The sequence below is a fragment of the Callospermophilus lateralis genome, chromosome 4, assembly GCF_048772815.1.
Source record: "Callospermophilus lateralis isolate mCalLat2 chromosome 4, mCalLat2.hap1, whole genome shotgun sequence".
Classification (NCBI taxonomy): Eukaryota; Metazoa; Chordata; class Mammalia; order Rodentia; family Sciuridae; genus Callospermophilus; species Callospermophilus lateralis.
The window spans coordinates 40,533,674-40,677,852 of NC_135308.1; the positions used below are offsets into that span (position 1 = coordinate 40,533,674).

The 144,179-nt window shown below is 33.7% G+C and overlaps 3 protein-coding genes across 6 annotated transcripts; 2 read left to right on the plus strand and 1 right to left on the minus strand.

The window, feature by feature from the left end:
- Window positions 1–3,038: 3,038 nt before the first annotated feature.
- Micu3 (mitochondrial calcium uptake 3) lies at window positions 3,039–100,475 on the minus strand. 4 transcript variants are annotated; one of them, XM_076853763.1, is made up of 15 exons: window positions 100,079–100,475; window positions 60,113–60,266; window positions 55,731–55,762; window positions 50,904–50,982; window positions 46,771–46,818; window positions 44,416–44,498; window positions 42,094–42,165; window positions 38,417–38,455; window positions 27,329–27,424; window positions 21,196–21,296; window positions 20,282–20,453; window positions 11,423–11,531; window positions 9,117–9,274; window positions 7,425–7,493; window positions 3,039–5,744 (listed from the first exon to the last, which is right to left on the minus strand). In XM_076853763.1, the coding sequence occupies exons 1-14, from the start codon at window positions 100,466–100,468 to the stop codon at window positions 7,425–7,427; spliced, it is 1,602 nt and encodes a 533-aa protein (XP_076709878.1). In that variant the 5' UTR covers window positions 100,469–100,475; the 3' UTR covers window positions 3,039–5,744. The 4 variants fall into 4 exon arrangements, with proteins under 4 accessions (XP_076709878.1, XP_076709879.1, XP_076709880.1 ...); XM_076853764.1 differs by having other exon boundaries at window positions 3,039–5,747; XM_076853765.1 differs by lacking the exon at window positions 38,417–38,455.
- Window positions 100,476–117,835: 17,360 nt separating this feature from the next.
- Fgf20 (fibroblast growth factor 20) lies at window positions 117,836–125,234 on the plus strand. Its single transcript, XM_076852434.1, has 3 exons — window positions 117,836–118,121; window positions 123,707–123,810; window positions 124,989–125,234. Exons 1-3 carry the CDS (start codon window positions 117,836–117,838, stop codon window positions 125,232–125,234), a joined length of 636 nt encoding a protein of 211 aa, XP_076708549.1.
- Window positions 125,235–141,053: 15,819 nt separating this feature from the next.
- On the plus strand, window positions 141,054–143,559 carry LOC143396527 (casein kinase I-like). Its single transcript, XM_076852436.1, has 2 exons — window positions 141,054–141,061; window positions 142,647–143,559. Exons 1-2 carry the CDS (start codon window positions 141,054–141,056, stop codon window positions 143,557–143,559), a joined length of 921 nt encoding a protein of 306 aa, XP_076708551.1.
- Window positions 143,560–144,179: the final 620 nt, after the last annotated feature.

Genomic DNA, 144,179 nt, shown 5'->3' on the forward strand with positions numbered 1-144,179 from the left:
TTCCCCAGAACGTGTTTGTAGACGGCAGGTGTGACCACGGGAATAAAGAATTGCTGTTTGAATCTACAAAGGTATGAGTGGCTCGTGATTTTGTGCCCAGCCAGACTGCGGCAAGACACTAAGAGGCTGCTTTCCCTTGCAGTGTTCCTGAAAAGCTTAAGAAATGAAGGATCCAGCTGCTTTTGAAAGTTGCATTATAAATAGGATGGATTGATTGAAATTTGGTTTAAAAAGCATTTATATTTCCTTTGCTCTACCTTCTTTCCCCTCCCATACACACCAGAAAAGACTTCAGAGGTCAAACCTGAGATATCCTATGTACAAAAAGAAGAGCACAATGGAAGGAAGGTGATTTAAGGTCTCTACTCCTGAACTAAGCTATGAACAAAATAGCAGCCAAGCTCTGAACTGCCTAGCAGAAGAAATGCAGCTATCACAGAATGAAACCCATCAGCCAAAAGCTCATTCTGTGCCCATAGATTCCAATGTGTTTTAAAATAGGAACGTGTAGCAAAGGATTACCCATTATTTGAGAAAAGCCTCCAGTATCAGAGACGTATAGTATCAGAGACCAACAAAAGGGGAATGAGGCAATAAAGGGAGCTGAAGAAAACTCCAAAGTAACTGAAACAAAACAATCAGGGAGAGAATAAAAGTTACTGAAATACATAAAAGAAATATAGGAGATGACAGAAAATTCAGAAAAAAATTTTTAAAGATGAATAAGTAAATAGAATATTTTGAAGACAAATTAAGAACATCCTGAAATGGTATAATAAAAAGACTAAGAGATGAACAGTAGGGAAGAAAAGAAAAAAATAGAGATTAAAGCACCCCTTGGTGCAATCACCAGCACTCCCCCTGCAAAAGAAATCTGAATGGAAATTCTAGAAAAACAAGGGAGGGCCAGGTGTGGTGACACATGTCTCTAATATCAGCAGCTCTGGAGGTTGAGCCAGGAGGATTGCAAGTTCAAAGCCAGCCTCAGCAACAGCAAGGCTCTAAGCAACTCAGTGAGACTCTGTCTCTAAATAAAATACAAAATGGGGCTGGGGATGTGGCTCAGTAGCTGAGTGCCCCTGAGTTCAATCCCTGGTATCTACCCCCCTCCCCCTCAAAAAAATAGGCAGAAAATCAAAACAAACAAAACAAAAGCAAAAGGAAAAGAATCTCTCAAAGAAATAATAATTTTAAAAAATGGATGCCATGAGTTTTTAGAGTAAAAGAACTAGTGAGGGCCCAGAACAGACATTGAATAAAAGACCTCTATCAAGTACATCACTTTGAAATTCTGGAATAATAGGGACAAAAGAAGATTCTACTCAAGTGAGAAAACCAGGTGAGGAGTGAGACTGACATCTGATTTATCAAGAACGACACTGAAAGCTGGAAGATAATGGTGCAATGCTTTCAAAATTCTGAGGGAAAAGTTTTTCTATTTTCTATTTTCAATTTCTATTCTGGACAGACAGTTACCCAAACATGAGGGGAGAATAAAGCCATTTTCAAGGCATACAACTCAAAAATTCATTATGCAAACTTGACCTGGCAGATCGAGAGGGAGGTCCTGAAATGACAGCTGGTACACCAAGCCTCTTCCATCTAAAGTGCAACAACCATTCTAGATGGGAGAGTGAGATGGAGAGCTCTAAAAGGGAATTCTAAAATGTTAAAATGTATTAATAATATGTGTATAGTTCTGGCAATAAGTCTAGAATAAATTAATGATAGGTAAGTGAAAGGTATAAAAAATCAAGTAAACTGAAAAGGAGAACATTATTAATTTTAGGGAAAGTAAGATGTAAAAGGAAGAAAATATAATAATTGTTAAAACTATAATAACTGATTTAACTAAAATTATGCTGAAAGGATGGGGAAAGGGAAGCATGGATCTGTATTTTTAGAGGCAGGGCCCTGCCTGAGAGTGCCAAATTTTTATCTAATATTGTAGGAAGTCAACAGTAATCTGAGAATTAGAATAATAAAAATATTAGCATAAGTATATTATCTTGAAATGTTAATAGTAGATACCTATAGACACTGCTAAAAGGTATCATTGCCTCTGAGGAGCAGAGATGAGGACAGACTGGATAAAGGAATTTTGAAAAAGGACTTTAGAACTCTTTGACTTGTAAAACATGCACATATAACTTGAACACAATTAAAGTATTATTCTATCCAGTGAAAGTATGTTTTGAACACAAATAGTAGCAGAGTATATTTACTGTGCTCCCATAAAAATATCCTGTAGATCTTGTCATTATCAATACTATAATAAAACTCCTACTTTTTTAAATAGTTACATATGATTTCATTAACTATATATATTTATTGGGATGTAAATTTATAAATGTACATATTGGGATATTATAGTTTCAGAAGTAAAAATCTAGCAAAATTTTGAGGTATTTCTATATTGTCCTCTAAAGACATTGCGCCCAAACTTATAGCCTCATTACCAATGTTTGAGAGGACTGAACTGTCCCACATACTCACTATATATTACAAAACTACCTTTGCATTTGGAATGTGAAAGTACATATTGTTGTTTTAACATGCACTTATTTAAATTTATTTTCCAAAAACTGTCTACTCCATTACAATTTTGAAAATCTATCCTTATTCAGATCCCGACTCCATTCTTGTTTTTTACTATTCTATTTTTCATTAGCACTTGTCCCTCTCTTCTTTCAAAAAGTTGGGTAAAAATTATCCTTCCCAGAAAATTTTGTGTTTTACTTTCTCTGAGCACTGTATATTCATATGCACATATCACAATTACAGGTATATTTCTATTTTCAAATCATGTACTAAAAATATTGATTGTGATATAAAGATAATTACAAATACAATACTTCATAGAATTCAACATATGACATTGCTGGATAAACTATTATTCCATGAGCTACTAATAAAGTAAAATTCTATAAAGAAAATCAACACAAACCTTTCTTATCATTTAGAATTTTTATTATATATTTGCTGAATTATATACAATACATATTTTTCACATCATTTGAGAATAAAAGAACTGTGCTTTAAAAAATGTTAATTTACTATATGGCTATAAGAAACATATGGGAACTAATGCATTTTGAAAAATGATAAATTTCCAGGTGTAAGATGATACCTACAAAATACCAACATTAGTAAAATGGGCTTCTGTAGTTTTGGTTGAATTACTTTAAGCCACTTAAATAATCAGTTCTGTGTAGTAAAACGAATAAGCTATTAGATAACATGTAAACTCTCTGAAAAGATTTCTGGTAATAATAACCATAATTCTATAATATAGGAATTATTTTGATATAATCTGTAAGTCTTTATGGGTCTGTGATTTACATCCCTACAATGGTGTTGATTAAATCAATTTTATAGGCATGTTTTACCACAGAGGAAAGTACAATATTAGTGTAGGTTTGGTAACCCATGAAGATTTCCAAAGTTTGGAGGTAACATTTTCAAAAAAACATTAGACCACAGATATACATAAAAGCAAACTACAATGTTTTTGATTCAAGGACAGGTATATTTATTTTAAGATAATACAAGAATGTAAGACAGATTGCTTTTCCATTGTAATTTATAATAAGGAAAATTAATTGGAATTTAAGTTAAATGAATTTCTTATTATGAATGATTCTGAGAAGTACATTAAATCATTTGTCACATAAGCTTTCTGTAAAAAGTTGTCATAGTAAAATTTTATGTATAGCTTAATCTTTGCAAAGAAAAGCTTACAGAAGGAAATACTGAAAATAACAACATACAAGTACATTATTTTCAAAGCATTTAAAAATATTTAAATTGGTGTAAACAAAAATCCAGTGAGATATTTTTACCTCCTATATTATAGATAATGAAGTTCAAGTAAATCACTGTAATTTACTATGCTCTTTCCAATTAAATTGATTAGGATGTTTTATTTATTCCCATTTTAATATTTTGTTGCAGACTTGTAAGCAGATACTCATCCATTCACTCTGACAAAATATAAATAATAACCATGTGTATATAGTACAGTGCTCTTCATTGGGAGAATGAAGGCTAATAAAGGATATTAAATGGGCTAATTTGATTTTATAATATTTCCCATGTACACAAGATAATATAACTTAGAGCCAAAGATTACATCACGTTTTTCCATTACTTTAGATAACAGATAATACTATGACTAATCAATGCAAAGTACAGTAGATAGATAACCTTGAAAGCAGATGTAATTATTATACCATAATAATTACATATGGGGTTCTTAAAATTAAGCATCTATTTTTCTATATTGGCATAATAAATAATATAAGATAAAGGATGTAAAAAGTCTAACAAACACAAAATCAATCCTAACAGTAACACTTTCTTGGAAATAACATTACTTTTATAAATAAGCTAATGCAGATCAATTTCACATTTTATAACTTGTAAAAAAATCAGTGTCTTCTATTTTCATATGTAAAAGCAGGGTAATAGTTGGAGTGTATATAACAATTAAATATATCTTAGGAAGATAAATGAACATATCTTCCACATGCAACATATAAATATATTAGCTTAAATTCATTGTACGACTTTTGTATAGTATATATAAACTAAATGTTTCTAATTAAAGATTTCTATTTAGTACTATCAAATTATTTCTCTATGTTAAAACCTAATTTGTGATTTTTCAGTAGAAAGTTTTTGTTTTCCCTTTTAAGACATATTATTTTGAATAATGAATTATATTTAGAGTATTACTGGCATCACTTTTGTATGTGGTCCTTTCACAAGAAAAAATATTAGCTTCTATTTAAATATACATCATTCTTCTAATTTTGCTAGCTTTTTATAATACCCATTTTGATGCTAGACATAATTAAGAATATGCAATAAGTCACAGAGCTGTAAGATGTTATTTTACTAGTGTTTTAACATATGCCACCTGCAATAAGAATCAGCATCAAGTTTCAAACAATAATGATAGCGACTACTATCACAAGTGTCCCTGCTTCTAACCATCAATGTATGCCTTTATTTCATTATTGTTTTGAGAAAAAAACTATAGTTAAAATTTCTTTACTATATACATAGAAGAATATCAGACATTCTGTTGGCTTTGGTAAGTGAACAACAAAAAATCAAACACAAGTCAAACAATATATGTTACTTAAGTACTTTTAAAATTTAAAAGTACAATGTAAACCATCATACTATTTGTCAGCTTAATTTCTACTTGTTTTCCAAAATAATTTCAATATAATTAAAAAACCTGATAAATAAAAAGGATTTAAAAACAATTAATTCTAAGGGCTCTAAGATAATTCTGAAGCAATACTCATTTTCTGAAAATAACTTTACAGTCCAAAACCAAAAACAAATATGTTGACCATTTTTAAATGATCTGTGTTCTATGAGTCATAAATTATTTTAAAATAAGGAAAATTCCTAATAAATAAAAATATTTTAAATATATTATTATATCATCAGTGGAAGTATGCATATACTTCTGAAGGGAATGAAAAAGTGCAGAGTTCAATAAATCAAGGCAAAAGGTCAACTGATTATATATAACATCTGTAGGAAGAAGATGCATTTCATCTGTTTTATGTTGAAGAATTCAGTTCAAGAAAAATATATAAATTCCATAGCATTTCACCTTTCCTTTTCTTCATGTTCTGATTTCAGCCTTGTTTCCACTCTCAGAAATTTTGTTTCTTGCATTTGTCATATAAACAGTAATCCATTAATATTTGCTTTAGGAATATCTACTTAAAAAAACACAATAATAAAGCAATATTTACTTAGGATATGACTGAGACGTGATGGCATTAATCAAAATTCTTATGAAAATTATATGAAAAAGTAAGGCACTCAAAAACATTCCACGTAAAATAGTAAGCAGATTTAAGTTAATTAAATTTTTTTTCTTTAATTTTGAAGTTCACTGTTTCATTAGAAATTTACCTAATCCTCAGTCTTAGGTCTAGGAAGAGAAAGCAATTTCTAGCTATGGATCGTGTGATATTATTACAAATTGGTTAGAAACACTAACTTTTATGGATGTCTAAATGAATGGTCCTACTTTTTAAAATACATGTTTTGTTTAAATTCTCAAAGGCAGTATAAGCTTCCTTAAAATAGAGATTAGGAAAATCTTCTCTGATTACCTGGATCACAACAGTTAAACTTTAGACAAGTAAATATTTGCTTCTAAACATTTTAGATCAGTATTTCCCAAAGTGGATTCCAAAAACACTAGGTCTCAAAGCTACTTTGCAAAATGTTGATAACTGCAATTTACTTTTAAAGACAAAAATGAATAGCAGCATATTAAGATCTAATAAATTCTATGGGGAAGGAACCTATTTAACCATTTTTAATCATAAAACTTGACTATGCAGCCTTTTTTTTTTTAAAGAAAAATATGCAGTGGATTTAAAAACAATTAATTCTAAGGTCTCTAAGATAATTCTGAAGCAATACTCATTTTCTGAAAATAACTTCACAGTCCAAAACCAAAAACAAATATGCAGGAAACAGTTTAGGAAACAACTGCTGTAGACATATATGAATGTTTCAAGCCTGAAGAAAAAAAACTAGCAACAGGCACATAAATATACTTATTTACAAAAACAATCAAATTTCCATTGTGGAAATCTAATTAATCAGAACTCACAAACTGTATAGCTATAGTTGACTTTGAAAAGAAAAAAGGAAAAACATAACCTTCATTTTGGAGATTAGTAAGTTTGAGATAGTTCTTTGGGTCATTACAAATGGAACAGATATCCTGAACTGTACTCAATTATTACAATCCATGGTGATAGTATAAAGAGTAAACAACATAGTTTTGACAGTCAGAAAAACCTGAAGCTCAAATTCTGGTTTGTCACTTAGTAGCAAATTATCTTGGGCAAGTTACTTGTGAACTCTTGTTTTTCTCTGGTGTTAAAATGGATATCTATTTGAAAGAATTAAATGAGATACTACATGTGGAAGAACACTGAGTAGTGCTACACACCTTAAGTAATTCTAAAAAAAATATCTACTAAGTCCTAGAAGAAGTTCAGAATCATGATCTCAAAATATAGTAATAAATACTCCTTAGGAGCTAATAATTCTAGATTAAAAACATATGATTTAGATCATTATGTTGTATCTGTTCAGGTGAAAAACTATTTTAAGTTTAACATAAGAATTTTAAAACACTCTAATGGCCTAAAAATACATCATAATTGTGTTTCTCTCAGCTATTTTTTTTCTTTCTTTTTTTTTTTCCCTATGGTGCTAGGGATCTAACCTAGGTCTTATAAATGCTGTACACATGCTCAAACACTGAGCTATACCTTTAGACCTTTTCAGCTATTTTTAAATGTTATAAAAGAAAAATAACAATTATTCCTTTGTTGTTATTGAAAAAATTTAGATAAACAGAGATAGCATACTTATCTGCTATGAAGTTCTTTTTTTAGGCAGGATTTGAAAGTGTGATACTTCTGTACTGTTTTATATCCCTGTGGAAGAGAAAATCAAAAGTGTTCAAACGTTCATAAAGAAAAATTCAGCCTAATTTAATTTACATGTGGAATCTAAAAATGTTAAACTCATTATACGTAGAGTAGAATGGTGGTTAGCAGGTGCTGAGAAGGCTGCAGAATATGGAGAGAAGTTTCCCAAAGGGTACAAGGATCCAGTTAGACAAGAGGAATGAATTTTCAAGATAAATTGCACAGAAAAGTGACCAATGTTAATAATTATGTATTGTATATTTCAAAATTGCTGAAAAATACATTTAAGAATGTTCTCACTACAAAATAATAAATATGTGAGGTGAAAATTATATCAAGTTAATTAATATATCTATCTACGATGTATTCAAATATTAAACAACATTGTACCCCCCAAAATATATACAATTGGTATCTGTCAATTAAAAACAAACTAAAAAAATTTGAGCAAATTTATCAATAAAAGCCAAAGGGAACCACAGGAATGTAATATACACACACAAAAATTAATGCTTAAGGGAGAAATAGTGTAAAAGGCTAATAGAATAGTTTATGTTTATTTATTTGGTTTTCTTACTCTAAATTTTTTGCAGAAAAATTAGAGAGATTTTCAATATATGTCCTTAACCTGTTTGTGGCATGAACTGAAATATTAAAATCTAACCACTAGGTGGCAGTTAAGTACACAGCATGTTTACAAAGATGGCTTTTTTTTTTTTTTTTTTCCCCTAGTATTTTTTTAGTTGTTGATGGACCTTTTATTTATTTGTATGTGGTGCTGGGGTAGAGCCCAGCACACATGTACTAGGAAAGCACTTTACCACTGTGCTACAATTCCAGCCCGATAGCTTAGTTTTAATGTCATTATATAATTTAAGGCATAAAAAAACATAATCTAAGATAAATCTTGATTTTTTTTCTATATGTAGATAGCTTTTTCTATTTTAAAAAGCACAGTACTTAGGGATATTCTTGCTAAAGAGGGAAGACTGAATATACTAGCTGTTAATTTTAGTAGAAAAAAGTTTTGTTTTCCATTTGTGGTACATCCATAAATATGTTGGATGTATATACATTTATTGGCTCATGCTATATTTCAAGCTCTAAAGCGTGGTTCTTAGAAAAACAATCACTGAATATTTAGCAATTAACTTTTAATATGTCAACAGTAAAAAACAGTTAAACAGATAAAAATTGTTTGAAATTTATTTCCATACAAGCAGTAATGACTTATGTAGTGACTTAAAAGCCTCAAGATACCTAGAGGAAATATTTCTCATATAAAAGAAAAAGTAGAGGTATATTTGTATATTAACAAGTCTAAAAAGCCAATGTGCAAACTGAATTTTTCAAAAAATTTGGCAATACTTCACCCCAAATAAAGACATTAAACTAATTGTGTATGAAAATAAATTATTAGAAAATTATTGAAAAAGCATGGACTTTTTTTTAGGTGTAAAATTGTTTTTGCTTAAGTATGGAAGGCCTATGGTTTTTCTTTGCAAAGAGAGCATTTTATGCTTAAATTGTTAAATATGTAAGTTGTTTAAATATGTAAGTTGAACTTATTATTTTTCCCCCCTCAGATTTTAAAAAGGATATCAATAGACTTGAAATTTGTAGGTTTACCCGGAATCCTCTATGGAGTCTGTCCTTCATAATCCCAATAAATTCTTTATAACTTAATTGATCATCTTTGTCAACATCAAAAATCTTGAAGACAGTATTCACTAAATGTGGTGAAAGTTTGAGTCCAGTAGCTACGTACACAGCACGTTTAAATTCATCTAGATAAATGTCACAAAAAATGAAAAAAAGTAGATCATTAACATTATTTTTTTAGTATGTGTTAATTACTGGAAAGGTTGTAAAAGAAGCTGTTTTCTAAACATATGTCATTATCTACTTATATAACACAGGACTTTTCATTAATCCGATTGTCTTTTAGGGAACAAGAAGATATTTTGTGGTTTTAATGAAAGAGCAAGAAGCAGTTAGTTGTATTTTATGTTAATAATGTCATAATTAGTGCATGTTTAATGAGCATCAGTGACAGTTCCTTTAAGTTCTGAGGAAAGAGCTCAGATAGGAGATGAGACACTTGCCCAAAAAAACCATTACACAGGGCAACATAAAAAGTACCAACAAAGTACAATGAGAATCTGAAATGAGTGAGTACTTCTGTCTGCAGTGTGGAGTAGGGAGGGGAAGAGAAAGGCAGTGATTTGGAAAGGCTGTGATTTTGTATTTGAACTAAGCCTTTAAGGGTGGATGATTTCAGCTTGTAGGGATCAGAGAATGACAGATGAGATGATGTAAATGAAAAAAGGCATGGGTGCAGATAGGAGAAGCATAAAGCAAGTTCAGAAAACAGTGAACAGTCTGGTTGGGTGAGCACAGGGAAAATAAAGGATTTGAAGGAACTCTGCACAGATTGTAAGGTGAAGAACCTGCACATTCTCCAACAGGCGATCTGGAAATTCAGGAGTTTTCTATAGTTGTTGTATCATAGAAAGGTTAATTGGTGTTTTAGGAAGATTCTTCTTGAGTTGTCTAGGAAACATCAGAAAGCAAAGTAGCTAATGGCAGAAATGATACGGAAGTGGTTCATACAATAGTCCTTTTAAGACGTAAACTCCCAAATTAAGATGCTAGTAATAACAAAAGAAAGAAACAGATATATTCCTAGCTCTCACAATAGCACTACAATTTTTTTCCATTTCCCTAGTTCCACCAAGTAGAAGAACGACATTCTATTCTGAATTAAGTAAACTGATTTTTACTATATTTTAAAATACTTTTAAAATATTTTGGTAGTAAAGGCTGTCTGTGAAAGCATGGCTTCCCAAAATTTTGGTTTTAAAACACTACATTAGGCTGAGATGAAATCAACATCATGAACATATCAATTTCTTTGAATGTTATAGACTGGAAAATGGAAGAAATACAAAATTTTCTCAGGTTTCTCTTAGTCAATGAATAAATAAATGAGACCTTATAATGGATCTATGGATGTTAGTTTTGTTTGATGCTGGGGGTCAAAACCAAGTCCTTACTGATCCATACCCCTAATCCCTTTATGTTTTTGAGAGAGATGATTATCATCATCACCTAGGAAGTTCAGGTTGGCTTCTCCTTGGAATTGAACAGTAAAAAACCCAAGAATGCCCCCTGAGATATAATAAGATTGTGAATTAACACAGATTATGGCAGAGACATTATAGTAAAATCTTAACAGATATAAACAGAAAGTCCTCCTATGGCAAGAATTTTATAAAAGGACATGTCCTTGAGGGGAGGGAAGGTGATGGTCACTGTCACAGAATTCTAGTAAAAGAACTTGGCTTCTTAGCCAAACAATAGTGTTGGACAAGTGAGTGCGTCCTGAGGACTATAGCATTCTGAATTCTATTTTAGTTGTATTTGTGTTTAAATGAAGCAAAACTGATAATATAATTTTATACACAATTCTTAAAAGTCAGTTAATATAAATTCATGGCTAAGACATGGCTCTGCTGATATATTTCTGGGTTTTCAGCCAGCAGGTATTAAATCAATAAAATAAATAACATCCTATGAGAATGTCTGAGACATGGCCAGCTGGCTCTTCCATAGGTAGACACATGTCCTTCAATGTCATCAAGCGGTCAAGAGACGGTTTCTTTGAATGTTTTTACAAACACTGTTTTCCCATGTATGAAATTAAGGGCAAAAAGAAATTCAACAAAAAATTTATCTCATTTACCCTAAACTCGTTTAACTTTCTTTAAAGTGTCAGTCACTTCTCCCTGAAAGTGTAAATCAGACTTTCAGGCAAGTTGATGATAATACCATATATCTAGTTGACATTTTTCTAAAGTCTCTAGGTACAGTATAGTAAAGTCTCTAGGTACAGTATATGTTTTGCTTTAAATGTTTGAAGGTTGATTACTTACCTTGTCCTATAGAGCGACTTGCAAAGTTATACATATTAAGGGCTATTGCAAAGTCTTCTAAGTTATTCAGAAACTGGAAAAATGATCTGAATTCATCAAATGTGATGCCCTATTTTGAAAAAATACATATAAATGCAATCAGTAGTGTCAAATTGATTAAAATAACTATCTACACTTAATACAAGTAAACAAACTAATCTTCAATTTATCTTGAAAGTAAACATTCCAAGAGCACATGTTGAAACTATTTTTCTCCAAATGGAATCTAAGATTCATTCAGACTTATTTTCACTGGGTAGTGTTTCTACCCTTACAATAATAATGAATGTGTTTTAAACACTGTCATATAAGCTCAAAGCTTCAAACAATAAAAAATGAATTAAAAAGTTTTAATTTTGAAAACCTTTTACATAAAGCTCATTTTTTTAACCTTAAAAAAGGTAATTAGAAAAAAACATAATAGTTTCCTTTGCACATGTACTCCCTTAAATATGATTCAGCATTCAATGTCAATGTCTTTAGAATGACCATGCAAAATCAAAATGTTGACCAAAAGTCAACAGTAGTCTATTTGAACTTGCCCCTGTTATGATACTGCTACCAAGACAGCAAGAGGAAGTCAATGACTGAACAGATACAGCATTGGCAGGCCCAACACAGGCCTCAGGGTAGGATCGTGTAAAGGAGTGGTGTTAAGAGTGGCTTCTTCTGGAATGTACAATTGCTACCACTGATATTATGGCAGTTAAATAGAAAGGTTATTGGAAATAAGTACGATGTATCTCAGAGAGTACAAATTGGGACAGGAACTGAATTTCAGTTAATGAATTCTCAACAAAATTAACATAAATGAAAAAGTACACAGAGAAAAGAGCAGAGGAGCAAGAGCTGAGACTTAACAAATTCTGACTTTAATGTGGGGGTAAAAGACAAAGGGACAATAAAGAGGCAGTGCTGGAAAGCTAGGCAAAGAACCAGGAGTGTATTTTCATGTATTAGCTTACTACTGATTAAATGACTTACACCACAATATCCAATTTTTGGTATACATTATTTCCAATTCAATTATAACCCCTCTTTTACTTGCAATATGAAAATCCTCATTGTATTTGCATACTTTTGTCTTTTTCTTGCATTTATTTATGGCCACTCCAATCCTGGATCCTACTTTGTGACGTGATCCTATCTGCCATTTCTTCTAGAGAGGGCAGTTAGAATTAGTTAGGAAGACTGTACCAGAAGGAAATATTTTGATGAGGACAGCTTGCTGCCAGGGAAAATGATCAGTGCTTTGGTTCTATACTACTTTATATTGTGACCAGCAGTCACAGCAACAGTCTTTGTCTCAAGATGACAAATTACAAGTAAAAAACCCCAGAAAGATGGGATATTTTTAAGCAAAGGAGTAGCGCAAATATCAATACTTTTTTTTTTTTTTTGGTGTTGGGGATTGAACCCAGGGGCACTTTACCACTGAGCTACCCTTTTTCTTTTTTCTTTTGAGACAGGGTTTCACTAAGCTGCACAGAGCCTAACTAAACTGCTGAGGTTGGCCTTCAACCTGCAATTCTCCTCAGTCTCTGAGTTAAAAATATCAATACTTTTGAGGAAAATGAATTTAAGAAACAAATCAAAGAATGACAGACTACAATGTCAACATCTGAATCTAGATTTTTCAAAATACGATTCTCAAAGTTTGGAAAGACACATCAAAGTAAAAACCACACAATAATTCTCTTGTACACATTAAACACTTTGTTAGAAAATATGAAACTGTAAAATAAAAACCGGGACATTTATTTTTAAGAAGGTAATTTGAAACAACCATCTTTAACAGCAGTAAGGGACATATAATCTGGGTAAGAGGCCAAAAGAAGAGAGTGGCCTGTTTTTGCCTTCCCATTCTTATCCCCAGAATAGAATATATCCATGAACTGTTAGAGGTAAGATGAAAGGAAATGGTTTACAGGCTAACAAAAATCAAACAATGATAATAACTAAAAAACTCAAATCATCAAATGCATCCACTGAAAGTATAGACATAAAATATCTAAATATCTATGATCAATTGTCAGCAGGGTACCCATACCATTTACTGGGGAAGAAACTATTTTTTTCAAAATATTTGCTGGGATAACTAGATATTTCATATGCAAAAGTTAGACCCTTTCTTCACACCATTTTATATAAATTAAGTCAAAGTTGAACAAAGACCTAAACTTAATAACCAAAACTAAAAATTTATGCCAAAATAAAACAAAACACCCACCCCCCACAAAAAAACCCTAGAGACAAAATTTCATAATCTATCAATTGGCATTGTTTTTCTTAAATATGACACTAAAAGCACAAGAAACAAAAGAAAAAATAGAATAACCCCAACTTTATCAAATTTAAAAATTTGTGAAGATCAAGGCACTATCAAGAAAATGAAAAGACAACTTATCACCAAATGGGAGAAAAAGTTGCAAATCATATATCTGATGAGGGTCTAGTATACAGAATATAAAAAGAACTCTCACAAATCAGTGACAAGAAGACAATCCAATTTTAAAAACAGGCAAAGGACTTGAACAGACATTTCTTCAAAAAAGATATACACATGGCCAACAAACACAACATGAAAAAATGCTGGGGAATGCAAATAAAAACCACAGTAAGACACCACTTCATACCAACTTAAATGACTAAATAAACAAAGATATAGTAAGAAGTGGTAATGAGGATGGAGAGAAATTAGAAATCTTACATGTTGCTAATGGGATTATAAAAATTGTATATCTGCTTTGGAAAACATTTTGGTATTGCCCTGAAATATTAAAACATAAGGTTGCCATGTGATCTAGCTCTTTATATATTCTCAATTCTTTTGAAAACTGAAAACACATGTTCATATAAAAGGCTATACAGAAGGTTCATAAGAGCCCAAATAAAAGACAACTCAAAAGTTCAACAACTCAGAGACAGCAAAATGTAGTATATTCATATAACTGAGTATTATTTGGCAATAGGAAGGAACAAAGTGCTGATACTTAGTACAATAGGGATAAACCATGAAGAAGTTATACTAAGTAAAAGAAGTCAGATGCAAAAGGCCACACATTGTAAGATTCATTAAAATGAAATATCTATATTAGACAAATCCATGACAGAAAGATGATTAGTGGTTGCCAGTGTCTGAGGGGTAGGGGAATGGGCAATCACTGTTAATGGGTATAAGGTTTCTGTTAGGAATGATGAAAAAGTTCTGAAACTAGACAGTAGTGATGGTTGCACAATACCATGAAAGTATTTAATGCTGTTCAATTTTATACTTTAAAGTGGTTAAAATGGAATTTTTATGCTATGTGTATATTTTATGATAAAAACTACATACGTTTGTTGAAAAATGTTACTCAGGATATAAATATATACTTATAGGTACATTTGGCTTGAACAGCAGAATTCATAAGTGGAAAAACTGAGGCAAGAAGATACAGATCAATAAAGATTGCTAGTATTATACTAGTTGTTCAGATTGATGTGCTTTGTCTGTAGTCATGATAATAGTGCCCCAAAATGGCTAAGACTATCCAATGTGTGTACTCTTTATCTCTAAAATGATTGAAGTATACAAGGCTGAAATAACTGTGGAAAGCACTGAAGAAAAATGGGGGAGTGACATCATGAACAATGGCCAACTAGGGTACTTAAAGAATCAGTCTGTCCACAGAAACAACCATAAACCTAGAAAGACTGACAGAACCAAAAAAAATATTTTGAACCCTGTAATCCAATCCAAATTTATAGCAAGCTGACCAATGACTAATGAAGAAACGGGTGGATAAAATTCACTGATAAAATGTTTAATTACCTGTTTAATTATCATTCATTATTTTTGCACTGTATAAGTGACTTTGGGTAGGGTGGCTGGCGTTCCTAGTGTGGTCTGCTGGTATCAGGGGATGCACATGGACCTTATTCTTAAAATACTGTGGTATGTGATTGAACCTGTCTCAAGGTTCACTAAGAGACTGACTTTTCTTTTGCTCTCTTCCCCTTGGATTGGAGCAACATTCCTGGTAACAGAACATCTGTCAAAAGATTTAAATATATACACCTCCCCCCCATCTACCTGGATCAAGGGATGAAAGATGTAAAAAATAGCAGATAAAATTCAAAAGGTTGGAAAGTAGGAGGCTGGTAAGAATAGTTCTTTGAGCAGTAAAAACTCAAAGGGCCACTGTACCATTGTATATTTCTAGGAAACTGGCATACAATGCACATGCCCAGGATGGTGCATGCTCAGAAAAGACAAGAGGACTCTAGGCTACGGTCTCTGGTAGGACTGTAAGCACTGCAGGAGCAGCAGCTGAAGCTAAGTGAGAGTTTCCAGAAGTCTGGCTCAGTGTTCAAGGAGTGCTCCGTCTCAGAGCCAAGTTGCAAAGAGTAGGAGAGCACTATTGTTCTTCTTTTGGGTCTAGACATATATGGAAATCTCGGACCACTAGGATAACAAAGTAGAAACTTAGTACCTACATACCACATGGATTTATATTCCTTTACTAAATAGTTTGAAAAAGTCACTAAAGAAATGGATGGTTGCATGGTTTCAACAGAAACGATTCCTGAGGAATCCTTGATACTGGTCTGACTAGACAAAGTCTTTAAATCAACTATCTTAAGAGAATTAAAGGAAATCATGAATAAAGAATTAAAACAAAACAAATCAAAATCAAACCAAAAAAAACCTTAGCAAAATGATGTATGAACAAAATGAGAATATCAATAAAGAGACAGAAAATTACAAAAAGGGACCAAACAGGGCTGGGGATATAGCTCAGTTGGTGGAGTGCTTGCCTGGCATGCAAAAAGCCCTGGGTTCAATCCCCAGCAACAGGGGGCGGTGGGGGGGGGAGGGAAGGAACCAAACAAAAAGAGATGAAAAGCATAATAGCTGAAATGAAAACCTCACTACAGAGGTTCAAAAACAGATCTAAGCAGGCAGAAGAAAGGATCAGAGAAGGACAACTTTGAAATTATTCAGTCTGAGAAGAAAGGAAAAAGAATGAAGAAAAGTGAACAGATGGGGGCCCATCAAGAGTACCAACACAGATAGAATAGAAAGAGAGTTGAGCAGAAAGATATTTGAAGAAATGACTGAAAACTTCAAATCTAATGAATGACCTAAGTCTACATATATGATATATAAGTAGAATAAATTGAAAGAGACCCACATCAAGACAAATTATTATCAAGCTAATGAAAGCCAAAGACAGATATCTTGCAGGCAGCAAGAGAGAAATGATTCCTGAGTAAAAATGATCCTAAATACGAATAACAGCTGACTTCTCATCAAAATCATGAAGGCCAGAAGTCAGCAGAATGATACAGTTCAAATGCTGAAAGAAAAACTTTGCCAACCAAGAATTTTATACTGGCAAAACGATCCTTTCAGAATTAAAAAGAAATTAAGATATTCCTAGATAAACAAAAGCCAAAATAGCGTATTGCTAGAAGGTTTGATATATGCTAGAGAAAGTCCTTTATGCTGAAAAGAAAGAAAACTAGATATAGATATATCTATCTATATAGATAGATACAGATAGTAATTCGTACCCATATGAAGAAATAAAGACTCATATTAAAGTAAAGGTAACTACATAGAGTACTATTTCACATATGCTAAGATGGCTAAATTAATAAAATAACATATCACCCAGCAATTCCTCTTGCAGGTATATATACAAAAGAATTGAAAAACGGTATATGCTGAGCAGCACTATTCACATAGCCAAAGGGTAAAAAGAGCCCAAATGTCTGTGGATGGATGAATGAAAAATTAAATTATAGCACATACATATAATGGATTAGGATTCACTCACTGTGAAGAATGAAGTACTGATACAAGTTACAATGTGGATACATCTCAAAAATATGAAAGAATTTAAAAGATCACATATTGTATAATTCCATGAAATATCTAGAATGGGCAAATTCATCAGAGAAAGGAGAGTGATGGCTGTCAGGTGCTAGAGGGAAAAGAAGACGAGGAGAAACAGCTTAATAGTTATAGGATTTACTTTTGGTATAATGAAAATGTGTAGTGAAAATGTTTTCTATGTAAACTAGGAGTTTCCATTAATTGAACAGGAAATGTGGTAAAATGGAACAAGTTTTGCAACCTTGGCAAGTGGACAGGCTGAGTAGGCTGTAGGCAAAAGGTTGAAATTCTGAGGACAAATTTTAGCTGGAAACATGACCTAAGATCTACTAATGACTACTAATCAGCATCCCTGACTGCACCCCTGAAAACTGTATTCACACATATCTAACTGTCTGCTTATTATCCATACTTAGATATCTAGTAGGAATATCAAACTTAACTTGTTCCTAATAAAACTTTTGATTCTCTTCTAATCCTAAATCTATAGTAGTCTTACTTAGCTCAGAAAATGGTACCATTGTTTCACCTTTTCTTGATTCCTCTTTTTACTTCTCATTGAGGTATAATCCATAAACAAGTTCTATCAGTTCTGTTTTCAGTGATCCAATACCTGACTCTTTTCTCTATTTTTATCCTGGTTTAAGTCATACTTATCTTGCACCTGGACTCTTATGAAAGCATCTTAACTTGTCTCTTTCAAAGCCAGGCCAACTAAAATTTATCCTGTTATGTAGCAGCCATGATGATTTTTTGAAACATCAATCAGAGGGTATGTGGTACATGAATTAGATCATATCTGAATATTAAAGTAGATAGTCAATACTTATTGAATAAATACTTGAATGAATAAACTCTAAAGCAAGGTTGGCAAACTCTTCAAGTAAAAGGCATGAGAATAAATATTCTCATTTTGCTGCTATATATAGTCTCTGTTGTTACTATTCAACTTTATCATCATGGTACAAAAGCTGTCGTAGACAATTACAGACAATACATTAAGTGAATAAGCAAGACTGTATTCCAATAAGATTTTATTCACAAAAAATGGAGCTAGGGTAGTTTAGATGATTTCTGCTGTAGAATTTAAATACTCTAACACTATTGGTATCATTATTAGAATAAACTATATCACCAATATAAAAAGTCATTATTAGAATAAAATAAATTCCTTATCTTGGCTTAGAGGATCTTATAAGACCCGACCCACATCTGTCTCTTTTCTTCCTCTTTATCACCTACTACTTTCTTATTTACTTTAGGAAATGCCTTTTGTAATTTTCTCAAACTAAGCTTTTCCTCTCTCCAGGCTTTTATTATTTGCTGTTATCTCTGCCAGAAATACTCTTCATCCACATCTTTGCATAGGTCATTCTTCACACGTTCTCTTAAGAAAATTCACAAAAGAATCTACCTTCTTCTCTATTCACCATGATTTTTTCATAACATCAGTATCTGAATAACATTTTTTTGTTTGTTTATCTCTATATTTCTATAAAAGAAAATTTTATTTATCTTGTCATTTTATCCTTAGTGCTTAATATAAGGACTCATAAATAGTAGATAGGCATCTACTTAATAAATATCTGCTAGATAAATGAATGGAAATAAAAATATTTTATACATATAAAATGTTATTCAAAAGCACCCCCCACAATACCACTGGAGAGAAAAATAGTAAGAGAAAGACCTAAGTAGGGTGTGGTAGAAATATCACTGGCCTGCAAGGATGTTTTCAGAATTAATGTGGTAATACAGAAAAGAAATAAATTTGGATTAATGTTGGTGCAAATTTTTTTATTTCTATTGTAATGATTTGTAGTGTTTAAGATACTTCTATCAATGAGAAGTTTTCAGAAGCTGAATGTAACATAAGACTTTTCATTCTGATATAATTTTAGATGTAAAAATTAATTGTAAAAACAGTAGAAAAAATTTCTATAAACTTGTCATTCCTGAAATTTGACCTTCAGAATCTGTATTTTTAATTAAAGAATTAAAAGAAAAAAAGATTCAAGGCTCTAAACAATACTACAGTAGCTCAAGTAATACAGTTTCTAATATTTATTTTTATGGAATTATGTATGAGTTGGAAAAATTCAGCTTAACAGATACAAGTTCCCTGATTAAAAAGCAATGTAAACTAATAACCAAATGCATCTAGTCCTTTTTTTTCTCATTCCTTAGGGGACCTAGAGAATTGTTAACATTGTCACAGTGTATCCATTCTAAACAAAGTCAAACATTTGCAAGTTTTTCTTGGAAAGATTAACCTGATCCTTCTATAAACATAAACAGAGGCAATATGTCCAAAACATCCCATGCTTAAAAGGGTACTTGTGACACCAGTTCTATTTGGTTGCAATGATGCGTTCAAATACCACTAGATAATGCAACTGCTCAGTAGTGCTGACAACACATTTGTTACTAAACAAATAGACAACCAGTTGTCTCAGGTTCTTAACCATTCATGCCTTCCAAACTCTTTGAAAAGTCTCACTTCAACTGCAGATAAGATCACTCACTCATCAACAGCAGTCTTCAAATGACCTTTTATTAAGGGTGTTATAGAAATGAATGGTGTGTGAGATAAATGACGTCAATATAAACTGTTTTGAAGTGATGTTCATGTACTCGTCAAAGCACACAAGTCAGCAGAATTCTCTTGAAAAATAATATTCTTAATTTGAATAAAACAACTTCTAATAGCTTTAAAGGTTTTTAGCACACCTAAAACAAATGTACGGGTATCTACCTGGAATTTAAAATTAATTTTTTAAAATTTGGAGAGAACACTTGGGACACAGAAGGATAAAATTTATCCAAAATATCTTTGATTCACAGAGGAGAAAGAAAACCAACAAAAGAGGTATTTTATAGACCTATATAATTACAAGATAATGTATATATCAAAATAAATACAGTGAATTTGATACCTTTTCTTCAGGTATACTGTGACGCACATTTTCCAAAAATACTGATGTATTTTCCACATTTGTATATCGTAGAAGAATATGAGCAAAATCTTCTTCACTGATGGTATTCATTCCATTAGAGTAGGAAAGGAATTCTATTTCTAGAACTTCTGTTTGAAGGTTATCCATGAATCTATTATAAAGTACAACAAAAAATGATCAAAAGCAATGATCAAATGTTCACTGTCCTAGAAAAAATTATTTGGAAATAAGTTAATTAAATGATGACTCAAAGCTTTATGAAAATCCTCTTGGTAAATGGGAAAGAAAAGAGGACAAGTTATAAGAGGTTTTATCACTCAATGACTGTAGCACCTGGGGCAAATAACCTCTCAGGTCTTAAGTTTCCCCATTTGTACAGTGGAGATAATAAACACACCTTGCAGAGTGGTGATGATACTTAAATTGCTTAATACTACTGTGGCTTATTGAGACTAAGGTATGGGCGTATACTTCTGGACATATAGGTGATAACAATAAAGACATGAAGACATTTTGATCTTTCAACAACTTCGTGTCACAATTATCAATATAACATTAGTATAAAGGTATTAGTGGAAGTGGATAATACAAAGAGTATCTTCAGTTGAGAGTAGCAAATGGTATCACTGCACTAGATGATTTCTAATGACATTAACATTCTAACAATTTTTTTTAAAGAGAGAGAGAGAGAGAGAGAGAGAGAGAGAGAGAGAGAGAGAGAGAGAATTTTTTAATATTTATTTTTTAGTTTTCGGTGGACACAACATCTTTATTTTTTTATGTGATGCTGAGGATCGAACCCAGCGCCCTGCGCATGCCAGGTGAGTGCACTACCGCTTGAGCCACATCCCCAGCCCAAAATTCTAACAATTTTAGGTAAAAATTAAGCTCACCTATAAAAATCTTCAAAGTTCAGCTCAGCTTTTCCTTTTTTTCCAAAAAAGTGTACAAGAAGTGTAGTATCTGCTACTAAACTTGTGATGTCATCAGCACGCTTAAAAAAATCACAATTTAAAAGGTAATTGCAATTAAAAAGATAAAATAAAATTCCTCAATGAATTTTATCAACATATAAATATCAAGAATGCAATGGTAAGAACGTTAGAATGAGAAATGTAGGCTATATTAATAAATGTAATTACAGTTAAAAGGAAGTTCAAATTTTAAAAACAAAACTTTTAACAAAACTGATTTTTATCTCCCCCAAATGTTCAAGACATGACAATATTTAAGAAGCTTTTAATCTCAAATTATGCCTATAGAGTACATGCACTTTAAATTATCTGAGATAGTTTAAATCCTTTAGTAATCATCTAAGTATACTATTTTTATTTCAGTAATTTGATTTGGATTTTCCTGTTTAATCTGAAAAATACATTTTTTACAGGTGGCCAAAACAGGTAAATTTTTGTGAGTGTATTGCAGACACAGAACTGACATGAGAATGACTTCAAACTTCCTAAAACATTCTTTTAAGCAGAATACTGTCCTATTAAATAACAGTGATATTTTAAATAGATGATATTATATTTTGAAACTACAGTGATAATATATCTTGGAATTTAAATAATTTTTTCAAAGGATTAAAAAAGGGTTTACATGATTTCCTTGAATCTCTCACAAGTTAATACTAGAGGATTTCCCCCTTTCTGTACAAGTTAGTAAACTAAGTTCCAACACATGTTTTCTTCAAACTGCTTGATTATATTCCTTACAAAGTTCAATGGCTACAGAAATTTCCTTCTTTAAAGCATTATAGGTCTCCCTTTTTCCTCCCTCCCTCTTTCCCTCCCTCCCTCCCCTCCTTCTTCACATAGACATTAATTCATACCTATTTTTATAAACTCAGGTACAAAAATCATAAAATTCAAATGAATGTAACTCTCCTACATAGCATCCTAGGAAATGTAAGAAACGTAAGAGGTTAAATCATTTTCTATATTTAAAAAAATCACTGTAGATATTCACTAAAGATACACAGTTGAAATGTGTCACTTCTCAGCCATAATACTGATAGTACTCCACAACAGGACATAGGGAAAAACAAAAACAACAAAAAAATCTTCTCTACAAAGAACTTGTTTTCTACTGTCCCTGACAAAAAGTCTCATTTCACCCACCTCTACACAATAAAATTTGGTATTTGATTCCTCACAACCCTCTTTCCAATCTTTGATGAACACAGCTATTTTATCCTTTAAAACTGGTTGGATCTTTATTTCCTTTCTCCCTGAATCATTTTTTTTCTTTTAGCAGAGATCACACATTCTGATCTCCCTTCTAACATGTACTTCTATTAATGCACTAAACTATTTTTCTACAGTGATTTCTCTGCTACTTTGATTACCTATGTCTCTGTCCTAAGACTTCTCAATAGTTGGAATACTTGAGAAGTTTCCTAATAACACTATCAACTTCTTTGAAGGACTGTTAGCAGTTTGATTTGTTCGTAGAAGAAAAATAATATAGGCAGGTAGTCAAGTACAACATACTATTTTTTAAAATATATCTTCTTAACAAAATGTATTCTGAATAATGAAGAATAAGAGTGGAAGAACCAGCCTTTCAGTGCTATGTATGTAAAGGAGACTACAATTTGAGTTCCCCTGGAAAGGTGCCATTTCACCAGTAGCTTTAAGTTGAGAAGGCTAGACTGCTCTAATTAAAAAAAAAAAAAAGCCAGGATTTAGAATAAAAAATTTTGTTTCATTAACTTTTTTGATCCTCAGCTTCATTATCTGTTAAATGGGGATACTTTTTATCTATAATAACAAGTTTGTGAATAAAATTAAAATAGGAATGTAAAAGAAAAAAATCACACAGATGTTCTTATTGGTAGCCATAAGATATAGATAGCATTGGGGAGGGGGAGACACCTGATGTTAACTATAGACTCTCTTTTATGATTTATATATCTATATTGTTCAGTTTATAATCCGTCAAACACATAAACGGGGGAAGAAAATATCTCTGAAGGCATGCTTAAGTGAAACATGAGAGGAGGTTCTAGACAGTCTGCATGAAAAATCAGGGTATTTGTCTTGAAGCTAGAAAAATGGATCAGGAGAAAAGAGGACAAAGTGTGTAAGGGGTAAGAAGAGGTATTTTTCCAAAAGTTGTTTATTTCAGAAATAAGCAGTAATGTGGTGAGCAAATTAGATGATGAGTTCCAAAGTCAGCTGGCTGGCACTGAATAATGACACTTCTCATTATTTAAGTGACCCTGGGGAAGTTAACCTCCCTGAGGACATTATTATCTTCAGGAATAGTAACAGTACGTATTCTAAAAAGTTGTTCAAAAGCTAGATAACACATATAAATATTTTACCACTGTGACAAGCACATTGTAAATGTTCAATAAATGTTAGCTATTATTATTTATTTTTGCCAAATAAATATATTTCAAGAAGTTCAAAAAGGATTAAACACAACAAAAAATTGAAAATAACTAGAATATGGAACATTCTTTTTCGTCATTGAAAGCACATGCTATATAGTTATATAAAAAAAAATAGCTTAAAAATGAGAGGTCCCAGAAACACCAAAAACTAGTGAACTCAAATAATATAACTAACGAACATCTTTCCCTGGTGTTGTGAAATCATTTACTGTAAGACATAGCATACTGAAATGAGATGGCTTGGTTTTATACAGGCTTGAAATAATGACCTCACTTGGCCAGTTCTCATGGCCATTGAGTAGAGCACATCTTAAAATGTTTCAGCGTTAAAATCTTATTAGATTCAGGTTACACTTATCCAATAATCCAGATCCACAGAGGCATAAGTAACAGTTTGATGTTAGAGAAAAAAAAATTAGAAAATGGAAATAGGGAAAGCTTGTTTCCCCATTTAGTGAAACAGAGTACTGCTCGTAGTCACTGGAAACTATACCATTGTCCTTGGTATCCTACTAGTGTTACATAATGCAAAGTACAAGAGACTTAACAAATAAAAGACTTTATCCCCTTGATTCTTATGTTCATTGCTAAAATAAAATAAATTCAGGTGTTTTCATAACAAAGCCTGGAAAAGTCACAAAAGAATCCAGTGGGCCATTTACATGAAAGGCTATTATCTAATTTTGTTTTGATTAAAAATTATTTTAGGCTGAGGTGTAGCCCAGTTAGTGGTAGAGTTCTTGCTTAGCATGCATTAGACACTGGGTTCAATTCTCAGCATACAAAGTAAATAATTTTAAGTGATCAAATAAAAAAATGAAATAAATTTGTACAAAATACAAATTGATTCAACTATTAAAATAAGGAACTGTAGAGAGCCTTTCAACATCTTTTCATTTATTATAGTGTGATAAGTTCTATCTAAGGGCTGAAGGAAATATTCAAACTATTGCTTTACTTTTGTTTTTAAATAATTTATTAAAACTTAGTAAGAACTGGGCTGGGGAAGTGGCTCAAGCAGTAGCGCGCTTTCCTGGCATGCGTGGGGTGCTGGGTTCGATCCTCAGCACCACATAAAAATAAAAAAATAAAAAGATGTTGTGTCAACTGAAAACTAAAAAATAAATATTAAAAAATTCTCTCTCTCTCTCTTAAAAAAACTTAGTAAGAATAAGTAAAGTTTAAGGCAAGTAAGAAAAATTTAGATTTCCTCTGTAATACTCAAAATAGTGTTGATAATTCTGGTAGTGACAGAGACTGTATTCAGCATGTTGCATGACAATGCTTATATTGAACTCTGAATTTATAATATGAGATTTTGGTTAGAAAGTAGTATCAGCTGTGTCATGAAAATTTTCATCATATGATTTTATAAAAACTTTAAAAAGGGTGTTTTAAGACCACTTTTAGGGTACCAAAGATATGTCGAAGATTGTTAAGCCAGAAAGAGGTATAGAATTAGTTCTGGGAAGTTGTAAAAGCCAGTGCCAGCATACTTCTGATAGAACCATAAACATTTTCCAATACTCTCACACAAATCATAATCCTCTGTGTATACAAGACCTGACAGCTCTTCTGATATAACATTTCCTAATATTTAAATTAAATTCAAAATCTAATTAGCAGATGTTATCTGTCGGAATTTTAGCAGTTAGATAGGATTAAAGAAAGGCTAAAAATTGGGAAGTAGACACTCTAGTATGGGGGGAGACAATAGGAACATGACTATTAATTTGAAGCCTGGAAGCTTGGCCACAGTTACTTGGCTTGTAGGGACTTACAGGGGTAGTGTTCCCAGTTACTCTTATTTTTAAATAAGTACAACTACTCTGTCCTACTTAATTGATTATAAAATAAAGTATATCTAAGATATATGTGAATAGAATATCTTCTACTTCATATCTAAACATGACTCAAATTTAAAAGGTAATTATATGAGGTAATAAATGGTGATAATTACATCATATTTATATATTACAGATTAAGCATAGGAAAAAATGTATAATTTATTTGTTTTGGGATTTAAAATTGAGCAGAAATGACAAAATTCCCCTAGTTTGGCATCCATCCCTGGATACCAAATTGAGTAACACTATAAAGATGGATAATGGAATATAACACAAATCACAACTAAGCCAGGCACAGTGGCACACCCCTGCCATGCCAGCTACTTGTGAGATTGAGGCAGGACGATCCTTTGAGCCCAGGAATTGGTGAGATTCCATCTCAAAAAAAAAAAAAAAGGCATTACAATTGATGATTGCAGTTTCCTTCTCCATAATTTTTAGGCGTAATTTTTAAAAGTCAAATTTAAAGTTTAGAAAAAGAAATGAGAAGAAAACTTTTAAAGAGAAAAAGGTAATGAAAAACAAATCTCTTAGTATTTGCCAAGAAGTCCTTTTCTAGTAAGATGATAGATTTTTGTTTGTTTTTGCAGCTTGGGGATCCAACCCAGGGGCTGCCTTGTACATGCTAGCAAAGGGCTCCACTGCTGAGCTACAATCCTAATGTACTCTAAAAAAGTGCTTTTACAAAATCTTTACTTAAAACACCTTGAGTTTTAAGTGTAAAAATTCTTAATAGTAAACATAAGACAGTATTTAATCTTTAAGACACAGCCCATCCTTTAAAATTAAAATCTCTATTGACTGTGGCTTAACAAAAGTGGGGTGTGGTAGAAGCAGCCTACCCTATGTGCAGCAGTAAGGTACCTGTCAGTACTAAATTAAAAAATGATAATAAAACTAAAATAGGGTCAATCTGTTTTTCTTTTGATTTTCCAAACAGTTTTATTCTCACACAATTCTGAGACATTTCCTTTTTAAAAAAATGTACACAGGAACACGATTTTTTAATGCAAACAATAACTTACGCCCTGTCTCAACTACATGGAAAGCAAGTGGCATTACTGTTGTCAGGAGGGTCACAGGAAGACTGGCTGCCAGGTGCTGGGTCACCTGTGTCATTCCCAGGGTCCCAGAGTGAGAAGGTCACTTTCACCCTAGGCACAGATGCATGGCCAAGCCTGCTTGGCGAGGAACATTGCTCTGGCCTCCTCTACCACCTCATCACCTGCATAGCCCGCGTCCCCAAGCAGATCTACTCCAGATAGAAGCAGATCTGACCCCCACCCCTACCCCTACCACCACCTGCACAGTGAACATTTTGCTGGAAGGACAGGAAGCAGCACAGGAAATCACTTTTGGTGACAATATGCTGCAGCTAGCCCACTGCCATGTTTTGAGGATTGAGGCCAGAATGCTTGGTGGAGGCGCAGTTTGTTTTTTATTTTCACCATGCACTGGCAATCTTAAATAATGCAAAGTAAATTATTCCTTTCTTTCTTTATCGACTGTTCTGACCACACACTGTTTCCTTTTAATTAAGTTGGCAAGTCATGTTTTAACAAGAAGGAAATTCATTTAACACAGACAACTGTAGGTTGTCTTGCAGCCCTTGTCAGCACAGCTGACATTCAAATACAGTTTACATGTAGTAATTATTATTTTACTGAATAAAAAAACATTGTACATTTGTTGTTTCATCCTGTGACTCTAAAACAAAATGAAGACTAGATTTAACAAAATGACAAATAGTACAAGGACCTTGTTGAGGTTTAATTATACCTCTGCGAGATCTGAAAACAATGCTTGGCTTGTGTTACGTCTCAGTGTATCCCAATAGCTTCTGGAGACAAGTTCCTCAGTATCTGTTTTCAGTACCTATAGAAATTTTAAGAAGCACAACTGAAATCTAAAGAATAGTTACAAAGAATGGCAATTATACACTCAAAGTCTTTCTAACTGACCTTAAAAGAAAAGAAAACACATTAGCTTACCTTTTTTGTTTTCTGCTGCATACAACAGTATTAAATTACACTGCTGGTAAATTCATAGTGCTTTCAAAGGTGTACTGGTATATAGCTGCTGTTTCTAAGTTCAATGTAGTTTTGTCAAAAAGAGTCAATTTCTCCAATCCCTCCCTTTGCCCTTCTACTGAGACATGAAAAACTTCTAAGAAAATACAAAAATACTATTCACTCTGTATCCCCATTATTTTGGAAGCTGAGGCAGGAGGACTCCAAGTTCAAGGACAGCCTCAGTGACTTAGCAAGACCCCATCTCTAAATCAAAAATTATAAAAAGGCTGGGAATCTAGCTCAGTGGCAGAATATACCTGGGTTCAACCCCCCCACCAAAAAATTTTTTTATTCATAACCTGGTATGAAGTAAATTCATATGTAGAAGATTTTGGTAAGTTTGTAGTGACCTATTATATTATACTTAATTTAAAAATTATTTTTGGCTCTCATACATTATCTTATCAATGTACCAAAAAGAAAATAATCTTATCCATATACTTTGGAGAAACAAAGTTTAAACTAATTCAATGCTTGTTAAAAAGAAATATACCTGTTTACGTTGACTGCCTCAAAACCACTCAGCAATTTTGTAGGTATGTCTATTGTGAATGGATAAGGCACTTTCTAATCTTTATTACAAGGATCAAACACTAGCTTTTAACTCAGTACTGGTTAGTAAGAAGATACCAAGATTAAAAAGTATTATAATCTTCCTATGAAAATGCTGGACTGCAAGCTGAACTTGAATCTCTAAACAAAAAATAATTAAAATCAGGATGGGAGCTGGGGATGTGGCTCAAACAGTAGGGCACTTGCCTGGCATGTGTGGGGCGCTGGGTTCAATCCTCAACACCACATAAAAAATAAAATAAAAAAAATAAAGATATTGTGTCCACCTAAAAAACTAAAAAATAAACATTTAAAAAAAATCAGGATGTATCAGGGAAGATTACATGGTTCTCAGGTGAGGCAATTTTTTGGTTATTAACAAAAGAAAATGCACCATATTGTACTTAGATGAGATATGTGAGAACTTTACTTATTTTTTTGGTCTTAATTTTTAAAAGTCTAGAGTCAGCAGGGCACGGTGGCATACAGCTGCAGTACTAGATACTTTGGAGGGCATGGCAGAAGGATCCCTTGAGCCCAGGAGTTCCAGGCCAGCCTGGGAAAGACAGCAAAAGACTGTCTCAAAATAAATAAATAGATAGATAGATATATAGATAAAAATAAAAGTGGGTACCATTAATAAAACTGTAGTGCAGTACGATAGTGTTGTGTAGAAATTATTTCAAAGATCATCTTTAATTTTAATTAGCTGCCTACTACTCACAATTTAATAAAATGTCAATAAAATGTTAACACAGACATAAGTGTTACCATAAGTAATAACTGTGGCAACATGAGAGAAAATCTGCCCATCACTACCTTTTCTAACTAAATAAGCATTAACTAAGTAGTTACAAACTAAACAGGTAAAATTAGCAAAACATTGAACTAACACGGTTCATTTTCCTTTATGTAGGTTTGAAATAACCTCAATAGATACTAACTGGATTAAATTCTTTCTCTCAAATATTAAGATATATTTTGAATATGAATGCATTTTTAATTATAACTTAGAAGGTTAACAGAAGATTTTAAAAACAGGATTGTAAAACCTATCAAAATAGAAAATAAGGCTTACTGTACACTATTATTAGAATAATAGAAATGATTCCTTTTGTAAACTCACATCTTTTCCATATTGCCAAATACTAGTCACCAACACACACATGCACCCACACACACACATACACACACATACAAATATTTAAAACATTAGGAGATAAAGCAAATATAAAGATTTTTTTACTCTTCATATTTTAAAAATGTATATTTACCAGGATAATATGCAAGTTTTTAAAATCAAAAAGATGTTTAGAATATAACAGCTCAATAAATTTCCTCCTACAGAAAGCTTTATACTCATCACTTCGCTCCAGAGACTAAATTATGCTAGACTGAATTGCTATAACTGGATATATTTGTTTTTGTTTTATCTTACACCATCTTTCACATGATAAAGGTTCTGAGGGCAGGGACAATATACTTGTAGCAACTATTGCTGCAGAAAAAAAAGCTAATGAATCACTGTAATTTGTTAGGCATATCCATTAATGCCTAAATATTTGCTTATTCTGGAGCTAGTACTTAATATTTTAATTGATAACTTGGGTAATGAAATTAAGTATATTTCAGAATATGCAAAACTAATAGAAAACTGTAACGTGAGGAAAATATAATAGTATATTTAAAATAAGGTTAAAGTATCAATGAAAATAAAACTGGAATTTAATAGCAAGAAACACCAAGTGAAAATATGCAACCAAAATATATACAAATAGAGTAAGAGAAAAAATGAAGGGAAAATGTCCAAATGTAACTGAGCACTGTGATGATTATGAAATAGATAACTATGATGTTTTGCGATGTAAATAGAGAGCAATATGCAAAGATTTCCAGAAGTCTTCTCATTATCTTTGATCTAACCTTTGGCTCCTTTATCAGAGGGTCATGTTAGTGTAGACTTTCATTTAAAAGGAAAAAAAAGACACACATATAGTTCAGAATAATTTAGAAAATGGATGGCACAGGCAATATGATGTCCTGAATGTACTATACCCTATAAGTGTGATACATTTTTGGCGTGAGTTCTGAGACTGTTATTGGTAAAACTCCCTTAAATTTGCAGTTGTGGTCAAGATTTCTTTATGCCTTTTTAGCTGAGTCAAAGGAGGATGCTATTCAAGTCATCAAATGCTATCTATGATAGAAAGGAAAATAGGCAGGCGAGAAAGGAAGGAAGAAAGGGAAGGAAGGAGGGAGGAAAATAAGGGAAAAGAGGAAATTAGTAAGAAAGATTCATTTAGAGATGGCAATGTATCACTGTGGTAAGCAGAATAATGGCTTCCCAAAGTTGACCAGACAGACAAATACCCTATATAACTGCTAAGATCCAAGAAAGGTGATACTCAGATATTAGGTCAACTAAAGAAAAAAAATAACAACTCAGAAGAAGACAGTAAACTGTCTTTACTATCAATGATATTTAAACACACACACACACACACACACACACACACACACAAATGAAAGAAAACTATACATTTTGTGGCATTGCGACAACTGTGGACCTAAAAACAGCAATCTGACAATTGCAACTTAAACTTGTGTGGGGCTATCATGTCTCCCAGGTGTGTCATGGGGAAAAACAACAGGCACAATTCTCTTTGAAAGTATACACCTTTAACAACTTAAAAAATCCTCACAAAGATACCTCCACAAATATATCCTTACATCGCAAAATTACTAAATGTTAAAGAACAAAAGCTACCATATATGAGACACAGCAGAATAAATAAACAATGGAACCAGGTTTCAGATACTGAAATGATTAGATATATAGGTATGAAGACATGAATTGGTGTAAATATACTATGTATACAACCAGAGATAGGAAAAATTGTGCTCTATTATGTAATAAGAATTGTAATGCATTCTGCACTGTCATATATTTAAAAAAGAGAGAGAATGCAAAGTTAGCTTTATAAGTTTAGTATGAACCTAGATTTGAAAGGATTATTTAGGAAAAGTAGACTACCAAAATTATTAGGTCTAATAAAAAAACCCAAATATAATATTTAGGCATGAAAAAATCAGTACTAAATTTAAAATCAGATTATATACAGATAGAATTAATGAAGTGAAAAATAAAATGGAAGAAAACAGTTCTCATATTTTCAAAGCTTAAAAAAACAGATAAAAACAAATCAGAGAGAGAAACTGTAGCAAAACTGTAGAAAAATAAGGGCAAAGAAGATTTAAAAGCAGTCAAAAAGAAAACAGATTACCTATGAAAGGAAAATAATTAGATTCAGGGTTTTCCTTTCAATTTCAGTAAGAGAAGCCAGAAGACGATGAAATAATATCATCTTTTGCTGAGAATAAGTAAATGTCAACTTAGTAAATATATTCAGAGAAATTATTTTTCAAAAAAAGGTCAAAATAAGGATATTTTCAGAAAGGGTTATTTATTTATTATTTGGGGGTGATGCTGGGATCAAACCAGGTCCTATGCATGCTAGGCATATGCTCTACCACTGCACTACACTCACAGCCTGTTTTTCTTTAATTCACCAAAAGACTCTTACTTGAGGATATATTTTGTAGACATAAGTTATGAGATTTAGGAAGGAGTAAGATTAAAGAAGGAACTAGGGAGTAAAGAATGGTAAACATGTTGGGTTCGGTGGCACATGCCTATAATCCCAGCAGTTCAGAAGGCCAAGGTGAGAGGATCACAAATTTACTTTTATTTATTTATTTATTTTTTTAGGATCACAAATTTAAAGGCAGTATCAGCAATTTAACAAAGTCCTGAGTAACTTAGTGAAACCCTGTCTCAAAATAAAAGATAAATAGACTCAGTATGTGGCTTAGTGGTTAAGTGGTCCTAGGTTCAATCCCTGGTACTGGGGGCGGGTGGGGGGAGAATGGCAAACATGTAGGTAATCCAAAATATACATTGATGGCATATATATTTTTAAAGTCTAAATTGTGATATTAGGGGAAAAACACACTTTACAACAATTCTAAGTATTCATGCTAGGTGAGAATAAAAGCTATTAAAGCAATTTAATGTTCTATTTTTGAAAAAGAAAATAAATAATACTGTCTAAGTTAAGATTTTATTTTAAGTATACTTACTAAAATTTCAAGAATACACCCTCCCCAAAAAATCAAATTATAGTGAATGTCTTCTTAACTTGAATAAAGAAAAATATTAAAAATAAACTTCTGTTGATTAAAAAAAGGAAGAAAATGAAAAAAATAGTATATTAAAAACTATAATTGTATTATAGTTTTATTTATTTATTTATTTATTTATTTGGTACTGAGGATTGAACCCAGGGGCACTTAACCTCTGAGCCACACCCTCAGCTCTTTGTTTTTTATTTTGAGATAGGATCTCACTAAGTTACTTATGGTTTTGCTAAAGTGCTAAGGCTGACCTCAAACTTGTGATTCTCCTGCCTCAGCCTCCCAACTAGCTAGTATTACAGGAGTACGCCATTGCTCTTGGACTGTTATCGTTTAGATATCAGGTGTTTTCCAAAAGCTCATGTGTGAGATAATACAAGAAAGTTGAGAGGTAAAATGATTGGGTTATAAGAGCCTCAACCTAATCAGTACATTAATCCAGTTGAATAAATAAACTGGATTAATTCATTGGGTGGCCATGGTAGGTTGGCAGGGTGTGACTGGAAGTGGCAGGTCATTGGGTATATCACTTTGGGTTATGCGTTTTGTCCCTGTTGAGCGGAGCTCTCTGTGTTTCCTGGTGTCATGTCCTGAGCTGCTTTCCTCTACCACACAATCCTGTCATGATGTTCTTCCTTACCTTGGTCCCTGAACAATGGAGCTGGATTGAGAACGCTAAAACCCTAGCCCAAATAAACTTTTCCTCTTCTAAAATTGTTCTTTTAACGTTTTTGATGACAATGGCAAAAAAAAAAAAAAAAAAAAAAAAAAGCTGACTAAAACAGATTAGCAAGTAATCAGTAACATAAATAACTAAATTCTACAATTAAAAAGCATAAATTGTCAACCAGGACAAAAGGAAAACAGAAAAATTCATGATACACACTGTTAAAAGCAACTCACCTAAAATAGAGGTAGAAATAATCTAATAGACTTCAATTAATAATAGGCCAGTAATTAGTACCATCTTTCTCATTGAGAATAACCAAAAAGGCTACAATAAGCATCTTAAAAATATGATTTGTCTTTGGTAGTGTGTTGACATTTGTACTGATGATGTAAAAGTAATGGTAAATAAAAAACTTCTGGGGCCTTAGTGCAAATGAGGCAGTGTCACTAAAGACCAAAGTCATGATATTCTTCAGTACTTCCCATTTATAGTTGAAATAAAAAAAGAAAGAAATTCTGCTTAAGAATATATTTGCTTAAACTTTGAATATACATATTTTTATTAGAGTTTAATGGTTGAATATACATCTTTTTAATATTTGGTTAGATGAAACAAGAAGAATGCATAAAGCACTTCTGCTGCAATGACATACTAAGATTTTTCTGAAGCAAGGACATTTGTGTGATGGTTTGTGTTGCAAGATGAACTAGCCACTCTTTTCATGAATCATCATTCTTACTTTAAAGAATAAATGAGGTGTACAACCAGAGAAATGAAAATTTGTGCTCCACTGGTGTACAATGAATCGAAATGCATTCTGCTGTCATATATACCTAATTAGACGAAAGAAAGAAAGAAATAAAGAAAGAACAAATGATAGACAAATTATGGTTATTAAACTTCAGTATTTGGCAGACTTTTTTTTTTTACATGAATCAAGTGAGCACGCCACTTGGAAGTAAACAACTGACAATATTTGTTGCCAAAATAATATTGCAATAGACTAAATGTAAAAATGGCTATGAGAAACCATCTGTCTTCTATTAAGCCTAGCATTACAGAGGTCTGCAAAGAATATAAAACAATACCACTCCTCACTATATTTGTAAGAAGTTATTTTTCATAAAAAAACACTTATGTAGTTCAGCACAGTGGTGTATACCTGTAATCCCAGTGACTTGAGAGGCTGAGGCAGGAGGATCACAAGTTCGGGGCCATCTTGGGCAACTTAGCAAGATCCCGTCTCTACATAAAAATTGAAAAGAAAAAGGACTGGAATTTAGCTCAGGGGTTGAGCACTCCTGGGTCAAATCCCCAGTGCAATAAAAAAAAAATGCTTATGTTACATGTCATGAAATTTTATTATTATTTGAAAATGGATTAATATTTTTAAATCCTCAATTTTAATTTCTCTTTGCAATACTGGAGATTAAATCCAGAGGCACATTATCACTGAGATACAACCCTAGCCCTTTTTATTTATTTTGAGACAGTGTTTCACTAAAGTTGCTCAAGTTGGACCTGAACTGGTGATCCTCCTGCTTTAGACTCTGGAGTCTTTAGAATTACAGGTATGTGCTGCCTCGCTTGGCTCTCAATTTTAATCTCTTATTTTTCAAAGGAAAATTTTAAACTTTATTTTATTTATTTCTTTGTGTGCTGCTGAGGCTTGAACCCAGTTCCTCACATGTATTAGGCAAGCACTCTACCACTGAGCCACAACCCCAGCCCTCAATTTTAATTTCTAATATGGTAAATATAGATACAAAACACAAAATCTTTTTGGGATCCTTGATAATTTACAACAATATAATGGGATTACAAGAAAAAAGTTTGAGAATCATTGCCTACATCAATAAAAGAGAATGAATTAGGACTATATACAATAATGGAGATGAAACTGGCAAGACAATCATGGTAGTGTGTCTAAAGAAGACAAAAAATTCATATAACATGATTATATTTATATGAAGCACAAAAATGGGTAAAACTAAACTATGTTGCTTAGGATGAATAAGTAGCAAAGCAAAGATCTACATAAAAGACTATTTTGAAAGACAGCAAGGGATTATGATTCTTCAATCACTTATGAAAGAATTTCTTTGAATTTAGCAATGTTTTATTTCTTGATCTATATGGTGGCTAGACTTTTTATAATTACTAATTTATTTTATATTTATATTTTATTTGTAATAAATTTTAAAAAGCAGGGAAAGCTTCATTATCACTACAGGGAAACAAAAGAAAAAACCCATAAAAATAGAAAATAATAAAAATATTAAAACAAAAGTAGTGTATTTATTCTAATTACTATACTAGATTTTAAGGCAAAAAACACTTCTAGAAAACTAGTATCATACATAATAAAAGATACAATTCACTAAGAAGATATAAATAATCCATATTCTTTCGAAGGTAATAATAATGCTTCAAAATATGCAAAACAAAAATTAAGAAAGTTATAAGTACAATTTAATAAATCTATCATTGTGATATATAATCCAATATACTAATTGACAGGTGAATCAGATAAAAAAAATCAATAATAACAGACGATTTAAAACACATAATTAACATGTAGGGCAATATGTACATATATTACAGCCCTATACCCCAAATTGGAGAATATCTTCTTTCAAAATAAAGATTACTTATGAATATTGAATGTTTTTTTCACATAAAACACTTCTCACACATGTTAAATAACTGATAAAAACCACTGGTACGTTTTCTGATGGCAATGTGATTAGGGTAATTAAGAATAATCTTTCAAAAAATCATAATACAAGGCAAGGTGAAGTCAAACATACTTGACTTTAACATTATTTATTCTTTTGGATTTTTATACTACTTTTTTATTTGTGTGGGAAAATAAAAGAGAGCTGATTATATGAAAAATATGAAAAGAATCACAGTTACTTGGAATGGAATAGGCTATATAAGGTAACAACTATCTTCTTGGACACAAGGAAATATATTCAATCTCTTGCTGAAGTAGAAAATAATTTAACTGAATAAAGGCAGAATCAACTATAAAAGTGATTAAATCTTGGAACCAGGCTAATACAGGGGTCAAAGAATATCTTCTATAGGCCACTGACTTTCCTAAAGAAACTTCTTTCCAAAGGTGGAAACTAGTTATTATAAATCTCTTAGATTATATTCAGCTTCATGATACCTAATCACTTCCATTAATCTACAACTCTGGAAAATATCCAGTAATTATTGGTTAATTTATAACATTACACTAACATATTTGTGTAATACTTCAGTGATATTTTATATACCTTTTCAAGTTATTTGAATTTTAAATATTTTCTTTCTTTGCTTGCAGTTTTTGAAAATAATCATTTCATTTTTGAGCAAACCCTCAGCAACTTAGCAAGACCCTGTCTCAAAATAGAAAATAAAAAGGAGTGGGAATGTGGCTCGGTGGTAAAGCATGCCCAGGTTCAATATCCAATACCAACAATTTTTTTTTCTATTATAAGACAAAATTTATAAAACTAATTTAACTACCAACTGTGTTCAAAATCATGAAATTCATTCAAGACTGAATAAAAATAACACCCATTTATATTACTTTAACATATGCATTATATATGGGGGGAAAGCTGTCTTCTGTGAAATAATGAAAAGAAAAATGTTACCCAATGAAATATAAGATCATACACATACTTTCCTTTTAAAGAAGAAAGCATAATATAAGTGAAATATGCATTTTAAGTCTGCTTCTCAATATTATTCTCTTAATGAGTGACTACAATTTGTATTATATAGTTTAAACTAGAGCTGTGTTAGAATCTATTTCCATTCACAATTACTCTGTGATGTGTTTTTTTTAATATTTATTTTTTAGGTATAGACGGACACAACACCTTTATTTTTATGTGGTACTCAAGATCGAACCCGGGTGGTCCCCTCTGTGCTAGGCAAGCGCTCTACCACTGAGCCACAATCCCAGCCCTGTGATGTGTTTTTAAAAAGCAGATAATCATCCTATATGAAAACTATTTATGATGTTAAAAGAAAAACAAAAACTTATACAATGATGACAAATCAGAAACAAAATATAAAGTTATAAGTATTATTATGTTTTATGAGGCAGATGGTATTATAATCTGTAATTTTTACAAATTTTACATTTTCATTTTACACATTCTTTACAAAATTTTGAAATGATTAAGAGAAATTCTTTCTTCAAGGATTAAAACAGTTAGTTATATGAGTTCCACAGACTTGACTTATTCCCTAATTATTCTAGATCAATTCCTTGTGACTATGCAAAATACCCTGAGTTTATTTTATGTTGTTGATGTCTTAGTACACGTTCAAATCAAGGGCAAGAGTTAGTTTTTATAATTTGGAATTTTGATTAAATATTCAGTATATGAGACAATATACTTACTTTTAAAATTGCATACTATGGCTACAATACTCTCAGAATAATAATGAATTAATCACCTGAATTCAAGGGCTTCTCAGGTGGAATTGCTAGAGTATGAGGAAGCCTTGTAAGTGGCTGAATGATCGTTGGAGAAAATAAATAAATTATTGTCCTTGTTCGCATTACAAAAAGGGCCATGGTCTATTCTTAGTAGGTTAGTTACTAGCTGGGCTAACCAACAAGCTCTGACTTTATCAAAAGAGAAGAAAGCTCAACATAAGAAAAGTAAATTTAGAAATTCACTGACAAGAATTCCCAAATTTTTCAAGACAAGTCTGAAAATCATAATCTTCTTTGAAAACTTTGAAATCTTCTTTGAAAACTGATATATTAAATAAATCAATTATCATCTTACATTAATTTTTTTGTGTGTACAGACCAGAGAAATAGGCAGGTAATAAGAATTTCAGAAAAAACAAACAAAACATGAGATGTACTAAAAACTAAAAAGTTTGTCTATTAATATGCTTCTTTATTAGAACTGATCAGAGATTATGTACCAGATGGATAGATCTAGATCTTAAACTACCCATGATGCACAGGAGCACAGATTAATTGCTCTGTTATTTGTATACACCTTTTCAAATATTGCTGAAAAATATAACATTTCAATAATTCTACTAAAGTTTTTAGTGGCTATTGTTCACTCACCTTTCCTTTATTTTAATATAAAGATAATAAAGATGTATAATCACTGTGCCTATTTTAATCTTCTTATAAGTGTAGGAAGGAAATGTAAATTCCTTCCTAGAATATAAATACAGTTTGGCTCAACTGTACTTATTGTATTCAATAAATTCCAAAACATTCTAAATATCAGATATAGCTTTATATAAAGAAATAACATCATCAAGTATAATAAAGAAATAACATCATCAAGTATAACAGGTGAGGGCTATATACATAAAGAACATTTAAAGTATTGTACATACACTATTAGTAGGAGAATGGTATCCATAAAGTTGAAGACGCTGACATAGAGCACAAAGGGCCACATGAAGAGTCACATTTCAGAATGAACCCAAGAACAGCAAAAGAAAAAAGAAAAAGACGACAAAATAATCAATTAGGAAGGGCAAATCATTATGCTACATTCTATATAGAGCACACACACAATGCAAGTGGGATAAGTTAAAGATGAGTAGCAAAGTTTTAAAAATTTCATATAATTAAAACATTTAGTGAATTTGTGACCATTTCAACCATGCTCATTGTAATCTGATAGCACTATTGTTTTGAGTAAGACATACTCCTCTTAAGTATGCAGCTTTATTTGGACGGATTTCAGCAATTTTACATGGGATGGGCGAAACTCTAGATATAGCATCATGACAGTAGAAATGATCTGAGACTTGCACTGGAATTCTGTTCTGTTATTATCAATGCTATGACATTATACAAGCCAAATAACCTCTCTTAGACTATTTTCTCGTCCATAAAACAGGTACAGTACTTACCTGGGAGAACTGTAATAAGGACAAAAATGGAAGTAACATTTATTATGAACACAGCACAGAGCTTAGCATGTAAGTATCCCAAGAAATGTTATGTTTATTTAACTCCTTCTCAAGTATAACTAATTTTTATATGGAAATATTTTAAAATTTAACTTTTATTTGAGTATGTTAATATTTAGTATAAGGTAGTTATGTGATTCTATTAAGTTTTACAATTAGTTAACCTTTTTGAGTTCTATTATATTTTACATACTGTTAAATGGCTACTGTTAAATGGCATGTGTTTTAGTTCACTGAATTCCCATAAAAATCACATGTAGTCATTACTCCCATTTACCCTTCTTGTACAAATGAAAAAACGGAGGCATAGAAAAGTTAAGGAAACTTATTCAAGATCACACCAATAACAAGTGGCATAGTTAATATTCAAACACCAAAAATCTGGCTCCTCAGCCTATGTCAGCCTGCTTCTTTTTTTTTCCAAGCTGCTTCTTTAATATAACCCACATATTTTCATAATGAGCTGGATTTTAGTTGCTCTGAAACTCAACCATAATATTTTAAGAATGTGTAGAATCATACTGTCATTTACAGCATCTTGACAGCACAACTTGATGTTCTAAATGATCCTCTTTACTTACAACAGTATAAAATAAAATTTATTAGTTCAGTTTGCATTATTTAAAATGCAATTACTTATAGTAAATTAAAGCTAACATTATCACTAAATATAGTAATAAATATTAGTAGAGAACTATACTGCTGAAAAGTAATGTCAATCAGAAGCAGAACTAAAGATTATTCCTGTATTAAGAAACAGTTCTGATAGTTAAGTTATATAAATGAGATTTTAGGAGCACTATTTAAAGCATACAAGATAAAACTTCTGAGACACCTGAGGAGATCAATGACTTTAGTAAGCATTCCTTTACATATAGGGCTAAGGATGCGGCTCAGTGGTGAAGTACCCCTGAGATCAATCCCTGGTAACCTCCTTCCAAAAAAAAAAAAAAAATTGTCTTTACCCATATATGTGCTAGGGATGCTTCATTGACCTATATACATATAAAACAACACAACTTGGATATGCTGTAGTAATTCAGATTTCATAATTTCAAGTTAATGAGATTTTACTGTATCATTATTACAAATATTTGCATTAAATCAATATTAAATTTTCTTTACCTTGGCTGTAATGAAGCTCAAAGAGATAAGTTTTGTGCTGATACTGTATACTTTCCCAATGTATGCTGTCTACTAATATTTTTTCCCTTTCTCTCACCCTTTGTTATTTGATGCATGTGTTTTAAGAAACGTTAATGATTATAATCATATTGTAGTTTTATTGGAAGATGAATAAATCCTCTGTGGAAGTATTATAAATAGACAAATAAATAAAACAATTATATTTCTATCCATTAAAATTCTATTTATTACTAAGGCATATCAAATTCATTAACATAATTAAATCTACTTAAATTATTTCATTAACAACTTGCCGATTCAGTGAATTATAGAGGTAATCTATCAAAATTAGAATAACTGTTTACTCTTTTAATGTATTATGTATAGGAGATAAAATTTAAGAATGTATTTAATTTTCTAGTTGTCTTTGCTAATACTTTAAATGATAGCATTTACAGGGCTATCAACATAAAATTTATTAGTTACAATTTGGAAACTATGAGACCTAAATTAAGTGGAGAACTACCTAATACCCCTTTAATACTTCCCTAACATAATCAGAACCAGTTTTTTTTTTTTTTTTTGCAATACTAGAGATTGAACCCAGAGGCTTTCTATTACTGAGCTACATTCCCAGCACCTCCCCCCCCCCCATTTTTTTAAAATTTTGAGACAGGGTCTTGCTAAATTGCTGAGGCTGGCTTCAAATTTACAATCCTCCTGCCTCAGCCTCCTGAGCTGCTGGAATTATAGGCATGCCCCTCTGCACCCAGCTCTTTGTTTTTTTAAGACAGTCTTCTATAAGTGTTGCCATAATGCATTGATAATTTCATCACAGTAAAATATCAACTATTGATAATTTTATCATAGTCAAATATCTTATGAAGTGTATGTCTTTCATAGTCCTGGTAATCTGAATTTATTAAATTAGATATAATTAAATATTGCACTAATATACTGGGAATGAATACGGTGCCCAACTGCTATCAATAATTCATTTTAAAGAAAAACTAATAGAAGTAACCATGAGAATAAAAAAATGAAGTTAATTATTCTAATTCCAATAAAACAATTAAATTACTTTAAAGGGGGACTAACTTGCAAATAAAACAATTATTTACATGTCTGTATTTCTGGTATATAAGTACCATATGAAGAAATATGGTACAATAAAAAAATGTTCAGGTTTTGGAGCTGGCCATACTTGGGCGCAAATCTTAGCTTTCCTATTTAATAGCTATATAACTTTGGATATGATATTTTCCAATTATCAGTTTCCTCATCTACAATTGTGGATAATAAGAGAATTGTTAGGTAGATTAAATGAGTAAATTGATGCAAAGTGCCTACTATAGTGTCTGACAGCATGTCTCTGAACTCATTTGTTGTTTTTGTAACTTGAACTGACTTGTTGTTAGGCTGAAATAATTGAGACAAACAAACAAACAAAAAAACTGGGAATAAGATGGAAGGAAATGTTGTTTAGAAAATTCTAACTTCAGAATAAGACAATAATATTATACATTCCAGAAGAAGAATCTATAATATATACTTCTATTAATGTTAACAAAAATCTACATTACTGCCTTGTATTTGTTTCAACATTTATATTGTTATATTACCATTAAGTTCATTTATATCATAATTAAATCTTTGCAATTCACCTTTTAATTTTTATATGCATAATGATATGCATTAATATGCTGTATGATATACCCTTCAAATCTCACATATAACAATAATATGAATGAAAATGATTTAATGAATGTGACTGTGGGTACAGATATTTAATATCAATATTTAATGTAAATACTGATATTGAGGAATATAGACACAAAGAATTTTTCTATATAACAACTGTAAAAAGTTTTCAAGAAAATTTCTAACTTCAATTACTATTTCTCAATGTGAATAAAGTAATTCTCACCTGGAAAACCCACCTGAAACTACTATAAAGTATTTCTTACCAGCATTGCACGCTTTTCTTCATCTCCTTTAGTTTCTCTCTTTTCATTTTTTTTCCTGAATATCTCTTGAAGCTGAAAGGAAATTAATCAACAATCAAATACCCAAGAAAAGTTTTGAGGCGCCTACCTATCACACTATGCTAGGTGTATTCTGAAAACAAAGATAATATTTGGACACTACTTCAACTTCTTATTTCATTACACAATAGATGAAAGTTAAATAAAATATGCTACCTCCCAAGACTTTAGACTTATTCAAATAACTTAGACCACCTCCTGCTTTTAGGAGCACTTCTCAAATGGGCAAATTATCATGTATCAGGCAGTAGTATAGCAACTGAAAAGACCGGATACCAGCTTTAAAGGGAAAGCAGCTTTTTGTAAGAGGGTAGAGGGCCAGGGATGTGGCTCAGTGGTAGAGTGCTTGCCTAACATGAACAAAGTCCTAGTTCAATCCCCAGCACAACAAAACAAAAACCCAAAGAAGAATGTAGAGTAGAAACAAATAGGAGGTCAATATGAATACTTTAACCTCCCATCTCCATAAACAGCATTCCAAAAGCCATCTATATAAAACTACTTCAAGGGAATGAGTTCTCCAAGTTAATCTATATGTCAGTGAGGTGGAATTTAGCAGTGTTGACATAGAATACTTACTCAAAATTTCTTAGATAAATAGGCACATTCTGAAAGTTTCCCAAATACAGTTCTGTACTATCATAACAAAACTACATTACACTAAACTTGTCTATTTTAGCATATCTCCATTTATTGCAACAAAACTAAGAACACCCACCTCTTGACAATTCTGTAAAGCATTAGAATGTAGGTTACAGGTCTAATGGCTTTGGCTCAGCAACTACCCCTAGGCAAGGGCTATGTGGAAGTTAATTTAAGATTTTCTTAAAATTTTTAAATTGATTTTTTTAAAAGTAAATGACAGTGGAATTCATTCCAATTCTTATTACACATACACAGCACAATTTTGTAAATCTCTGATTGTATATAAAGTATGTTCAAACCAATTTGTGTCTCCATACATGTACTTTGGATAATGATGTCCATCACATTCCACCATCCTTGCTAACCCCCTGCCCCCTCCCTTCCGCTCCCACCCCTCTGCCCTATCTAGAGTTCATCTATTCCTCCTATGCTCCTTCTTCTTATCCCACTATGAATCAGCCTCCTTATATCAGAGAAAACAGTCAGCATTTTTTTTTTTTGGGATTGACTAACTTCACTTAGAATTATCTTCTCCAAAACCATCCATTTACCTGCAAATGCCATGATTTTATTCTCTTTTATTGCTGAGTAATATTCCATTGTTAGTTTAAGATTTTTGATAAATCCCATTAATTAGTCTTGCTTATTTCCCTTTGAATGGGTACTAATGAACTTCTGATGAGGATTTTTCCTCCCTTCTCTTTTCTACCAGAGGAAAAAATGATTTCATCTGTGTTCTAGTCTGTGAAGTAAATTTGAAGCTTATTAAGAGGTTTTCTGAGAGATTATTAATGGTTTTATTACAAAGGAAAAAAAACAAAAATAGAAAGTAAAATGACTATGTGCCATTTTTTCTCTTTGTTTTTATGAAGGTAAAGACAGATTTGAACATCAATGTTAAGGGTAGACCTTAGTACTTTAAGGAAAAAATTAATTTCTATTTTAGGGCAAAAACATAGAAATTTTACCATAGGAAAAGATTCAGGATACATAGGTAAAAAGAAAGAGAAAAATACTGGAGGGGGAGGTGGGAAGAAAAATGAGCAGCTGAAGACACTGTCAGACCAGCACTAAGGCTGGACTAAGGTACGAAAGATCTACCTATAAATACGTAAGAACTGTCAGCCCTTATTCAAAGACAAGAAAAGGGAATAGGGAAGTAGATACAATACTGCAATAAAAGGCACCAGTGAGTGGAAGAGATAAGGAAAAAGGGAAACTATCTAGACCCTGTATTGAGAAGGAAGGAAAATGCTTATGGCAAATATTTATGATTAGGTGGTTGATATAATAAAGACTGAATACTAACCTGGGCAAATATAATATTAGGACTGCTTGTTATCTATCCAATAGATACTATCTGATGCATTCCAAACTTCTAGCTAGTATTTATACACAATTTTAATCATCTTTATACTATGAACAAAATGTATATTTTTATAATGAAAATATTAAAAGTATGAGTATATATTTCTTTACTAAAGTTGAAGTATAGATTTTTCACTCTTTCCTCTAGAGTAGTACTTCGATAATGCAAAAGTATAAACATAAAATAAGCAATATTTATTATTGATAAAATGCAGCATATAATATACCTACCACCAAAAACTCCTTTTTATCCACCATCTCATTGCCATCAGTGTCAAACATGTTGAAAGCTATTCTAAAACCTGCATGTGGCTCTGCCATAAAAAAATAGAAAAAATATTCATGAAATGGAAAAATATATTTTTAAAGTACAAAATCTGTATTAGTTGTAAACAGTTTCTCAAATGCATTATGGAAATACTTTCTTCAACCAAGAAAATAAAAGCAACATGTTACTATTATTTAAATGTAACAAAAACTATAAAGACATAAACACAATAGCAGACTTAATAACCAAATTGGTAATATACTTTAAAAGTATCTTATAATACTGTAGAGCACAAAAGCCAAAAATTGACTACTTTTCTTCTAAAAATAAACATTCAAAGTTTGTTAGTTTGTTAAAAAAACTATCAGCTCATCATATCTGAAATAATCTCAATGTTTAACTACTTAGAGTGATATAAAAAATTAAAATATGACACAATGAAACAGTTCCAATTTGGAAAATTATAATTGAAATGACCTATGGAAGTAAAGGTCAAGAATGAGAGCTTTCAGATTTGGGTTTAAGTTTCTGAAGGCTTCAAAAAGAGAAATATAAAAAAAAAGAGGTTTGATAATGTAATTCCCAATTCCTCCAAAATACAAGGAACAATTGCTTTTCTGAGAAAGACTTTCATAAGTTAAAATAATAAAAAATAAAAAGGAAACACTTATAAACAGATAATGAACTGCTTTAATTTTATGAACTTTATAACAAGGTTCACTCTTTTTTCTTTTCACTTCTAGAACAAAAAGAAGAAACCTGGGCTGAAGAAAACTTTAACATGTCCTTCAAATAGAAGCTCAGTACACACGCTTTCTCAAAGTATTTGACTTTTCTTTTGACATGACTGGCATAAAGTTTAGAAAGGACCCCTGCAACTCCCCACTACAGATATACTTGCTACTGACCCATTGTGAAATCCTGAAACTGGCAAAGGAGAAACAGATAGCCCAACTTATTTAACCCATATATCTTTTTCTGAAAATATGAAAAACAATAGAAAATCCTTTATGTTGGCCAAATCTTGCATGTATTTTAGAAATCTAAACTTAACTTTATTACCATTGACTTTAGAAAGAAAGAAAAATTCACACCATCTCTGATAACCAAGTTTTAAGCTTTAAAAAGATCTTGAAAGTACACTGTTATAATTTAGATGTGAGGTGTTCCCCCAATAGCTCACATGTGAGACAATGCAAGAAGATTCAGAGGAAAAACGATTGGGTTATAAGATATTAACCAAATGAATGAATTAATCCCCTGATAGGGATTAACTAATTGGTAATTGAAATGGTAGGGTGTAGCTGGAGGTGGTGGAAATTGGAGTGTGGCTTTGGGGTACATATTTGTTTCTGGCAAGTGGAGATCTCTCTCTCTCTCTCTCTCTCTCTCTCTCTCTCTCTCTCTCTCTGCTTTCTGATTACCATGTGAGCTGTTTCGCTCCACCACACTCTTTCACCATGATGTTCTCAAGCCCCAAGGAATGGAACTGGCCTTCTATGAACTAAGACCTCTGAAACCATGACTGTGTGCTCTTATATAAACTTTTCCTCCTTTAATATTGTTCTGGTCAGATTTTTTAGTCACAGCAGCAAAAAAGCTGACTAAAACATACATGTACAAAGGAAGTCCTTACAAACATTGGAAGAGAAAATGAAGTTAAAAAAATAAAAAGGAAAAGGGAACACTAATACATAGATACTATAGATTATGTAGTCCACATCCTGCCAGTCCTCTTTTCATATTTTTCTTAGTTCTAATCCAAATGTCTCATACTTTTTCTCTTCAAACTCCTTAGAAGCTTTTACAGCTGTGTTCAATACTCAAAGAAAATTTCACAGCATACCCATCTCTTTCTTTAGTAGGCAAAAACCATGTTATTATTTGGATGTGAGGAAGAGAATAACAAAGCTGTTTTAGGGTAAGAATGATGAGTATTCTCATAGACTACTAGTGTGGAGACTCAAGATTCACTCTCTCCCATTAGTCTTGCAAAAATTTTGATTCAAATGAGTACAGTAGGAACTTAATTATATGTCCTGATCTTTGGGGCTTCATGAAGAATAAAATCAAAGTGACCAATTTTAAATTTATAATTCATGAGCTAATTACTAGACCACAGCCAAAATATTTTTGACTCTTAATAGTGCTGTGCTTGGCATATTTCTGCAGCAGTTAGACATGAATTTTGCAGAAACAGCAAAGGTAAGCCTAAAGTCATTTTCAATATTAAAAAAAAACTAAGGAAGATCTATTTTTCAAGATTCACATTGAAAAAGAAAACTCTATTTAGAAATAAATTTAATAAGCATACTTACTTGTTAAAATACATAAAAGAAAAAGATATTCTGTGTAAGAAATCACACCTAGAAGAAAAATAGTATCAATTATGCTATAACAATATTACTTATCCTCTTATGTATTAAATTAAAATATTCTACTAGCAAAAGACACTGTAAATAAGCAGATGCTAACAATTGTTTTAAAGGAGATTAAGCTATCATAAAAAAACTGCAAAAGAAGCAGCAAAATTAATTTTAATTTAGTTGTTCCACAGACCACTTTGGAAACATATATAAAATTCCCATTAATGCTCTCAAATATATTGGCAAAAAAGGGAAAATTATAATTTCACTTATATTTGTAATTTTTAAACTTATGCTATTTTTCCATGTATGAATCCAACATGAAACTAAAAAAGGCAGAAATGGTTACTACTGCAAAAAGCTTGATTAATATTTAGGAACACCTGGATAAAACATTAAGACATCCTTCCTTAGAAACCCAATTTTTATACTGCATTCAAAAAATAAGACTTACAGTCACCAGTTTCCTGCTGTCTAATTGTCATTTATTATTTTTGAAAAATAATAATTTAAATGTACACTAAGAAATTTTTAATTTAATTTAATGGATTACACTTTATGTACCCTGCACCCTGAGTTTTCTGTGGCCCCATAGTTAACTTTAAAAGGAGTCTGTTTAAAATAAATAAAAGTATACATTGTTACTTGAATTCTTACTTTTGGACTAGAACACCCAAAACTAGAGTTAATGGTTTAATTGCTCATCTAAGAAAAATACTACAAAAATTATAATCAGAAATAAGTCTGCATTATTTATCTAAATAGCAGATAGTTTTGATGTTTAGTTAAAGGGTATTAAAAAATCTTTAAATAATCAGATTGTGAACTTTAAAGTTTCCATTTTATCTGATGTTCTTTGAGACTACTCTCTTTGTTACAGAACAAAGAGAAGAGAAGCCACTTCAGGCAGTTTGTCAGAGACACGAAGGGAACTATCCAGGAAGCTCTGAAAGCATTCTCTTCTTTTGTTTATACTAGAACATGGTGACCTATGGACAGATAGTTCTGGTTGATTTCCATGAATGTTATGGGAGAAAGATTCTGAAATGGTCAATGTATATAAAGATACAATACTTAGATTCTGTAGAGAACACTCAAAAAAAGAAAAAGAAAAGAAAGAAAAAACAAATGCCAAATGCAAGAGGAAGAAAGAGAAATGGGACTTGTTACCTCTATCATCCTATCTCATTGTTCTAATTCACCGGGTAGAGTACACAAGACTTGCTGGTTGGTAAAAAGAATTTTAATAACTACTATGCAATGTGTATTTGACAGTAAATTTAAGATTACCCTCAAAGTGAGAATTACTTAATAGTGTTTAAGTCTTGATCATGGTAAGCACCTGTCTGTAGGGCTACATGTTTAGTAAGGTGGCTTAATCTATAGGGAAGAAAAACAAAATGAAAATAATGATGTAATTTAATAAAAATGGTCAAGAAAAACTGAAAATATTGCTGAATAGGAATTATAGATTCTTAATGTTTTCCAATAATAAAAATGGAAAAGTTTATAGACAAACCTTTCACTTTATTCAAGGTTACTCAGGATAAATAAAAAAATGTGTGTGTGTGTGTGTGTGTGTGTGTGTGTATTTTAAACACTAAGCATATAGTAGTGCCAAAATCTTTAGAAACAGGATAAGATGTCAACTTGGTTTCTTCTGAGAATTCAATAAAAAAAGTTTAAAGAAAGTTCCTTAAGGGGCTGAGGCTGTAGCTCAGTGGTAAAGTGCTTTCCTCACGTGGGTGAGGTACTGGATTCAAGCCTCAGCACCACATAAATAAATAAAGATACTGTGTGTTCATATACAACTAAATAAATGTTTTTTTTTTTTTTTTTTAAAAAAAGCTCCTTAAAAAGCATAATACTGTTTAATTCCTGTATCACGATACATTATAGCTGGCTGTTATAACTAAGTCTATGTAACAGGTTTTTATAAATACTGTATATTTCAGGGTTTTTTTCTTATTGGGTAATATTTCAAGCAGATGAGCTTCTTCATTTTAAAATTAATCTTCAATAGCTCTAAAGATTTAGGTTTATAAATGCCCTGCCATTTAATCTCTGGGAGAAAAGAAAAAAGGCAAGTATCTCTGAGTTTCTCTACTTCACCTAGTCTGATGGCTCTAAAGCTTATTTAATCATAAATTGTCTTGACAATCTGAAGCATATGACATAGATACAAACTATCCTACAGGGTAGTCATTGAATAAGTGCAATTATTTAAATTTAAATTAATCAAAGTCAAATAAAACTGAAAATTCAGTTTTTCAGTTCTGATTTATGCTAGCCACATCTAAAGTGTTCAATGGCAACATTTGGCAGTGGATACCATATGAAACAGCATAGAAGTAGAATGTTTTCTCCACTACAGATAGTTCTATTTAAACAGTACTGAATAAATGCTCTCCCTGAAAAGAAAAATAGAAACATGCATATAACATGAGGAATATTAGGACATGCCTAAATATAGGGCTTTCAGATTAAAGCCTTTCCTTAGCTAAAAAGAATTTCCTTTTTCTATGCATTTTTTTCTGATTATGTCTGACCAGAATTATCTGTTCCTTCTAAGTTTTGAACATTGCTGATCCTATCATCTTACCCTGTAATCTGTATGATAGTTTTTGAGACAACTTCCAGAAAAAAAAATTTAGACTGTTTAAAGACAATTTAGCCCAGGTTTCTCAAATATTTAAAAACCATAGTTATGTAAAGTCTATAAATAAAAGATAAGTTGTATTTTTTAAATTCCATGTGAAACAGGTGGAAGCAATATTTTTTAATTTTCTTTATTTTTTGTTTACTGGGGATTGAACATAAACGTGCTTTATCACTAAGCTTCCTCACTAGCCCTTTATTTATTATTAAAAAATAGATTTAAAAAATTAAGTGTTCATGCAAAAAAAAATCTCATTTATTTATTTATTTCACCTACTTTGAACTCTTAGCTGTTGCTTCCTTTTTAATTTTTTTTATGTTGAGACAGAGTCTCAATAACTTGTGGAAGGTCTTGCTAAATTACCCAGGCTATCCTTAAACTTGCAATCCTCCTGCCTCAGCCTCCCAAGACGCTGGGATGAAAAGTGTTTACCAACACACCCAGCAGAAATTTGAATTTCTAATTCTACTTTAAGTATATGAATTATAACTATATTCCTTCAAAGTATTTATCTTTAAGCTACAATAAGTATAATATTTTCAAATCAATATTGATTAGCAAAGATGAAAAAGAAAAAGATAACTGTTCATTTAATTTTTTTGCATATTCTTTTATTTAAAAATCTAAACAAGTATGTGTCATTTCTTTTTAAGGTTAAAGGTTTTTTAAGGTTTAATATGCATGTATTTCATTAACTAATTTTTCCATAAATGTGTACAAAAAGTATGTTGTGAAAGAAAACTGCAATAAAAGCCATGTAATAGAATTCCAAGCAAATTAATTTAGATATAGGATAATAATAATGGAGTAAATTAAGCAGGTGGATTTTGTAAATTTGGCTGCCAAAAAACATGTCTGATAAGTTTTTCATAGTGATTAAATTCAGGATTATTCATAATTCCTTAGAAGCAAAATGAAAGGAAGAAAAATAGATACTTGAAGATCTACTATTTTTAGCTTTTTTTTTTTAAAATTCTTTCTTTTGAAATGCTGGGGATTAAATACAGGGCATTATGCAATTTAGGTGAGTGCTCTACAACTGAGCTACATCAATAGCTCAAGATCTAATTCTTTGAAGCATGCTTTATATTGTGGTAAATATAACTTGTGCTTTTCAACATGGTTTTTTAAAAAGTAATTTTTTAAATTATGAAAGTTCATTCTGTCATTAAAAAATATGGAAGATTAAGTAATATACATAAAAAAGATTACATAAAAGCAACCACCCTTAATCATGCCACCAAAAATCACATTACTATCCAAAAGCATTCATGTTTCGGTGTTTTAGTTTTCAGATTTTTCTCTATATATTGTATACATATATGCAATTTTAAAAATTACTACAGGTATGGGAGAAATATACACACATGAATAGTGTAATCAGGAGTGTCAATATTAAAATGTGTAAGTACTCAAATTAACTTACCTCTTTCTTTAAGATTTCGAAATAGCTTTGATGATCCCTTCCAAACTGGTGGTGTTTCTGAAAGCATTTGATTTAATTCCTACGACAGAAGGTGTCATATATGCAAATACTTTCTTAAAAAATAGAGTTAAAAAGTTGAATGTTCAAGCAAAAAAAAAAAAATCATTTAAAAGACCTGAAATGTGGTATATTTATCCTATTTTTTGTCCTGCAGTTTATTCAACCACAAAATAACAATATTTGCCCACAGTGCAAATATAAAATAAATGATAAAGATCCTATAATGAATTAGAGCTACTCAAAATTTCAGATAAGTAACTGGAGTTATATATAGATAAGATAACCATAGTAAGATAAAACAGTAAGTTTAAGTTCTGGAGTCAGTTATAAAGGAATAGTTTTACGAAAGCCACATGGATTTCTTCATCAAGGTCAATATGATCACCTGGCTTCATATTGTTCTTTTCAGCATTATTGGATTGAGGGGGTTTTGAGCAGAGGAGATTAATAAAGGAATATGCTAAAAAGGAATGAAGAGTATTCTTATGGTGACTCAAAGAATAAGGACAACTGATAAAGTGGAAAGACAGGGATATTGAGTTGTGACCAGTTTCAATTTTTTTCAGATTTTAATTTAAATAGGAAAGAACATAGACTCAACTGCTATCTGGTCAGTTTAAAAAAAAAACCAAAAAACAAAAACATACTGCTGGTGGGATATTATTAAAGAATTTAAATGTTTGTATCATTGCTCATATAACAATTTTGAATTATTGTGCATACTTCGTAAAAATTACTAAATAAAAACTGTAATTTGGTTAATTGTAAAGAATATTGATTAAAGGATTTGGAAAGATAACAGACTAATCTGAAATTTAAAAACCACTCTGCTTAGTAACACATTAAAAAAAAAAAAAACAGAGACCACTTCTATTTCTATATCTGATCCCTCTTACTCAAACTGTGTGGTTCACCAACAATCTGGGTGTTACCTGGGAACTTGTTAAGAATGAATTTCCATTCCTATATCCAGCCCTACTGAATCAGACTGTTTTTTCACATATCTCCAGGAAATTTGGGGCATATGCAGGTTTCAGAACACTTCAAATAAATACTTCCTGATGTGGCAGTATCCGAAAATACTCTGTGGTATTTATAAATGATCATTGTTTTCCGATAACTTTGAGGACTTAAGATTTATTAAAATTTTTATATTTTGATTCATGATGAGAATCTCTCTCCTTATCCCCAGGGCCTACCTTGTTCTCTTATATGTAGCAGTGCTATATAAAAAGTTAACTTGACTGACTTTTGACCCTGGCCCCTGGGAGGGAGACTATAAATCTTGGATCACACTTGACTTTATGCTAAGGAAATGATTCAGGATGGGATCTGATCACCAGAAAGAACACTATGATTTGAAGTGACCCAGGCATAATATCTTGAGAGGAAAAGGAATAGAAATTGAGTTCAATTATACATATGGTCAATGATTCAAATAATCATACTAGGTCATAAAACTCCAAGAAAAGATCTGGATACCAAGCTCAGTGGAGCTTTCAGGTTGGTGAACACCCCCTGATTTCACAGGAAGAGGGCAAAAAAGCTCTTTGTCAGACCTAATCCTTTGTCTCTTCATCTGACTGGTCTTAATTTGTATTTTTTGTAATAAAACTGTAATCATTAGCATAGCATTTTTCTGAGTTCCATTAAACCTAAGGGGAATTGTGGAAAGGAACTGTGGCAAACCCCTGGTTTTGTAGGTCAGAAATATGGTGCCTGGAGATCCCTGAACTTGCAGCAAGCATCTGAAATGAAGGCAGTCTCATTTGGGTACTATGCCTTTATATAATCTCTTGGTGATTAGTGTCAGAATTAAACTGCAGTATTGCAAGAAGTATTGAATGGATGTTTTCTGAGTTAAATTAAGTTTCCCAAAATTACAGATGCTTTTTAAGATATTTATACAACCTTCTCAAATGAGTACAGTTTTTTTAAATTATACAGTTAATACATGTACATCATAGGAAAATTAGTAAGCATGGATAAGAAAAAATAATTACGATCCAAGATAAACACATGTAAGCTTTAATATTCTTTTTATCTGATTCTGTAGCTGGAAATCCTTATTTAGCATTTGTTACTGCAAATATTAAATCTTCCTCCTTTTATTATTTTGGAACGTCCTCTTTTTAGTCCATATATTGTGGGCATATTTTCCTATCAAATATTCTTCATTTTCATATTAATGGCTTCATAGCAGTTGTCTATAATAGCAGTTCTAAAATTCATCTCTTTACATACTTAAAAATACTGTTAGCGTCAAAGACATATGGTTTATATGGGTAAATCTATTTTAAAGTAAAAACAAAAATTTTTTAAAGCACAAGAATACACAAGCATACATTCCATTAGCTGTCAGAGCAATGACGTCATCACTCATCATGCAGCCTCTTAGAAAAATCTACACTCTGAAGGAGTAAGAGTAAATAAAACAATTGTCTTTTCAGCATTATAATGAAAATGACTTGGACCACATACATCCTTGAAAAGGTCATTGCATTTAAAGAACTACAGTCTATATTATTCTACAACTTGTCATTTTGCTTATCCTTGTATTTTCTAGGTCTATTCACTTCAATATATGTAGCTCTAATGTATTTATTTATCTTAATTCTATATTAGTATATTTATCTTTGATATGTCTGTTGTACAATTCTTTTTATCCATTTCTCTAATGATTGACATTTATATGGTTTCTAAATTCTGTTGGAATTTTTGTTAGTGTTGCACTAAATTTATGGATAAATTTGGAGGAAACCAGTATCATTATGAGATAGCTTATTGTCATCCATGAATATGATGCTCCATTTATTCATGTCTTTTTTTCTTTCTTTCTTCCTTTTCTTTCTTTCTTCTCCTTCTTCTTCTTCTTCTTTTTTTTTTTTTTTGTTTGTTTGTTTGGTACTAGGGATTGAATACACCCAGGGGCACTTAACCATGGAGTCACATCCCCAGCCCTTTTTGTTATTTTATTTTGAGACAGGGTCTCTCTCCCAAAGTTGCTGAAGCTATCTTTGAATTGGCAATCCTCCTGCTTCAACCTCCCAGACTGCTGGGATTACAGGTGTGTGTCATAACGCCCAGTTCATTTACTCTTGTCCTTTTAAAAATGTGACTTCTTCCACGCTTTCTATTATTACACTTTTAAGTATGTAATAATTCTTGTGAAATTCATTTATTTGATAATAATTTCTAATTGACACTGCTATGGCAGAAGCCCCAAACTAGCACGTTAATTAACTTTGGTTCACTGATCTTACATTCAATAATAACCTTGAATTTATTTGAATAAATCTCTGCATTTTTAAATTTTTCTCTGAGGCATATTATTTGCTACTATTCCAATCATTGGATCCTTTCTTTTTTTTCCCCCCTTTGTCATTTTGCATGTTATGGCCTGAATTGTGTCCTCCTCCCCCACAAATTCATATGTAAAGTCCTAATTCCCAATATTTCAGAATCTGGCTATATTGGAGAGGTATCCTTTAAAGGTAATTGTAGGAGGTGGTCCTAATCTGATATGACCAGTGTCCTTATAAGAAGAGATTAGAACACAGACATGCACAGAAGAAAGACTATGTGAAGATAGAGGGAGAATACAGCCATCTAGAGCCAAGGAGAGAGGCCTCAGAAGAAAATGACCTGTTGATGCCCAGATTTTAGACTTCTAGCTTCCAGAACTGTGAGAAAATAAATGCCTGATAAGTTACTCAGTCTGTGCTACTTTGTTATGGCAAACTAGAAATATAAGCTAATGAGATGTAATACTTTGCTAGGCCTCTAATAAAATGTAGTGAAATAGTTGTGATAGCAGGTATATTTTTATTATATCTGACTTTAAAGAAAATGTTTCTAATGTTTCACCAGAAAATGTGTCATTTGCCATAGGCTTTTGAGGATTCCCTTTAGTTAAGGAAATTAGAAATGACTAAACCAAAAAATAGAAAATTATCAGTACATTAGTAGTCTCTCTAAGCCCCTCACTGATGATGTTACCCTTTACTTTCCATAGAAGTAAAGGACATCTTGAATTTTATGTTAATCATTTCTCAGTCTTCCCACCTATGAATGCAATCCTAAGTAATATGGTTTTACTTTCCCAGTTTGGGACTTTATGTAAATAGGATTATATTTCTTATGTGAATTGCTTATTTTGTTTATCATTACATTTCACTGAGGTTCATCTAGTTATAGCATTACTACAATGCCTTTTTTCATTATTCTATACTATTTACCATGTGACTATATCAAAATTTATATGTCTACTATTAATATTTATGTTATTTTATGCCATTATGAACAATCTACCAACATTTTTGTGAACCTCTCCTGCATATAAGCAATGGTTTCTCTAGTTATACACACAGGTGTGAAATTAATGGGTCATAAAGGACATTCAAGTTTAACTTTATTAGGTACATGTGTATGCACTGCTATAGAATTTAAAGCCAGGCATGTAATTTTGCAAAGTTCAGGGTGTATATTATCTTTAATTTCATCAGATAATACCAAATTGTTTTCCAAATAGGAGTATACCAATTTACATTTACAAATGATATTTACCATTGAGCTATAGCTTTACTAGTCCTTGGAATTCTCTACCTTTTTTATTTTCTGACAATATGGAGGATAAAAAAAAAAAAGAGTACCATGATGTGATTTTAATTTAAAATATATATATAAATACATGTGTGTGTATGTGTGTGTTTGTATGCATGTGTATATGAATATGCATGCATATGTATACCAAGAGCTTTAACTTACCTGTTTGGATAGCGACTTCCATGTTTTAGCAACTAAAATAAATATAAAATAATTAGATAATAAATACTCCATGTAATGTATATCCATATTCAGTAGCCATCTACAAGCATAGCCAGGCTTCTATGTCCAAAAAGCAAGGGTTTTTAAATCTCAAGATCTGAATTTAAGGTATGATCTTATCTGTATCATGTACTACAAACTGTTCATAATAAATATTATCAGTAGAATAGGAAATATTTTTCCATAACGAGATTGTTTTAGTTTGGTGATTCCTGAATGTATTATTTTTTATTGACTAAAAAAAATAAATTACAACGGAATGCATTACTATTCTTATTACACATATATAGCACAATTTTTCATGTCTCTGGTTGTATATAAAGTATGTTGACACCAAATTCGTGTCTTCATACACATTTCTAGCAATTAGAGAAATGCAAATCAAAACTACTCTAAGAAATCATCTCACTCTAGTCAGAATGGCAGCTATTATGAAGACAAACAACAACAAGTGTTGGCGAGGATGTGGGGAAAAAGGTACACTCATACATTGCTGGTGGGACTGCAAATTGGTGCAGCCAATATGGAAAGTAGTATGGAGATTCCTTGGAAATCTAAGAATGGAACCACCATTTGACCCAGCTATCCCTCTCCTCGGGCTATACCCAAAGGACTTAAAATCAGCATACTACAGGGACACAGCCACATCAATGTTTATAGCAGCACAATTCACAATAGCTAAACTGTGGAACCAACCTAGATGCCTTTCAGTAGATGAATGGATAAAAAAAAATGTGGCATATATACACAATGGAATTTTATTCAGAAATAAAAGAGAATAAAATCATGGCATTTGCAGGCAAATGGATGGCGTTGGAGAAGATAATACTAAGTGAAGTTAGCCAATCCCCAAAAATCAAATGACAAATGTTTTCTCTGATATAAGGAGGCTGATTCATAGTAGGATAGGGAGGGGGAGCATGGGAGAAATAGATGAACTCTAGATAGGGCTGAGGGGTGGGAGAGAAAGGGAGGTGGCAGGGTGATGGATTCCTGGATTTATAAGAAAGTGGATTTATTCCATATTAAACATGTTATGAGATTAAAAGCACAAATAATAATATTCATAAAATATTCATATAGGAATAAGATATATTATTATTCCTGAAAATAATTCATAGATAAGATCTCTCTATGACAAAGAAGAATATGGGGAAAGAGAAAAAGAGATGACAGAGCAGGTAAAGTACGAGGGAAACTCTTATCGTGTTTTTTCATTCTTCTTCGATACAACTACTTAAGAAACATCTTGGGACACTAGTATTGTAGTTGAATAAAACATTTGGGATCACTTTCTTTTTCTATTTCCTCTCCACATCCCTGAAAATTGTAAGCATTAAAAAACTTATGTTCAATCAGTATTTTTTTGTTGTTGTTGTTTTGTTCATATTTGAACATTATAAATATGTAATGCCTACCTAAGAATTATTTCCAAATTGAGTAAGTCTTATAACAGCTGCATTAAGAAAACTGGTATATATTATTTTAGCTTTATTACACTGATGACAACCAATCATTGCTTCTATATTGAATGGAGGAATATATAATTAACAATACAGCAAATTAAAAATTACAAGAAAGGTACTTTTCTTTTGCTATGCAACTCTTTTTAAGGTAATATAACAACTCATTTTAAGACCAAAGAGAAGAAATAAGCTTCTAAACTTTGACAAAATAATTTTCATGGAGATAGATTTCTATGTAATAATAACATTCTTCCTTTACCAAAGATAGTGTATAAAAACATGTAATCAAATGATTAAAATCACAGTCCGTAAATTAAAATTTAGCAATAACATTAACCAGAAGACTATATATATTCATTTAACAATGCCACTTTGCTTTATAACAATGAAAAAAGAACAGATATAATATTTATGATTCTGTTGCTCTTAAAATATATCCATAAAACAAAGGAAGAAAAATGAATGGTGCAAAAGTACATGCACATGTTCTTATGCAATGTTCATAAGCTATTTATCAAAAGAGGAAGTTAGACATACTCTTGAGTTTTGTAGGGTTTATGAGATTACCACAGTAAATTATTCACAATAGATATATTCATTCTGTTGGAAATGTTCCATGTTCAATATTATTAGCTTTTGTAAAAATAAAAAGGTTAAAGAGCCATTAAGGCTGTTCTTCAAAGGATTTTCTGACTTTCTAAATTCATTTGTCTCATATGAAATTACTACATATGTAAATATAATGTAGGTGGAGAGAAAAGACTTAAATTCTATTGGAAATATTTTATTTCTTAAGCTATAGTTTATGTTCTTTATATTTTAATATTATATGTATGAAATATTTTTAAAACAATACATTTTTAAAAATCTAAATTAAGGGCTGGGGTTGTAGTTCAGTGGTAGAGCACTTGTCTCGCACACGTGAGGCCCTGAGTTTGATCCTCAGCACCACCTAAAAATAAATAAATAAAAATGGGGATATTGTGTCCCTACAACTAAAAAAAAAAAAATTGAAAAAAAATCTAAATTAATAATTCTTGATGTATTAATGTAATGATGTAATTAATGTAATGATGTAATCAATTACTAATTATAGTTCTAAATATGAAATTCACCTGTTAAGGTCTAAATTTTAAAGAGGAATTTCTAAACAAGAAATTTTCTAGTTTTCAAACAAATTTTTTAAAAATTCTGGTTATGAACTCAAGTGATGATGATGATTATGATGACCATATCAATATCCACTAAATTCTCACTGTGTCAAGTACTATCCTAAGTAGTTTTTCAATCTCCAAAAATTCTTCTGAGGTTATTATTACTTGCAGTTAATAAAGTTAATACAGACTACTTAATAATAAACACTTAAAAATCCATATTATACAAAATCAATTTAATAAGGGGGATATAATTATCATAACCTTCAAATTATTTTTTAAAGGAGCCCTTTTTAATTTTCCAGCCTTTTCTATTATTACTGCCCTATATATTCCCAAAGGGGCTGCTATAAGTATACCAATACCCTCTTGATTTTATATTTTTGTTCACATAGTTTCCTCTCCTTTACATGCTACTCCCTCAGTCAATGGTCAAAATCTCATTAAAAATGTATTTATTATAGGCTAAAATCTTCCAAGATCAAGCCTCTACTTTAAATTCCACTCCAGTCACATTTCCTTTTTTTTTTTTTGTAAATATCTCCAAAGAGTTGTTTACATTCACTATCTTCACTTCTTCATTTGCTATGCATCCCTACAATCTGGTCTCTGCCTTAATCAGTCCACTAAAACATCACTTTAAAAAAATCATCAATAATCTTCACTATAGTACATCCACTAGATGTACTATTTAACTTCTCAACAGTATTCTACTTATTTGATCATTCTGGCCATTTTCTTTGGCTTCTATGATTCTAAACACTTCTGATTTTTCTTTTAGTCAACTTAAATGAATTAAGAGACAGATCCACTTGTCTTATCTTTAGTATGTTCAACATATCTTAAACACATTATGTCTAAACTGAAATCATAATTTTTCTCTTCAAACCTCATTTCTACTAACATTCATTCAGTGAAGCCAGTCATTACTCTTTCACCACTATCTTTGGAGGCTTTTGAAGCTTGAACTACCACTAGTCACGCTGTGAGACAGTATCAAAGAATATTTACAATTATCAGAAAAAGATATGAAAATACCCACTCCCATTATCAGTGAGGTGGATATACTTACATGAATTAATCAAGTAAATGAAATCAAAGTGTGAAGATATTTGGTCTTCTGGAGAAATTTTATATCATTTTATAAATAAGTAATTTATATGAATAAAATATATATTCTAATAGGTTGAAAACAAAAACACATATGAGAATCCAGTTATCTGTTATTAAATTAGGTATCAAGAAATTTGCAAGAATGTGCATAATGCCAAAAGGTTTGAGAATCACTAACACATGGAAATGTGAGAAAAAATTAACCTATATTTATATTGCAGGAGCAATGACAAGTGCAAAAGAGATATAAAAAATTATTGACCATAGCTAATTTCAAAGCCACTCTTCTGAATTAATCTGTTCAGATTAGATAAAAGTATGAGTATGCAGAGCCTATTATAAAGAATACCAAAAGTAAGTTGGTGTTGAATTTTAATGTACAAGGAAGAGGAAACAATTGATAATTTCTGATAAAAGAAAATAGATAAGGATTTATAAGAAATATTATGGTAACATTGTATAGCATATGTCTTGAAATACTATACTATTTTTCTAGATATTCTAAAAAGCATATACTGCTACATACTTTTACAAAGTAGAGATAACAATATAATCTAACATGATTAAGATAATCTTAAAATATACTTACATTTGGGCTCATCTGTCGTAACAGCCAAAATAAAATCATACGGAGTCATGAATAACTGCCCTTCACATTCTATAGATGCAAACAAACGAAATCGTCTTTCCCTAGATGTAGCGTAGAGGTCTAAGTCTTCAATATCTGTTCTGCCAACAGCAACCTAAAGTTAATAAAGCAAATAAATTTTGAATGTGTGAAACAACTTCTCCTTTTAGAAGATAAATATCTTTAATTATGTTAATAGTAAATTAACCAAGTAATGAAAAAGTGTGAAAATATTTGGTATTCTGGAGAACCTTCATCATTTTATAAATAAGTAATTTACATGAATAAAATGAATCAAAAGATTCTACTTTGAATGTCATTAAAGACTTGAAGATTTCTGAATATGCACTTCAAAGATTTATTATTTTTTGAGTGGTTTATATCTTAAGTTTTGGTTGTAGAGAACATTAAATTACAGAGCCAGTGGTACCTTTAGAGGCAACACCAACACTTGCTGAATGCTTACCATGTACTCTCTATATACTTCTTTATTTGATTAGAAGTCAATTCACTTAAGTTCATTAATTTTCTAAAAGGAGAAACTAAAGCCTGATATGCTGCTCATGACAATCACTAAGGTAATCATACAGAAGTAATGTTTCAACTAAAGTTGGAATTACTAACTCTAGATCATTATGGTATATTAACCACCAAGAGTCATTCTGAATTTTGCCTAGAGTCAAGATGAACAGAATTAGAAGATTTCCTTATAGACAATTTTCCATTGTTATTTATTTTCTTTCTGAACTAAATATAGGAAATTAATTTTTTAATAGAAGGATTTCCTGATTATAAAATTAATGTCTATACAATGTAGAAGCATTTTTAAATATTTATAGATATATCGTATCATTTTTGGCAAACGAAATGGAATTAAACTATTTATGCTATTCAATAATCAGAACTTCATTAAATATATCAGCACCACTTTCCTATGCCATTTGGATATTCTAGTAGCTACTGCATATAATTGGAAGATAGAATTTAAAAATCAATAGATATAATTTTTTGCTTTCTTTTTTGACAAAAATGGGATTATACTACATACAGAGTTTAGTAATCTATAGTCTTTTTTACTATTAGGACCATTATCCTATGTCACTATTAAAATAGAAGACTATTTTGAAAAACTATAATATCCACAAGTGGTTCCTTGGGATTAATTCCTATGAGTAGAATTGGTTAGGCAAGACCTTTTTATACATCCTAAAGGAGTTTATAGTTATTTATGGGCTCACCAACAATATGTACATTTTCACATATTTCATAAAACTAATTTATATTAGAAAAACTTCTTATTTAGGATGGCAAGTTTATTATCTTTATTGTCTCTATTTTTTGTCTATTGAGTCTTAAAGCAAATTATGTACAAAATATTAAAGTTATTTAAGTATCTCATACTTTGGGAAATCAAAACAAGCTATCCAAAAGAATTTTCAACAAAGAGACTACTTTTTTATTTCTAAGTAACACTTTATTAAATGAAAAGTCAGACAAATGATGTTTTCCACCATTTTGAAGATGATGACATTTCAAAACATTACACAAATAATTAAATAAACACTAAAAGAAAGAAAATTTCACTCTCTACTTTTTCTTTCCTTTTTTTGCAGTACTGAGGATAGAACCCAGGGCCTTGTACATGACATTGTTCAAGGACTCTGAGCTACATCCCTAGTCCCATTCCCCATTTTTTTTGATGGTATGTACACAAAAAGGAATAAGGGGTGTCTGACTTTAACGTGTTTACAATCTATGTGGAATAACACAATACTAGTTGGAAAAAGAAAAGATACAAACATGGAGAAAGTAAATAAGTCGTCAAATGAAAGTAAATAGAAGAAAAGTACTACAGGTTGATGTTAAAAAGAAGTTTTCCTTAAGAAGAAAATACAAGTTTTATGTATTTTGAAGAGAGATGTACCCTGCAAGTTTATCCAGCACATTTGAAAGATGATGATGGTCTTCCCTGGAATAGAGGATTTACATTCATGAAGAAGTAAAGGGAAGATATGGCCAGTTAATAATGATTTCTGAACCCCAGGCTAAAGCACTGGATTTAATCTAACATAAAACAAAAGATTTTGGAAAATTTTTAAGTGGAGCAATAAGAAAAGAAAATGGTATCTCGAAGATAAAGCAATCCATACCAAAGACAAAAGGGCTCAGTATTATATTAATAACAACTGCTCAAGCAATCCATAGATACTAGGAAATTGTTTTGGCTCTGCTTCGAGTAAAACATGACACACTAAATAACCTAATGATAATTATGAACAATAATCTCCCTTACTAGTGCTAAGTTACCAGCTTAGTAACCTTGTATACACATATTCCAGGGCTTTCTTCCTCTAAGAGTTGGAAAACAAATCTTGCCTGTGACCCGTCTGCTTTTTTTTGGTGGTGCTGGGAATCGAACCCAGGGCCTTGTGAATGTGAGGCAAGCACTCTACCAAGTGAGCTATATTTCCAGCCCCCTGGTTTTTTTTTTTTTTTTTTTTTGGCAGTAAAACAACCTCCTTTATTCCTGTCTTTTTCCCAGTTAATTTTTCTTCCTATGTGCAACTAATGGAACCAGTTTCGAGGAAAATTCACGTATTCCGTGCTCATATAAACAAATATTAATGCATATTTTTCCAACCCAGTTCTCGGTTCTTGACACTTTTAAAGCCTACTGTACACATTATTCGGCACCTATTTTGCTTTTTTCTTACTAGACTATTTTCCTGGGCTTATTAGTAACCCAAACAAATCATGATTTATCTCCAGTGAATTTCATGGTTGACCACTGACTGAACTCCCACTGTTTTTGTACCACAACTTGAAGCCTCAGATGAATGTAATGAATCACAATTTTGCTTATAAACTGTATATTTGCTTCAACTTAATATGACTTGATTTGTGATTTCTGCCTCTACCTCGTGCTGCCATTAGTGTCTATGGTGCCTGTTTTCTCATCAAATTTTCCTTCCTTAAGCATAGTCTATTAATTGTCCCAGCATGCTAAACCTGCTTGACCACTGTAGCTGGGAACTCGATCCACATTTTATGAGCTAATGCTTACAACTCCTTCTCCTTTACCTCTGTTAGCAATTAACAAAGCCTATAGCTCCCCTTTAATTTCTTACATCCACCCATTGTCACCACCTTTGTTCAAGCGCTTATTACTATTTTCCTACAGTTTTACTTTAACAGCCTGTGATATTTGCATTCTTTAACCACTGAAATAAGGGTATGAGAACAAATCTTACCAAGTAGAGTTAATGGTTTTCATTAATACTTTACTGCATGAATTTCACCCCTTGTTGCCTTAGCAACAATACTCATCACTTTTGATAACAGCATTAGGTGGTGCCCACAGGTTTCATCTTAAAAGAAGGGTTGGGGAGAAGTATGGGAATGTTTTGTGTCCAAATGTCCCCAAATATATGCATATGTTTGTGTGTGTACACACTCATGGGCTCACACATGCACCCTAAAAGAGAAGAATATGATTTATGAATTAAAGAGAAAACTAGAGTATAGGTGCTTAAAAAGGCTTTGATACCACCAGCTTGTTGCTTCTTCCGTTGCCTTGTCTCAATTTAGTATAATCACACAATCTATTAAACATTGGTACTGCTCAAATGAAATATGGACTGGCAAAAAGTGAAGAACAATTATTGCAATCCCAGTAAACTGGCCTAATTTCAGAAAAGTCTAATTGCCAACAACTGAGGATAACTGGACTCATCAGGTTATCTTAGAATGAGATGGGAAGAATACAGAAGAGGATATCAATCTTTGGACTGGGTTTAAAATTTTCTATTCTCTTCCACTGACTTATTTGTGTCTTTCTACTCTAATGAAATACTTTTTTAATTACTGTATTTTCTAAGTATGCTTTAAAAAATGTTAGTGAACTTCAAAATCACTTTGTCAAGTTACACTTTTAAATTCCTACTAGTATTGTTTGGGTTGACACAAATTTTGGTTTAATTTAAGGAAACATGAAAGTCTCACAATATTATTTTTCCAACCTGGCAATAGAAATTATTCAATAGAATTTATTCAATTCTTCAACTATAACTTTCAGTAAAGTTTTGTAGTTTTGGGCTAGCTCAGTGATAGAGTGCTTGCCTAGCATGTGTGAGGCACTGGGTTCAATTCTCAGCACCACATATAAATAAGTAAATAAAATAAAGGTCTGTCAACAACGAAAAAAGTTTTTTTTTTTAAAGTTTTACAGTTTTCTATAATTTCTGAGTAATCTGAATTGAGAATGAGAACTTTTATTTCTATTATATTTTCAACTGGTTATTTTTGATGTGTGGGAAAGCTAGGAACTTTAATATATTTGCTTAGTGTCCAACTATCTTATTAAAGTGTCTCATTAATTTGAATAACTTTTCTTATTTTGTCTAAGTAGATGATAATAAATTCTTTCAAAATTATCCTTTCTGTAATTCCTTATTTTCATTGTCTTAGTTATCAGAAGTATAGGCATGTAAAACAATTTTGGAAAATATAATAATATTAACCATTCTTGACTTGTTCTGAGGAGAATGATTCTATAACAAAGTACTTTTTTTTTTTCTTGAGATAGGGTCTTGTTTACTACACAGGCTGGCCTTGAACTTCTGATCTTCACAGGGCTGAGGAGGATGCTTCTAATGAACCACTAATAAAAGTAATGTTTGCTATTGATTTTGAGAATTATCAGGAATTGGTGTCTACCTGGTCTCCTTTTATTAACTAATAAATAAATTAGTATACTTTCCAAGATGAATATTTAACATCAACTAATAAGCTAATATATAATCATTCATTCTTTCAACAAATACTTGGTATGAGTTTATTATATACAGATGAATTAATTATAAAACAATTAATCAATTGGAAGATTACTTAATCTAAAACTGTTTTAGAAACAAATGTAAATAAATAAGCTTGTTCTGCCTACATATGCCTAACTAATTTCAACCATTTTGAATTTACATGCTTACTTGTCTGTAGTTTATCTGCAGACTATGATATAATGGCACAAGATGAAGAATTTAATAATTTTTTACTGTGATAAAGTTCTGACCAAGTAAAACTTTACAGTATATAGTAAATTATCATAGAGTAGCCCATGAAGTTCTGCTGAGAATATCTGATATAATAGAACCTCTGAGGAAAGGGAAGCTGCAGGCCAGTACATTACCGAAATGTCAGAAGAAATCCAGACCTTTAAGAGATTTAGCTTTACTTTAGAACTTCTCAAAGTTTAAAAAAAAAATTTCAACCCTCTGAAGTTTTAACATCACTATTATGAACATTCGGAAACACTCATCAACAAATAAAGGGGGCTGGGGATGTGGCTCAAGCGGCAGCGCGCTCGCCTGGCGTGCGTGCGGCCCGGGTTCGATCCTCAGCACCACATACAAACAAAGATGTGTCCCCCGAAAAACTAAAAAATAAATATTAAAAAATTCTCTCTCTCTCTCTCTCTCTCTCTCTCTCTCCCCCCCCCACTCTCTCTTAAAAAAAAAACCAATAAAGTAGGAAATATCAAATCAGTTTACTAATTCTCTTGTCAGTTCTGCTTGCCTATAAATTACAATGACCTTATATCATGTTAATATTCTGAACTTTTTAAAAAACAAATACAGCCATTTCCCTGGATCACAATAGCATGTGATTTCTTGTCTTATATTACAAGGAATAGGTTAATAAATATACCTGTATTTGCTAGCTAATCCACTTTATTTTAAATTCAATTTTTTGCTTATTTAAATAATTTATCCTTTAAAATTAATTTCTAAAGCCTAAAATTAACCTAAATAATCTTTCATTAATATTTATTTTTCAGTAAATGATACTTTTTGTATCAAAATTTCCAAAATACTAAAAATCCACCAATAAGCGTAAAGCATAAAAGCCAATCTGAAAGCTCAAAAGCCTGATTTATATTTATTAGTTGTTAAAACATTAATTGCTAAAGGGAAAATCATTATTATCAGTTCAATATTATGCACTTAAAAATGAGTCTTTCAAAAGTGGTAACATATGGGCTATGTTATTTATGAACTGAAGGGATAAAGTGACTGAGAGGGTATATAGAAGTCACAGTAATTTGAGAAAAAAAATCTTAATTTCTATAGATTAACAGTCAAACTGAAAAACACATATTTGAGAAGTTGAAGTGACAGCCTTTAAAATGTTAAGAAATATTAAAGAGAAAACCCTTAGTCTTGTACTGGCTAATAAGAAAAACTGAAGGGTAAGAGAATAGATAATTGAAAACTGAGCTAACTTAGCTTCAAAGAAATCATTTCTCTAAAGTAAACATTACACAAAGTTTCTGCATTCCATATTTTTTGGATATGCCTTTTCCAAAATGGTATTAAAAGGTGAAATATTTTGTCTGCATGTAGTCCTAGCTTTGTTTGGATGGTTTTAGTATTATTACCAAACCTATTAACCAAGCTCTTCAATTCTGAAAAGACTAGTAACACAAGTTTTGTTAGGTAATAAGTAGCACATCATATCGTGGAGGTTATCTATAGCTTATTAAAATATCAATTTAAAAATCTGTTCTAGTTAAAATTTTTAAGAGATTGAATGTAATCCTTTATGTCTTGAATTCATGCTTTCCCATTGGTCTCTGGAACCAATCCTGTGCCAAGTTTGAGGTAACCAAATACTCTCAGGCCAGGGATTTGGGTGTTGCTTGTCCTGTTCTGGGAACAGGAAAAGAGCATCTGATTTCCCAATTTCACCTCTGAGTTCTCTATTTCCCAATTTCAGTATTTGGGTTTTTCCCTGCCAACCTGTGCCTGAGACCTTTTCAAGAGTTCTCTGGAATTGTGATGCATGCTCTTCTAGCCACCCACAGTTTGGTGCTGTTACTTCCCAGGTCTCTTTAATGCTTTTTTATTTTTATTCTTTCTGCTGTAGACCTCTACTAATTATCAATACATTCAATGGTTATTTTCTGCTAAACTTTATGAAATGAAGCGATGCTAACCAAAGTCTAAGCCAAACTTGTTGATTAAAAATAAGAATGAACCTAATTTTCATCTGTGCCTGGGATGAGCTCTAGATGCTGGGATAGTCATTGAACTACAGTCATCTTGAGTGATATTTTAGTTCTACTTCAGTTCCCTGTTTAGTGTGCAATTTCTCTGAACATGAGTACTTATACTTTCCCAGGTATTGCCAAAGAGATGAATTTTTGCTCCATATCAAATGAAATATGTGATTCTTATACTCTTTTTACTCTGCTGTTTTCATACTCTCTTTATTTTATAATCTATTGCCCCAGATCAATACTCAATGACCACCTTTCTTATGATTAATCTTAAGTGCTGACAATGCATTTTCCTTGAGAGTCAATATTTTACCTTATAAATTCTACTTATTTCCTTTATAAATTCCTATTACATCATTTTTATTCCTTCTCCCCATTCACAATGGGGGAGTTTACTATATATCTCTGTTAGTAAAGCATTAATTCTTTGAGTAAAACAGGAAATTCTTACTTTTTTAGCTCCCTGATTAATTCAGTGCCTGACATGTGTAAGAGGCTAGGTAAATATTTACTGCATGAATAAATGAATGCTTGTGGATAAAACAATAATTGGTCACTGGGTAATAAGCACCCAAAGGATATTAAATCATAGTCAAATGGACAATCAGAAGAAATGTTTAGGCTGTTAAGGAAAACCAAAAGAAAGGTTTCTAATATCAAATTAAGAATTTAGACTGAGATAACAAGGAGAATACAAAGATCTAATGAAAAAGGTAATACATTATAGCTTAAGGATATCTATCTTTTTAAAGATATATTATCATTTTTGAGACGTAGTAATTGTGTATATTATTGGGTAGAGTGTGACATTTAAAGATGTATTCAATGTGCAATGATTGTATCAGAGTAACTGGCATATTTATCACCTCAGGCATTTATCACTTATTTGTGTTGAAAATATTCAAATACCTCTCATTAGCTATTTTGAAATATTCCATTAATCACGGTCAACTATAGTTATCTTACTGTTCTAAAGAACATGCTGTTTCTCCTATCCAATTGTACCCCTTTACCCATAAACAAACAATCTTCTCTCCACCCCTACTTTCCCCCATATCTTTCCCAGGCTCTAGAAACTACTATTTGATTCTCCACTTCTATGATAGACTTTTTTTTTTGGCTTTTTTAAATTAATTTTTTATTTGTTTTAATTAGTTATATATGACAGTAGAATGTACTTATATACTTTGATATAACATACATAATGAGATATAATTTCTCATTTTTCTGAGTATACATATTGTAGAATCATATTGATCATACAGTCACATACATACATAAAGTAATAATGTCTGTTTCATTCTATCTTTCTTTCTTTCCCTGCCTTCCCCTTTCACTTCCCTCTACCTAATCTAAGGTAACGCTATTCTTTATTTTTTTTTTTTGCATTACAATTCTTAATACACATATATACTACAATTTTTGTATCTCTGTATATAAAGTATGTAGACATCCAATTCAAGTCTTTATACATGTACTTTGTATAATGATGTCCATCACATTCCACCATCCTTGCTAATCCCTTGCCCCCTCCATTTCCCTCCCACCCCTCTTCCCTATCTAGAATTCATCCATTCCTCCCATGCTTTCCCTCTCTACCCAACTATAAGTCAACCACCTTATATCAGAGAAAACATTCGGCATTTATGAAATAGACTTTTTTAGATTAGACATGATGAGATCATGCACTATTTGTCTTTATGTGCATGACTTACTTTAAACTAAATGATCTCCAGTTCCATGTATGTTGCTACAAACAACAGAATTTCATTCTTTTTTATGGTCAAATAGTATTCTATTTTGTATGTGTATCACTCATCAGTTGCTGGCCCTTAGGTTGCTTGCATTTCTTGTCTATTCTGAATAGTGCAACAATAGCACAGCAGTACAGATATCTCTTTGACATACTCCCATAATGGAATTGTTGGATCATATGGTAGTTCAATTTGTAATTTTTTTGAGGCATCTCTATGCTGATTTTCATAATTGCTGTACTAATTTGCATTCCCACTCTGCACGCTCACTGGCATTCATTATTTATCTTTTTTATTATAGCCATTCTCACCTGTGTGAAATTTTATCTCACTGTAGTTTTGATTTGTATTTCCCTGATGATTAGTGAGACTGAGCATCTTTTCATACACCTCTTAGCTATTTGTACATCTTCTTAGAAATGTCTATATCAGTCTATGACCCATTTTTTAATTGGGTTACTTGATTAGTATTGAATTTTTGGAGTTCTTACACATTCTGGATACTAACCTCTTGTCAGATGTATAGCTTACAAATATTTTCTTCCATTCTGTAGGTTGTCCTTTCACTCTGATAATTATTTCTTTTTTGTTATTTTTTATTTTTTATTGATTGTTCAAAACATTACAGAGCTCATGATATATCATCTTTCATACATTTGACTCGATTGGGTTATGAACTCCCGTTTTTACCCCAAATACAAATTGCAGAATCACATCGGTTATACACTCACATTTTTACATAATGGCATTTTAGTGACTGTTGTGTTCTGCTACCATTCCTATCCCCTACTATCCCCCCTCCCCTCCCCTCCCCTCCCATCTTCCCTCTCTACCTCCTCTGCTGTTGTTTAATTCTCTCCTTTTTTTCCCTCCTCCTTTCCCCTCACAACCTCTTATAATTTTGTGTAACATTGAAGGTCTCCTACCTTTTCCATATGCTTTCCCTTCTCTCTCCCTTTCTCTCCCCCCTCTAGTCTTTGTTTAATGTTAGTCTTTTCCTCATGCTCTTCCTTCCTGTTCTGTTCTTAGTTGCTCTCTTTATATCAAAGAAGACATTTGGCATTTGTTTTTTAAGGATTGGCTAGCTTCGCCATGCACAAAAGTTAACTCAAAATGGATCAAGGAGCTAGATATCAAATCAGAGACACTGCGTCTGATAGAAGAAAAAGTTGGCTACGATATACATACTGTGGGGTCGGGCTCCAAATTCCTTAATAGGACGCCCATAGCCCAAGAGTTAATAACAAGAATAAACAAATGGGACTTACTTAAACTAAAAAGTTTTTTCTCAGCAAGAGAAACAATAAAAGAGGTAAACAGAGAGCCTACATCATGGGAACAAATTTTTACCCCTCACACTTCAGATAGAGCCCTAATATCCAGAATATACAAAGAACTCAAAAAATTAAACAATAAGTTAACAAATAACCCAATCAACAAATGGGCCAAGGACCTGAACAGACACTTCTCAGAGGAGGACATACAATCAATCAACAAGTACATGAAAAAATGCTCACCATCTCTAGCAATCAGAGAAATGCAAATCAAAACCACCCTAAGATACCATCTCACTCCAGTAAGATTGGCAGCCATTACGAAGTCAAACAACAATAAGTGTTGGCGAGGATGTGGGGAAAACGGTACACTTATACACTGCTGGTGGGACTGCAAATTGGTGAGGCCAATTTGGAAAGCAGTATGGAGATTTCTGGGAAAGCTGGGAGTGGATCCACCATTTGACCCAGCTATCGCCCTTCTCGGACTACTCCTGAGGATCTTAAAAGAGCGTATTATAGGGATACTGCCACATCAATGATTATAGCAGCACAATTCACAATAGCTAGACTGTGGAACCAACCTAGATGTCCTTCAATAGATGAATGAATAAAAAAAATGTGGCATCTATACACAATGGAGTATTATGCAGCACTAAAAAATGACAAAATCATAGAATTTGCAGGGAAATGGATGGCATTAGAGCAGATTATGATAATTATTTCTTTTACTGAGTGAAGCTTTTTTGTGATATATAACCCATTTGTCTATTTTTGCTTTTGTTTCCTATGCTTTAGGGTCTTGTTTAAAAACTCCATTCCAATGTCCTGAAGCATTTCCCTTGTTTTTTCTAGTAGTTTCACGATTTCAGGTCTTACATTTAAGTCTTTAATCCATTTTGAGTTGTTTTTGTAATTGGAAAGAGATTAGGAGCCCAGTTTCACTCTTCTGCATGTGGAGGCCTAATTTTTCCACCACTATTTACTGGAAAAAATGAAAAACTGTCCTTTCTCCACTGTGTGTTCTTGGCACCTTTGTTAAAAATCAGTTGGCTATAAATGTGTAGGTTGATTCTAGGCTTTCTGTTCTGTTCCACTGATACATGCATCTGCTTTTATGACAATAATTTGCTGTTTTGATTATTACAGCTTTGTAGTATATTTTGAAATCAAATAGTGTAATTCCTCTTGCTTTGTTCTTTTTGCTCAAGAATGCTTTTGACTACTTGGAATCTTTTGTGGCGCCATACAAATTTTATAATTATTATTATTGTTTTGTGAAGAGTGGTAGAGTTATTTTAGTAGGAATTGTACTGAATCTCTAGATGGCTTTGATAGAATGGACATTTTAATAGTATTGACTATTCCAATCCATGAACACAGAATGTCTTTCCTTTGTCTATGTATCTTCTTCAATTTCTTTCGGAGGTATTATAGTTTCCATTGTAAATACCTTTAACGCTATAGTTAAATTTATTTCTATTTTCTTTTTTGGTAGTTATTGTAAATGAACTGCTTTCTTGATTTTATTTTGAATAATTCACTTCTGGCATACCACAACAATACTAATTTTTATATGTTAATTTTGTATTTACAATTTCACTAAACTTGCTTATTAATGCTAATAGTTTTTGGTGCAGCATTTAAGATTTTTCTACATATAAGACCACATCATCTTCAAACAGTGACAATTTGACTCCCTCTTTTTGAATTTGGATACCCTTCCCCTTTATTTCTCTTGACTAATTATCTTAAGCATGGGGTGGGGGGTGAAGTAGGGGGGGCGCTAGACAGGTTGTGATAAATTCTCTCAGTTTTTGCTTGCCTTAGGAAAGGGTTATTTTTGAAGGACATTGCTGGATATAGTATTCTTGGTTTTCAGGTTTTTCCCCATCACCAAATCCCAAGAGTTTGATCACATAATCCCATTTTCTCCTGGTCTATAAGGTTTCTGCTCAAACCTTGCTATTTATCTAACAGGGATCTCCTTATATGTTAGTTGATGCTTTTTTCTTGCTCTTTTTAGAATTCTCTCTTTAGCTTTGTGCTTCTAACAGTCTGACTACGATATAACTTGGAGAGGATCTATTTAAATTTAAAATCCTTGGAGCTTTCTAGACACGGTTGTCTATCTGTCAAGATTTGGAAAGTCTGCAGCAATTATTTTGTTGAATAGGCTTTCTATGCCTTTCTCTTCTCTTTTCATCTCCTTCTGGAAGACCCATAATGTGAAAGTTTGTTTGCTTAATGTTGTCCCATAGGTCTTAAAGGCTTTCTTCATACTTTAAACTTTTCTTTTTGTCTAACTGGGTTATTTTGAAAGAACTATCTTCAAGTTCAGAAATTCTTCCGTCTAACCTATTCTGTTGTTGAGGTCCTCAACTGTATTTTTAATTTCACTTACTGAAATCTTTTGCTCCAAGATTTGTTTGTTCTTTTTTTATGATCTCTCTTTACTAAATTTCTCATTTAAATAATTCATTGTTTTCACAATTTTGTTGAATTGTCTGTCAGTCTTATCTCATAAGCTTCCTTAAAATAAGTACTTTGAATTCTTTTTCAGGCAATTGGTCAATTTCCTTTTCTCTGGGATCTGTTCCTACAGAATTAATGTATTCTGTTGGAGGCAGAAGGTTATCTTGGTTTTTCATGCTTTTTGTACATTTGGTATATCAGTTGACTTTACTAATTTTATAGGGTAGTTTTCATAGTAAAAGACTTTCTCCTGGTGATATGTCCTAAAGTACTGGTTGAATAGGCTATATTGGATTTGGTTCCAAGTGGGAGCTTTAGTATAGTGTGTAGCTTCTTCAGCTATAATCAACAATGTCTATGGGCATCTCAGTGGCCTACACTGCAGGAATTGTGGGACTGCACCACAGGCTGGGTTGCAACTCTCTGAGGCAGAGTGGGTTCAGTGACAGCTCTGGATGCTGTGTGATCACACAGGGGAAAGAATGCCTGGGTGGGTCCAAGTAGATGTGCTGCATTGTGCTTGGTAGAGAAGTAGGCTGCCTGTCAGCACAAAGGACTGGGACACACTAGTGGGTCCATATGAGGTCCCTGTCAGATCTGAGTCCTGTGTGGGTAACTATGTGGGGTCTCTGGAGGACAATCTGCTCAGAGCAGGCTGAGACTACCAAAGTGCTTTCTGGGCCAAGAGTAGGTTGGCAAGAATACCTATATGCTTCGCAAAGCCTCAGTGAGCCAACCTTTTGGAAATAGGCTACTTACCTACGTCTCAGGGCTACCAGGAGGATGGTAGAGTAACACAGATACTTACTGGGGGCCTCAGCAGGCCAAACCACTCAGCAAAGTCTGCTTGGCTGCTTCCCAGGGCCTCTGTGGGTCAAGTTGCACAGGTATTTATCTTTTAAAAGTTGGCTGAATATGCCATCCTTAAATTAATGTTGATTACTGATTAAGTTTAGCTGTTACAATAAGAAGGCTTAAGGGGGTTATAAGATGTTTATTATTTAAATAGAGTAAGAATTCTGGTAAAAAAAAAAATCTTAAAATAACTTTTGCTTAATTCTTGAAGCTTGAAAAACTCAATTCTAGGCACTTCTCCTAAGTCATTATAATATATAAAATTGCATATTTGGACTTTTAAGAAGTTTTTTTGTACTTAAAATTTTAAAATAACTACAATGTTACTAACCGCATAATATTTGGGTTTCTTTCTTTCAGTTATACATTATCAATTCTTTCTACAACTTAAGAGTAATTTTTGTTTCCATAATACCTTTCTCAAAAGAATTGCTGAAATTCACAAAACCTCCTAAGTTTTGACTAATTAAATGAAAAGAACAAATGGACAGATCCAATAAGAATTCTGTCAACTTACACGTTAGGGAAGGTCTGAAGAACCTTCCATGAAGAAGAAGAGTACAACCTTTCAAATTTGAATATCAGAAGTTTTAACATAGAAAAAAGCAGTATGTTGTTGGACAAAAACAAAAACAAAACCCTACAAACAAACAAAGCACGAATATAACTTGAATGAACCTCAAATTTGGTAGGATTACAGGAGAAGCTTTATCAAAGATGGTGACGGCAGTGGAAGAAATGAAAAGTTAGAATAGGAAAGGTAAGCAAGATACAGTGTATGATTTTCTTGGCGTAGTACTGAACAAGATCCAGACTCTGGATCTTAGCCAGGAATACCAGTGATGCACAGAGGTACCAGCAGCATGCAAACTGGCTGAACTCTACTATTCAAAGAATCGATGAGTAGATCACATCTAGAGAAGCCTGGGTACAGGAGAAGAAATTTAGTCTCTGTAAAACTGGCATAAGGTCTCTGAAGAATAAAGCAGAAATCTAAGAATAGAGAATTAGATATAAGACTAGAGCTAAATCACAGGGATTAGTTACTTCGACAATGACCAAGAGGCCAATTAAACCATTAAACCTGAAGTTTCTTATATTATCCTATTGGTCTTAGTTGTCTGTGGTGAGGCTGGGCCTACAGATGGGCAGTTAGGTAAACTTTGATACCAGGACAATGTAGGAGACTAATCTCGCTAACAAATTCACTTTTGTCAAAAAGCAATCATTTCCCTTCCCAATAATAAAGGCTTTCTCCAAATAACCTCTTCTCTGCTATATTAAACAGGGTGGTCTAAATTCTTCAAATAAAATGGCTCAAGTACAACAAAAGCTGAGTTCATGTCTTTCTTACATAAGGATCTAGAAAGAACATACTAGGACTAGGGATGGAGGTGGGATCAAGGAGTTGTTCTTCATGTGGCTGTTCAGAGACTCAGGGTAATGATGCCTCAGCCACCATCATTCAAAGGAGGTGGAGAATGTCAAGAAGTTCATGTGAGTAGCACTTATAGGCTAGGACTAGAAATGCTATAAACCACTTCTGCTCACGTTCAATTGAACCTAGTAACTTAGCCAAACTTAAGTGCAAGGGATGTTGGCAAACAGCTGAGAATCCAAATTCTAACTATCATAAAAAGATTATGGTCTATAGTTTGCAGTCTATCATATCACTTTGGGTGACATTAGGAGTAAAGGAATATAAAGGATTAGGGGGAAAACTTTAAAACTGTGTGTGTTTGCGTGTGTGTGTGTTTAAGAGAGACTAACATCTAAAACAATCAAAATCTATAGGATCAAAAGCCTCATCAAGGTTACCTTCATCAATTTTGCAGGAAACATTAAATTACTATGATTCACTCTGGCCAACAGTTCTAAACATTTTATTCCATACAGACTGTATCCTTCAAAGTCTTAAAACACAACCCCCATTGGCTCAAAATTTAATGTTGTTTGCTCCTGCACTCTCCCTAGTTTTGTTCTTCCAAATTTGGCAAAATGCTTCTATAACTCTGACCTTTTCACAAAACACTCCAATAAGACTAAGAAAACATTTGGGTCTGATCTTCTATCCTTGAATACTGAGAAAAATCAAGTATAAACAGATGTTTTTAGCTCTTCTTCTACAGACCTACCTACATTATTTAGGGAATGCTGAGCAGTAATTACCCTAACTGTCCTATAGTTTAATTTATAAAAACTGAATTCAACCAATTACAGGGATCAAGATCATGGTCTTCAAAAATTTGCTCCATAATTACAAAACTGAGTTATTACTAAACTCAATTTGGTGACACGTTGATATATTCAAAACATTCAACAAAAATAATGACTATAAAATCTAACCGAAGTAACAGAAACAAAATATAAAATTTCTTAAAAATACATATATGTGTATAGATATGGTCTAAATTCTAATAATTTCATTTTTCATTAGTATAAAATTCACTCTGAAAATAAAATATCAAACTTCAAAACACTGAAACTACCAATTATGATTTTGACAAATATTCCTATTAAATATAATACAGTTATAATTTCTTGGCATCACATGGATATTATAATTAGACATTTTGATAATTTTATAGTGCTATCTTTTACAGAATAGGAAAATACAGATATCACAAATTTAAGGTAATGTACAGTATTTTTAGGTACAGCAAATTTTGTTGAAGAATTGGAGTTTTTCGTATTAAAAAAAAAAAGGTATTACAAAGCTCCTGTTGAAAACTACGCAACTATGAACCTCAGAGTTGAAACATGAATTATCTTAAGCGTGAGGCCTTACGGTAGAAAGATAAAAATCACAGAAATCTACAGCCAGAAGAGAATTTAAGTTTGCCTTTTCACATTACTCCTTTTAGGGAAAATACATCTTATATCGCCTAGGAAAATATTTTACAGTGATTACTTAATATTGTTTTTTGCTAAAAATATCTAAGAAATCTATCTCTAGAAAACTCCTATCTGCTTGTTGAGAAATTGGGAGTTACATTCTAGGTCTTTAACCTCAGTTTTCCTACTTATACAAATGGATAATTTTATGTGGAAATAAAATTGTAAAAATACTCATAATGTACATAATTTATTCATAAAAATAATTATAACTTTAAATTGTGAATCCTCTAAGTCATACTGACAGAGCAGAGAAGCTTAATAAGTGATACGATAAAAGTTCCATTTTTAAGTTCTCTTTCTAAATGAAATAAAAATATAGTGTCAATGTAATTATCTTCTTGGAATTTCCAAACACAGAACTTTGCAACCAGTACTTAGATGTTACTTCTTAAGGTACAGAAACTAGGGCCTTCAGGCAATAGAGTACATCATTACCCTTCCTATGAGTAACAGAAAGCACACACAGTTCACTGCCAAAACAGTCTCATGTTACTTCAGGTCAACGATTAGAAAATTCACTCTGTGGTAAGGTCTGGTTTTCCCAGGGAGAAAGATTAAATGCCAGATAAAGGATTCACCACTAGACAATTAGAGAAACTGATGACTACAAGCTGATAATACCATAAAGAAGTAACTTGAAACAATTATATTATCTAAACACTGTACAATGTATTACCTTTTAGCAACCAAGAAACAGGGAAATGATAATGAAAAATGGAAGAAGGAAAAATAAAGATCATTTGTATTAACCAAAATTATCAAGATTACTTATTCTTATTAGTTTCATTAAAACACATTTGCTTTATATTGAATCAAGTTAACATTAAATTTTAAAAATAAAAATTATTTTAAAAATGTGCTCAATTTCACATAAGAAGTTGAGCATTTGATAAAATCCTACCTGATGTTGACAATTGTAGCAACATTTTTATAAAACATTAACAAACAAGTAATTTTTAAAATTTACATTTAAGAATCTTATGGTCAAGAATCTTATAGGACATATATGAGATTCTATGCAAGTAGCTAAAAAAAGTAGATCTTGGGAGCATTACATTTGGCTTTCTCACTTGGCTTCAGGCTTATTTAAAAGAGTCTTAAGAAGATAAAAGAGGTAACATTTTCTTAGCTTGCTGGGTGGTCGAAAGGTTAAACATCAAATTCCCAGTATGGGAAAATCCCAAAGTACTCTAAGGTGAAATGTTTTGATGCTTAGCAAATGTCTGTGTATGTAAATAGACACAGCTGAAAACAAGCCAGATAGTATAATACTGGCTGAGATCAAATTTTAAAAAAAAAGAAAGAAAGCTTCTAGATAAAGCAACTGACTTTAAAAGTTTTACTTGTATTGTTATAGTAGCTCTTATTTATAGGGTTCAAGCATTTTTGCATATATCATTTCAATATTTGATAAGATGCTATAAGTGAAAGTATTTTTAAGGAGGCAGTATAGCACGATGGTTTATTATTTAGAGCTCATCTTTTCTTGCCTATTCAGTGACTTTGCTCCAGCAATACCTCCCTTGACCTGAAACTTCAATATTTTTTCCTCTTCTATAGAGTACTTGTCTTCAACATACACAGTTGCTATTTCTACCATCTTAGAAAGTTTTGTGTCTCACTTCCCCCTTTAGCTATCCTTCCCCCTCCTCCCTGCCCTTCCTTTCCTATCCCTCACAGCAAGGCTATCACAGAGAGCTGTCTACATTTCCTGTATCCAATTTCCTTTCACTCCTTTGAACTTAATCAGCAGGTTCTACCATACACCTCTGCTAAAACTGCTTGTCAAGGTCATCAATGACTTCCTTGTTGCTTAATTCAAAGGTCAATTCTCAGTTTTCATCTCACAGCACTTGACACAGTTGGAGAATTTCTTTTCCTTTAAATAATTTATCTTCTCACTTTCCCATTTCTTCCTGATTTTCTTCCTACCCCTCTAGTGTTCCCTTTTGGGTACCTTAAAATTTTTTTTAAAATTTTTATTATTATTATTATTTTGTACTGGATATTGAAATCGGGGCACTTTACTACTGAGTTACAGTCCCAGCCCTTTATATATATTTTTTTAATTTGAGACAGTGTCTTGCTAAGTTCCTGACGCTAACCTCAAGCTTGTGATTATCTTGCCTCAACCTCCCAAATCTCTGGAATTACAGATGTGCTCCACCTTGCCAGGTCTCATTTTGTTGTTGTTGTTGTGTTTTGTTTTTTAAGCTACAAGTACTTTCTCTCCTAATGATTTTATCTAGCATTTATATATTATAAGTATATTGAAAAACCCAAAATTTGTATCTCCAACTTTCTACATAAATATGAATATCAATCACAAAGACAGGGATTTGGGTTTACTTGGTACACTTCAGTTTCCTCAGCACCTAGAGGAATTTCTGGCTTTTAAGTTTCTCAAACATTTGCTGAACAAATGAATGAGTGAACATGGTTAAAATGCTTACTGTAATTATTTAATAATGTTTCCTTTAAAAATTAAAACAAAATAGTAAAAGTTGGTAATGGGGCTGAAGGTATAGTTCAGACATAGAATGCTCACCTAGCACACATGAAGTATTCGGTTCAACCTTCAGCATCACACACACAAAGTCAATAGCTGTCTGGTATGAATACTGTAGTTGACTTCAGAAAAATGTGAGTGGGGAAAGCAATAAAGCCAAACATGTTCAACGATTTTTTTTGAAATGGTAAATTATCTGATACTCATTTATCTTCAAATTTCAGGTGTATATATTAAAAAAATGTTTAAATATTTGTGTAATTGATCAGCCAAAGACTAAAAACCAGGATGTATAACTTTCAAGAATGTCCATGGTGATAAATCTATTCCAACTACCTGGCATTGCATTGTTGTTCTCATCTGCCTTATGTTCTATCACCTGTTTCTCAGTCTTCCTGGCTCAGTCCCAAACATGAAGATTACACAATATGGTACTCTATTTCTTTAAAGTGATAGCTGACCATTAATGACAAAATCTCTAGTTATGAACTGAACCACTGTCCTCTAAGCCTGGGTATGCAATGTATGGTTTTCCTACACTGTTATTGAAAGAAAAAGAATAGCACATTATTAACAGTTTGGATTATTTTTTCCAAAATAAATCACCCTGAACTTAACCAGCTGTTAGTCAGCTTGGGTTACCATAACAAAGCACCGTAGACTGGATAGCTTACACAACAGAAATTTATTTCCTCACAGTTCTAGAGGCTGAAAATCTAAGATCAAAGCGCTACATGGTTGGTTTCTGGTAAGGACTTTCTTCTTGGCTAGTAGATGGCCAGCTTCTTGCTACGTTCTCCAAGACCTTTTCTTAGAGCATGTGGAAAAGGAGGAAGGAAATGAGGAAACAAGCTCTCTGGTAGCAATCCTATGTCCTCAGTTAACTCTTATTACTCCTTTAGAGACTCAATCTCCAAATATGTTTACACTGGGGGTTATAGCTTCAATCTGGGGAGACACAAATATTCAGTTTATAAGATCAACCATAGACCAAGTAATCTATCAATAAACTCAATCAAAGCCTTTCAAATGTTCCAGCAGGTAATCCTTATCAAGCTGGCATTTTATTCCCTGGAATAACTTGATTATTTAAGAGATTTCACTATGGACCCTCTTATTTGGATCATTTGTAAATAGACAAAAATGAGTAATTGAGATAGGACCCCGAGTCCTTCACCCACCTGTTTCCCACTGGGAGAGTCTCCTGCTCATTGGTCCCAGATCAAGGTTGCCTACCCATGAATCAGCCTTGAAGCACCTACAATGAGGAGTCTCCTGCCTACCAGCCTTAGCCCAATGGCACCCCAGCAGGATTTCAGGTTGCCTATCCCAGCTTGTGTCTCTGTGCCTGCCAGCCTTGGCCCAGCAACCATGGAAAACCTCTAGCTGCTAATAAGCCCCAAATTACAACCTAGGCAGAATGCTTCTCTTCCAAGTTAGCTCCTTTCTAAGTTACTCTCCCTCAGCCTTACAGTATTGTTTTAATTTTTTATCCCTTCTTAATGACTAATCCCCTGTAAACAGTTAATAATTATGTATAATACTATAATGGTGGATACAGTATCATTATACATATGTCAAAACCCACAGAATGTGTAACACCAAGAGTAAAAGCTAATGCATATATATGGACTCTGGGTAATAATGACTATGTTAATATAGATCCATCAATTTTAACAAAAGTACCATTCTGGTGCAAGATGTTGATAGTGGGGGAAGAGTGCGTGTGTAGAAATGGGTACACTCAAACTCTATACTTTGTTTAGTTTAACTGTAAACCTAAAACTACTCTAAAAAATAAAGTCTACTTTAAAAAAGTAAAGAGAAACTATTAAAAAGCTATGTCCTTCATTGAAAAATACAGCACATGGGGCTGAGGTTGTAGTTTAGAGGTAGAGCGCTTGTCTCACACGTGTGAGGCACTGGGTTCGATTCTCAGCACCACATAAAAATAAATAAAGATATAAGAACAATACAGCAAACATGTATGATAAATGTATCTCTGAAAAAAACTAAAAACATATATTAAGATGTTAACTTTTAATTCTGAATGGTGGAACATTAGCTCTTTATTTTTTAAATCTGGCAAAAATCACTTATGACAGAGCAAGAAAATACAAGAGATTATATCTATTAAATTTCTCATAGTAGAAATTACTGAAAAAAATGAAAAAGTTTTTAAAATCATATGTTATTTAGTTTTGGCAATTTGTTCCCATCACATTGGCATTGTTATTCTCTGGAAAAACTTTAGTATCACTTGAATTTAACAGTAATAAAAGCCAAAAAGGCATTTTCTGGGACAAAGTTTACAGAACTAGTACTTAATTTATAAAATAGGTTTTAAAATTAGTTTTGGACAGGATTAGGGGATTGAGTTAAGATTAAAACAACTACTAGTAAAAACCAAAAAAGATGTGATTTTAAGATGAAAGAACCGAATAACTGAAAAGGACCTAATAGATTCAACTACTATGACATTTCACAGAAAAAGATTAGTTTAAGTGAACTAATCACTGTCACAGAGGCAGAGAAGTAGTGGCAAAGCACTCATATTGAACTTCTCTATATATCATATCTCATTTTTTAAAATAAACATTTTTAAAGGAATAATTAGTATGCACATCTAACTTAATTCTTAAAGAGTTTTATCTTGAAGAGCACTGTCTGGAGGTTCAATTTCATTATCCAAAAAATGTCTGAATACTTTCAATTTGAAATATTCATAGTTATCTATAAAAGTAAAGGACTGATAATTCAAAGAAATAAAATAAATTCTTCTCTATTCCCAAATATAGAATCATGCAGTTTTTGCACAGAACCATAGCAAGCTCATAGATTTCCAGCAGATAAGCACCTGGAAAATGACTCTAGACCAGATTCAAATGGTGCGGGTTTTACAGAAGACTAAGGCTAATGAATTTCTCCTGTTATGAGGAAACTGTAAGGCTTGAAGTAGAACACAGATTTTCCCTCAGGTTTTATTAAGGCAGTAGGACTTTTTTCCGAAGACTGAGATGACTGAGCGTTACTTAATGACAATAGAAAACCTATACTTACAAAGTTCTTATATGTGATACACATGCTTTTGTTGATAACAATTCTTAGTAAACTCAGTTTTTAAAAATGAGAATTTAAAAGTTAAGTACATGATGTTTGATAGTAGAGAAAACTATATTAATTATATTATTAATCGCTATTATTAATTATATTAATTAATAAAAGTATTAGCTGAAAATGTATGAACAAGGTGCAAAGGGAAAAATAAATGTCAAAATTTGGTCTGGTAGGGAAAACACGTTCCTTTTTCTTGGTACTAAACACAGGGGATTGAAGACAAGGGTACTTAACCACTGAGCCACATCCCCAGCCCTGGGTATGTTTTATCTTGAAACAGGGTCCCACTAAGTTGCTTGGAGCCTAAGTTTCTGAGGCTGGCTTTGAATTGGCAATCGTCCTGCCTCAGCATCCCAAACACTGGGATTACAGGTGATACAGGTGCTCTTGATGTTTAATACAACATAGAAATTTGTCTTACAAGATAAGTTTTAAGGGCTGTGGTTGTGGCTCAGTGTAGAGCGCTTGCCTAGCACGTGTGAAGCTCTAGGATCGATCCTCAGCACCACATAAGAATAAATAAAATAAAGGCACACAAAATACAAAACTAAAAAAAAAATTTAAAAAAAGATGTTTCAACATAGTAATATGGCAACTTAGAAGAAAGAAAATTCATTTTTAAATGTGTTTAAAACGGAATAAATGTCCATGATAACTTCATGACTTTGGATTTATTCTACTTTTAAGAAGTTATTACAACAAGAGAAATAGAAAATTATAACCGGAGAAATAAGAGAGTAAATACTATATCCTACCTACTGAAAAAGTTGAAAATTTGTTTTATTTTGCAGTGGCACATCATTACTGAGGAATCTGCTAATTGTCTACTTCTTCTTCCTAGGCACACAGGTAGAATCCATTTCCCAGTATCTCTTGGCACTCAGATGTAGCCACATGAACAATTTAGAAAATAGAATATGAGTGGCAGGGATGATGCCATTTGTAGACATATCCCATAAAACATTCCCATCTATATTCTTTATGTTTCTCAACCTTCCCCTGTTGGCTTAATTGGAATGTTTCATGTTGGCTAACCTTGGAAGTCACTTGTTAAAGATGACAAAGTCTCTATCAGTCTAGGGAAGACAGCCACACAGAGGAGTCTTCCTGTAAACCTGGAACCCATCTACAACTGTTACATAAACAACAAGTAAGCTTCTTTTGCATTAATCCACTAAAATTTGAAGGTCTAGTTACTATGAACTAGCTGCCTACTCTAACAAACAATATATTTGAACATGAGTCTGTATATTATGTTTTTCATGGGTCTTGGTAACGAAATGAATGTCTTGATAAGCAATCTGTACACGTGGAAAAATAAGAATTCATACCCCATTTGAATCAAATGTTTGATATGTCAAGATCATTATAATGTTTTGAGCAACTAATAAAAAAATTAAAAAAAGAATTAAGCAGAAAATAAAAACATGCAGTTAGATAACTTAATCTGATATTTCTGGAGAAGAGTAAGTCCCAAGGAAAAGAAAATGCTCCTGGAATATGATATATCCTATAAATTAAGGTGAAGTTATTGAAAGATTTTATGCATTTAAAAGTAGAATATTTACTTTTGCAAAAATCTTCTTTAATTTTTTAGAATTTCACCCTAAATATGTTTCCAAGAGTCCAACATACTTGTGGAACTGTGTCTTTTACCAACCACCTTTTGGTAAGTGTGATGATAAAAGCATTCTGCTCATCTCCACCACCAAAGTCCCCTGGATGCTAGTCACTGCTGATGTTAATGAAGGCAGATATAAACTCATTATATCACTTAAATAAGTAAGTAGGAATGACTATAGTTGACAGGAGCAAGTATAGTCATTCCTACTTACTTATTTAAGAGGACTATACTACATGACTCATGATATTCCTCAACATCCCAATCGTGTCAGAAAGAACTTCAACATTCAAGTAGCAGTGTTATCTACTAACTTAGCCTGAAAGCTCTCTAACATCCTACTTTCATAATTCAAGGACAAAATTCTATAATCACTCTATAGCTAGATTAACTCTCTCTCTTGGGCTCCATAGCCGTGTTAGGGAAAAATCACTATCATGCCAAATAATCAACCCCAAACTCTCTTCTCAATTTTCATAGGAAGAGTCATTTTTTGCTGTGAAACTAGAGGAAAGGAAGTGGGATGAAGACAATTCTAGTTTTGAGGAAGTAGTAAATTGTGCAAATTTACTTCCAACAGATCATTTCCTTTTACTTGAGACAAGATAAAGTGGGAGTATGCTAAATATACAGTGGAGCCCTTAATGTCCAGTAGCTGTTACAGGATGAGAAAGGGGAGTTAGCAGAGGCATGTAACAAGACTGTTACAAACATGTCTCCTTGTGCACATTATGTCTAGATAGTATTTCTTTCTTTCCTTTTTTTTTTTTAATTCCCTCTCCCCCCCCCTCCCTCCCTCTCTCCCTCCCTCCCCCTCTCCCTCTCCCTCTCCCTTTCATTTTTCTTGGTAGAGCTGGGATGGAACCCAGGGCCTCATGTATACTAGGTAAGCATTCTACCACTGAGGTACACTCCTAACCCTAGACAGAATTGCTGAGTCACTTAACTACAAAACAACAATCTATTTTCTGAATAATATATATGTCTACTAGCAGAGTATGAGAATCCTTTGTTATATCAAATCATTGCCAACAGCAGTTATTGTTGGTATTTGTATCAATCTAACTGGTGAGAAAATGTGCCTCGCTGTGTTGCCAAAAGCTTAGTCCTTGTCCTTGATGCCAACAAATAATGAGGACACGGTTTTGAGAAACAGGACAAAGAAGGTTTATTGCTTTGCTAGCAAAGGAGAAAAACAGGGGACTCCTGTTCCAAAGGTTGTGATGCTGACCATCAGCAGGAATAAGGGGCTTTAAAAGAGGTGATTCAATGGCTACATTTCCCATGTTCTCTATTGGAGCTGTAATTCACTTGTTAATCTGGGAGACAGTCATTTCTGAGATCTTCTGGTACCAAAGTCTGGATTAGTTTGTTCCTATGGTGGGTGTGTACTCAAGGACAAATAACTCTATCTAGGATGGGGAAGAAAGGTAATTGTATTTCCCCTGAGATTAGAGAGGGGGAGAAATTAGGGAAGAGCAGAGAGAGACAAAGAGAAAAAAATATGTTCATTTTAAAAATAAATTGCAACGGCAGAGCAGCAAGGGCCATATTCAAAGCACAAAGTGGACCACTGTTATATTTCCGCTCTGTCAATTTCTACATTCCATTTCTATGGAAAAATGGGCAACAACATCTCCAAACTGCTTCCTGCTGAGCAGGGGCAAATTTGGGGGATGTAACCCAAAGTCCCTGTTCTCTATTAGGTGGGGTATGGAGACTTATGGGTATTCAGCATCAGAGCAATTCAGAGGTACACAGAGGCTGATGGCAGGTGACTGGACAAATAATAATAAGGCAGCAAAGGCTTACTTTTTTGTGAACCATAAGCACAAAGACAATTAGTATTTCAAGCCAGTCTCTGAAAACCATGAAGACATAACTCATAATCACATCAGTGAAAAACAGATCAATTTTATCAATGTAGGATGTTAGGAAGACTTTTAGGTCTGTGAAATCTGACCCAAATTAACTCAGGTCAAATTTGCAATTCTAGAGTCCTTTGTGATCACAATTATTAGGCACTCTCATGCAAGAACCCTTCCTTTATAGCCTCCAGCTTTACATACTTTTGGTAGGGCTGACAGAAGTGTATATCTTCAGTTACATTAAAAAAAAAGTTTTTTCTTTAAAATGTTCATGTAGGACTGTGCTCAGGCTATATTCTACTGCCAAGTGTTTAAGACCAAATTGGTCAAAACTGACCTTGTTCCTATTTACCCCTAAGAGTCAGTTGAGGGAGGTTTTCAATATGGTGAAACAGGAGGTAGCATTCCTGGCTGCTCTGTGGAGTGAAACCAAGAAAGCAGACAGGCAGCTTCTCAGCAAGATGGATAAACAAAAAAAGGTGTGTGTGTTGGGGGGGCCTTTACTGGAATTTAAAACTAGACATTCAAAGAAGACTGGGGACTCAGGAAGCTGGATATAATAAAATAAGGAAGAAATCCCCAGCAGCACAGCCAAAGCCACAGCCAGGCCAGAAGCACCATACAGTGCAGTCCCTCCATGAGCATGGTGGAAGGATAAAGGAATTAGAGGAACCACATTTTTGGGAGGCCTGAGGTGTGTTTGGGTATGGTGCATTTAGAATCAAGAACATTGCCTAGGAAACCTGAGAAACACACTGCACAATATCTGTGTGTAAGGAAAGAAGCCGTCTCTCCAGGCAGTGTGTGGAGGGCAAAGGAAAGAAGCATTTTGCAGCTGCTGCATGGGGGATGGCACCTGAGGGAGTAGATTCCTGGAAATCCGAGTTTGGCCCTAAATACAGGTCCAGTAAACACACGCTGCACAACACAGAGTGTGCTTAAGTGACCAGGAGAAAATCAAACATAGATAAATGTTTACACAGGGGACAGCTAATCATGGAAACCCACCTGGTCCACCCTTGCCCCTCCAATCTAACTGCTTGCAGAACCAGCCAGGAGAGACACAACTGGCCAAAAACTCAGAAAGGTGGGGGTGGGAGAGATGGTTTGGAGACTGAACCTGAGAAAGGAAACATGGGGTCCAATGGTGATGTAGGGGACTAAGAATAAGGTCCCCTAATGAGCGAGAGGTACCCAGGGGGAGACCCCTGGAATATAGTCTTCAAGCATTAACCAGTAAGCACTGGGCACTGGAGGTGTGCTGACAAAATCTCCAGACCAACTGACATTCAGCAAAGAGCCTGAATCCCATGTAAACCTAAACTCTGCCTAAATTCCTCTTTTACTCCAGCAATCCAGAGAGTAGAGCATCATACTCCAGATGACTCAAACCTGAAGTATGAAATGGGAAGTCTAATACAAGAGACTTATGGGACTCCAAATGTACAAAATTACAACAGACCCACACTAAGGTACATTATAATGAAAATGCCTAACACAGAGAATAAGAATTTTAAATGCTGTGAGAGAAAAATATCAGATTACTATAGAGGGAAACCAATTCGGATCTTAGCTGATTTCTCAACCCAGACCTTAAAGCTAGGAGGTCCTGGAATAACATATACTAAACTCTGGAAGAAAATGGATGCCAACCAAGAATCCTATATCCAGCCAAATTAAGCTTCAGATTTGATGATGAAATAAAAACTTTCTGTGATAAACAAAAGTTAAAAGAATTTGCAACTAGAAAGCCTGCACTACAAAATATTCTCAACAAAATATTCCATGAAGATGAAATTTAAAAAATAGTGATAACCAGCAAAGGAAGGAACTACACTAAAGGAAGTCAACCAAAGGAGAAACTAATTCAGATTAAAAACTAAAAATAAACCCAAATGATCAGGAATACAAGTCATATCCTAAAAATGACTGGATCAAACAAAACCTAACAATATGCTGTCTACAAGAGACTCACCCCATAGGCAAAAATATCCACAGAATAAAGATGAAAGGATGGGAAAAAACACATTACTCATATGGATTGCATAAACAAGCAGGAGTTTCTACCCTTATATTAGAAAAAGTGAATTTTAAGCCAAAGTTAATCGGAAGAGACAAAGAAGGTTATTGCTTCAAGGAATTATACATCAACAAGACTATAACAATTGTAAAAATTTATGCCACCCCCAAAGTGGAGCACCTATGTACATCAAACAAACCCTTCTCAATTTTAAAAATCAAATATACCATAACACAATACTACTGGGTAACCTGAACATGCCTCTCTCATTACTAGATATATCTTCTGAACAAAAACTAAAGAAGCTAAAGAAGTAAAAAATGCAATTGATAATTTAAACTGAATAGACATATATAGACTATTTCATCCATCAATGACTGAATACACTTTTTTCTCAAGCAGCACAAGGATCCTTATCTAATATAGACCATGTTATGTAAGCTACCACATAGGTTGGCATACAATTGTAATATTACCTTAAGATTTTTTTTTATCATCTACAGTGTTATTTTGATAGCTCCCATTCCATTGATATTAATTTTTGTGTTCTTGCTTTTTTCTTGATTAGATTTGTTTGATTTTTATCAAATTTTAACTGTACTATTTCTCTATTTCATATATTTCTACTTACTCTCATTTTTATCTTCCTATTGCAGAATTTGAAAATAATTTGTTATTCTATGTTCTTTCTGATACAAGTTCTTTAAATTATAAATGTTCATCTTAGTACTGTTTCATCCCAGAGATCCTGATATTTTAAGCTTTTATTATCACTTAGTTCAAAGCACTTTTTATTTACCTTTCTTGTGCTTTCTTTCTCGACCTCTAATATATTTATAAGTATGCCATTTAATTTTGAAATAGTTTACATGTGGGGATGAGGTTCTATATATTTTAAGGTGATTCTTTTCTAATGTAATAAATCATGCAAGAAACACAGTCTGCATGATTTCAAATTTTAAAAAAGTATGAAAATGCTCTTTATATTGATTGTTTTGATTACATACTTCTCAAAATGGATCAAAATGAATACTTCAAATATGTGCATTTTATTGCACTTCAATTTTACCTCAATAAAGCTATGGGGAAAAAAAAAGTCAGCTGAGATTCCTCAGATGTGTGTGAAGCCTCTTGGCTCCTTTAGCTTTCCTCTACTAGCAATGCCACCTGCCAAGATGGGTCAGAGTCCTGCTAACCATATGTAGATTTTCTTGGAAGCACCAAGGACATATTCATCTTCGATGACCCCTCCTCTTTACAGAATGTGCACTAGTTGTCTTCCTGTTCTCTACCCTCTTAATGTGGTGACCCACCAAATTTGCAGGGCCTGGAGAGGGGTCCCATTGTTTTCTGGGCACTAGCTGACCTTAGAGGGCAAGGGCCAAACTGTTGGCTGCTTTTTCCTTGGCCCTTTTTTTTTTTTTTAAAGAGAGAGTGAGAGAGGAGGGGGAGGGAGGGAGGGAGGGGGAGAGAGAGAGAGAGAGAGAGAATTTTTAATATTTATTTTTTTTTTTAGTTATCGGCGGATACAACATCTTTGTTTGTATGTGGTGCTGAGGATCGAACCCCGGCCGCACGCATGCCAGGCAAGCGTGCTACCGCTTGAGCCACATCCCCAGCCCCTCCTTGGCCCTTTTACTTCTTTGACTTTGGTCTCTAAGTATTTGTTTTCAAATACCCAGTTTCACCAGTCTTAAAGAGGGAGTGACTGGTTATAATTTCAATATCTATAATTTTACAGTAGCCCATTTCATTCAACTGGAGTTAGTATTAGTACTAGAAGTCAGCATTAAATACTATCTGTCCTATAGGTGATGGCTTATCTCAAACTAACCCAGGTTATTATTATTTTTTTTTTAGAAGCAGTGCCTCTGCAAAACACTAACAGGCAAGAGTTATACATTTTACAAGGAAATACAAAACAAAATGAACACAGAAAAAACATATTCGGTTTGTAAAATAGCTATGAAGCAAGAAAAATGACTCTTATTACCTCGAATATCATTTAGCTATACATTATATCCCCTGTTTGAGATCACAGTAATATTGATAACAAAAATCAACTTTTGAACACAACTTTAAATGAGCTAAGGTCTAGCCTATTTTGGAGCTATTCTAACATGGAGTAAGGTGGAAGGCAGAGCCTTATCTCAGGTAAGACAGAGTTCTTCACAAATAACACAATACAACATTACATCTAACTCAATACAACATTACATCTAAAACATGAATCAAAGAAAGTCTCTCCAAATAAGATGTCTTAACTTTCATTTATTAAGTTCACATGATAAAAATACTTGAACCAAAATTATTACCTGACTTTTATAACAATAAAGAAATCAATAGGGCTGGCAGGTTGAAGGGAACATGAAAGACAAGTGATAGAATATCTGAACAATACTAGACCAAGAGTTTGTTAAGAATGTGCTCTTTACTATGAGCACATAAAATTCATTTGTGATCTGTTTATTTGGATAGGAAGTAATATGGAGAGGGTCCCAATAAAGATTGAAAACAGAAAGGGAGTAAAGTTCTGGTCACACTGATCTCTATTCACCACCAACCTAAAAGAAGAAACTAATAAATTTAGAAAATCTTATTTAATACACAAATGCCTGAGCACTATGTTAATGCTAAATAGACACAAATAGGGCCTGTTGGATCTGTTTATTTCATTTCATTTATTTTATTTTTTGTGGTATTTGGAAATGAACCCAGGGCTTCATTCTTGCTGGGCAAGTGCTCTGAGTTACACTTCCACCTGTTTGATTTTTTAAAAACACATTTTTATCTCTAATACATGAGGGTTTATAGTACACAAAATAAACTGACAACAATTCTCAGTATTTGGCATAACAATTACGGGAAAGTGGTGAGACCTAATATTTTTCAGTTAAAACTTGCCCATTGAGTTTAAACAAAAATTATAATATCTGTATTGTATTAAAAGTTTGGTGCATTCCTGTCTACGGTAAATATGATGTAACGGGTTAAAAAAAGTACTAATTAGATCAGATTACTATAGTTTATATGTGTCCAAAAAAAGGACAACATATACAACTTTTAAATTAGAACAGCAAAACTTATGACCATGTAAAAACACTGCATTTCAAGACCAAGTTAAAAATTCATTTTACCATTTAAAAGCTTGTATTTAACTTTATAAATACAAAATACGGCAAGTCAAAAGATTTCATGGTTTTCTAGTTTTTTACAGTGGCTATTTCAATAAGCCACTCACTCCCAAATGTGTCATGGTTACTCCATACAGTTCTATATTTTGCTCTCAGAAGATGACCTTACCTCTTATTTCATAGAATGAATAGATGACATCAGACAAGAACTACTGTAACTACTTGTAACTAAGCCTGCATTAAATCTATTTCCTTTTATCCCTTCACTATTACAATGGAATTGGCGTTCCTCCTATTATCCAAGTTTAAATTCCTGATTAGTGCTTTAACTTTTATCTTCCACTTCTACCTGAGACTTAAACAAATTAATTATCCTCCATTTCCCTTAAATTTAATCTTTCTTTTAGCATTTAAACATAGGGTCTTTCATCCTTAAAAAAAAATAAATAAATCCACAATTGCTCAAGCTACAATTCTCTCTTCTCCCCTTCATAGCCAAATTCTTGAAAGCACTGTCAACACTTAACTCTCCCATCATACCTTTTCTTCACCTTCACTCGAAACTTATCTGATTTCCACCTCCAAGGTCTTATCAAAATCACTCACGAACCCTTCTTGTAAAACCCAATGTATATTTTCTCTCATCTTAGTTGACCTCTTGGGTAGCATTAACTACAGCTGATTACTTCCTCTCTCAAATACTATCTTTCACTGGCTTCTATGACCATCTTGGCTTTCTTTTCACTTGTCTGGACTTTATTTCCCAGCTTTTGCTGAGCTCCCTTTCTCCTTCATTCCTTTAAGTCACTGATGCTCACCAGTACTTGCTCCTTACATGTGTATCTCTTCTCATATCTTGAACAATGTCATCCATTCTTAATATTTGATGACTTTTCAAATCAATTTCTTTTTTATTTGTTCTTTTTAGGTATACACGACAGTAGAATGTATTTTCACATACCACACACACACACACACACACATATATATAATATACATGGAGTATAACTTCCCATTTTTGTGGCTACATGATATGGAGTTACACTAGTTGTGTATTCATATATGAATATAGGAAAGTTACGTCTGATTCATTCTACTGTCTTTATCATTCCCTTTTTTGATGGTTTTATTAGTGCCTTATAATTATACATAATATTGGAGTTCATTTTGGCATAATTATAAATGCATTTAACATAGTTTGCTCATCTCCAATCCCTAATACTTCCCCTCTCTCTCCCTGATCCTCTTCCTCTTTTCTACTGGTCTTCTTCTTTTTGTTTATTACTTTTTTTAACTGGTGTACTATAGCTATACATAAAAGTGGAATTCACTGTGATTTCTATAGTACAGATTTCTCTCATGAGCTCATGACCTATGTATCCAACTGGAAACTTTTCCTTTAGCTCACTGCTGTGTCCCTCTTTACCTAATAATTCTTATTCATCCATCAAATCCTAGCTTAGATGTTACTCCCTCCAGGAAGCTACATTTAAGGTTTCCAGTCTGGGTTACAGATCCTTCCCTAGTATACTCTTTTTCCTGTTATATCATTTTACCATATTGTATAAGAGTTATTTTGTATTCTCCCTTGATTATAAACTACAAAAGTGTATAAATTTTATTCCATCTACCACAAAATTAATAGTACCTACTATACTTCAAGAAACTTTCTTTGAATAAAGTATTTGAATGAACAAATGGGTGATAGACAAATGGATAAAAACATTTATTGTGTTTCCAAATGGGATAAGAAATGGAAATCTTGATTATTATGGCTATGAAATAAAAGAAACTGCTTGACAAAAAATTATTTAAAAATATTAATTATTTAGGGATTTGAATATAATTCAGTGTCAGAACATGTTAGGCATTTGTGAGGCCATGGGTTCGATCCCCAGCATCAACACCACAAAAAAATAGTAATATTAGCTGGGCGCTCTGGGGCATACCTGTAATTCCGGCAGCTTGGGAGACTAAGGCAGGAGGACTGCTCAAAGCCAGCTTCAGCAACTTAGCAAGGCTGTAAGCAACTTAGCGAGACCCTATCTCAAATAAAATATAAAAAAGGGCTAAGGATGTGGTTCAGAGGTTAAGTGACCCTGGGTTCAATTCCTGGTACCAAATAACAATAATAATTATTTAGATAGAATCATAGCCTCTAATAAAAATTATCTTCTATAATACCATTCCAAGTTCAAAAAGTATATCCAGGACAACCAACCTAATATATATTATTTAAAAGAAAGTGGAGAGTAAGGAAATTAAAGGGACCATTTGCTGACAGAACTGTTACATTGATAGCTAATAAGAACTTTGGAATAATAGCATGGAAATCAAGTAGCTAATACTTTAGATATACAATTGTACATGTACAATCATCTCATAATGAGAAAAGCACTAAGCATTTGACTAACCACTAATGCTGAAAAACTAAGGATGTCTCCAAAGAAAATGAATCTTTTGTTTCATACGCTTATAGTATAGAAAGAAAAAAATGGATGCACTTTGCACCTATACTTTCATCAGGCTAAAATTAGATATTTAATTCACATCTGCTAATGCTTGCTGCAAGCCAGCCATACACGGGCTGTGTGAGCTATGAGCCTTTGAGCACAAGGGGACTGGACTGACATTGCCGATGTGACTGGGCTGTGCAATGTATGTGTCCTTTTCAGCTCACTCTGCTTTTGATACCACACAACACCTGAGATGGGTGTGGCTTTCCAAGATGTCATTTAAACTGCAGACAGCAAGACATCACCAAGCAACCCCATGAAACCCAATCCCTTGCCTTATTTGGGTTGAACCTTCTGGAATGTTTTTCCCTCCAATAAATGGGATGGTTTCAAGCATGGTCTCTCTCTTTTGCCTGCCTCTCTTGCGGGAGCTGGAGCAGAAGAGCCATCACTGAACCCCAGGAAAAAGGTACTTTCTGTGTCTGTGTGATTATTTAGTGCCAGCACAATTCACCTGGAGTGACCCTTGACTGATTTAGTTGCATGTCGTGGCAAATGCTACCAGGCCTGCTTCTAGTTTTTACTCCTAACAGGTAACACAGAGAGGTTATAGATATCTATTATTCTGCTTCCCTTTAAGGTGCTTAGATCATCTCCCAATCTCTATAAAAGTCACATGCAAATTTGCTTGGATGAGATGATTTTGTAAACATAGTATTTCTAAAAAACTACAAGAATTAGAAAAAATAGATTTTGTTTCTGGATTTTAGATTCATTAACTCATTAAATATTAATTTACTAAAATCTTACAATACACAAGGCTTATCTGTAAAATGAGAATGATTAAAGAACTCTCCCTCAAAGAAGCTTCAAAACTTAAAGTTAAAACTGATATGTAAAATTATGCATAAGTTAATCAGCTTGATTTAATCATTCTGAATTTATGTAGATATCAAAAGAACATGTTATATCCCAGAAATATTCAATAAAATTTAGAGTTAGTACAATTGCTTTGATGGTCCCAACTGTCCTCTTACATCTTCAAGTAGAAAATGCCATTTATTTCTCAAAAAATTACTAGAGATAAACTATATATTTGGTTTCTAAAAGAGTAACCACATTGTACTTAGTAGTCAAGCAGTCCATCTCAAAATTATATAAGCAGAATTACATGTTAAGAATTACATTAGAAAGCATGAATACACTTGAATTTCAATTCAAAATACAATTCAGGGGGCCTAGGATACAGTTCAGTTGGAAGAGTGATTGCCTTGAATGCACAAGGCCATGGGTTTAATCCCCAGCACCACCAAAAAGAAAAACAAAAAAACAATCCAGGCCAGCTGCAGTGGCACATGCCTGTAATCCCAGTGGCTTGGGAGGCTGAGGTAAGAGGATTGCAATTTCAAGCCCATCCTCAATAATTCAGGGAGGCCCTAAGCAATTCAGTGAAATCCTTTCTCAAAATAAAGTTTAAAAAGGGTAGAGGATGTGCTCAGTGGTTAAGTGCCCCTAGGTTCAATCCCTGGTACCAAAAAAGAAAAACAAAACACACACACACACACACACACACACACACACACACACACTCTCTCTCTCTCTCTCTCTCTCTCTCATATTCAGTTTCAAAATGTAGATTATAGTACAGAGACCAAAAAGAAAAAATGTTACATACCTTTTTATGTAAACGATTGCCAGGCATTATTTGAAAATTTCCAAGTCTTGGAAAATAATTTAAAAAGTAAGTTTGGTTTAATTTAAGGTTTTATTCAAGGTACAAACTTTTTATGACATAAAAAAAAAAGGCTTGTCTATGACTGTTTCCAATGTCCTGATTTCCAATGTGAATCTAATAAAATAAAATTCCAAAAAATGTCAAAACCATTCTTCATAAAAACCCAGAAAACTAAAAAATAAACATTAAAAAAATTCTCTCCCTCTTTCTCTCTCTCTCTCTCTCTTTCTCTCTCTCTCTCTCTCTCTCTGTCTTTAAAAAAAAAAAAAACAGAAAAAAGCTGCATTCATTTTCACAACTCTAGGTTTGGTGTAATCAGAAACAAGAAATGTTTTTCCCCAAAAAATGTATTTAAATTTCACTCTTTGATGTATGTAGAGAAAAAATAATCTACACTATTTTTGGAGGGGTGGGTACCAGGGATTGAACTCAGGGGCACTCGACCACTGAGTCATATCCCCCAGACCTATTTTTTATTTTATTTTTATTTACACTCTTTTATATGTGTCCTACTACATAGGCCGTTAGATGTAGTACAGGTGGAATGTGGTAGACTTGTTTGTGATGAGTTGTTTCAGGAAACCAAAAAAGGGGATCATCCAATTTAGCTTTCTAAACAACAATGTATTTTTACACAGAATTAACTCATCTTCAATTTCATATCTATGTGACTTTCTTCACTCTTCTCCATTAACGCATATAGTAAATTCTTTAATATTATGGAAAAAATAAGCATAACCTCACATTTCAAAATATGCGGCTTTGAAAATAGATTAGAAAAGATACATAGTGAAAGAAACTTTAAAATGCATGATTATTGGACATTTTAATAGAAAAATGCAAAAGAGATACAAAACTGCTCTAACTTATTAAACTAAATTGTTTGAAGCTTCTTAAAATGAACAAACCAAATGCAGGTTATGAGTTCTATATAGTAAGTAAAATGCTAAAGTGTATGAAATAATACAATAGATTTTTCTTATTCTGAGCCTAAAACAAAAAGGTAGTTCTAGAACAAATATTTGAAAATAATGATAAAGCTAGATTCTAAAAAAATCTTGTCAGCATCTTTATAATCTTAATATAGTACAAGGCCAAGTTTTACTTAAAAATTTTGGCAAGTCAAACTTACACAATTAAAATAAATATAGTGTCACGTGATTTGGTCTCCCAAAGATTGGAATTTTGACCTTGACTGAAGTTTTCCTGACTCAAATGCTACAAATACTTTAGCTAAAGAAAATATTAAACATTAATTCTCCCAGAATGTGGCTGTGCTTTTTAAAGTTCATGCCCCACACTAATATTTAACATAGGCTTATTTAATTCAACAAATATTTATTATATCCACCAGAGATAAGCTCTAGCCTGAGGCAACAAAGACATAAAGTTGACCAAAACCAACACATGCTTCTTCTTACAGGACTAAGAGAAGCAGAGAAAACACAGAATTAACAGATAATTACAAAAGAGTAATTATCCAAGAGTATAGGATAAGCAGAAGAATTTTTTAAAAATCTATGGAGTCAGAAAAGGCCTTGTGGTACAAGTTTTCAGCTAGCATCTTTAAAACAAACCATTCAAGTTTATGGCAAGAGAACTATATTTCTGAAGGTTATTGCTGTTCAGTCCCATCAATTAAATTACCCTTATAACACATACAGGTTAATTTAAGTGCCAGGCTTACATATTCAGCATAATATGCTGCTTTTAAAAAGTTCTTAGCTATAGTCTTAAACATCAAAAAGAATCACTTCACTTCTACCACTTCAGGAAAATCCAATAAAGCATGGGTTTAAAATAATATTTCTTGAAAATGGCAGACTGATCCCCTGAGTTTCTTTCAATCACTTCCTCCTCAACTACACTAAAATCACAGCAAAGAAATTTAAAAAGGCATAAATACATAAGGACTAAAAAGAGAAAAGGAGAAGAGATTAAAACAATCAAGAGAATTCACCAACATTTCTGTAAAATTGAAGAGATGGAGGAATGATAATTGACCTAGGGGAGCAGAGGCACTCGGTGGGTACCATGGGAAAGACTAAATGGAAGTAAGATACTTCCTGTATAAATCTCAGAAATGCGAGGTATTGGAAACACAAGCAGCTATATAGACACTTTGTAAGTGATGGAACTAAAAACAGGATTAAAAATAATACATAAGTAGAGCATTAGATATTTCCCCAATATATGCTCTGACACCTGTGTACATGAACCTGCATCCAGAATATTACTGCTCCCCTCTCTAATTCTTTGAAGAAATTCAATGATACCAAAAAAAAGTGCTATGAAATGCTGACATTTCAGTGCTGCTCTAATAAAAAATATGATCACCCAATGAAAAGCCATGCTCATGTAAAGAACTTTTGAAGATCTCAAATAATAGATGGGCAACAACCATAGATATGTGAGGATAATCTGCAAAATAAAAGTGAGAATCTTTTAACTCAAACTGCGATTAAAAAAAAAAAAAAAGGAACCTAGAAGAAACAAAGTAATATTGCACAGAGCAGAAAACAAAACAAAATTACAAGTTATATTCTTGAAGTAAAAAGAGGCCCAGGTGGCTCATGCCTGTAATCCCAAATGCTCAGGAGGCTGAAGCAGGAAGATCACAAGTTCAAAGCCATCCTCCACAAGTTAGCAAGGCTCTCAGCAATTTAGGGAGACACTGTCTCAAAATAAAAAATAAAATGGGCCAGAAATGTGGCTCAGTGGTAAAGCACCCCTAAATTCAATCCCTGGTACAAAACAAAACAGAATGCCTGTAACACATGAACCCATGAACATAGAATATAAAAAACAGCTCTAAAAAAAATAGGATGGCTAAAATTAATAATTCAGAAGAAAGTCTGGAAGATAAAGGCAAAGATATTTTCCATAAAAGCCAACCACTTACAAGATTGTTAAAACCGAAATACAAGAAAGATTGACATTAGAATTAAATTAGGATCTGTCAGCAGGTTTACATTCAAATACTAGCAGTTCCAGAAAATGAGATCCAAAAAAAAAAAAAAAAAAGTAGAAGAAAATATCAAAGAAATAGTACAAGAAAATTGTACACAAAATTTTAGACATGAATTTCCATATTGAAAGGACCCTTAAGTATGTAGCACAAAACTATACATACCAAAGCTCATTATTGTGAACATTTTAAAAATCAAGAATAAAAAATTTACAAAAGTTTTCAGAGAAGTGACAAAAGGTCACATAAAAAAAGGGTATAACAATCAAAATGTAGGACCAGCGATTTGGGAAGGATAAGACACAGAATTTCATTTTATATGACTTCTAAAACAATGTACAGGAACTTTCATACACACTAAGCAATATGTAAAAAAATAGATAAGTAAATAAATTAATTAAACAAATTTATTGAATGTTCACTACATGCCAGGTGTGTCATCCTGTTTTAAATATATTAACCCTTCTAATTCTCATAAGAGTGTGAGACTATTATCTTCTTTTATGGATAAGGAAACAGGTATTGAGAGATTAAGTAATTTGCACAAAATGACAGAGCTAGTAAGTGATGGATCCTGAATTCTAGTTTTCTGAGTGTTAGTTTTGAAAACTGCATGTTACTGTCTCTCTATTTAAAAGTAAAATTAATTATAAAAAAGAAGAAAATACTATTTACATGTTCCCTACCTTGTTAATCTATTCCCAGATCAACTGTGGTTGATTGAAAGTTCTAATCTGGCACAATTTGGTAAAAAAAAAAGTTTAATGATACCTTTCCTCTTAAGCCACAAAAATGTACTATATGGGGGAGAAGGAGAGTATTGAATGTTGAGGGTATTTGCTAGTTATTTTAAGTATTCATTATTTAAAAGTACTTTGGGTTGTGTGGTTATGATTGGATTTGTGTGGTTCCATGAAGCAGATTCCCTAACCTAAATGCATCAATGACCTGTATCAAAATAAACAATGCACTCAGATCACCACCGTGTATTTACACAAAGCATAAAGGCCATAAAATTTCATTAAAGTTAAAAACAGTTGTCTCTTTTCCAAATTATTTTTTATCTAACTTTTTCACACTTTTCTAGTGTAGCAAGGAAAATTTCCCTAGACAATTTTTCTATTTATTTGTATTTCTTTATTAAATATGATGATGTGATAAAAACATCAATCATGCCCTTTTTAGTCACTCTTACCTCACACTCTTTACCTATATTATCAACTGTCTAATATATATTATCAACTATAGTTAGACATTTTCATGTGAACAAAGTCCTCTGTAGGAGCTTCATTTATAGTTTCCTACCTTTGCTGTTATATTGGGGATTGCACCCAGGGTTTCAAGTATTCCAGACAAGCACTCTACCTCTGAGCTCTATCTCCAGCCCCTTAATTCTTGTTTTAATGGGGTAGGTGGGAGAGAAATATACTCTTCTTGAATAGTTCCCCCCCCCTTTTACATTCTGATGTCACCATATTTCCTCCTCCTCCTTTTTTAAATTTTTATTTATTTATTTATTTAGGCACTGGTAATTGAATACAGGGCTTCATGCATAGCAGGCAAGTGCTCTACCACTAAGCTACATTCCCAGCCCACATCTTTCATTTTGACTTATAAGGAAGCTACAAAGATTTAGCGTTTCTATCCTTGGTACTTCCATACACTAATATAATGACTTCTGAGACCTCAGACCACGACTTCAAAACTCATCCTATTGCATTCGATTTCCTGAATCATTTACTTTTGCCCTGCCTAGTCTGGTGGTTCCTTTCTCACACACGTAACCCTCACATTTTTACCTCTCCTCCCCTTTCTGAGTCGTGTTTTATTTTATTTTTGAGGAGGAGGAGGAGTGTTTGATTGACAGGCGGTAGCCGTAGCAACCCATAAGCTCCGGATGCGTCAATGACAGTATCATCTATGTCTTCCCAACACTTAGTAAAACAAATCCTAGGCTGCTCGGCCTAGGTCTCAGTCTCGCTCACAGGAGATTCTCTACCCACGGCCACGGAGCTCACTATATCTCTACAAGCTTCAACGTCCAGTGTTACCGTGACCTACGGTCTCAGTCGCACCGTGCATACAGTCGTCACCATCCCTCCCCGTGCACAGGTGGGATACCTGCCCAACCCTCGCGCGTCACCTGCGAGCCGCCTCCAGCGCGCGCGCGCGCGCGCTCGTGCACATACCGTCTCCTTGGCAGCAGCCACCGGGATGGGAAGCAGTCCCCGGCCTCGGGGCAGGTCCTCGGGCTCTGTGACCGCGCTCTCGGAAGGGCGCCCGGGCGCCAGCACCCGCGCGGAGTCGCCTCTGGGGTCCCCATACAGCTGGTAGCACAGGAAGCCGACAAGACCCCCGCCCGCTGCCGCTGCGATGCTCAGTTCTCCCCAGCGCCGCCGCCGCCGCCAAGCTGCCTCAGCCACAGCCCCCTCCTCATCCTCCTGGCAGGAGAAGGGCCGTACAGGAAGGCCCGGGGCCGGCCCCGCAGGCTTCCCCCACGGCCCAAGAAAGGGCTGGTGAGGAGAAAGCGTCGGCGGCAGCCGGGGCGGCGGCCACAGGAGCCTCCGCAGTGCAGCCATAGCGGGAGCCGTGGGCACCGGCGCTGCGAGGGAGCGGGGAGGGAGGGGGGGGGGCACCGAAACCTCGCGAGAAGTCGAGGCGGAGCGGTCCGCGGCTGTGGAGAGAGACCCTACGGACTCCAGGCCTGGGGTAACCTGCCGATGGCGGGGCCGGGGGCTCACCCTGGGAATAGCCTGAGCGAGGCGGCGAATCCTGGCAGTTCTTCGGCCCAGCGACCTCAGTCCAACCACGCAGTCGTAAATAACCGTGCCGGCACCTGGCCGCGCCAGAAGCCAACACCGCCGGGTACAGCGGGGTCAGCGGAACTCCGGAGCCCTCGGGTGCTGGGTGTCCCGGGCCTCGGGCTCCCGTGGCTCCTTGCCCCTGCCTTGCCGGGTGGTGTCGGAGCCCGGGTTAGCACTCCTCTACGAAAGTCACACCGCCTAACGGTATCCTGATCTTATGACACGAGGTCGTGAATAATTTGCAATTGTATCTTAACAGGTACAACAAAGATGAGGTGAACAAATTTGGTTCAAGTCATAAAGATTGCAGATTTTATGTCAAACCATGTTTCAACTACACAGTGGTACTTTTATTGAGGGAAGTCTAATGCTGTTTTTTTTTCCTTTTTTTTTTGTTACCGTTAATTTTTTAATTATTTTTAAAATCATTAATATACCCAAGATCACTCAGTTCAACAAATCAGAACTGTATTAAACAAATCAAGTGAAGGATTTTTTAAATTCTTGATAAAGGCAAAATTTCAAAACACACCCTTAATTTTTGTGGGAGGCTGTTGGTATAAACACGAGAATTGATAAGCACATTTTGCTCTTTATTTTTGTGTTTTTGTTTGTTTGCTACATTGTCAGTAACTGTCTTATGAGAAAGTGTAAATGACATTCTTCATATGTTATAGGGTTTCCCACCTCTAACCCCAATTTTGATACTGAGTTATGCTAGCTTAGGTTTCCATATTTTGGACTGGTGAGAAGCCCACAAAGCATATTAGAGCTATAAAGACGACTAACCAATGTTTTCAGTTGTGCTACAGTGACAAGGGACTAAGATCAGTTAATTATGGCAATTCTTTAAAAATTAGGGCTTTCAGATGCAACCAAAATAAAAGTTCTCATGTCCAGGTCCTGCTACTCCTATTCCTAACACCTTGTTTTAATAGAAGTCAGTGGGATTTTGCTTCCTTAAAGCTACCAAAAGTGGCAAAAAACCATCTTTTATAACATATAAACAAAAACCCATAGTTTAGGATGTCATTTCTGCTTGTTTACTCATGCCTGTTGGTTTTATGTAATAAAAAGCTTCTTGTTTTATTAAGAAGTTTCCCTCAATTTCTCTGAATTCCATTTAATTTTTCCAAAAAATATAACAGTTTCTCTAAAATTGTTTACTTTGAATTCAACACAATTTCCTGATTTCCTCATGAATTTCCAACATGTCCTAATGCTGGAATTCTTGAGCAGACTCATAAATTTTTATTAGTTGCTTTTAATTAAAATTAAGTAGCTCTGAAGAGAATTAGGGAGATAAAAACAACATATTACACATGAGCAATTTTTAAGATGATCTTAAACATGTATATGTTCATATATTTATATTCATATATTTTTATTTGTGTTAGCTGTCCATTGTTGCGATTAAATACCTAATAAAATAAACTTAGTGGAGAAAAAATTTATTTTGGCTCATATTTTTAGTCCATAATCATCTGGCATCATTGCTTTTAGGCTTGTGGCAAGGCAGAAACATCATAGCAGAAGGACATGGCAGAGGGAAGCTGTCATCTTATGGTATCTAGAAAACAGAAAGGGACCAGAGAGAGATACTTTCCTATGACCTACTTCCTCCAACTAGGCTCTACCTTTTATAGTTTCTACCACTTCCCAATAGACATACCAATAGATTAATCTTTCAGTAAAATCAGAGCCCCCATGATCCAATTCCTTCCTAAAGCCCTACCTCTTAACATTACTACATTGGGTACCAAGGTTTCAACACATGAGCCTTTGGGGGATATTCCAGATCTAAAGGAAATACTAAACTCTCTCTACTCTTAGTAAATTCGCATGATATAATTTCTGCAAGAAATTTATTCGAACAGAAGCTCAAGTTTGCTATAAGATGTTGTGGATTTCAGCTTATAGAACAAAATGTCTGTGCAAAAATTATTTTTATTACAATTTTCCATTGTACCTTTCCTTTAAAAACCAATTTCCTTAAGAATAGTTACTGTTTTCTTCCCATGTCCAGGGCTCTATAGCTATAGCTACACAACAATAACCAAATTCCTTTGTTAGGCAGATATTTTTCTGAATTTAATTCCTGTAGGAAAAATTATACAAAGACATAGTATTAGGAATTTGGAATCTGTTTTAGTCAGGTTTTTTTTTTTTTTTTTTTTCTGCTATGACTTAACCCAACCAGCAAAACTGTAGAGGAGGAAAACTTTATTTAAGGGCTCACAGTTTCAGAGTTATTAGAAATAAAGGGGTTGACAAAGAAGGATAAAGGACCAAATGTGACCATGGAATGAAGTGACAGGAACAAGTTTTGTGATTTTGAGATTCTAGTACAGAGGCTTTCCTCTTATACATTACTTTGGCAGAATCTTGCTGGATTAGACCTTGCAGCTCACTTCTTTTGGTCCTCTGAGGAAGTCTGGCACGATCTATGACTAAAGGCCGTTAACTTGACTGGTGAGTCCTTCCTTTTTGTTCTGTCACCTCACTGGTGACAACAACCAAGCTGTGAGTTACAACACATTTAACTATTTAACTTCAAGACTAGTAATAGTTTCACATTGACCATTACAACTATTCAGTCTGTTTTACACAGTTTCCAAGGTCTTTACTGATGGTGCTTCATTGTTTGATACCTATTGTTTAGGTCTTTCAAACTTCTCTGTCTTTGTCTACTATTTAGTGGCAAGGACTGATATATTTGGGAAACAAGGAATAGCAGCTCAGACTTGCAACCAGCAAAGCCACCCCTGAAAATAGGTGAGTCTTTCTCAATTGTCATATCCTGTTTTCATGTCTGATGGGGGTTAAAGCTTCCACACCTACCCAAGGTATATTCTGGTGGAGAACAGTCTCAGAGTAAGAAAATGATCATCCATTACACAAGCATAACACTAGGTACCAAAATAAATAATACAATATTTCTAAAACTGTTGGCAGTATCTACTAGAGGTAAATATATGCATGTCCTATGACATATCAATTTCATTCCTAGGTAAAATACTCAAAAGAAATATGTACTTATGTCTACCAAAAGACATATTGAGGAGGCTTTATAGCAGCACTATTTGTAATTGGGGAAAAAAACACCCAGAAACTATTTATATGCCTATCAGTAATAGCCAGGATCAAAACAATTGGGGGCACAGTGATTACACAGATTACACACCTGTAATCTCAGCTACTCAGGAGACAAAGGCAGAAAGGATCACTTGAACCCAGAAGTTCAAGACCAGCCTAGGAAACATCTGATGCCTCATCTTAAAAGTATTACATTCATACAATTAAAAATTATGAAGCAATAAAACTTATTGAACTTCAACTACATGTAATTATATGGATGAGTTCATAGCATAAAGTTGAGTCAAAGAAGCCAGACATGAAAGAACTATATTATTCCATTCATCACGTTCAAAAGAGCAATAATAATAGAAATTAACATAGTGGTTTTCCTGGGTAGATGATAGTGACTAGAAAGGAAAAGAGGAGGCTAGCCTAAAAAGTTTTAACCACGGAGTATAATAAATGTCTTTCAATAACTGAAAACTCCTAGAAAGATGTTCATTAGCTATTTTTCTTATTTATTAAGCAAAGGCCAAAAGAAACTTAATATTTTAAGCAAATAACCTACTGCTTTATCTTCTTTGACTTGCAGCACTCTCTCCTGTGAAAGGTCCATATGGACAAACTCAGTAGGTATCTAGTCATAAGGCCTAGTACAACCAGTACATACTCTTGTCTCTGGCTCTCACCCCAGACTGTCAGGTGTTGGATGGGAAATTGCTTTAAGGGCAGATAACCAAACAGAAGGGCAGCCTTCAGAACAGATGGAAAGCTCAGCATAAAGAGGGAACCATTAGAGACATCAAGAATAGCATAAGGTAAGTCAGTATACATACATGGAGAAACTCTGAGGGGTGGCAAACTGGTTTCATCTCTTGCCAACTCTAGTTGATTGGTATTAGTTATCCATAACACTGAGTTAAGCAAAATTGTCAGACCAGGCCCAGAATTCACAGGAAAAATGGGTGAGAATATTTGCCAAGGATGAGCTACCAGACTGAGACTGAGTTGATTAGTAGGACCACCCTGGTTTCTTCGAAACTCTCTAATAAGAAAAGATGATGCAAATAACAGCAGAAAAAAATTTTAAATTAAGTATTTTTGTAATATTCACATGAATATTATGTATTTATCTTGTAAAGTTATAGAAGACTGAAAAAGAATTTAGAGAGAGCTTAGTCTGGAAATTTTTTAAGCTTTAAAATTCTTTCTTTGGAGGAGATGGAGGTAGAGAGTATTTAGTGGAATTGTCAAAATAAATCTTACATGAAGACCCAAATTACAAAGTAGGTAACAGCAGAATATCCCTACTTGAAAAGGGGAGGCATATCCTGATCAACTTAAAGTAACTTTTTCAAATCCTATAGAGGACTTTAAGTACATCTATAGATTCTTGGGGCTTAAAAACCACTAAAGTGTATACTTCTAATTTTAACCAATGAGGAAATTGAGAGGCTGTCAATTTAAATAATCTTCTCTGGGTTACACAGCCAAGACTTGCATTGTTGTGCCCAACATTCAGATAGTTTCTATTTTGGAATCATCAGAAACTTCAAGCATGTAAAATAATTTTTCTTAAGGCACATTAATTTATAAGGAATAGAATAATAATCACATTTGCTCAAATAAAAGATATATTCAAAAGATAAAATCAGATGGAATCCAGAGGAAAGTGATATTATAAGGTCCTAAGAAGTGTGGTAATTACGTCAGTTCTAGGGACCTACCTTATTAGACTTCAAGGATATTTATTCTAACCACTGCTGTGAGCATGACTTGGCTATTCATCCACCAGTCTTAGGGAATCTTAGTTCAAATTCTGAAGAGAAAGCATTAGCTTGATCTGCTGTTAGTTTTTCACTCTTAGACCAGTCAGCTATATCCTAGACAAAAACTGCAGAGTCACATGGAGATGCAGCTTCTGGAAAACAGAGAGAAGGGCCTCTCTCAGAAAGCCCTGTGGCAAGGTACCAGTGGTATGTTGGTAAAGATTTGATATGTCTAGTTTTGAGGTAGAAGAAGTGAAAAACCATGTTTTCTAGTCTTTGCGGGTTTTCACAGGATAAATACACCCACTATTGTGATTTCAAGCTACCAATATCATTTAACTGATAGCAGTTGGGAAGAAATACATGCCAACATATCATTATATAGAATTTCCACTATTCACATACAAAAGATAGATATAATATAAAACAGTAAAATAATTGGAAAGTGTTTATTTTTAGTACTTATTGCCTTTTACATTTGTATTTGTATATAAATTATATTACTTTGTAATTTAATTTATTTAATGTTAAGTTTATATAATTTAATTTTTAATACTGCCTTGGTTTAACAACTGGTTGGATTTTTTTCTGAAAGTTTAAGAACTGAAACAAGAGGGAGACCTCTTGAATAAGATATAAGGCTAAATCTAAAAATATCAGAATTAAGAATTTGCCTTCAGCTACAAATGGCAAAAGAATTTACCCATTTTTTAATCAGGAAGAAGGTAATCATTCTTCTTACCTTCCCAAAGTGATTAAATAATTTCAGTCAACAAATATACTAAGGAATTATTTTTGTTCTTTCCCTATAATTATATGTGTTGTTCCAAAGACTTGGAATTAAAGAATCATCTCAAGTCTGTCGACATTAGATGGTTCAAACTTACTACCCAGACTCAGGAGCAATTACTCTTGAGCTGAGTTTATAAATTTTGAGTTAAAAAGTATGCATTTATTTGATATTTCCATGTAATTAGGGCTTTATGCCAACACTGATTTTTAGGTTTTTTAAAAATATATTTCAAATTTATACTATAGTAAAATGATAAATTCAACCAAACAAATTTACTTAAAATTTATATAGGGTCTATCTGAAGGTATTCATTCCTAAACCAAAGCAATAAATCACCGTGCAATATCTTTTTCTGTTAAAATAAATTAGTTTGCCTCAAACACTAGGGATTGATCTAAAAATAAAGTTTTAAAATATGGGTGTTCATAAATTCCTTGGTAAGTGAAGCATATCAAAACTCTTACACTTCAAAAATGATTGCCATTTTTTTTCAGGATGGTCTCAAATATTACGTTCAGGAACCTGAAAACCTTACATTACCACATCAAGGGATGAAGTGAACCTTTCACTTGATGATAAGAACTAATAGAAAAACCACTAAATGAGTTACTCTAGCATCATCATGCAGGTGTATGGGTCTCCTTGAACAAATTATTCCAGAATAAGGAGGTCTGTTCCTCAGTCCTTCCAGTGTTATAAAAGGAAATCAGATTCAATTTGAATTTTATTGTGAGTAGTATTTGTTTCAGGATATTCACTTTGATCAAAATCTATGGAATGGAGAACTATGTTCTATGATACATAGAATTAATCATTGATGTCTTGGCTATGGCTAAATACAAATATTACACTGAAGTACTTATTAAATGCCCATGAAGAATTTGTCCCTGAAGTGGATTTTAAACATAGAAGAACATCAACAATGATAAAACCAATATGAAAACTCAAGGTCATTATCCAAACCAGGTGCTCTTTGAAACTGGAAATGAACCAAATGTAGAAGGAAGAGCTCAAAGTTGTACTAATAGCAAAATTCATCAATTTAAGTCTTATAAAAGAAGTAACATAAGAGAAGTGAATTTCAAAATGTAGTGTGAATGCTCCTTTCTTCTTGGTTCTAGTCTATATATTGAAATTAAAATTTTGTCTAATCTTTCTCTGATAATGATGCAGGACTGACATGGCATTCAACTAGATGTGAGGAGATAACTAGAGCTTTGGGAGAGAGGTCAGATGATAACTGACAACTACATGGCTTTGTATTGAAGTTTAGCTGAGTTTAAAAATGATATTTGTTAAAAAAAACCCTTATACTTTAAAAGCTTACATATGGCATAAATGGAATATATAAGAATAAAATATTAGATGTTATATAACACATAATAAAAAGGGGAACTTGCAGATACATGTACATAAGTAGTGCATATGTGTGTTTAAGAGAACTCCAGAAATTGGAAGCACATGTATATATATATATAAATATTTAGATCCATATTTGTTTTGATAAAACATTAATATTATCCAAGTCCTATCATTAGAAACTTCCTTATTTTCTTTAAAGCTCTTACTTTGAGGGAAAGTGAGTTTAAGTAATTTGAAGAGATGGGTTGATAAAAATTTAATCTGTAAAGCCAAGATACTGACTTCTATTCTCCTATTAAATTTTATCTTGAAATTTGGATAAAAAAATCACAAAATGCTAAGTTGAAGGCACTACAGAGATAATCAAGTCTAGGGACTATGTTTTAAAGAGGAGTGGATCATGCCTTTCCAGGAGAAATTTCCTGATTTGTTTTCTTCCTCTTCTTTCTCTGGTACTTCCTATAGGACTTCATTGTATGTTACTTCTTCTCAAATGCCTCCCTCTTCCCAAGGCTGGTTAAGTTCACACTCCTACCTATTTCACTTTCAGTCAAACTCCTTGAACTCCCCCATCATGGCACTACCATGCGTGGAATATGCTCCTTTACTTGTTTGTGTCTGCCTCCTAGATTCTGAGCTTCAGGAAAGTAGAGATTATATTTTGCCTTTTAATAAACATAGACATTGACTATTATATTGTCAGTCAGCACTGTCATAATTTTGAACAAATACCTTTTTATAAAATTACTGAGAATCCCTGCAAATTATATGTGAATAGGAGTTCTTTCTTTAGGATCATAAAGATATGAACTGGACTATTGTTCAGGCTTCTTATTATCATCTTTAGGTGAAAAAAGATTGCCTTGGAAAGTACATTTCTACTGTAACAGCTCCTTAGAAACACTTGTAACTTATAAGGATAGCTTTGAGGAAATAACAGTGGCATCTGAATTTACTCAAGTCAATCATAAATGGCTGCCATCAGAACACTTTGTCTCTTAGTTTAAAAAAAAAAATCTCCAGAGGTTATTGCTGTTTTGATTATGTTGTTTTGTTGTAGTTTGTGGTAAGCAGTTTTATGGGTGATACAATTCTCAAAAGAAGAATTCCTTTTGTTTGTTTTATATGACAGCAAATTACTGAACCCAGATTCCTTGCCATTTCATTTGACTCAGCTCTTGTCCTTGAACTCACTTCACAGTTTCAGTGCCAGCTAGAACCTTATAGCCTTGTTCACAGGAATAGCTCAAATCAAATATGTTCAGCGTCAACACTTTCACAGTGTCCTGTCAGCTGCGTGGTATCTGCTGAATTGCATTTTATTCCTCATCATGATTATTGACATTTTCACTCATTTTTTGTAATTTTTGATCTTTGCCAATGACCTGCTCGGTATAATCGTGCTGGGATTTTTTTTTCTTTCCATTTTTGGAAGTGAAAATTACATGAGAATTTTGCCAACAGTATGACTAGAAGCTGGAGAAGCGAAACTTGGCAGCTTTAATTCCTGTCTATCAAGGTGCCTGTTGGCCTTATCAAGGGTCTGGCAGCATATGTGACCACATCGTCCTCTAGTGGCTGACCCCAGAAAGAGGCCAGCAGTCACTCTCCCACTATGGCAAAGACTATCCCTTCTTCCAGTTGCCTGGCTTTAGGCCATGGAGTAACTACTTTTAAGATCAAGACTATTTTTCTTAATATGCATCTGTTTTCTAATAATCAAATTTTACAGCTTTGAATATATGTTCTATGTCTTACAATCATTCTTAGTTGGGGGGATATATTAGAATAAATTCAAGAAATAGAAGAAAATGCTTGACATATTTAATGAACAAAACAAAGATCCCTACCTGCATGCAGCTTACATTCTCCTATGAGAACTGTCCTAATAAATGTCTCTCCTTAGGTAGGATAATATTCAAACCAGACTATTTGTAAATGTCCAATTCTAAATTCCAATTCTGTATTAACAGGACTAGTTATCTCAAGTCTCTAATTAGGGGACCTAAATGGCTAAATAAAACTTTAGTTAATTCATCATTTTACTTGGCTTCAAGATATGAAATCTCAAGTTGGCTTAATAAGGCACCATTCAATTTTCTGGTTTTAAAAGGGGATGTAGTTCATCTGTATCATTGAAGTCATTATAAAATCTGTATCTCTATTTCTGTTATGGTGTTTTTAATTTCTAGCTTAAGAGGGACAATTAACAAATACACTAATTTTTAAAATCTACTGACTTTCTAAGTTTTATGAATAAATTATTCTTTTGGAAGGGCATCATTTTTAAAAAAAATGAGAATTTTTATGATGATTCTATGTGTTTGGAAAATGAAATTTATTTGAATATTGATTTAATTTTAAATTATTAATAATAAAACATTCCTTTAATGCTTATATGTCATTATCCTTCAGAAGGATAAAGTATTTTTAATTTAAAATATAGTTCTTTTTTACTCTGAAAATAGAAAAAATAAAAATAAGGACATTTAGTGGCATCTCTGGATGTACTCATACTAAGATAATAAAGGAGTGGAGTAAATTTCATCTCTAGTTATTTTTTCTTAATCTACTGTTCAAATTTAATTCTGGGAACAACTCAATAAAGTGTGTATGAGCAATTATGTTAATTTGAACCTTGAACCACTTTTTTTGGGAGTAGGTAATGGCGATTGAACCCAGGGTTCAATTGAACTCAATAGTAAACTAAGCCACATCCCCCGCCCTTTGTGTTTTTTATTTTGAGACAGAATCTTGCTAAGTTGCTTAGAACCTCAATAAATTGCTGAGGCTGGCTTTGAACTTGCAATCCTCCTGTCTCAGCCTCCCAAACCAGTAAGATTGCAGGTATGTGCCCTCATGCCTGGCACCACAGTTGTTTAAGTATACTTCAGTGGCTCTAGAAAATCCATTTTTATTATTTTTAGATATTTGCAGCATGATTTGGTGGGAACAACACTGAAATTAGGTTTAAAATACCTTATTTTATGTTTTTTCATTAACTAGTTTAGATTAATTTGTAAACCATCCTTCTCACCTATAAAATGGAGGTGTTTGAGGTGATTTGGCAAGTACCTTTCATGGATGAAAAACAAAATACTTTCATAGTATAATTTTATATTATATTCATATCATCACAGAAGAATATTTGAATATTAATGAATGATATGTATTTAAGCAGTTGATGTGAAATAGGCTACTTCCAAAGGCACTTGTTAATTCTTTCAGCTCCATCTTAACGTACTGCTAATTAGTAGTCCCAAGATCACTTGAGCCCAGGAGTTTGAGGCCAGCCTGGACAACATCAGTGAGACCCTGTCTCGAAAGAAAAGAAAAATGCTATTAAGCAAACTTTTCACTGCAGGAAGCATAAAATGTATTTATTCTGTGCTCCAAATAAAGAGCATTGTTAATTTTGAGAATGTTACCAATTCCACAAATCATCTTTATCTTCCTGCAACCTAGAGCAGAATATAGATTTTTACATTAAGGGAAAATTGATTATGGTTTTATGAAAACTATCACTTAGATGTTGTAGCACATTTGGATTTTCATACACATTTACCCATGTGATGCCTACAACACTTCTGCAAGTTGAAGAGACCACTCTTTATTATTTAAATTTTATAGAAAAAAATGAGTTCCCAGGCGATTATGTAAATCTCCCAAGGTTTCATAACTATTGAGTGGCAATATCCTGCTTATTTATAGCAAGGTTAAAAAAAAGAAAAGAAAAGAAAAATACAAGGTACAAATCAAATTATGCACTGTTTATTTTTCTTGTTGCTCTTTGTGGTGGGTAAAGTGAGGAGTGGAGCTGGAATAGATAGCTGATATTCCTGAAACAAGAAGGTAATAACTTTGGTGTTCAATTTGTGCCAGATTTTTATTCTGACCTAATATGTCCCCCCAAATTATGTAACTTCATGGTTAGTTAATATTTCTATTTTCATCTATATTCAATGCTGTCCACTGAAAATACCAAACTTGTTCTAGTCGAGGTATAGGATTTTTGTATAGACTGGCACTCTTCTATGCAAATAGTTCCTTTCAGAAAATTTAATTTCTTTCAACTACTTTACAAAATAGTTGTGGAATTTAGATATCCTCTGTTTTATTAAAATGCTTCTTATATTTTTAGTTATGACTTAAAATATAACAAATATATAAAAGTTGTGACTTCAAAAAATTACATTAAAATGTTTAATTTAATTCCATACTTATGACAAAGTTGTAAAAATAGTACAAAAGACACTACATACTTTTTATTCACATTCTTTAATTGCTAGCATTTCATAATGTCTGTTTAATTTTTATCCTCTCTCTGCCAATAGGTTTGTACAGTTTTCCTCAATTATTTGAGAATAATTTTGCAGACATCATGCTCCCATATTTAAAACTCATTTTGTATTTCCTGAGACTCTCCTCATATAACCATAGTTCAATTGTCAAAATTAGGGAATTCAATGAAGGTATACGATTATCATCTAATTACAGTCTATATTCAAGTTTTGCCAATTGTTTTAATAATATTCCTGTAGTTTTATTTTTCTCTGGCTCAGGGGCCAGACCAGGCTAATACATCACACATAGTTTCCACATCTCTTTAGTCAGTTTTAATCTGGAACAGTTCCTCAATCTCTCTTTGTCTCTCATTTCTCTCTCCTTCCTTCCTTCCTTCCTTCCTTCCTTCCTTCCTTCCTTCTTTCTTTCTTTTTTGTGGGTGCCAGGGATTGAACTCAGGGGCACTCAATCACTGAGCCAAAATAGCCCCATCCCTATTTTGTAGTTTTATCTTAGAAACAGGGTCTCACCGAGTTGTTTAGTGCCTTACCATTGCTGAAGCTGGCTTTGAACTCGCCATCTTCTTGTCTTAGCTTCCTCAACTGCTGTTATTATTTTGTGAAAGTGCAGTCTCATTTTGTACAGTGCTGTTCATTTGGGGTTTATCTGCTGTGTCATTATGATTAGATTCACATTGTGTATTTTGCCAGGAACAACACAAAAGTAATATGATATTTTTGCCTAGGATATCAAGAGGCTCTTGGTGTTGGTTTGTCACATAGTTGTTTATCTTTATTAAGCTGGTAAGGTAGTATTCACTAGTAACAGTAACTGCAGAGTTACTGTTTTCTTTGTGTAATCAAAACTGTTTTTCATCAGACTTTATATATTTTTTTTCTCCTCTCTTTCTTATTGTTGTTTTCAACAAACTTTTGACCACTAGTTTTAGCATGTATTGGTAATTTTTTATCTGGACAAGCAAAGATCCTATGATGGATGCAAAAATGGTCTTTTTTTTACTTCCATCATTCTTTCTATATTTATTAGCTGTATTCTACCATAAGAAAAAAGTTTTTCCTTTTTCCTTATTTGATTGGTTAGTTGTTTATTTAAACAATTGCACTCAAATATTCTTATTTTATTCCATAAGTATCTTGTTCCTATCATTATTAATTTGAATGCTCAAATGGTCCCAGAGTTGGTTTATGTCCCTTTCTTTTGTCCTAATCATTTTTTGAATACTTCTTTGCTTTCTGGCACAAAGAGATGCTCTAATTATTGGACTAGCAAATTTCCTAAAATTTCCTGGATCATTTTGGTAGGAAACTGAGTTGAGAGAACAAAATCTAGTCCCCTGCTGTGCTCATTGCCCTGGCATGTTTTCTTTTAGGCTCTTTGGGTGGACAGAACTGAGATGCAAGCACATTCATACATGCCATGTGCTAGTAATGCAACTGCAATTCTAATTCTAATGCAATTCTAATTCAACACCACAGGGTTCACTTTAGTCTTCCCCCTTTGCATATTTGAACTCCATTCTCTAACAATGAAGTTCTTAGCTCTCATTAGCCTCTGTGTATTTATTCACTTGCTCAACCCTACAATGCTCTAACCCTAACCCCTCCCACTGAGAAAAACAATGTTTCTCACTGAAGTTCAATATCTGTTTGTTTATTTTGCTATTCAGACCTTGATTATATAATCAAAGAACTGTATTTGAAAGCTACTTATTTTTAAAGAAATAATATTGTTTCCTTCTGTGTGGTTATGTTATTTACTTAATACAGCTAGGTTCATATGTTTCTAGTTTTATTCCATGTCTCCACCTTATCCTAGTTTATTTTATTTTACTTTTAAAAGTATGTAAAACATGAACATTTCTCCAAAATTCAAAACTCTATAAAAAGTTTTCAGAAAAGTGTTACTCCTCTCTTTTACTTCATTCACTGCATAACCAATTGTATTAGTTTTTAATTTATCCATCCCGTGTTTAGTTTTGTTAAATAAGCATACATACCTAGAAGTTTCTTATTTTTCTTCTTTATTACAGAAAAGTCAGCATACTACTGACTTCTGTGTACTTTTTTGTACTTTGCTTTTTTAACAATGTGTCCTGAAAATTCTCCATATTTGTTCATAGAGATCTTTATAATTTTTTGCCAGCTATATAATTCACTATTGTATGCATTATAATTACAAGTAATTAATAAAATTGTACAAATAGACTTTGTTTTATTGGGGGCATAAATCATGACTTTAAAATGAGTTCTTTTTCTAGAGTTAAACAAGTAGAAGCATAAAAGTTATTCTATCCTTTCTCATAAGATCTTTGTAAAAACAAAGATCCATGACAATACACTATCTGGAAAGCTATATAGGATTATATGGTCTGGAAAACTGTAACGACATTTTGTGGAAGTAGAAATTGTATCACATATTTGTATAACAGCACGGCAAGTGTGGTCTCTAGGAAGTATAGGTAAAGTTGATTAGATTGCAGTGTATACTTAAAAGTTGAATAATGTACTCTTGTAAAACACTCTTCAAAATTATTTAACTTCCCATGATATCATCACAGTATGTGCAAAAAAATTCTTTAGTGTTATCTTTTCCTGTCACATGACTACAGCAAACAAAAGAAATCCTTATCTTTCTGTTTCTATTCTGGTCCTTTATAAAATGGCATTAAGCACCATTCAGAACTTACACATTAAAGGTTTAGGTTGGGAAAAAAGGACTTATTTTGCATTTCAAATAAATCACATTTGCTAAATTATGAAATAAAAAGTTTCCCAGCAATAGAAGCTGTCTAGCACATTATATGCTCAGAAAATTTCATAGTTTTAAGAACTCTTTTCTATATATTGTCATATGTAAGTCTCATAGCAACCTTAGACATAGTAAACTAGGCAAAAGTTATATTTTTTTTTCATTTTACAAAAGAAGAAATAGAGGCATTTTAAGAGTTTAAGTAAAATGCACTGGGATGTTGGACAGAAATGAGACAGAATCCAGTACAACTTTTTTTTCTCAAAAAAGTGGACGTGCCTATTTCGTATGGTTATTGTGGTGATCAAAATAAGCGAATTTATATAAAAATGCTAAGGTGTACAAAGAGAAGGTAGTCCTATTATTAAAATAGATGGGCCTTGTTGAGTGAAGAATTTCGTGTGTGTGTGTGTGTGTGTGTGTGTGTGTGTGTAGTACAAGAGATTTAAAAAGTCTAAGAGCTATAAATTGCACAATAACAGCAGGTTTTAAAGTCTTCATGTGAGGAAATATTTTATAGACTAAACTAGTAGCTCTAAGACAAGTGACAATAACATATATTCATTACAGAATAATTAACAGCATTATATGTTGCACAGAACTTAGACCTTGAAATAAACCTCATTAAAAGGCACTTGATCTAAGTTTGAAACCTTTAAGTATCTCCTCTTTAAAAGTGATCAATGTATGTTCTGGCTACTTCAGTTATCCTGCTGTGAGATTCACACAACTTTGATCTAACTTTCTTTGATTTAACACTGCAATTAAGAAGATTTGGTTCAAAGTAAAAGCTCATTGGTTGATGTTTTACACTGATGTGATAATGTTTACACAGATGTGCTTTGAAATCTTGATTATGGTGGATTTGGGGGTCCTACCACAGGACAGACTGCTATTATTTGAAAGGTGAAATGATATGACATTTACCTGGTACAACCCTTAAAACAGACTTAGCAGCATACTGTTTCTAAAGTGATTTATTTGTTTATTGTTTTAGCCAGTGTTTTTGTTTTATTTCATATCTATCAATAGTAAATCACTTACTTTAAGGACTCTTTTATAACTTAGTTGCACAAGGGTCAGTACTTAGGCCTGCAGTGATGAAAAGGTGTAACTTTACCTACTTTAAAACACCTGCCAAATAATTAGAAAAAAAAAAAACTTCAGAGAAAATAAAATAAACCAGTCAAATCCAACTGAGCTCCCAGCTGAACAGACCATGAAACATGCCTAAAAAACTAATCTTGAGTGATTCTCTAAAACTTCTTGCTCAGGGGAAGCATAAATCTGTTGAACGATTCTCAACTCCTCAGCCACTGAAAAATTTTAACAGAAGGATCTCAAATTTAACTATTGGTACAAAACCAAAGTTTTAATGTTTAGATGGACATCAATCTTTTTTTTCTTTTTTTATGTAAATTTTAATTTATGTATGACAGCAGAATGAATTATAATTCTTATTCGTGTCTTCATACATGTACTTTGGATAGTAATGATCATCACATTCCACCATCATTAATTACCCCATGCCCCCTCCCTTCCCCAAATGGACTTGAATCTTTAACTTCCTCACTTCAGTGGCTTTTGTTTTACAAATGTGTACAGGCATGCTCAGATTTTACCAGTAACTTTTGAAGTTTCAAAATGCATCAAGATTCAACACTGTTTCCATTTAGTTGTTGATTTTTTAAAAGACTTTGTAATTGAAATTGGAACAACAACAACAACAAAAGCTAGCCTTTAGGAAAATGCATCTAAGAAGAACAGAGAAGTGCTCTTACATTGGATAAGAGCCCCAAAGACTGCTCATCATTGGTGTCACTATTCCATAAACTCATTTTTCTCTTCGTGGCAAAATATAAGAATATAGACCATCTCTTTCTGTGTATATATTTTTATCCCTTGATTCATGAGTATATTTTGCTATTTTATTATGCTAATTAAATGACCAAAAACTTAGCATACAATTTCAAACTTCCATTTAGATATAAGTCAGTCTTAGTTATATCATATGCTATCTGAGTAAAGATAAACATTAAAGAGATCTTGGGAAGGGAGGGAGGGTGTTCCTAACCTAACCTTGATTATGTAAAGAAAATCCCCCATCTAAATGATAAAAGAAAAGAGTAATGCTTGTACATTTTATTAGTGTTTTAAAATTAGTGAGTTAAACTGTCAAAGCTTTGATTTTCCTTTCATGTGTGTCTGGGCAGGTCTAAGCCTCAGGTAACGCCCTTTTTCCTTCTCCCTCTTTTACCTTTCTTTGCACCTGTCCACTGCAGGCTCCCAGCAGTTCCCAAGAAGCACAGTTCTCCTCCTCTCCTTTTTTCCCTCACCCACCTCCTCCTTTTCTGCCCCCCCCTTTTCTGTATACTGCCAAACTGGGCTCCTTTTCGCAGCCATCTATCACTGAAAAGGGGCTCACATCAAAGTAGGTTGCACAGCAGCAGCCAAACAGCATCATCCATGTCCCAAAGACAACCTCAAAGAGGGACCTCGACTGAGCCTCCCCGAATTTGCTGTTTGACTTTGGCAAGTGCAGGAATGATTTTTGAAGAGTGCATGGGTATAGAATCATCAAGGGTCCCCTTTGGTCACTTCCGAAGAGCAGAAACGTGTTGAGAAGAGGTCGGTTTAAAATTTCAAACAGAACCAACCTCCCCAGCTCGCATGAAAGGACTTGATTAGCATATGTCAAGAGGACCCGCATATATACTCGGTGTGTATGTACACAGGACTCTGATCTGATCAGTTTGCGGAGTTGGAGCCCCAGCCCCCAGGCCCCAGCCCCAGCCTCAGCACCAGCCCCAGTCGCAGCCCAGTACTGGCAGCGGCACCTACAGATGTTTCTGCAAAGCCAGCAGCCAGCTCTCACCTACCCAAGGAGAGAAGACCGCTCCAAGACAGTGAGAGCTTCCCTGCATTCTCAGTGCACAGTCCCTGCATCGACCTTACAGGAGTAACCTGGCCTTAACTTTTTGCGCTTGTTTTACTATAATTTCTCTCCATCCCCCTCGACACTCCGCTACATATTTTTTGGGGGGTCTTTTGTTTTCCGGATCTTCACCCTTTCCCTCAGGCCTCTCCATGGCTCCCTTAGCTGAAGTTGGGGGCTTCCTGGGTGGCCTGGAGGGCTTGGGCCAGCAGGTGGGCTCGCACTTCCTGTTGCCTCCTGCCGGGGAACGGCCGCCGCTGCTGGGCGAGCGCCGGGGAGCGGCGGAGCGGGGCGCCCGCGGAGGGCCAGGTTCTGCGGAGCTGGCGCACCTGCATGGCATCTTGCGCCGCCGGCAGCTCTACTGTCGCACCGGTTTCCACCTGCAGATCTTGCCCGATGGCAGCGTTCAGGGCACTCGGCAGGACCACAGCCTCTTCGGTAGGTACTGGCATCCCGCCTGTGTCCCCCAAACTTGGCTCCTCTTCCCCTTCCCTTGTACCTCCCTCCACGTTTGTCAAGGGTGTCAGGACTGCAAGCAACCCAGTGTTCCCCTAGACCCATCCAGCGCAAGATGCAGGCTGAGGCTGAAGGATGATCTAGCTCAGGGGCAGGAAGGACTTTTCCTATCTGCTTGCATCTGTAGCCTCTAGCAGGCCTGCAGCTCCAGATGCTGGGGCAGGAGGAGAAAGGATGAGTGGTCTGGGTGAATCTTTCTATTCTGCTTTTTTGAATGCCTGGAACACCAAGACCTGGACTCAGAATCTTAATTTTTTTCTTGTACTTCTTTCCTCTCAGGCAGTTTATTATTATTTTCAAATTCCTGTTATTTTTCTCCTGTGTCCTTTCACACTCACCCTAGTACCATCCACTTTTTGAACATTAATAACAGGAAGTATTCTTCTTCTTTAAGCATGTTCTGCAGTTATGGAGTTGATTATCCACCCGTGGCTACTGCTCTGCAGGTTGCCCTTGCACAGGAAGCAAGCATTTGAGTATCTACCTCTAGAAAACTGTAAATGTTCACCTGAAGAAGTAACAGATTAACTTTCCATGGGCACCATTGCTACTGTCTAGCTCACCTGGCTGCAGTTCTCTGAGCTGGAGTTCTATTTGAGTGAGCCAAAAAAAAAAAAAAAAAAAAGAAAAAAAAGAAAAAAAAAAAAAAAGCTACTGAGCATGCCTAGTACTTCAGCCCAGTACCTCTTTAGAAATTGCGAAATTGAAAAGCAGTGATCTTGGTATTGACCTTAAGTAAGAGGAAATGGGGAAGCGAAAGAAGATATGGGTGGGAACACATAGGTTTCAGAATACCCCTGACAGTGCCTCAGAGAAGAAAGGGGTTAAAAGAAACAAGCAAAGATCAAGACAGCCTGTGATAGATTTGCAGTCTATAATGTTAATTACTCTCTAACTAGTTGAATAACTAGTAAGTGCCCTCCTCAGTATGAATATTATTTTTCTTGTCTGCACAACCATGAGTTAAATTAGGTGCTTTCTGGTTATAACAGCCCAGGATTTTTTCCTCATAGCTAAAGTTCTCATTATATCAGTTAACTTGCTATCACTCTCAAGGGGGGGAATTTTGATTATCTGATTTGTGGCATCATTGGAGAGATTCATCAAACTGAAAAAAAAAAGATAACATTTACAGTTCTGTATAAGCACAACACATTCTCCTTTCCCTTCCTTTGCACCATGAAACTCTTTAAGAATCTCATTTCTAGATGGCCCTCTCTTCTATCTTGTCCTTATTCCCTTGTTCTTATGATCTTGTTTCTCTTTTGACTTGTAGTACTCATTTAAACTTTGGAGAAGTGTAAATCTCCATTTAAGGGACATTGGTAACTTTAGATGTAGAAATAAGCATGTGGTGGTCATTTGGTAGCACTTAAAGGCTTAGAAAATTAACTTTTTAAAACCATATGTTTGCTGCTTCCACTGATCTCTTCCAAATTCCCATTGACCATGAGTCAAGAGTGTCATGACCTAGTGGCCAACCTGGGGTCACTTTTGGAAAGTTTTTTTTTTTTTTTTTTTTTTAATTGAGGAAGCTGAGATTCTGATTCTAAAGAACTTTGCTGACACCAGGTGGCTCAGCTCTTTTACCTTTTACCTCTGCTTATTACAGAAAAATCTTCCATCTCTCAGAAAGGTTTAAAAATGGACACAAAAGGTGATAACTCTTATAGGTAGAGCAGGTAGAAGTTAAGCTTTGGTAATATTCAGATTTCCCCCCTGTGATACACAATATAACCTTGGAAATTCTCCCTTAAAGGGGTTTTTAATTCAAATGTAATCACCTCAGTGACATGAGTTGTCCCTTCTGCTTTGTGTCTCTTTATAAGATTGACTCAATTTGAGGAGATTAATACATATTTGTAGACTTGATAATATTCATTCAACTCATGTTTAAATCCATTCCCTTATGAGTGGATATTGCATTATTAGAATTATCATCTTGCTCGCATGTTTTTAAACTAAAATTGTAATTGCAAAGATATTATTTAGACTGATTTCAGTCAGTTTGTGATGGCTTAAGTCATGCTATGGTGGGAGACTATATATAGGAACAAAATATTCACTGTTACATAAAAGAAAGATAACCCAGATTAGTTTGGTAGTCTAAAGTAATGAACAGCTTCTTTATGGTACATTATACTGCATCCTAGTGGCCTTCAATAGCTTAGACATCACAATTTACTAGCGGGTGTATAGGTGAGAAGAAAATTCATATCCAACATGTATAACATTGTATGCTTCTCTCTGTGTTTGTCTTCTTTTGCTAGTGCCTCAATTACTAATTAGTATTTTTCTCTTTTTCTTTTATACTCGTTTCTGTGTCATCAAAGTAAGAATTTTAACAAAGCTCAAGTATGGCTACTTGAGATATTTAAAACCATTTCTGATAATTCTATACTAATTTGGCTATGATCAACTACAAACTCAGAATTCTATATTTTTAAATTTCAAAACCACATCAATAGAACACAGAGAGGTCTCAGTGAGGTTAAATAATTTCCTATCTGAGTTAGCTCTTTATTTATAGCAGAGTTGTTCTGTACAGAAGTACAGTAGGAAGACTTTACCTAATATGTAAACATGGAATCATTTCTTTAAGAAAAAAAGTTCAGCTTAAGATCAAACATATTCTTTTAAAGCCTTTTCCTTTATTCTCCCCTATTCTCCCTAGATTTGTCTGATGTGGTTGCATTGTGGGTTGACTCACCTGTTTATTATGATTTAAAAAAAGGCTGGCTTTGAAAATGATACCAGAAAGACAAAGTACCTCCAAGTCTTTTTATGGGACACTGGGCATTAGAAAATCTATCTAAAATCTGTGATTACCTCTTAAGGAAAGTTTTTCATGTCCACCCTTTGTAAAGGAATTAGCTTAGTTGCCACCTCATATTATAAATAAGAAAGACTTGTCAAATCTCATTTAGAAATCAAACGATTACAAATTACTCTGTGGTATACTATTTCCTTGAGGAGAAAAAGGATCAGAATTATAAAGTGTGGCTAAAATCTTTAAGAGGAACATGAAAACACATAACCTTTTTCCCATCAGTTCTATGAGCCATTATTTATGCATGGTTATGTAAACTGTTTTGGATGCTGTTTATTTTTTATTTGTTTTGAATGCTGTTTAATAAAGTTGAAACTATTGAGTATAATTATTCTAAGAACACATGTAATCTTTTTTTTCTTTTTACAATCACATGTTTGTTGGAAAGGTGACAGCATTATATTGAGGGGAGGATTGAAATGTAGGTGGTTTACCATTTAGTTTTCCAGGAAAGGCATACTAGGTGAGATGTAATATAATTAACATATCTGGAAATTAAACTTACAATCTATCATACTTGAAAATTGGTTCTATTCTACATTCTAATTAGTTAAGCAGTTCCTGTACTTTAAAAGACAAGAGTATCTTAATATAAATCAGATACTTAAAGGAAATTAAGTTGCATGTATATCAACTATAGTATACTTTTAATTAACAAATATTCAATATGATTTGAAGTAATTACACATTTGTAACTAAAGCCTGGATAAAATGGCATTGATTATATTTTCATATCAATTATGTTTTAGGCCTGTATTTTGTTACTAACAGAGTCTTTCATTGATGAGCTTGGCAGAGGCTTGATTCTCTTTTACTCCCCCACTATACAATTGTCAACATGAGGGCTATCTTATGGAGTCTAGATCTTTCTGCTACTTCTTATCTTCTCCTCTGCTTTTGGCCCTCAATTAAGGACATCGGCTCTTTCAAGCCACCTATAGACTATTTAGTAGTGTATTGTTGCTATAAGATTCTTGATAGCTCTAGTATTCTACATGATCTCCTAACAGTTTGAAAGGGCTAGTTTGTCTTGCTAAGAATCTATGTTTCTGCCAGAGTGAATTAAGCTTTGGATAGAATAGAGACCACCATATCAGTAAATAGTCAGATTCTGTACTTTCCTTTGGCCTTGGGAGTATCACGTGTCCAAACAGGAACCTGTACAATAAATCAAGAAATTACTTAAAAGCAAGAGTCAGGCTAAATGGTACACATTTATACTGTTTGTAGCGCTTAAGATGGGTGAAGGGGTGAAAGTAGAAAGTTATTGAGGAAGGCAGATCCAAGCTAGAAACTGTGGTGAAAACTGTTTTCAGCTAAGGGGAAGAACTAGACAAAGGCATTAGTCCAAAGGTTAGTTAAAAAAAAAGAATAAGGCAGAGTGAGGCATTAAATTTTTTTTGACCTGTGGTATATTAGTGTACTAAGTAGAAAGTTTTCAAAACTAATTTCTTATTGATAAATTAAAATGACTCTAGAAAATTAATGATAGCAAAATCTACCTGAATTCTATGCTCTTGATATTTGGCTATAACATGTAATGAATTGTAAAGTCTTTGTACTTCTGTGAACTATACAGTTTATTTTTTTAAAACCATGTCATAGAAAAAAATAACATATTTTGTCATTTACATTTTTGAAACTACTGTGTGATCCTCAAGAAACAGCCTTCTGGAGTAGAAACATTGAATTAGGGTTCAGAAGATGTAACTTCAAGTATCAGTTCTATCAATTGCAAACATTAAATACCTTAGGCAAGTCAACAAACACTTCTGAGCTGAATTTCTTCATTTGTAAAGTAGGGATAATAATGTCTTTCCTGTATCTTTTTTTGTGGGGGAGTGTACTGGGGATTAAACTCAGGGGCACTGGACCACTGAACCACATCCCCAGCCCTATTTTGTATTTTATTTAGAGTTAGAGTCTCACTGAGTTGCTTAGTGCCTCACTATTTTGCTGAGGCTGTCTTTGAACTGGAGATCCTCCTGCCTCAGCCTCCTGAGCCACTGGGATTACAGGCATGCACCACTGTGCCTGGCTTCCCTACATATCTTAAGCAATTGTTTTTAAGAACAGATGAAAAAATATAAGTTCAAGCCTTTTATAAACTATAAAACTCTTTTATACCCATGTGAAGTATGCTCCTGTTAGAAAAAGATGAACTTGATTCATTGTAAGCAAAAGCAAAACAACTAATAGAAAAAGGTTATAATTAACTAGTGGAACAAAAATATTATATTTATTTTATGATATTAATAGCTTCTATTTGTTGAATGCATACATGCATTAATCCTCACCCCTTTCCTTTTGGGGAGGCATTTCATTTGTTGTACACATAAGGAAATTGGAGTTCAAAGAAGACAAATGACTTGCCTGGGACCTCGCTAGTAAATCACTGAACTGGAATTCAAACCCAGGTTTGTCTGGTTTAGGGTTTCATTCCCTTAAGGTTATACTACAATGAACACTTTTTTCCATTTTAGTCCTTTTTTTCCATCTGAGAAGTGGGATTTCGTAATAGTTGAATAGTACTTTTCAGTTGATTAAGGACTTCTGTATATATCAATATATTTATCAACATTGGCCTACTACAACAACCACTACTATGATTTATAAGCTTTTTATTAGTTATATGTGCATTCATAAATACAAATCACTATTTTATTTATAAATTTAGGTATCCTAGAATTCATCAGTGTGGCGGTGGGACTTGTCAGTATTAGAGGTGTGGACAGTGGTCTTTACCTTGGAATGAATGACAAAGGAGAACTTTATGGATCAGTACGTATTTTTATTATTATTATAATTCTTGAAATTATGACTACTTTGTTTTGTGATTAAAATATCTATCAATAATGTTTGTGAGAAGTATATGAAATATTCTTATATAGAAATTAAAATCGACAGCATTGTAAATTTTCATATATCTAGGCAAACTGAATTTATAGTTGCAAATTCAATTGAATTTGTAATTTGGAAAAAATTAGTAAGATGTAAAGATGTGCCACTTTCCCATCCTTCTTCTAACATGAAATCCCTTCTGAAAGTCGAATTCTCTGTAACTATTTCCATAGAGAACTTACTTTTTATGACTAAGCCGGTGGCACTGTTACTTCTTTTGTTTAAAATTTCAATTGAGACCAATATCCAGCTAGAAGCTTAATATACACTGAAGAAAATTGGTTGCAATATTTCAATTAATAGATGAATATCTATTTTATGTATGGATAAAATTTGTATTTTCCAGGGATTTTTTAAACCAGCTCTTCACAAAGAGAAAAATAATTCCACGTGCAGTGATCATAAAAGTAGGATTACAATAGAGAAAACACATATACATAATTTTCATGTATATGCGGGGGCAAATAAGCAACTCTGATCTGTCCTTTAGGACAACATATGGTACATCTTGAAAAGATGAGAAATCATTGGGGTTTTACTATAAATTAATAGTAATATATCAGATATAAGTTAATCATGGGGAATGTCTTATCAAACAATTAATAAATTCATAAGAAAATTTATTATTTGGAATGATGATTTTGAATTCAGAACTCATATCTTAGCAAAATCTTAAATATTCCATGTTGAGAACAGAGACTTAATATATATAACTTCAGCATCAAATGATGAAATAAGATAAATTAAAGGTTTTTTTGGTGGTGATGATGGCAAGAAGTGAGAATATGGAGCATGGAAAAATTCAGAATATTTATTAAGTATTTGAAAATAAAATTGGGAAATGACATTTGACTTAAAATTTCTTTGAATTAAACTGCTGAATGAAGTCACCTTGTAGAACTAATTCTAGGTAATATATTAATACAACCAAAATAAAAAACAAAATAATTTTTTCTTTCTTTTTAGGCAAACAAATAAAAATATAGAATTGAAGCTTTTGTAAGAAAATAATTTCAAAGATTTTTTAAAAATTGTAGTTATCATTTCTTTCTTTTTAGGAGAAACTGACTTCTGAATGCATCTTTAGGGAGCAATTTGAAGAGAATTGGTATAATACCTACTCATCTAACATATATAAACATGGAGACACTGGCCGAAGGTATTTTGTGGCACTCAACAAAGATGGAACTCCAAGAGATGGTGCCAGGTCCAAAAGACATCAAAAATTCACACATTTCTTGCCTAGACCAGTTGACCCAGAAAGAGTTCCCGAATTGTACAAGGACCTACTGATGTACACTTGAAGCATGGTAGTGTCTTTATTGAAGAATGAAACCACAACTGTCCTTTTATTCTCATAGTTCCCATCATTAAATAATAATAAGCAAGGAAGATATTCAGAATATTATTGTCTGATTTTTACTGGGAGATTAAATTTGGAAAGAAGACTGAAAAAAAATTGACTTGAAGTAGATCAAGATCACTCTTTATAAGTGGATTAAGTTTACTTCATTCGGTTCACTGGCTCAATCCTTAACCAGTACAAGGAAGCTAAAAAATCAGCTCAATTCTGGATAAAGGGAACTCCACCTAGTTTGCTGCTGGTGCCTCACCTCTTTGGATTATGTTTACTTTGAATGTTACATTAAAAATAGATACTTCATGTTGAAGACATGGACTGACATAGTTGGCCATGATTATTGCCTCGAAAATTCTGAGGAACTTGTAGGATTTTGCAAGTTATGGCATTGCATGTAAAACAACAACAGCAAAACAACAACAAACATACAACATCCTGGGTGACCATGGACTACAAAATATGCCACACCAAGCTGGAACATTTTTTAAAAGAATGGACCTATTTATACATTTTCAATTTGCAAATATTTATTATATATTTATTTATTAAAGAGTTTATTTTTTACTGGTGTATGAAGATGATACAAAGAGTAAACAAAACCACAAAACTTCATTGATTGTGCCATTGCTTTGTTGTGGTATCTTGGGCTATAAAGAAGACATCATTATTACAATACATTGACTATAGAATAAGATCTTAAAGTTGTTTTTAAAAATAAAGTTTAGTGTAGATTATATATTTTTTGCAATCAGTTGCCTTCAAAATGTAACACTGGTTCCTTTCAGCCTAGAAAAATGCTTTATTGATTTGTATTGAATTTGACACACACTCAAAAGGGAATTAAATGTTTTTATTTAATATTTTGGTATCATTGCTTTTTAGGCCAAAATTCTATTTATATAACATTTTTAAAAATGACAAAATCCTAAGCACCCTAAATTTAAACTTTAATATTTAGAGAACTTTTAATGTTGAAATTATCAACTATTATAGCCACTATGTCCACTCATTTTATTGATTCAGTGTGGTAAAGACCATTTCTTTCACCTTGTGTAACCATAGGAAGAAAAAAATTTCTTGCTCACCTCTCTTATAATAATAAGGCCCATCTTCTTGAGTCTGGTATTCTTTCCGTTTATTCAGCAGATAGTCTTTAAAGGTTGCAATACACCAGAAATTATGGAAAATATGGTAATCAAGATGGGGTGGGCCCTGCATCGTGGAGCTTAAGGTCGGGTAGGAGAAACATTGGGTAAACAGGTAAACTAACAAATATCACAGTTGTGAATTGTGATGAGTTCTATCAAGAAAACAAGTTTTAGACACAAAAAAGAGAACAAGTTTGGATAGGATGGTTCAGGGAAGGCTTCTCTAAGAAGGTGACATTTTCTAATGGGCCTAAAAGATAAGAAGGAGCAAATCAGGCTAAAAGGATAGATAGTAGATATACAATGAATGTTTAAAATCCCTTCAAGAAACCCACATTTCATACATTTTAGTATTTTCCACTAATACCTTCGAAGACATCATAGGCAACTGTTGTTTGGGTTTTCTTCCGCAAGTTATTATTTTTTTTCAATCCCCAGAGCTGTTCATGCCTATGTGAAATATGTAACACATTTGCTCTCAAAGAAAGATTGTTCGGCTAGCTTTCTATAAGGGAAGCAACTAGTTTTTATTGTGCTGGCAGCAGAATCGTTACTGTAAAACCAAAGTGAGATTTACTAAACAAGTCACCCAGGACAACTATGACAAAAAAAAAAAAAAAAAAAAAAAACTTGAGAATAATTAATTAAAACTTTTGGTTGGAGAAGTATTTGCATTTTTACTTGGAGATAGATTCATTTAATAAAAAATGTGCATACTAATCAATTGGTGATTTTCTGATAGTAGCTTAACATCTAATCAGTGTAGTTGAGGGGATAGTCTGTTTTGATCGTGACCTGTATGTTTCCACTACTCCACATCTGCTGGTCCACTGTATCCTATGGTGTTGTTGTGGGATGTTGTTTTCTAATCTCAGGGTCCGATTGTAAAAGTCCTGTCCTGGTGTCCATGAATATTAAAAGTTCACTTCAAACATTGCTGGGGGTGGGGGTTGTTTCCTTCAAATTAATTCCTTGCATTGAATAATCCTTCTTTAATGGAGATACTGTGTAGAGGTTGTCTCTCTTTGTTCTTTCTCAATGATGACTGGGGAATAAGGAGGGATTATGTCAACACATTGCAGATGTGTGAAGGTGAAATGAGAGTACTAATTATTTACAAGTGAAAGAGTTGAAAGGGAGGGACTGGAGCAGAAATTAGAATATTAGTTACATACACATGAAATTTTGGTTGCTTGGAGCCAAATCTGAAAATCTTTCCCTCATAATGCAGTACTATAACATTTTCTGTGTTATACCAGTAAACATTTTTAAGTGGACAGATAGTGGACTTTAGAATTTTACCAAGTTCTAGTAAGACTAATCCTAAATTCTAGAGATAAGTATCTGGTCAATGGTGGCCAATCGTATATATCACCTAAGCCACAGTATTTAATGTAAGGATTGGCATGGGATCCAAGTTTGCCAAGCAAACCCTCCCAGATGGATTCTTGCTGGAACTCTAAAGAAAGATGGGTTCTTTTCTGAGATGGAAGGGATTAAGAACCATGTAAATTTAGAACTTTAGGCCCATCTGTGCTAACATAAAAGGAAATCCTGCCCACAATTGGAGCTAAAAGTAAGGAAAATAAAGTGGACAGATAGAGTCACGGAGAATTAATCCCAGATCTTAAACCTTAGTAAGGAACTCCAAGTATTAGTCTGGCTAGATTTCAGAATTTCTATGGACAAATAACTCCTTTTTACCCCATCCATTCCCTTCTTTTTGCATAGGAATATTGACAACTTTTATCCTGTTCTATCCTACTACTGAATGTTGAGAGTGTTGGGGGTGTAAAACTTGTCTTCTGTTTCACAGATCCATAGATCAAGAGAAATGTTACTTTAGGAGTTAGACTTACCCCCACTCATCCATACCCATACCTGATTTTGACAATGAAATTTTGGATTTTCAGATGTTGCTAATGAGTTAATACTCTTGAAGACCTTGGCAGAGAGTGAATGGATTTTTCACATGAAAGGTCAGCAGTCAACCATAGTGGACAGATTCTAAATTGGTCCCTGCTCACAACCCCTGCCTACAGGTGCTCATGTTTTTGTACAATCCTTTTGAGGTACATGTGACTTCCTTCTAGAATCAGAATACAGCAAAGAGATGATGTGTCTGTGATTATGCTAAGACTCTATTTTACTAGCATATTGGAGACTCTTGTTGCTGAATTGATGAAGTAAGTAGCTACATTATGAAACCCCAAGTGGCCTCTAGGAGTAAAGAACAGCCTCCAACAGACACAGAGCCAAAAGATGGGGCCCTCAGTTTGTTTACTGCAAGAAGTTAATTCCTCGATAGGCCTAAGTGAGCTTAGAAGAGGATCCTTACCATCAAGTCTCAGGAATGCAGCTTGCTGGTTGCAGTTCTGTGAAGGCCCAGAACCAAGGGCCCAACTAAAACCTGCCTGAACTTTTGACCCACAGGAAAAGTGAAATAATTAATGCAAATAATTTTATAGTAAGTATTGTACAAGAGTAGGTAACTAATACACTTGTGAATTTGAGGGAACATTTATTATTAATAGATATGACCTCACATTCTGTTATTTACTGGTGTTTTATTATTTTTTTTTCAAAATTTCTAAACTATAAGCAATGAAGGCAATATGTCTTCATCTCTGACCCCAATCTTGGAACTGTTAAATGGAATGCCTTTTTGGACATGGCCTATAGTTGTGGCCTGGACACATCTTTACTTCAATGAAGTAACCACTTTCCCTTGTATCTGAAACAACTGATAGTGAAGACACCAAATCAAATTTATTGCCTTTTTCATGTAAGGAACTGAGATGTGAACTTCTTCTGTTCTCTAATATAAATATCAGAAAGGATCCAGCATGAATATAGAAGAATCTCATGTGTTTGTTTCCATCCCATATTGTACCTTATTCTAGTTATCTTTTAGTAGTTGACTGATCCAGGGCTTGTCAGTACCAGTTTCTTGGAACATTGGCCCATTTTTTTTTTCCAGGTGAGGGCAGGTTTGTCATGCATTGCAAGCAACCAAAATACCCTCAAGACTGCAAGTTTAGGATTTGCCAAAGTTCCCCCACACATTCCACTTTCAGTTTTTCTATTGATTCTTTGAGGCATAACTGTATTTTATTTTTATTTAGTATCCAAAGTAAAACTGGATGAATAGGATCTATGTCTAACTTAACAATAGGCTAAGATACTCAGAATTGTGACACATAATTCATAAATAATGAGGACTCAAACCTCCCAAAGGTGGCCACTTCTATTGAAGCAGCTAAGAGGACCATTCTTTGCAAGTTGTAAACTGGTTATTTATTTGGGCAATATATTTTTCCTTAAGGTCAAGTTCATTTGACTTCTAATGTCCTTTCCATTTAATATTAACATTTTATAATATGGTTCTATTTCAATTCCTTCTTGACAAAAATCTACAGGTTGGGATTAGCAAGGATGATACCTTGGCCCTCAAGATATATGATATGTGAGACTGAGAACTCCACTTTCCTCCAGATAACAATGTGGTGTTACTAGTTATGGAACTTTGGTGAACATTACATTTTTTGGTATAATTAAATGGATAAAACATGTTTTATCCCAATGATTGGAGGAATTCAGTATGTCACCTCTGTTTCTTTAGAACAAACTTAGATATGTATTTTTATAGAACCTATAACCAATAGCATTCTAATATTTCCATTTAATTGTATTAACCAAACCTATTGTGGATGAGTAATGTCCACATGGTTAAGGCAGAAGAAGTTGAAGGGAAGAAAGGCAGATGCATACTTAATTCAATAGTTTTAACGGTTCACTTATAATTGAATAGAATACTTTTGCAGATCATATCTAGACAGCATTAGTTCCTTAACAGTTTTTTGTATTTTACATGGTTGGGAAAATGTAAATAATATCACAAAATAGTACTGAATGAAGAAACAGTTTCAACTGGTTGTGTTTATCCATGATACTAATTCATCTTCTAGTATGAAATTACAAAATTTGAAACAATTTATTCTAAAACACCACTTTACTTTTTTCTCCTAGAGCATGCTGGAGCAAGTTTCATTGTTCTTGTGACCATTTTTTGCCCAACATAACTTTAGTTTGAAGAAACAGACAAATTTTGCATAGTGTGATTCATTAGAGTGAACAAATATTGACTGGTTAGCTTTTCTCAATGGAAGTTCTGCAAGAGAACCAAGCTTTGCAAAAAATGATTCTTAATCTTTCAGCCTACATTCTGTTATGACTTTTAGATACATAGGATATAAGTTATTGTGTTACACATAATGCATTTCTTATGGTGAATACTTTTAGGAATCCTCACGGGAAGCCATGTTATTGTCAAAGCACCCTCGTCTCTCAGACTAGAATTAACTATTTCCCACATAGATCAGGCATATTGGTATAATTCTATTCAAGCTTAACCAAAATTCTATCTGCCACTAATTTTTAAAAGTTTGAGAGCAAGTAGGTAGTCTGGTATGACTCCAATACCAGTTAAATCTATGGAGCTTCAAAATAATGCATTCTTTGTATCCTTCATATTGCTTCCCCATAGACCTCATCAGGCTATTATGTAATGATTCATGAAGGATGTGCATTGCCTTGTACATGTAGCAACACACTTATTGACTCTTCTACTCAGTAAATAGAACTATTTAATTTGCATTATTATATTGCTAAAAGTATTTTAGTGTTTTTGATCATGTTGATACATTAATAACCCAGGGACTGTCTTAGAATGTGTTCAAATCAATTTTCATTACCATCAATTAGCTTTTATAGTCTCTAAAATAGAACGATTGATGTCTTTTATGGTTGAGCATTCTCTTGTGTCCTGGCCATTACCTGGGACACCTCACTCATCAATAATAAGGACTCAAACCTCCCTTACCTGTAGATGCTCTTTAATGTAGGATACTCTGAGACCATGGCTCTTCTCCATGGTCCTTATTTCAAAAATGAATCAACCTTCAATATGGTTAAAATATAAGAATATGAAATTTTATGGCTTCTGAGTAACTTGCATGTAATTTCCCAACCATTTGATCAAAATGAGTTTGGATATTTATTTTAATATTTCTGATACCCAGAAATGAACATCTGTTCTTATTTATCTTCTTTTTCTTTTTTGGTACTGGGGATTAACCCAGGGGCATTTAACCATTGAGCTATATCACCAGCCCTTATTATTTTATTTTTTATATTGAGACAGGGTCTCATTAAGTTGCTTAAGGTCTTACTAAGTTACTAAGGTTGGCTTTGAACTTGCAATCCTTCTGCCTCAGCCTCCTGAGTCTCTGGGATTACAGGCATATGCTACTATACCAGGAATCTGTCCTTATTTCATCAATGAATTGACCTTCAATATGGTTAAAATATAAAAATATGAAATTTTATAAGCATTTATTTACCTTTTTCTTAACCAATCATTCTCCCTCCTCCCCCCAACCCCCAAAGAACTATGGTACTTTTTGTCTAAATTCAGTTAATAAGCCAGCTTTACTACATTCCCTGCAGTGCTTTAATAAATAAACATTCAGGGTTATTTTGCATTGCATTAGATCTCTTCAAGGTGGTAGTTATGGCCAAATATGTGAGGTTCTAGAATATCTACTGGTCAAATTGTTACCTCATCTCCTTGGGATGTGAGTTACAGGAGGTGGTACTGTGAAGGGAGAATTACTAAGGAGATAAATTGTTTGCTGAGTAGGACTCTACCACCAATCATTTTGTTTGTACTGAAACTGAGATTTGGGTCACACCCCATGCCTTGTACTTACAGATGTTTGAGTATCAGTAAGTGTGCTCTTGCCAAGGGTTGGCTCTTGTAGTGCTGCACAATTCTGTGAAGTCGCTGCACTTCTTTGGAGATGAGCATCACTCTCTCTCCCTCTACTGGTTACATTATTTCCATCTAACATCTCATTCCACCTTGAAAGTAATCAGGCATCAGAGATAATCCAATTCATGTTGGTAGCAAAAGGGCTTAGTGTTCTATCCGTGAATTATTGTTTTAATTATGGCATAATGAGTGGCTGGCAATTGCCATTTGAAATGAGTACACCATTAAGCATACTTGACAGTTTTGTCACCTGCCTAGGGACATGCCAATCAACCTATGTCAAGGGTAGACCTCTGGGGACTCATGTTTTCATTTTATATGCTAAGGAATCAGAAAAGTGGTTATGTAAACTTTAAGACATCACATTAATCAGAATGCTATATAATTTAGTGATAAGATTACAGCATAATACCCATCCAGATATGTCAATATCCTTACATGAAAATTTCTTTGCCTTCTATTTAGTGATGTGGCTTTCAAGGATAGTTTTTTTTTTTTTTTTTTTTGCATGTGTGTGTCTCATTCAGTGCATAAGTTATTTACTTCAAGTAATAGCACTCCCAGGAAAGTTGTTTTTTGGTGAATTTTTCCCCGTCAAATTGACCTATGATTTATAGCCATCAAACTAATAAGAGAAGACACAGCCTTGGATACAGTTATTTCTGCTAATCAGTGTGGCATCTATAAAATGAATGTATTTTCTATTTGAAGTAGGTCAAGAACATAAGTTTTGCCTTACTAGATTATCCTGAAGAGTTTTTCCCTGTAGTGGGACAATAAAAGTATAAATCTGGCCAAAGGAAGGCAAACTACACTGATGACCAAAACTAACAGAGATCTGTGTTTGCTACATTAGTATCATGGATTAGTAGAAAGCTGATATAATGTCCACCTACATTTTGGACTAGACAAACCAGTTTGTTAAAGGGACTAGTGGTGTATGTGGGTTCTTCTCAGTTTCTTCAACACAACTATTATGTAATTTGCTGTACTTCTTCTGTAACTTGGCATCATTTCATATTTGCAATTGTGGTATAGGATTATTCTAGAAGTACCTCTTTAGCATACCCAATTGTTGTTATTCCTACCTTCACTAAAATTGTAATATGTCCCTTGTGATTACACACTCCTGTATAGGAGATACCATTTCTAAGAAAAGCTTCTTTGGCCCTCTGTGTCTAGGCAATATGTGTTTAGCAATTACCACAACCTGGCAACTCCAACTACTTTCCCCTCCTTCTCCTTCAATAGTCTAGACAATTTCTCTTTTTTAAAAAAATCTAAGTTTCCCAGAAATAATGTTATCCTTGATCCTGCATCTAAAAGATTCTGAGATTCTTGAATATTGTCCTTTGTTCAAAACAGGTCACAGGGTTTAGGGTCTGTCTGGGAGGAACTGATGCTTAATGGACCCCCCAGTGAAGGACTTTGGGACACTGTGTCCTTTCCTTTGAGAGACTCGGCCTGATCCCCAGACTTTGTGGGTAGGCTTCTTAAATTTAGAAAGATCAGAAGAAATCAAAGAAAATGCTTTAGAACTTGTCTTTTGTTTTTCACATGCAGGGAGAAGTTTATCCTTAAGATTTACGGAGTCCTTGTCTCAGTGTTCCCTCTCTTGGCTCAGCTCCCAGTGATTTTGAAGTGGCTTATTACTATCTGTGTGGAGCCAAGGTTGTTGCCATGGCTTCAGGGCCTGTAACTGTAGCTGATTCTTGTGTCCTATGGATTTCCTCTGGATCTTAGCAACTTACCCGAGTTCTTCTTATGAATTTGGTTTTATGTTAGCCCAAATTTAAAGATCCTTTGGTCTTAGCCCACAGGGAAATTGTTGTGTGGATAGTTTATAAAATTCAAATCCAAAAGATTTTTCCAATAGCCAAATTTTCAGCAATTTCTCATGAAATTCACCCTTCCATTAAGAGCTTTTCAGGGGATGGAAACATAAACCTTTGAAAGCAGACTTAACACATTGATTTCTAAAGATAATCATCTGGGTGGTTGGGTTCACCTATCCTGTTGATCAGAACAGTAGCTATTTGAAGTTTCCTCCTTTTTAACCTCCCTGATCCTTTGCTTATCGGTTTTCATGGCCAGAGTTGCTCCACTGTTCCTTGCAAATCAGCTTATCATGGTCTCCACACTTTCCCCATTCATAAAACGAAGCATTAATTTCCATGAGTTGCCCACATTTATCCTCCCACATTGTATTCACTACCTTCCTTTTTATAACATAAAATTTACCAATTTTTAAGCACAGAGTTCTGTGGCATTAAATCCACTCACATTGTTGGATAACCACCACCATCATTTCTAGTACTTTTTCATCTTCGCCAGCCGAATGAAACTCTGTCCTCTTTAGTTACTAGCTCCCCACTCCCTTTCCCCCCAGATTCTGGTAAACACCATTCTATGAATTTTACTAGTCTAGAAATCTCATATAAGTGGAATCAGACAGTACTTGTCCTTTTGTATTTATTTCACTTAGCAAAATGCTTTCAAGGTTTATCATGCTGTAACATGTATTATAATTGCTTCTTTTTTAAGGCTAAATAATAACCTTACAGATATTAAAAAATATCTATTATATATTATAATAGATATTAAAAAATCTATTTTTTTTAAATCTATTTACCCACTGATGGGCATGTGGGCTGTTTCCATCTTTCAGCTATTGTGCAAAGCTCCTATGAACATAGGTACACAAATAATCTTCTTTAGTTTATCTTTCTACTTCATTTGGTTAAAAGAAATATAAAATAAAATAAAAACTTCTTTTAAAAACTTTATTAATGCATCATGAACATAGAGTAACTCATAGATTTTTCAATTAAGTGTTTTATGACTTTTGAAAAAAATACATACCCCTGTGTGACCAATATCACACTCGTGATATAGAATATTTCCATCAGTCTTGTCTATTTGTCATCAGTTCCCACTTCACCCATAGCTCTAGGGAATCATTGATCCCTACTTACTGTCATTTAAGATTAGGTTTTATTTTCTCAAATTTAATACAGATGTTCCTTGATTTATGTCCCAATAAAGCCATCATAATTTGAAAATATCATAAATCAAAATATGCTAATCCACCTAATCTACCAAGCATCATTGTATAGCAACACAGCATCCTGTAGAGTACCCATTGTTTACCTTCATGATTGCATGGCTTATTGGGAACTCTGCCTTTCTGCCATTACCCAGTATCAAAACAAAACACCATATTGCACATTGCTATCTCAGGAAAAGATCAACATTCAACATTAAATATATAATTTGTTCGAAATACATTTCATTTTCACCCCATTATAATGTTGAAAACTTGTAAGTTGAACTATCCTAAATTTGCGAACTTTTGTGTACATGGACTGATTTACTATAAACTCAATGTTTTTTGAGATTCGTCCATAATATTACATATATCAGAGGTATCTTCTTTATCGCTGAATAGTGTTCCACTGTAAGGATATAATAATTTGTTCATCTGGTCAACAACTGATGGACAGTTGGCTGTTTCCAATTTAGGGATATTATGAAAAGAACTCTTAGAAACATATGTTTTAAGTTCTTCTGGATAAGTAGCTAGGAGTGGGATTGCTAAGGTGTATTTATAATAAACTGCCTGTTTTCCAAAGTGGTTGTGCCATTTGGCATTTAAAAGAACATTGTATAAGGGTTTAGTTGCCCCACATTTTTGTCAATACTTAATATGAAAAGTCTTTTTTACTTTTAGACATTCTAGTGATAGTGTTGTGGCCTATAGTTTTAATTTATAATTAATTTACATTTAAAAATCACTTATTTAATAAATTAAATTCCTTCATGAATAATGATATTGAACATATTTTCATGAGCTTACTTGTCATCTGTACATCTCTGGTAAAGCATCATTTCAGATGCTTTGCCAATATTTATTGAGTTATTTGTTTTTTTGATTTGTCAGAGTTCTTGACATATTCTAGGTATAATTTTTTTGGAACATACATTTTGCAAATATTGTCTCCCAGTTTGTGGCTTATCTTTTTTCCCCCCATTAACTGTCTTTTGATGAACAGAAGTTTTAAGTTTTGATGAAGTCCAATTTATTGATTTTTGTTGTTGTTCATGCTTTTTGTTTTGTGATTTAGAAATCTTTGGTTTTGGGGGATATAGCTCAGTGGTAGTGCACTTGCCTAGCATGTACATGGATATGAGTTCAATTCTCAGAAACACACACACAGAATAATCTTTGTCAAACTCTAAGTCATCAAAAATTTCTTCTATGCTTTCTTTTTGAAGTTTTTTACAGTTTTAAATCTTTTTGGCCAGTGATCCACTTTCAGATAATTTTTGCCTATGAAATTTTTAGAATTTTAAAATATACATGATACACATTTTACATAAATGTCAGCCAAAGATATTTGAGAATTCATATACATGCTATTTCAATTATTATAATGCTCAAAGTACAAACCTAAGTTAATTTTAAGACACATACTTAGAAATGAATTGTATCGTTGTGAAATTATCCTGACTTCTTACTGTAGTTTGGGGCCCTCCCAGTCTTATTCTTTGCCCTGAGCTTTATTCAGAAAAAAATAATCTAGGTTGGACTCTTTTATGCTCTTTGATGGAGTTTAAAGAGGAGGATGCTTGGCAATGAAATCAACTGTAGAATAAAAGGCATGGAAATAAAATGGGGCAGGAGAAGTTGAGCTGTGATACAGAACTTATAGGGGGTTTGCCTATTCTGACAGTGAGCTCCGGATCTAAAACAGCTCTAAGGTACTGGGCTTTATTGACTGAACGCTTTTATCCACGCTTTGATCAGATGTTGGGTTTGGGCCACTCCAGGACACACAGCTCTCTGTAGGTCAGGCAGTTCCTGAAGGGACAGCACTTGGGCCAATGGAAGAGTATACCCTTCCTGGTAAAGCGATGTATACAGAGGAATACAGGCAGTGCATTTCCATGTTATAATAGTCTACCCTTTATTGTTTATGTCTACAGTTTTATAAACACCTGGATAGAAATAGCTGTCCTCCATAATTCCATAGTCTTATTCCAGGAGGAACTTAGAGAGGTAATGATACCCACTTTACTCTTGTTGCTGAAGCTGGTCTCAGAGTCCTGATACCTTCCCAAAACATTATCTAATCTAGATTCCCCTTACCTTTTGCTGCTTAGCCCTTTGTTGTTCTTGGTGACTTGGCGTGGTGAGAATCAAACCCTAACATTGAGGACTTTATGACCCTCGTCATTGTGACTTTCTCAGGCTGGGGCTGTTTAAGTTGTTCATTTACATTTATAATTTTCACAGGGTACCAAGGGATGCCCACTCATGTGTTCTGTACATGTTTCTCTGTGTTCTAATTACATAATAGTGGGTCTCTTCCTGATGACAAGGGCCAATTACCCTGCCAAGGTGATGACTCCTCTTCTTTCTTACTGGTTTCTGGACACATGGAGAATGAAGTGCCAAGGGAAGCCATAGTTATGGCTTAATGGGACATTTGCTGTGTCCCCTGGAAGAAATACTCCTCTTTGGAGACCAGGACTTTTAAACTGCTGAGCCAAGTGTTTGGGGGATGGGAGATAAAAATTTCCAAGCGATATTGAAGGTGATGGTAAGCAGGGTTATTCCTCTCTGTTTTTCTCAATGCCTTCTTGCTGGGCACACAACACAATGTGGAAATCTTTGAATCGTGGTATATTGCATTCTGGAGGATATGGCCCCATTTCCATAAAAAAACACCTCCAAAATGGAGCTTCACTAATGCCTTCATGAGGTTGTTGCAACACTCTGTCAGGATGGCTGCTTACAGAATATATTTTGTTCTGGCTAGTACAGAACACATTTTGACTACTGCATCTTTTTGTCCTGTGCCCACTCCCATACTTACTCAGCTCTTCCTCAGTGCAAATAAAATGAATGCTTGGATAGTAATATTGACTGAGACTGTGGGCAGGAAAGACAAATCCATACCCAGGTCTATTCCTACCAGAGACAATCACATGTTGTTATGGTTTAGATATGATGTGTTCCCCCAAACTCATGTTTGAGACAATGCAAGAAAGTTTAGAGGTTACATGATTGGTTCATGAGAGTCTTAACCTAATCAGGGTATTAATCTACTGTAGGTAGGTAACTGTAGGCAGGTAGGGTGTGGTTAGAGGAGGTAGGTCACAGAGCTTTCTTTCTCTGCTTCCTGGTGCCATATCCTGAGCTGCTTTTCTCTGCCACACCTTTTTGCCTTAATGTGCTGCCTCGTCATAGACCCAGAGAAATGGAGTTGGTCATCTATACACTGAGACCTCTAAAGCCATGAGCCCCAGTTAAATTTTTCCTCCTCTAAAGTTGTTCATGTCAGGTCTTTTGGTCACAGTGGTGAAAAAGCTGACTAGAACACACGACTTTTCTGTGTACAAGTGACGTGAGTGGCCAAATAGCCTTCTTGTGGAATGGTGCCATATCATGGATTTGGCGACAGTTTTTGTTGCTGACAATTTGGACTTTAAGAGACAGAAGTAGCTACATTCATCATGAAAAGTGGGAGCCCATGCTATTGAGCTGATGCCTAAATTCTATCTCTTCTTCATGTGTCCATTGTTTCGGCATCAGAGTGGTCAAAGAGAGAGATTGGCTGACATCAGCTGAGTCCTTTTGGCTGCCTGGTTACTTAGTGCTTCTTCTATGGTGCGAGCTCTTGGATTGGTGCAAAATTTTAATTCAAAGACTTCACACTTATATCCACGATACATTTATCCATATATATTATTTTCCACCAGGCTGCTATGTCTCTGATCTTTCTAATCTTTGTTATTCTAAAACTTTGATCAGCTAGCTGATTATTTGTCATTGTCCTTGTCTCCTTATATATCATAATCTCAGACCACTTTTTTTTTTGTTGTTGTTTATCTGAAGCAGATAACCAGGTGTGTGGTAAAAAACTTCTACTAATTGCTAACTTATGAGTTAGGCCATGATAGTCTGACCCATCTCTAAGCCACAGTTGGATATTTGCATACTCATAAACTACTCCTCAGGGATCCCCATCTGGGCATGAAAGTGCACTGCAGTAGTGATGACATGGGTTTTCAGCCATCGGAATTAGCAGATATGACAGGATTCAGCTCATGATGGGAAATTCTAGCTGTATAGTCATTTGTTCTCCCATAGTCTGCCTGCCAATTTGTACCGTAGCTCAGTAACATACCAAGAGTTGCATTTTACAAGACATATATTCTCCATTGCAAATTGGGTGACTTTGCTCAGGTACCTCAGGGCTTGTTACAAGATTTACACATGGTGCTTCCCATAAATACCTCATGACACTGTCTCCTACCATTGATACTTATAAGAGAATCTAATGACTGAAGTGATTTGGACCTGACCATATACAGTTCTAGAATTTTTGCTGGATTAGCAGCATCCTTAATTTTGTTTTATTTTTGACTCTGTTAACTATTAGCACCACTTTCAAAGGTTCTGAATAAAGATCTGAGCAAAGTGACTTCATGGGCATAAGCTTTAGCTGAGCTATCAGAGGAGATATTTCAGAGATCATGAAATGGGTTCTAGGAGGAGTTGTGTTTACTTTGTGGTTTCTGGAGGCTGCTCTCTGTTGTCCTCAATAGGAGTAGAATAATTGTATCCATTATGGGCATCCTGGTGGTGGTGGTGCAGGGTATATGTATGTTTAAAAAAATTGGAGTGGAGACTGACTTCAACTTGGCTACTTGTTTATGCTAAAAATGGACAGTAAGTTACTTTTTTCTTATTTCCATTTTTAAGAGAAGCAAAAATAAGCCAGTTCAATACACTACATATTAAAAATATAAAGTAAAACTATTGTTATGGTGAAACATATAAATAAGAATTATTTTTCTGGTGAGAAGAGGAAATATGTATTATTTATTTATTCTAAGGTCATAAACATTAGAATTTTCAGAGCTTGAAGATATCTTCACTATCATCTTGTTTAATCTTTTCATCTTACAAACAAGGAAAATCTTTTATCTTATTGACTCTTTTCAGTAAAGCCATGAAACATTTTGTTGTTTATAAGTTTGTAAATGTATCCATATGCTTTTTAAAATGCTCTTTTATGATTTTGGCCAGCAATGTTGAAATTAGCATGTTTTGATCTTTGTGTAAGTTGTTCAGAAAGAACTTAAAAGAAGTATTTAGGAAAATCCAAGTGCTGAAACATTTAAGATATGCTTTGTGGTCTCAATTTTGTGTGATTGTCAGCCAGGAAGTTTTCTGATTAAGATGGCTTGCCAATTCCCTGCCAAAAATATTATTTATTACAATAATGGGGATTTCCTATTTCAGAAGTTAAAGATAAAATGTTACTAATATCATTTCCCCTGAAATAATTGACATAGATTTTCCATGTGTGAGTATACAGAAATATATGTATATTTATAGGCCCTGCTTACATATATATATATAGTTATAATTCACTAATTAAAATAATAATAATAATGGAAGGGAGATTGGTAGAGTAGAGCAAGCAGATCAGAGGGAGGAGGAAGAAAAGAAAAAAGAAAAGTACTGGAAATAAGATTTATGAAATTGTGTTGCATGTGAGTACAAATATGGCATAATGAATCTCACAATTATGTGTAATTATAATACGCCAATAAAAATAAATTATAATTTAAAATAATTGACAGAGATCAATTGATGTATTCTAATAAGACAGAAAAGGCCTTTCTGAAGCAGGAGTAGGAGTTTGGCAAAGAGAGTGGTTTGTTTGTGGAAGGCAGGATGTGTATAGGTAGCTTTCCAGGGAATGGCATGACAAAGTCTTTGCAGTTGGGAGAGTGTGATACAATAAAGAAACTAAAATTAAAAAAAAAAAAAGTGAAAAGTGCCAAGATGACATAAGTAATTAGTGAGGGCAAATATAGCATGAGAGGAGTTGGAAGAGTTTGAAGTGGACACATCCTGCAGGCCCTAGCGTCACAGAGATGTTTGATGCAAGGGAAGGTCACAGGATGACTTTTGCTGGGTATTGACACCATTTCGTCTGTATCTTTAAAGAGGGCTGGGATTGTGGCTCAGTATTAGAGCGCCTGAGTGAGGCACTGGATTTGACCCCTGGCACCACATAAAAATAAAAACAAATATATATTTAAAAGACGACATTGGCTGCTGCTCTACAGACGTTGCATTGGAATGAGCTAAGAGTAAAAGAAAATAGACATCATCAGAAGATCATTGCATTTGGTCTAGGTGAAAGAACTGCAACAATGGGGATGTTAGCAATGAAATGGAGAGTAACAAGGTATTTTGAAGGTAAGATCAGTGGGCTTTGGTCATATATTAAAAGTGGGAATAAGAGAGATATGTGAAGATGTGCCCAGATTTTTGGCTTAAGAAGTGTGTGTGTGTGTATCATTTATTGAAATAATTTGATGCTAGAGACGAAAAAGCTTTGGAAGAAACTGAAAAGTTCAGTTTTAGAAATGTTAATTTTGTGATGTTAGTGAGATGATTAAGCAAACCTGTCAAGCAAGGCACATCCAGGTCTGGAAATTTGGGCTAGAGCTATAATTTCGGCGTTTTTGGCGTATAGGTGGCAGGAAAGAAAACATGAAAGTTCTGAGTCATATTAGGTCAGATGAAAGAGGACAAGTCATGTAACAAGAGGGAGGGAGACACCAGTGAAGAAGAAAACCAGTAAAGTTTTGCATCCCATGGTACAAAGAGTATTTCTAGAATCAGTGAGCAATCACGTCATTTGGGAGGTATAAGACGAGGACTAAAAATTGTAGATTAGAATTTGGCAAATTGAAGTCAATGGTGAGGTTGCTGCATGTCTATGCAATGACACTAGGAGCATGGGCTGCGACTCTCAAGGATCTGGCTCCGCCCTCTTCTCAGGGTAGACCCTGCCAGGCTAGAGCCCTAGATCCCTTTCCCAGAATGCTCTGCGACGTAGAGAAGCGACTTCCGGGCCTGAGGGCGTTTTGTGTTGGCTGGCGCTGGAGAAACAAGATGGCGGCGTCGGAGGAGTGACAGGGCTCTCCCCTGGCCGGACCCAGCGGCAGTGGTGGCAACTGTCTAGCCGCCCTAACTCACCACGCCCCCTTTTCAGCCCGGGACACGCCATGAAAGCGAGGCTGGCGTGGCCGCCGAGAAACAAGTGGCCTAAGTAACCGCGAGAACCACTCACAGACTGCGGCCTGCCTAAAAGAAACCTAACTGCGTGGCCGTGATTGGGGTTCCCTGGGCTGATTCTAGGCCCCGTAACGCCTGAAAAGGCCTTAGTTTCCCACTGTCTGCTGTCCTCCTCCGCGACCTTGCCTGGTGGAAGAGCCCCCGACGCCTTTGTCCTCCCCTCAGGACTTGGATCCAGTCTCCATGTTCGTCTGTCCGGAAGGTGAGCAGCACTGGCTCCAAGGCCGAAGTCGTTGTCGGAGGGAAATATAAACTGGTACAGAAGATAGGGTATGGCACCTTCGGGGACATTTATCTGGCGTTTAACATCAACACCGGACAGGAAGTGGCAGTGAAGGTAGAATCTCAGAAGACCAAGTTTTCCAAGTTGGTAATCGAAAGCCAAATCTATAAGATTCTTGAAGGTGGGGTTGGCGTCCCCCACATCTGGTGGTATGGTGAGGAAAAAGGCTATAATGTGTTAGTCATGGATCTTCTGGGACCCAGCCTTGAAGATCTCTTCAATTTCTGCTCAAGAAGGTTCACAATGAAAACTGTACTTATGTTAGCTGACCAGATGATTAGTAGAATTGAGTATGTGCATACAAAGAATTTTATACACAGAGACATTAAGCCAGATAACTTACTAGTGGGTATCGGGAATGACTGTAATAAGTTATTCCTTATTGATTTTGGTTTGTCCAAAAGGTACAGAAACGACAAGACAAAGCAACACATACCATATATGGAAGGTAAACCCCTCACTGGCACTGCCCGATATGCTAGCATCAATGCACATCTCGGTATTGAGCAGAGTCGCCGAGATGACATGGAATCATTAGGATATGTTTTGATGTATTTTAATAGAACCCATCTGCCATGGCAAGGACTAAATGCTGCAACAAAGAAACAAATATATGAAAAGATCAGTGAAAAGAAGAGGTCCACTTCTGTTGAAGTTTTATGTAAGGGGTTTCCTGCAGAATTTGCTATATACTTAAACTATTGTCGTAGGCTGCCCTTTGAGGAAGTCCCAGATTACAAGTATCTGAAGGAGCTATTCCGCATCCTTTTCAGGACTCTGAACTACCATTATGACTACGTATTTGATTGGACGAAGAAGTTAAAGCAGAAAGCATAGCAGGCAGCCTTTTCCAGTGGGCAGGGTCAGCCGGCACAATCCCCCACCGGCAAGCAAACCAACAAAACCAAGAGTAACATGAAAGGTTTCTAAGCATTAATTGAAGAACAGAAGAAGCAGAGCAGATGATTGAAGCAGCATTTGTTTCTCCCCAAATCTAGAAATTTTAGTTCATATGTAAACTAGCCAGTGGTTGTGGACCACCATTTACTTGGTGTAAGAAAAGAACTTAATTTCAGTATAAACTGGCTCTGGGAAGCATTGTTGATGCTGTATCATGAGTTTAGCCACTGTAATTGTGAATATTAACAGTGAAATGGTGTCTGGTTTGCTATTGCATTTTTTTAAGTGGAAAAGTTAACTAAATGGTTGACACTCAAATTGGTGGAGAAATTGTGCATGTATTTCTTTTGTTTGTTTGTTAAAATCTTTCATTTTGTGCTGTACTGCTTTGAGATCTCATTTCAGAAGAACAGCATGAACAGTCTTCAGCCACAGTTGTGATGGTTAAAAATGCCCACAATTGTGTATTCTTAGGGTTTTTCCACCCCTGGGATTTGCAAGTTGTTCACTTAACACATTCTTTATATGTAGCAACCAAAGATTCCAGTGTTTGATTA

Bases quoted from the DNA above. Each gene is read 5' to 3' on its own strand.
- Micu3 (XM_076853763.1), bottom strand. From the start codon at position 100,468: ATGGCTGCACTGCGGAGGCTCCTGTGGCCGCCGCCCCGGCTGCCGCCG. The intron at 55,763-60,112 runs GTAAGTATATTT...TATTTATTTTAG, and splicing joins TACGACAGATGAGCCCAAAT to TTGCTAAAACATGGAAGTCG. The intron at 20,454-21,195 runs GTGAGCTTAATT...ACTTTATAATAG, and splicing joins AACTTTGAAGATTTTTATAG to ATTCATGGATAACCTTCAAA.
- Fgf20 (XM_076852434.1), top strand. From the start codon at position 117,836: ATGGCTCCCTTAGCTGAAGTTGGGGGCTTCCTGGGTGGCCTGGAGGGC. The intron at 118,122-123,706 runs GTAGGTACTGGC...TTATAAATTTAG, and splicing joins GCAGGACCACAGCCTCTTCG to GTATCCTAGAATTCATCAGT. The intron at 123,811-124,988 runs GTACGTATTTTT...CTTTCTTTTTAG, and splicing joins AAGGAGAACTTTATGGATCA to GAGAAACTGACTTCTGAATG.